At 45.9% G+C, this 122475-nt stretch overlaps 2 protein-coding genes across 2 annotated transcripts; one reads left to right on the forward strand and one right to left on the reverse strand.

The window, feature by feature from the left end:
* Nucleotides 1-23107: 23107 nt before the first annotated feature.
* On the reverse strand, nt 23108-84731 carry LOC126544267 (plasmolipin-like). The gene is made up of 6 exons (XM_055062044.2): nt 84576-84731; nt 51092-51273; nt 43111-43281; nt 41888-41986; nt 33378-33593; nt 23108-26840 (listed from the first exon to the last, which is right to left on the reverse strand). The coding sequence occupies exons 2-5, from the start codon at nt 51221-51223 to the stop codon at nt 33429-33431; spliced, it is 567 nt and encodes a 188-aa protein (XP_054918019.1). The 5' UTR covers nt 51224-51273; nt 84576-84731; the 3' UTR covers nt 23108-26840; nt 33378-33428.
* Nucleotides 84732-85679: 948 nt separating this feature from the next.
* On the forward strand, nt 85680-107998 carry LOC126544254 (kelch-like protein 36). The gene is made up of 2 exons (XM_050191508.2): nt 85680-85998; nt 91718-107998. Exon 2 carries the CDS (start codon nt 91825-91827, stop codon nt 93640-93642), a length of 1818 nt encoding a protein of 605 aa, XP_050047465.1. The 5' UTR covers nt 85680-85998; nt 91718-91824; the 3' UTR covers nt 93643-107998.
* The last annotated feature ends 14477 nt before the right edge of the window (nt 107999-122475 follow it).

The raw sequence follows: 122475 nt of genomic DNA on the forward strand, positions 1-122475 counted from the left end.
ACAGGCGCCGTTAAAACAAGTCCTATACAGAGTTTATACGTAGAATCCAATGAGTGGTCACTCCACCTGCAAAGAACATATATATAAGCTTCACATATATCCTCAAAGTGCAGCATAATCCTGAATACCCTTGTTATAAAACCGTTAATGATTTGACGTCTGCCAAACTAATTCAAAACCGGATTTCTATGAGAAAGCGTTTCTCATGACACGCCAGGAAGCTGAGCGAGGAAATGAGCGTCCCACTACTTGTGCATCGACTGATGGCTCCAACAAGGCTGTTGCCACCGTGGCTGTGGCAGCCGATAGAATGCGACGCGTCCTTTGACGAAGCTACAAAGCATGCTCCAGAGATGCACATTGTTAGGATCGGCCTGCAGCTATTTCAGCCCGCTGCAGGTGCGTCGATCCACCCGCGGTGGGGGCGCCCTTCAGAGAACCAGCGAGGACAACGCTAACCAACCGTGAAATTCCTTTGGAGAACTTCACTACGGCGGCGTTCATCCACCAAGCGCCTCGTTCGGAGAACAGGAGAAAGGCAGCTCTGGAATTTAGAGGCGCCGGCTGGGGTCGGCCGTGACCAGCTGACTACGGGGACGCCAGACAATGGATACCACGACGACTGCGCTGCAAAGGTCGTCCGCCCTCGAGAGAGCACTGAAACCTGTGCGGCACGTGTGTGTGTGCCCTCCTCCTCAAAAAGGCGGGTACTCTACTATGACGTCGAACGATGACGTCGAATGGAGTGCTTATAAGCAGTGGTTGTCGGCTGCTAGGGTGTGCTCGTCGTCGTGCTCTGTGCTCCTTGTCGTGCTCTGTGCTCGTTGTCGTGCTCGAAATGTACTCGTGAGATGTGTGCTCGTTTGCTGTAAGCTTTGTCTTGCGGGCTCCATTTGGGAGCCACGCTAGACTGTCGATGTATGTCTTGTTTAAACTGTAAATAATGTAAATAAACCCTGTTCACCTAGTTCCTCCCAAGTTCCTCTCTACGACCTTCAACTCCTTCAAATGGTGGCAGCGGCGAGATCGTCCGACGAATCTAATATCTGAATGGCAGCGGAGGGATCGGCCTACGGCTCGTAGATCGGCCTACGACTCGGAGACAGCAACGGCAGCTGACGGACTTTGGCACATGGTGACCGACCGGTATCCTGATCAAGTTGGAGGCGACTTGGGATCGACCACCTCTTGCAACTGACTGGATACGGCGGAGAAGGACTGGTGATATGGTGCTGCTTCAGTGGGTAAGCGTTTGGTTTTGGCTGTAAGATTTACCAGGCTTCAATTTCTCTGTGTTTTTGGATTTGATTCGCTGGGGATCTTTTACTTGTATTTTGATTTGCGTGGGTATCGCAGCAAGTATTGTGTGACAGCAGAGCCAAAGCTTAAAGTAGCGACCATGGTCCTGATGTGTTTGATGGGAGCTGACCTGTTGTGGTTGTGTGAAGAGATCGAGGTAAACGTAGAGGAGGACTTGACGGAATCAGAGATTTGTAAGACCATTTTGCAAAGTGGCAATGATTTGAAATTCATCGAACAAATGGGTAAACGAATTCTAAGTAAAAGACAGCAAAGGGAATCAATTAGGCAAGAACGCCAAGTGTGTGAGCATTTCGCAGGAAAAAGACCTAACCGAAGTAACGAGGCAGTACGTTGCTGAATTAAACAACGAAATTCAAGGTTTGGAGCAGGAAATTGAACGAAGTCAACAGCGGCTTGAAAAATCTGTAGGCTGGACGCAGCGAAAATGGCAGGAAGTAAATAGTAGATTCCAGTCGAAAGCCGAAAGAAGGAGTAGCACCTGCGAGATTAGCAGCACGTTCAGAAGTGAACTCAAAGTGTTAGCCGCTAACGATACCTTCGTGGCAACAGAGGCCGTTAAAGGCCAGAGTGAGAGCGACGAGGTGCTGTGCCAACAGAGGACTGTAGAGACAGCGAGGCCAGCTGCGAACAAATTGGCACAGTTACTGCGCGTGTGCGTCGCTTGTAATGTTGGCGAGGTTGCTAACGAGGTAGAGAGTGCTGTTGACCCGACAGACACGAGCCCCCATGTCGAGCCAGATCTGCAGGCCGAAGTGAAGTGCCAGCTGGACGATGCAGTTGAGGGTAGTTCTCAGGATTGCGAGCTGCGTAGCCCAAGGGACGACAACTGCATTGTTCAAGGATCGGTGCAGCTCTCCGCCAGTCTAGGTAGCCAAGAGAGGGATGATTTAGTTAAGGAACATTCGGACTGTGCGGGTAAGAGACCGATCCGGGCCGACGAGATGTGTACCGGCCAGCACGAGGCGCCAGAAGGCGACATGAAAGCGAGTTCAAGAAGAAAGCGCCGCAGAATCGGGAAGCCGTAGATAAGGTAGCGCAGCCAAAAGGGGCGAGAGGCGCGAACACCCAAGGCGCGAGGAGAAGAAAGGTGCGGTCGTCGTTGACGACGTTGGCGCATCAAAGACGTTCGAGCCACCGGTCAAAAAGAGACCGAGAAGCATGTTCTGCACGGACGCGGACAAAGGGCACGGGGCAGTTATGTTCTTTGTCGGTTCGTCGTTCTTTTCGAAGTTCAGCGTGTAGTACAAAGAAGCGCAAGGTGGCAAGACGAGACCAGGTGGTAGGGAGTCGCGACGCGGTCAGTCAAGTTCATGATGAAAAAGGGGCGCCAGGACGCAAATTGGCAGGAGACTGTAACGTCTTGGAGGAGCTGATAGTGAGTCAGCCCTTTTGTTGTCGCTTGGTAGCCAGAGTAGCTTTTTAACCGCGACCACCTCGAGTACGGCTCAAAAGTATGAGTCAGTCGTAAACATTTGGAACGAGAGGCCAAGAGAGCTTCCGTAGAAGTGACACCTGTTTTCTTTTTTTTTTTTTTTTTTGAGCATTTTGAAAACTCGCGATTTGAGGCTAGTATTCCTTTCAATATGTAAGGTTTGAGCTTTCTTTATGTTTTCGTTTGAGAAGCTCCGAGGTTTGAAAGAGGTGTTTTATTTAAACAATTTGTCTCGCGAGTGTTAGTTAATGAGTATATAGGAGGTATTCACGTGACGTCATCCGCCAGGGGCGCTAGCGCCCGGCGCGGCGGTCGCCATACTCGTGGTCGCGAGCGCGGGCGCCGCAGCAGCCGCAGTATGACTACCGCCTGTGTGCTAGCCTGTGCGTACTGTTTTGATCTTTTTTTTTTTTTTTGCCAGTGGACGGCGCATTGAGGTGTTCGGAAGATTTGCTTCCATCGTGGTTCGCTCAGTATGCGGTTAAGCGCGTACGCGCGTGGACTGAAAGAGCCTGAAAAGTCGCGCTACGAAGAAAAGGTGCGCCTGTGCGGCGGTCTTGACCCTCTTGACTTGAACCACGGAGGAAGGAAACTAAGGAGAGGCCCTGACGTCACTCTTTGTGAAGCAAAAGTGAAGCCGGAATTTGGCGTTGCTCATGGCGATGCTCCGCCTTTTGGGCCACCCTCCTCTCTTGTTTACATCATTTGCGAAACCACGCCGCGCTGCGCGTGGTGTCGCGCGCTCGCGCAACATCTGGCAGAGCACGGTGCAGGTAACACAGCGCAACAAGACACGGTGACTAACGCAAACCCGCCCACCAGAGCAACACGTGTGAGCGCTCAAAACCATAACAACGCCGCCATTGTGGCCCAAAAGGCGTGGCCATACAACAAAAAAAAATAAAAAAGCAGCAAAAAAATGAGAACCTACTACGTCATTTCCGCCACACTTTTCTCCTAGCGCGCGGAGGGGGTAGGGCCTCTCCTTAGTTTCCTTCCTCCGTGACTTGAACGAATGTAGTGCAGGGGTGCTATTCTCGACACGCATGGCGGCTGCACGGCCGCCATTATCCGCCATGTTTGCTCTCTGATTGGCTGTCGAGAGGTCACGTGTTTTGAAATTTGTGCCGGGAAGCGGAAGTATTGCAAAATGCAATTTTGCGTTTTCATCAAGATGACGAAACGTGACGTGGAGCTGCAAATTTTATGGACATTTTTTTGGTCCTTGGCAGCTATATTGCGATGTTAGCGCTTCAAAAAGAATGTGAGCGGTAGCGTGCAGAAGCCAGTGCAATGCATCTGCAATTGCGCGAATATGTGGTGGCGATCCCATAGAGTTTCCTACAAAATTACTAGAGGGAACTCTGGCGCTAGTGTCTACGTGAGCTACAACGGGAGCGGTTGTCCCAGCATGGGAATTATGGGAAGTACATGGATTTGCCTAAACTTCGTCCTTTTGGCTTCAAACGGCTTTGTGACTTTGTAAACTCGTCATTTTCAACAGTTTATTGCGTAATACATAATTAAATAAACATCATTAAAATTGCCCGACGGTAGGATTCGAACACAGGGACTCTGGTACAAAAGCCTGATATTGAAACCATTAAGCCACGGATGCATGTATCGACAAGCGAATGAAACGCACTTATGAATTTATCGCGGGCATGCCAGTGCTTTGAGACGCTTGGCGCGTTTCGATTTGGGCACATAGACAAGCTCAATCGTTGCAATTAATAGCAATTGTACGCTTTCCCGGCGTCTTCTGCACTTCGAAGAATATAGATTGCGCTGAAATATACGACAATAAGATTTATATAGCGTAATATACAAAGCCACAAGAACGTCTGAATCCATAAGCACGAAGATCAGACAAATCCATGTACTTCCCATCATTCCCATGGTAGGACAACGACTGCAGCGCCAGAGTTCCCTCTAGTAATTTTTGTAGGAAACTCTATGGGCGATCCAAGATATGCGCCATGCCAGCTTGCTGATTGGCTGAAGGAATATCTCGTGAGGAGCGTCACAGGAAGGGCTGTTTCGTAAACGTCATTTTGACGATGCGTGACGTTGCGCTGGGCCGCCATTGCTGAGATTTTCCGCCATAATTTTTGCTGCGACGAGGTGCGCGAATTATGCTAATGAGCAGCCATATGCAATGGCAGCCGAGAGGAATGCGTATCGCCACATTTTCCCCGTCGTTTGGCACCACAAAAATCTTTTGTTCATAACGCGTGCTCATAGTATTTGCATCGCTCACGGGTGGTGTTGACATTTGTGTTTGGGGCCATCATTTTTTAAAAGAACGCGTTTATACGAAATAATATTGGTTGAACATAGCAAACTTTCGGCAATGTTGTCCACTTTTCACTGCTGCATTTGTATTGTAATCAAGATTAATGCCTTTTCGCACAATCAAAAGTTATGACAACGGCCTCTTTCTGATTTATAAAAAGAAATGTACGCAAGGCGGCGCCTTGAAGTTTCCTCCCTCGGTGCGAGTAACCAGCGAAATGAACAAGAGATGGCAGCGCCGGCGCTTGCGTCGCTTTAGTGGATATCTCTGGCGCGCGCAACGCTATCGGTGATATCGGCCGTTTCTCAGCCAGCCGAGTCGGGCTGAGTCACTTGCGTTTCACGAGATAGCGATAACGTGGCCTAGAACGTGCGCGCATCACCACTGGTAGGTCGCGTATGTTGTCTCAAGCAAGAAAACAAGCGCGTTGGCGCCAACATGCGATGACTCATTCCATTTTTCGGGGACACGCATCCTAGCTATTCAAGCAGACGATGGCTTGTACGCAGCAGACGACGGAAGCGAGAAGCGTTTTCGACGGAATAATCATACGCTTTGACATAGCTGCTTTATTTTTACTGCGGAGGGAAACTGTTTTGCTTTACCGATAACGCTATATTCAGTGCCTTCATTTCAATTTCTTAGGCGAAACGTCAAGTTGGCGTCACGTTACGTAAGCAAAACTGGGCCACCAGCGCCATTTTGTTTGCGTCGCGCCTACGTCACGCACCGAAGAAAATGGCGGAATGTCCAAAATAGCGCCCCAGCTATGTGTGATTCGCAGAGCTGCACAATGGTCTGCCATTTCGTTGCAAGAGTTGTCGTGAAGGCACTCCTACTACTAACAATCGCAACACCTAGATGTTGCTAATCATGTTGGTTAAAGGAAAGGGAAGAAGGCACTACTAGCGCGCGCAGGAACTACGCCGGTTTCTGAAGGGTGGGAAAACAACTCGCCTCGCCCCGTGACGCAGCAGGCGCTTCAAGCAATGACAGTGCAGTGTGCAGCATGCGGCCGGCCGAAGTACAGGCGGCGGGCGGGCAACTCGAACGTGGCAAGGGATGCGTGCCGTATCGTTTTTATCGCCTGTGTTTTGCTTTATCCCACAAGCTTTGTTTATTTCATGTTAACGCTTAATATTGAATGCAGAGCTGGTAAAGTTAGCCTCTCACCCGCAGTTTCGTGGTGGTTGGTGGTGTGTCTCACACCTATGGCTTTATCTAATTTGGTTAAGACACGGTGGAAGTTATGAGCCGATGTGGCGCAGAATAGGAGTTTCAATTATGGTTTTCGTTACAAATTGATTTATTTGTGCAATTGTGTATCGGAAATTTAATCAAATGTCAAAGTGATCGCTGCCGCCTTGTGTATCCTATAAGTGTATAGCTACACTGTTACTTCTGCATGTGAAGCGCAGCGAAACTCAATTGGGGCTGCCGTTGCAATACGAGGGTTATTGGATACGACGGAGGTTGATGCCGAAGAATCAAAGGATGGTTGATTTTAAAGCGACAGCTGTGCAATATGACGTAGCCAAACTCGGCGGATTTTGACGTTGGATTATGAACGCTATTACAGCGAAGGTTTACTTCAAAGATTGGTACGGCAGGTAGAGGCGCGGTGGGTTTTAAGGCGACAGCCCTGTCACGGCCCAAACGCAATAACTGCAGTAGACGAAAACGATCCGTCCGCACGGCACGGAGTAAACAGCTTTCAGTGCGATTCGTCCAGCCCCGGTGCGCGGGGCGTGGCGTTTCTGCGCAGGCGCGAGTAAGAGCGGTTGCGAGAGAGAAAATCTGGGGGCCTTTGCTCCTTGAATATGGCGGCAAGAGAAAAGAAACCGTGAGTAACTACTTGAGAGGAAAGAACGAAATCAAGAAAGAAACAATTTATGATAACTCAAAGGGAAGCTCATTACTTTTCGAAGCGAGATCGGGATGCCTTAGAACACGCACCTATAAAGCGAGATATAAGAAGGAACAAGAAGCATGTGCTTGCTGCGGTAAAGTTAGGGCAACTATAGAGCATGTTTTATTAGAATGTGAAGACGTCTGCCCAGCGGCCGATTTAGGCCCCACTGGCCTCCTTGAAGCCCTTGGGTTCAGCGAGAGCAGTGGAAAAGTAAACATGTCCGCAGTAGAGATTAGTAAGAGGCGATTGGAGGATTGATGGAATAAAAATAGGGTAACGACAAAAAACGGAGACGTACAAAAGCACAGTTCGCAATAGGGGATCAGAAAATTTAGTTGTGTGAGTTCATAGTTTTTTTTTCTTTATTCCTTTTTTAACCTACGTAGGACATTAAGCCGTATAATAGCAAGAGGTTGGTGGCGCAACCCACCACCCCATTCCAAAGGGGACGCTAATAACATCCATCCATCCATCCATCCATCCATGTGACCATGGTGTGTGACTCTGCCTAGGCATTACGGTGGAGAAGTTTCTAGGTGTGGCGGAGGGGGGCCGAATTTGTTTACGCTCCGCCGCTGACTGCCCGCGCGGTGAGGCAGTGGGCACGCTCGCCCCATTTGGTGATCGCTGTGTGTGAAGGGGCAAGGTTCTGACTGGTGTTGTATATCGCGGGTCACTTTGTTAGTCGCCTCGATAGATTGCATTTTTTACAAGCACTGCTCCAGGAGCGCACATGTAACCGGCAAACCGAGGCCTCAGGAGAGCACCTGAGGTTATAATAAAGCAGGTGGCGCGGGATCTCCGGGGCACCCAAGCGGTAGCGGGGGGAAGCAGGGCGGCCCGTGGGTTGGGGCCGCGGAGGCCGAAGCGTGCCAGGGGGTGTTCGCATAAAAAATTGGCTGTCCGCGATATTGGACAGCCGATGTTATACTCCCCTGGCACGCGCAGGCATCTGCGAGCCCCAACCCACGGACCAGTCCGGGTTCTAGCTTTGATGTCCCCGTTGCCGCTTTGGTGTCCTGGAGGCGCCGCCAATAATAGGAAATAATGACACCTTGTTTTAATTAGTAAAAAAAAACAAGATTGAATAAATATAATTGCGTCGAGCCGCCAATTTGCGATGCTAAGTTCAGCACTACGGCGCCCCGCGACTTCTGCCGGCACGCCTAGGGACAAGCGCATACAACACGCGCTAAGAAACTCCTCCGTAGTGCCTAGGCAGAGTCGTAGATTCAAGGAGCAAAAGTCTCCACATTTCCTCTCTCGCACCCGCTCTTACTCAACGTTACTAGTAGTACTAGTATCTACTTACTAGTTACTAGTATCTAGTAGTGATGCTCTTATACTCGTGCATGTGCGCACCCCTGTCCAGCGTCTCCGCAAGTGCCACGCCCCGCTGTACCTACTAGCAATTGTATATACGCACCCGGGAGGAGGATGGTTGCCGTGGAAGCCCTCCTTTCCCACTTCGCATGCAAGCGGGATGGTGGTGGTGGCAGAAACATTTTATTTAACCAATTCATGGCCAATCCCCCACTGTGGGTATGTGCCACGGCCACGCAGGACATGGTGCGATTTTGGGTGCGATCGGTCGTACGACCATTCGCATCGGCAACCGCACTCAACAGGTTCTCAACCAAATCCGCCGCACGCGGCGCCGAATCGCACGCCGCGCATGCGACCAACTTGCTGAATATTGTCGTGCGACTGCCGCATCGGTCGGGCGACCGCAGCCAATGACAGCGCCGGTAGCGCGAACGTCACGGCCACGTCATAGACCCAACGGGGCGGAGCCAGTGAGCGAGCGCCTCGCCGCTCCGATCATGTCTGTTTTTTTTCTCCCTGTTCGAAACAAAGGCCTCTTTCGCCGCTGACGGCGGCGCATAAATAAGCTGCAATTTGTTTCTGACACGAAATAACTTATAGAATAAAGTGGCCTCGAAAGAGTGCATGTTATAAAACGTTGTGCGATATAGTAAATCGTTGGCGTGATTCCTAACCGGACGCGGTCAGCGCAGACGCGCCAGCAATCGTCTATACGAAGCGACTCGCCTGACTGGCGTGTTTACTCATCGCTACTAACGGCACCGAGAAAACTAACCGTATTTTCACTTAAGATAAACATAAATGTTCAGACATTGATTGTGCTGATGAATTTAGGCGCTTTATTACGAGCTGCGGACGCATCGGCACGGGCCCCCGGCCTCGGATAGACGGCCGGCGAGCTAGGCCTACACAGTCTCCCGGCGATCGCAAGCTCGCCTGGCATGCTCGTTCGCTTCCGTCGGCGCCAATGAAATCAAATGTGTTGCAATTTAAGCGTGAGATAACTGTGTACATGTTGTGCCGACTAACATAGGCGCTTCGCTATATACGAGCTGCAAGCGATCGTGTCACAAGCGCCACCGGTGTCGGATTCGACGGCCGAGCGAGCTATGCTTGCCGCTGTCAAAGGAGCCGTTACTGCTAACGCGGCCTTGCGGAAACACGTCTACAGTGCTTCCATAGGCGTGTTTATATTGTCATCGTTTGTTTCAAACAAGATAGCTGTGCAAATACGTTTGATTTCACTTTCTGTTCGAAGTTATGCAGCATTCCGAACTTCCACGCAGAGGCGCCGGTTCTGGGCGGAGCTACCCGCCGCTCGGTCATTCGTACCATGTGTCCCGAATCGCCGCATGCGGCAAGTCGCACACGACGCGCCGTACGACAGAGCGCACGGAAAATCGCACCATGTGTCTCCCCCGCAAGTGCCACGCCCCGCTGTAGCTACTACATAAATACGCGTCCGGGTTCCAGCTTTTATGTCCCTTTGCCGCTTTGGTGCAGCGGCAGTTATCAGATAAGCAATTGCCGATGCGCGCTCGGCGGGGAAAGCTTGGCGTGGTCCTTGTTTTCTCTTTCGGTGTATTCCGTTTTTGTCCAGCACACTGCACGTGTCATCGCGCGAATTTTGAATCTTGAAGGTTCGTACGCCGTGTAGTGTAAAAGCTTTGAAGGCGATGTCCGGAATTGCTGGGGTTGGTAGCAGTCGCACTTATCATAAGGCGCAACTTTAGAAATAAAAATGCATCAGAGAAATTCATCTTGTGTAATTATAACGTCGTTATGCGTGTTTGTTTTTAAGAAATTGTTAAACACTCGAACTTGCGTTGTTCAAAAATGATTAGCATCACTTAGTAGCGGACTGCTACGAGCAAACTCGCAAAGGCTTGCAAATGTTTAACTGCATGCTTTTTGATGAGCAGTGCGCAATCGCCAATTGTGTAACTAATACAGCTGTGGCTCTGCCACACGGCCGCCTCTCAGGCTTGCAGACCGCGAGTAGAATTTCCCGAAAACACCAATGAGAATGCAGGAGACATGTACACTTTTCATTTCTGTCAAAACATCCTATTTCAATTACTGCGTTTCCGCATTGTGCACTCTACGACGGCAATGTTTCTTATTGTCTGCTCCCGCAGCGCGCTTATTCTCGACAGGGGCCAGTATTGAATGAGCGCGCCCGTATGCACGAAGCTTACTAAACCTCATCGCTTTCTGTAAGGGCCACCCGATTTACTACACGACACCAAAAGGAGTTCTGTGAAGATACAGAAAGTGCGATTTGACTGTACAGCGACACGCTGTACAGACAATGTGACAAGCGGCGCTTGTCACATTTACGAATTTCCCCGAAATACGCAGCTTCCCGGGCTGGTTTCTGCGATGCTCACACACAAGCTCAGTGTTTGTGCGTGAACATCCTCGAAAACACGAAAGAAACTACCAAGCTTGCGGGATAACGAGGTAACCGCAATTGACACCGTGTAAGCAACCACTTGAAGCACGCGCCCCAATGGAAACGTGCGTGGGTTGCTCCGACAGGAAAGGAGGCGACCGGCAGCGTTCGAATCTGTCCGCTAGGGGAGGAATTGGCGCTGGTGCCGCCGGCAGAAACTTCGAATGAACTGCCTTCGGAATGGTGTAACATTTTGTCGTCTTCTACGCATACCTGCAAAGTGCATAGAGAGTTATAGCAAAAAGAAATTAAATTATGGGGTTTTACGTGCCAAAACTACTTTCTGATTATGAGGCACGCCGTAGTGGAGGACTCCGGAAATTTCGACCACCTGGGGTTCTTTAACGTGCACCTAAATCTAAGTACACGGGTGTTTTCGCATTTCGCCCCCATCGAAATGCGGCCGCCGTGGCCGGGATTCGCTCCCGCGACCTCATGCTCAGCAGCCTAACACCACAGCCACTGAGCAACCACGGCGGGTAGAGTTATAGCTCAGTGTGCCAGCGGGCCCAGAGAGACGCCAGTGCTCACGTGCGGTACCGCATGCGCAGTGGCGTCTACGCTGGCCCGCTGAGCTATATAAACCTCGAATACTGTATACTCTTAAAACAGTTGCACCCTTTGGAGTGTATACTTGTCCCACAACGATAATCGTCATCTGCCTTGCTTGCGTTTCCTTTGTTCAGAACGCTGCGCTCGCTACTTTTCTGTCGAGAATGGTACGTCATGCTGATAACGCGCATGCTGTTCGTGACTTGGAAGTACCGGGGTCTCAGCGTTGAAGGAAGGAAATGCGGGCAAGACAGATGACGATTATAGTTGAGGCACAAGATACCACCCAAGCAGTGTAAACATTTGTAAAAGAGTATTGACACAAAAATTTTCTATCTTTTGTCTGCAATAAGTAGCCAATGACCCAGCAATCACGGCACGAAACATCTTTCGCTTCAGAGCGCGACAGGTAATTATTTGAAGTTTTGTTTGTAACGACCAGTCCAATTAAGTTCCGGTTTCGGAGAGCACCGAGATGGGCGAAAGACGAATGCAAGTTGAGGAAGGAAAATTGAGGAGAGGCCCTAGCCCCCCCCCCCCACGCGCGCGCTAGGAGAAGTCTGTGGAAGAAATGACGTAGTAGGCTCTCTTTTTTTTTGCTGCTTTTTAATTCTTTTGCTGAAGTGGCCATGTTATCGGGCCACAATGGCGGCTTTGTTATCGTTGTGCACGAGGCGTTCATTTGCACGAGACGTTCAATTGCCCGAAGTTTCTGCGCAGGCGCGACTAAGAGCGGGCGCGAGAGAGAAAATCTGGGGGCTTTTGCTCTTTGAATGTACGCATGGAGGAAGGAAAGCTAAAGAGGGGCCCTGACGTCACACTTTGTGAAGCGATTATCATATCGCTCCGCCATCATATCGGGCCAGTTCTTCTCTCTTGTTTACATTTCTCCAGAAACCACGCCGCGCAGACGCAATATCATTAGCCATAGGCACCTGTTCCGGATTTTGGAAGAGACTGGTTTTAGTGAAGGTTTTTGGCAGATGGTCCAAGCTTTGTATTCTGAACCGACTTCTGCTGTTCTCATCCAGGATTGCGTCTCGAAGGCGTTCATCGTGGGACGTGGTGTACGGTAGTGGGACCTAGGGATGGATGGATGGATGATATGAGCCTCCACTTTGGAACGTGGCGGTGGGCTTGCGCCACCAAGATCTTCCTATTATACTGTATAATGTCCTACCCAAGATAAAAAAGAAAAAAAAAAGAAAAAAAGATGCTACGAAATACCACAACCACATTGTCTGACCACCTATTGCGAACTTTGCTTTTGTACGTCTCCGTTTTCTGCCGTTTCCCCACTTTTCTTCCACCAATCTTCCAATTGCCTCTTACTAATGCCTATTGCGGACATGTTTACTTTTCCACTGCTCCCGCTGAACCCAACGGCTTCGAGGAGGCCAGTGGTGCCTAAATCGACCGCTGGGTAGACGTCTTCCCATTCTAATAAAACATGCTCCATAGTTTCCCTAGCTTTACCGCAGCAAGCACATGCTTCTTGTTCCTTCTTATATCTCGCTTTATAGGTGCGTGTTCTAAGGCATCCCGATCTCACTTCGAAAAGTAATGAGCTTCCGTTTGAGTTATCATAAATTGTTTCTTTCCTGATTTCGTTTTTTTCCTCTTAAGTAGTTACTCATGGCAGGTTTCCTTTCCATTGCCGCCACCCACGAGATTATTTCAGCCTCTCCGACTTTCCGCTTGACCGTCTTTGTTGCTGTGTTGTCCACCCTACAGGTCACATACTTGCTGGTAAGCTTCCGAGTTCTTTTCCTCCGCTGTGAATCAATGTTTTTCCTGTACAGATACCTGAACACTCTCCCAGCCCATTCACTTTCTTCCATATTCCTCAGGCGTCCTTCATACTCAATTTTACTGCGAGCTTCCCCCACTTCAAAACTAGTCCAGCCCATATCACCCTGCACAGCTTCGTTTGTAGTCTTCCCGTGAGCGCCCAATGCGAGGCGACCCACTGACCTTTGGTTCCCGTCGAGTCCCGATTGTACCCCTGATTTAAAGCAAACAACCGCATTTCCAAAAGTAAGTCCTGGAACCATTACGCCTTTCCACATACCTCGGAGGACCTCGTACCTATTGTATCCCCATAGCGCTGTGCTTCATTATGGCTGCATTTCTCTTCCCCTTCACTGTTATAGTTTTTTTTTTTGCTGTTTCCATATATCTATTGCCCTCTTTTATCCATATACCAAGAAATTTATATTCTGTTACCCGACGTATTTCCTGGCCCTGTATCTCCACTGTCTGTTCATTGTTTTCATTAAATACCATAACACCTGATTTTCTAACACTAAATTTAAAACCTCAATTGTTGCCTTCCTGTCCACAGATATTAGCCAGACGTTGCAAATCACTTTGCTTGTTAGCTAGCAACACAATGTCATCCGCATAAAATAAACCTGGGAGCTGCTGCTCTACTACTGTACCCGTCTGTTTGTATGAGAGATTAAACCCTATATTACTTCCTTCTAGCGCCCTCTCCATCCTCACCAGTTACATCCCAAACAGCAGTGGGGATAAAAGGCACCCCTGCCTCAGTCCCTTGTTGATATCGACTTTCTCCTCGTTCCTCATCCCTTCTTATTCAACGCAAACGGCATTTTCTCGGTAAAACTATTTCAAAAGCTGTAGACAGTCGTCACCTAAGCCTTCCACTTCCAGAATATCCCACAGAATGTTGCGGTCTACGTTGTCATAGGCTCCTGTAATGTCTAAAAAGGCCACATATAACGAGAGAGAGAGAGAGAGGGCTCTTTATTAGAAAAACAGAGAATTTTGCCGGCGCGTATATAACCGCTGGCATGCTACTCTGTATAGGGATGGGGAATGGGATTAAAAGATTCCAGAAGAGAGTCTTTGTTGCTGGACACTGGACATACGACAACCGCTGAGCAAATCTGGCAAGTCGTCAGAGGCATTCGCAAAGAGCCGCAACAGCTTTATCCTTTTATCGCCCTCTCATTACATGAGCGCGCATCCCTGAAAGAGGTGGCAGAGCAGTACTGCAGGCTCCTTTCCACATATAACGGACTGCTTTCTACTTTTGATATTTCAATACACTGAGTAAGAACAAATAAGTTATCTAAATACCTACCTATTCTGAAGCCATTCTGAAGTTCTCCCAAAATTCCATTATTCTTTGCACATGCTTGAAGCTTTAATTTGATTGCCTGCATTGCTAGCCTGTATATTACCGATGTAATGGTCAACGGTCTATACGAGTGAATTCTATCTTTCTCCCCCTTGCCTTTATAAATTAAATTCATCCTACTTTGTCGCCAACTGTCTGGTATTCGTCTATCTTTTAAAGCTTGTTCCACTGCTTTCACCAGAGCTTCCTTACTCTTTGGTCCTAGTTAATTAAACAGCCTAACGGGAACCTCGTCTAGCCCTGTGGCTGTGCGCTTAGGAATTTTCTCTTCCGCTTTCTTCCAGTTGAAATTTGCCAGCGCCAGCTCCTTTTCCACTTGGGTCTCTTTCATGCTCTTTTTTTCTTCAAGTACAACCTCGTCATTGCCTTGGTAAGATTCGGCTGTTATTTTTCGGATGTAATTTATTGCCGCTCCTCCTTCCAGTCTGTTTTCATCTTCGTCTAGGATATGTTGTTGACTTCCTGCCTAATAATTTTATGTGGTTCCAAAATATTCTAGATGCGGCCTTCTTTTTCTCACGTATTTCTGACAACCAACGTTCATTTTCACCTTTTAATTTTGCTTGCACCAGTATTTGAACCAGACTTTTTCTCCCGGTATATTTCCCATTTACTGGTTACTTCATCCTTCGGCAACTGCGCCTTCTTTGCCTGCCTGTGCTCTCGAGATGCTTTCCGTCGTTCTGCGATCGCTTCTCGTATCTCCCTGTTCCACCAGCTTTTCGGTTTCTTTCTTCCTTTCCAACGAACATGTTTCTCTTTCCGTATTTCTGTCGTTATTACACTTAGAAGTTCTCCATATTCCCACTCTTTACTTGGCCATTTGCCAATTTCTTCCTCGACTCTAGTGACTATATTTGCTATTTGTTCAGCCTTCAAATTTGGACTGGCCATTTTTCGCTCCTTGCTCTCTTTCCCAACTACATATCCCATTTTTAAAATGATGCGTTTATGGTCACTCCCTATGCTGCTATACCCTTCATCAATGACCATTTCTCTCAACTTATCATGAATTCCTTCTATCAGACAGTAATCAATGGTCGATTGCCGGTTTCCCACTTCCCACGTGATCTGCCCTTCACACTTAGGCCCTGTATTCACGATAACAAGGGTATGTTGCTCACAAAGATCTAGCATTGACTTTCCGTTGTAGTCGGTATAGCCATCTAAATCCTGTATGTAGGCATTCATGTCAAGTAATAGGACAATTTCATCACCATTCCCGAAACCCTTAATATCAGCGCTTATGCATTCCACTAACTCTTCATTCTTCTCTGTGCAATTATTTACGGTCCACAAATACGTAACGCCCAGACAAGTTTTTCCCCCACTTATTGTACCTGATAACCAAAGATGCTCTTGACATTTTGAATTTACTCTTTTCCATTTGGCTCCCTGATGGATGAGTATTCGACTCCCCCTCCCTTTCTTTCCGACTTATGGCGTTTTTCACTGGTCGATTCGAAGCAGGGTTTCTTGCTCCGTGGCAACGAATCCGAATTTCACTGGTCGATCTGGAGCGGGTTCGCGCTTTCCGTTCGCCGTTTCGGATCGACTCGCTACGCGCCGGATCGCTTTCACTTGCTCCGCCATCGAGGCGCGGATTCGGGCGGAAATAGCTCGCGTCACTTCTGTCTTCGAACGAAATCGGCAACCCGTCGGTACGCGCCATAGAGTTTCCTTTTGTAGGGAACTCTAGGGTACGCGCAACCATAGAGTTTCTCATGCGCGCAACATCGTGTTGTTCGCAAAATGGCTGCTGCAGAGCTCGCGTTTAGCGATGACAGCTCGGACGACAGCGCTTACGAGGTGACGCAGGTGCTGCACGAAACTAAACCTTCTATGCACGTTGTCCATGCACAATTTTTGCGGGCGCGACATGGAAATGACGTACTCTGCGATTGCCGCGGTCAAATTACGCACGGGAGACGGCGACTTTAGTTGCCGTGGAAACGCACAGAGCGGAAGTCGGGCATGGTTTCCGGAACCGGTTTGTGTCACGTGTACGCAGACTTCCTGTGTGATCCCCCGCGGAGCGTTTTTGCGCTCCACTGGCCGATTCGGTTACTATGGTGAAACCCGAGCGCTCGCTTGAGGATTTCGGCGGCCGCTCCAGATCGACCAGTGAAAAACGCCATTAGTTCTGTTGCACCCCTTCCCAAAAATAATTCTAAATAACTGGCGGCTCTTCCGAGTCTGTAAGGTGCGTTTCTGTAACCGCACACACCCCCATTTGTTCTCTAACTGCTCCTGAATCTCTGCCCAATTTTCCTTTCTTCTGCCGCCCTGCATGTTTATGTAGCCTATTGCATGGCGAGCTCTCTTTCTTGCTTTTCCCCTTTTTCTGTTATCGATGGTGATGCTCTTCCGAGGTTCCCCTAGGGGACCTTCTTCATTACTACCTACTCTGGCCTCCTGAGCGCTCGCGGGCCCCCTAAAGAAAGCAACAGCGCGACCACCAATTCGCCAGCCCACTTCTTGTGCCAGCCTGTAATTGAAGTAAATCCAGTCTCGTTTTCCCGGCCTATTTACTTCGACCACCTCGAAGCCCTTCTCTCGGCTCATTTACCATATTGCCTCATTAGTAGCCATTACGGCTCTTTGTACGTGGCTGTCACATACAGGCACCTCCGGCACCGTGCACACCACGATCCGCACCTGAGGGAATAGCTCGCGCAAGTCGTCTGCCCCCTTCGCCAAGCGCTGGGCTAGTCCTGGCCCTTTCCTGTTCAGGACATCATTTAGCCCACCTGCTGCTATGACAAGGTTGCGCACGTGGGCATTTTCCGCGAGCTTTTCTTTTGCTCGTTCCATGACAGAACCCAGTGTCCGCCCTGGAAATGTCCCTACCGCCACTCTTTTATCGCCTTTCACACTTTCGACAATTGCTTTTGAGCAACTAGCAATGTTTGAGTCGCCGGCGATAATCACCCTTTCATTCTATCCTACCTCTCCCTGCTTCCCTTTGTCCTTTTCCGCGTGATTCGAACTCTACAAGGGGTATTGTCCCCTGGGCTCCTGCTTTTTCCGCGCGGCGGCCTCGAGGTAGCTGCCGCTCTTTCCAGATAACCCTTCATCACGCTGCACGAATTCCATCGCCTGTCGCGTCGGAGGTCTGCATTCCATTGTCACGCACATTCTCGTTCACAATGGCGGCCCTGTTCAGCTTTACCTCGGCTGCTTCAAGTCTCTTTTCAACTACCTTCCGCGCATCACGCTCCCTGTTTAGCTCATTTTTGAGCTCTTGCACCTGTTTGACAAGCTCTTCCTGGAAAGCCTCCATTTTCTGCAGCCTAGTATTGACATCACATTGTGTGTCGGTTGGTTCGATGCCCTCTCCATTCTCATCCGTATTCTCATCTGCCTTGAGGGACCCCCCGCTCACTGCCCAGGATAGATGGATGGATGGATGTCATGAGCGTCCCCTTTGGAACGGGGCGGTGGGTTGCGCCACCAAGCTCTTGCTACTATGCTGCCTAATATCCTACCTAGGTTAACAAATGAAAAAAAAAAAAAAAACACTATGAACTACCACGTCCACTTTCTGATCCCCTATTGCGAACTGTGCATTGTACGTCTCCGTCTTTTGTCGTTTCTCTACTTTTCTTCCACCAATCCTCCAATCGCCTCTTACTAATGTCTACTGCGGACCTGTTTGCTTTACCACTGCTCCCGCTGAACCCAAGAGCTTCAAGGAGGCCAGTGGTGCCTAAATCGACCGCTGGGTAAACGTCTTCACATTCTAATAAAATATGCTCCGTCGTTTCCCTAGCTTTACCGCAGCAAGCACATGCTTCTTCTTCCTTCTTATATCTCGCTTCGAAAAGTAATGAGCTTCCCTTTGAGTTATTATAAATGGTTTCTTTCCTGATTTTGTTTTTTCCTCTTAAGTAGTTACTCATGGCAGGTTTCTTTTCCATTGCCGCCACCCATGAGATTAATTCAGCCTCTCAGACTTTCCGCTTGACCTTCCTTGTTGCTGTGTTGCCCACCCCACAGGCCGCACACTTGCTGGTAAGCTTCCTAGTTCTTTTCCTCCACTGTGAATCAATGTTTTGCCTGTACAGATACCTGAACACTCTCCCAGCCCATTTACTCTCTTCCATATTCCTCAGCCGTTCTTCATACTCAATTTTACTGCGAGCTTCCCTCACTTCAAAACTAGTCCAGCCCATATCCCCCTGCACAGCTTCATTTGTAGTCTTCCCGTAAGCGCCCAATGCGAGGCAAACCACTGACCTTTGGTTCCCGTAGAGTCCTGATTGTACCCCTGATCTAAAGCAAACAACTGTATTTCCAAAAGTAAGTCCTGGAACCATTAGCCCTTTCCACATACCTCGGAGGACCTCGGAGGACCTCGTACCTATTGCATCCCCATAGCGCTCTGTGCTTCATTATGGCTGCATTTCTCTTCCCCTTGACTGTTATGGTTTTTTCCTGTGTTTCCATATATCCATTGCCTTCGTTTATCCATATACCAAGGTATTTATATTCTGTTACCCGAGGTATTTCTTGGCCCTGTATCCCCACTGTCTGTTCACTGTTTTCATTGAATACCATAACACCTGATTTTCTAACACTAAATTTCAAACCTAAATTGTTGCCTTCCTGTCCACAGATATTAGCCAGACGTTGGAAATCACTTTGCTTGTTAGCGAGCAACACAATGTCGTCCGCATAAAATAAACCTGGGAGTTGCTGCTCTATTACTGTACCTGCCTGTTTGTATGAGAGATTAAACCCGATATTACTTCCTTCTAGCGCCCTCTCCATCCTCACCATGTACATCATAAACAGCAGCGGGGATAAAGGGCACCCCTGCCTCAATCCCTTGTTGATATGAACTTTCTCCGCGCTCCTCATCCCTTCCCATTCAACGCAAACGGTATTTTCTAGGTAAATCCAGGAACAGGGTATAAAAGCGACACCAACGGCCAACGGTTAAACGAGAGTGGGCGCAAGCGGCTCCCTTAGAAGCCGGATATCTGTGCAGGTCTGGAGTTCCAGTAGGTCGTGGTTGGCACATTGTACACTGTCGTGTTGCTAATTCGTCTGATATGCCACGCCATCATTGTCGTCTTTGTTTTCGTCGTCCAGCGGCGACGATTCCTCCATGCGGGAGTCACTGGCGTATTAGACGTGGCCAACCACTTTTGATTGGATCCACTACAAAGCAGCGACTTGGAAAGTGCGGCTAGCGACAGCTATCAATATGCGTACGCACCACTACAAGTAGAACCACAGAACACCTGTAGTACAAACCATTCGTCAAGGGTGCTTTGGGAATGAAGCATATTTCGGAGCAGAACACAAGGCGGGATAAAAGTCGGCGTAGCATCAGGCTTGGGGCTAGTGGAAGATCATCGGACTGCTCTAAGCTTGGCAGGTTTTGTTTACACCAGGCACGCTTGAATTGATACGAGCAAATCTGGCTGCTCTTCAATGGGGTCCATTCTAAGCGCCCAGTGGCGTGCACACACTTGGACCACTTCTGCCGAACGAGCAAGACAGACGAGCTGCTCGCTGGCCGTCGGATCCGATGCCGACGGCCCTTGCAACCGTCCGCAGCTCGTGATAAAGCTCCTATATTCGTCAACACAATCAACGTCCGCACGTTTATGTCGCTCAAAAGTGCAATACAATTAGTTTTTCCGAAACCGTTGGTCGCGATGAGAAAACCCATTAGCCAGGGAATTGGATGAAACTATGCGCAGAGACGACAGATTGCTGCAGCGGCTGCGCTGACCGCTTGCGAGTCAAAACCACGCCAACGATTTACTATATCGCGCAACGTTTAACATGCACACTTTCAAAATCACTTTATTAGTTATTTAATGTCGGAAACAAATTTTAGCCGATTTTTATGCCGCCATGAGCGGCGAGAGGTCAGCGTCACGACCAGGGAGAAAAAGCAAAAAAGACACTGGGACGATCGCAGCAACGAGAAACTTGCTCGCCGGGCGCACCCTGACGGCAGCGCTAATGACAGCGTTTTCTCGGTTGTTTATAATATGTTTACAATCCTTCCTTGATGTCGATGTCGCGAGGAGCAGTTGGCTGCGTGCACGTACTTTAAAACTTATTCTAAATATGTTCTAAGCTGTATTCACCATTGATATTTTGCAGACAATGCGTGTGTGCCCACATAAATCGATCTCGCACGTTAACTCGACTTCGAAATTCTGTCAGTACTCCTGTGAGAGTGTAGCTGTGAAAAATATAAAAAAGAAAAAGCTCTTCAGGCTCTTCACAATCTTACACACAGTCATGCCGTTCCCACGCGCCTTCAGAGACCGACGTAACAAAAAGTCATAGGGCCTGGCCTGTTGCACATGCAACTTCAGTGAACTGGCCACAGCACATCTTATATGGACATGTCGTAGACTTTATCCGCACAGTAACATATTTGCATTACTGGCCTGCAGAGTTTAGTCGTTACTATTAATGATTGGATCTTGCCAAGTGGGACTCCTACCCACTAAAAGACCATCTGGGACAGCTTGCTACAACATACCTATTGAGGAGTAAGGCAATCTAACTCGGGCAGCCTACCAGAAATTGCAAAAGGCCTTGCCTTTTCTGTTTTCAGCATTCATTTTTGCGTGCCTCTCTATTCTCATAGGATGAAACTGCTAGCAATAGCAACAAGCAGATCTGTAAAGCCAACATCATGTGAGCTACTGTTCAACATGTGTGCGCTACCACTCTGCTATGATCTAAGCAATGGAATAGGATGGAGAGTATAATGGGATGCATTCCAGATGTTGGCTCCAGCAGGCAGTGGCAGTGCAAACAGCCTATGGGCACTTCAGGTATTCGTAGAAGCTTCCCTATATCACATGAAAATACCATACCACAGGGAGATAGCCACATCTGGCAGTCTCGCAGAACACTTTCTCTTTGGCAGAAAAGCAAGAGGTCCAAGCACTTGCGAAGTGGCCTGGTTTGAACAAAGGTACTTCAGCATTGAACAGTTCTAGTTAATTAAGAATGTTTCAGAGGTGTGTTTGGCGAAAACAAATTCTGGTGAATACCCAAGTTTAACAGCGCATCAGACAAAGACAACAAGAATGGACACTTGCAGCAATGGATTACCCAATCAGCGCTGTGAATGTCCACTTTTGTTGTCTTTGTCTGATAAACTGGGAAACGGAGTGCTGAGTTAGTTGGTGTTAAATTACCAACTTTCTCCGGAAACACTGCTGTTTACATCATATGCCCTTATGAGAAAGAAGGCAACAAGGCATAAGGCATAGTCAATGCATGAACATATCTTGCATGAAGGAAGCCAGAGAATGTGTACACTGGATAATGCAAATGTGGCCAGCACTGGCTTCCGATTTGTTAAGCGGACAATGACATGAATTTTCAATTGAAAGCTTGTGATGCCTCTATAGATGTTGCAGACTGTGCAAAGGCACAGAATACACAAACAATTTCATGTCTGTAGGAGTTTGACACAGAAAGAGATTCATCAGCATTTGTTTTCACGTAACTTGGCTCTGAAATCATATTCTTAATCCAAAATCATGCAACATGCTTCTATAGATCTAGTTTCTTCCAGCAACATAATTAAGGCAGTGAAGTGTCGGTTTACGTGGATGCAATCACTCGGAAAACAAGCAACACAGCTGTTCAATGTTCAACTTAAGTGAGGCCTGAACCATCCTTTGAGCTTGGTGAGCAAACACATTCTGCAGGTAGAGCACAGAGCTGCAAACATCTCAACCAATCATTATAGTCATACATGGTGCATAGCGATCTAAGTGGAGTTTTTGGACTTATTTGGATTAGGAGCTGCTGACTGGTGGCCAGCTGACATCAGGTGGCAGCAGCCTATAGGTGCCGGCCATTGGGTGGGTGCTCCCGACTAATATTGGAATTACTTACGTGCATGCATGTATATCATTCCAGATCTGCAAAGTATTACTAGGAAACTGGGAAGCGGCGCCTGTTAAGGCACCTTGCCAGCCTCGCTGCTGCTTCTTTCTCTTGGCAGCTTTGTCAGACCCATATGAAAATGTTATTTTAACCTTGCCAGAGAAAAAACTTGGAAAGCCATTCAACCAACCTCCAGTAGAATTCAGTCAAAGACAATGTCTTCCTGAGTGAGTTGGTGAGAATGAGGTGGAGTCACTGCACACAGTACTCTTATCGCATCACCCCTCGCATGAAGGGAGTAGCAGGAGCATCGAACTGCTTCAATTTTTTTTACTACACTATCTTCAGAATTGGCTCACATTTTGATTTATGATGAAGTGTCAATTAATTTTCGATAATCTCTGGGGATTTACGTGCCACAACTATGATCTGTTTATGAGGCATGCCATAGTGGCGTCCAATCGTGCATGGCGTGAGGGTTACAGTATTGGGGCTTCTGTGCTGGAGGTCACCTGTGCAAATACAGCCATCGGAAATTTTAATTTATTTAGCTATATATATAATCGGAACATCATGCCAACAAGTGGCCCCAGGGACACATACCCAGTAGCACATATTGGCCCAGATTTTTAGACTGCACTATCTTGGGAATTGGTCCACAATATAGGCTACAAGTCCAGACACCCGATATGGAAAAGTGCGGGTAACTCACAATGAAAGATATTTGTCTTTAGAAAATAAATAAAGAAGAAAGAGAGGTGCAATAGACGGGACATTTTTTACTGAAGCAGCCTCCTGTGAGTGAACAGTAAGACTTGAAGGGTAATGGTAAAATTGCGCATTGCGCTCCTAATATCTCCAATCGTATTAGTGCGTCCTTCACAAAAAATTCCTTCAGGAAGCTATTTCTTTAGCGGTACAGTGCATTCATTCCAATGCATTTTTCAGGCTTAAGGAAACTGTTTCAGTGCTCTTAACAAAACTGCCCTTTCGGCACAATACAGCACTTCAATAAATAGACACACAACAATGGCCATCTCCTGATGTACTGTGTTTTCTACAGTTACTTCAGAATCATTCAGAACAATTGCACTCTATACAAGTGCTCCTGAAGCATGTACAATGCAGAGCAGGTATTTAGATCTGCAACATTTATACACTGCAAATGTGACCACAGCTAAAACGACACGAACAAAGACAGCATGAACAAAAAACATTGACAACTGTTAAGCAATAATGAAGTTAATGTTATAACCACACGTACGATGTGCATGCGTGGTATGGATGGATAGGCTATGGATACAGGTCTTTGGACAATGGAAAAGCACAACAGCCAACAGGTGCTCCACTGAAGCCGATTAAACATGGCATTTTATTTGCCGCATCGGTGGCATTAAACCAATCAGCCAAAAGGTGCATGACCATTACATTTGCGATTCTTAAATACTATTTTAAACCAGGGCCAATTCACAACACAGCAAGATGTATTTTTCCGTTGAAAACTACGATACTCATAATCCAGTAACAGGGAGAACAAGTATATAAATTAATGACGCCTTTTTACCAGCTATACCAACATGAAGTTGCATTTGTTTCTACATGCAAAATCAGTACTTGAAAACTAAGTGAGCACAAAAAGCTTGAAGATATGAAAGCAGTGCAAAAAGGACATTACATTGAACAATGCCCGATATTTTCTTTGCATCAGCACTGATCTTTAATGTATGTTCAAAGCATGCACCTCATTTTGCAAAATAAATCAATTAAGACAATTTCAACAGTGCAAGACTACACTTCGGGCAAGGTCTCAAATGGGAAACAAACAAGAACCTAACCGTGCCAGTGATGAAACGATAATAGACAACACAAGTAACAGGTGACTGGCAAAGTCTTCGATGTTACAGCCCCAAGTAACGTGGCTTCTTTCTCCAACACTGTGTCCACACATGCACACATACACACAAACACATTCCCACCCATTTGGCAGTGGTTTTACACATGACAACGCCATTTCCTGAAGGAGCTACTTTTATGTGGGCATTCGTTCAACTGCCCTACCAGCCCAGATATCCTTGCATGTATACATAGTTGTCATCCATACACATTTTCATAACAACAAACGATAATGCTCTGACCTAGCACAGACAAAGCATTTGGTATGTGCATTGCTCATAGGCCTGGCACAACTACAACAGACTGACAGAAGGTGGATGACAGTGCAGTTTGGGAACAAGTGCAAATGAGAATGCAGGTTGTTCGGTGAGAGATTCAGCACTGCAGCATTCTAAATGAAACACTTTTTTGGGTGCCCTGTCATACGAAAATAACCCTCCCTGCTACTGCCAGTCATGTGGCACATTTATGTTCAGTGTCTCCAACGTTACAGTCAAGATTGAAAACTGCTATATATGTTATGGCACAATTCAATCAACAAACAAGATGCTCAGGGTGTCCTCATACAACAGGAAGAGCAAAAATTTTGTGGACACCTTGGCACGATACAAAAATGTTGCATCAAGGTTGCTTAGTGATCAGTCACAGCCTGGCAAGACCACAAGACAAGATGTGTTACCAAATGACATATCAGGGCAATAAAAGAATGACAGGAAGAAATACCATTGGCTAGTGAGCTTCAAGATTACAGTTAATAAAACAATCAGTCTAATAATAATCAGTCTTGAAATACTGCCATATCTATAATGCGAAATTCTTCGCCTTGAATAAATTAATAAAAGGTGTAGCAAGAAAATGATGAAAAAGTAACCTAGCACATGTGATCAAATCCCTTGATCTCGGCAAGTCTGTAGACAAAAAGTGGCATGTGAACAAAACAGAAATGAAACAAGTAGAACTGTCATAAATTTTGAATTATATTGTTACTGTGTGAAATAGCTCAGCTTGTATCCTCTAGAAATAAAGTTCAACAACAATAAACCAAGTTAATGGTATATTCTACAGTGGTGCCATCTGCAGTGGCCATTCATTCATGGCATGCAACATGTGCTAAGCTGCAAGATGCCCTGCAAGTGGCAGGCCTTAAAGTAGATGTAACATGAATACACAAACTGCATTTTCATTTCATCCAAGGTAATGGAAAGGCAGAACCACTTAAGGACACAAATATCACTACAATGATACTGCAGATAGAGAACAATGTACACAGTGTAAATAATTTCTATGAGAGGAACAGGGCATTGAACATAAGCAACACATCACTGACTCCATGCTTGTTCAGTTTTTGTTGAATGTGCAGTGTAGATATGCACAAATTTAATAATATCTAGGCCCCAGAAAAATAAGAAAAAGGAAGTGACTGTAACATACAGATAAAACTGTCACATACTGTCTACATGAACAGATTACAAGGACAATCAATGCGTTGGCAAAACTTGAGCTGATGCTTTTGTACTACATGAGAGCGCTACAGTGAAGGACTATACAAGTCAAGGCCATGCTCACTGCAGGGCTAAATATAGGACTAAACAAACATTAGTGCAAGTATAGTAAACCTCTGAACATGCAAATGTGCGGCCTCAGTGTGTGCAATACATGCAGCAAGTACTAACAAGATCCAACGCATCAATATTAGCTAAGCTGCAAGGCATCCTTGCAACAAACTAATAAAGGATAGTGATAATCATGCAGAGCTAAAGGTCTTGATGCAACTGCTGCTTTCGCTTTCACAGTGCAGCAGTTTAGCACACAACCTAATAGGTATTTCATGACAGTTTCAGACTAAGATATCTGATGTCATTCCTTTTGCCTGTACACAATGCAAGCTGGGCCATATAACATGTTCAAGACATTTTATAGACCATTTATGTACATAACAATTATATCAATATTCTCCAACAAAATTTTATGCTTGTACTGATGACAAAAATGTGCATAAAAGATAATTTGCACATAATCACAAAAAAATGTTACTGCCTCCACACATCAAAAACAGGGCCTCCAACATTTGTGCTGAATGGAACTGTTTTTTCCCGAATGCAAGGCTTTAAATAAAACACTACAATGCCCTGTGGCAGCAAATAAAAAATATACTTTGGTACTATACTTCTTGTTTGAAAATAGAGGTGTGCAGCAGCACTGCATATCAGCACTTAGCAGCCGATAAGTTGAAAGCTTCTCTGTTCATTTGAAACAGCTGAATGTCTCTCTCAATCATTAAGCAAACAAGCAAATGACAGATAACACTAGAACAGCAGAAGTGAGAGCTACAACAACTTCTTATCGCCTAATATGCCGACCGCAAAATGTTAACTTTGTTTTCCTCTTGGCACACTGCCATTTATAAAACCCTCAAATATGCATAAACACAAAGAAAAAGGTGATGCAGCCAAAGTAAGAAAAGTATGACAAGTGCTACTCCTCTTCTTCACTGTTTTGGTTTCCCATTGCAGGAGCTGCCTCCCATCACTGACAACCTGGTAGACATCCATTTTAGCGCCAAATGCATGACTCGCAAGGTTTGTCTCCACACCTCCCTTCACTCTGCACAAAAAAAGAGACAGTATGTTAAAATTAACATTGGAGTCCACAGTGCAATTCTTGACTACTATGCCTTGCTGTGACTGCCTAGGCATACATTGTACTAAAAATAAATAAAAGAAGAAGAAGACGAAGAAGAAAATAAAAATAGAGAACAAGCAAGCATTCAGTTGTCTTACAGGTAACAGAGGAACATGTGAAACCTGCAAAAACACAACACACAGTGACTGCCTTGCTAAATCCAGTTTATTTTAAGGAAACTACACATTTGTTGCTGTAATGCTCCTTTAGTCAGTAATCAGTAGATACGTAACCATAATTGCAGTACTAATAGTCACCTTTATTTGTGAAGGTGGAAGTGAAACATTTAGAAATCACCTAGGCAAAGTTAGGTGATGCTAATCTTTCATTGGCATCATTTCACCACTAAGCCTTGCCCTATCTGCTTCAACCAGAGTAGTAAGTCTTCAACATATAGAAGGGCTGTAACCAAGCCAAACAAAGATGCCACCTCCAACTATACATGCAGCGGTCTTTCCTTGCAGTGATGAATAAGCCTTACAGGCAGAACACAGGTGGTGCATGTTACAAGCCCTTGACAGGCCACAGCTGCACTTTGCCAGGATTACACCTTGCAGGTGTCAGTGCCATGGTTGAACAAATTATTGTAATGGCATGCGCTTGCTATGTAGTAAAGTGTGCCCATCACTTTCGTGTTTTGGTTGTCCGAGACAGTGAGGACTAGCTTTGATTGCAACCATAAAGCAGTCTGGGCAGTCCTACATAGCTCAGAAAGCTTAAGCAGGGCAGAAAAAAAGAAAAACGTTCTTACGCCACTGTGTGGAAGTGAAAACTAGCTTTTTTTTCACCTGGCGTTTTTCAAGAGATAAGTTTACATGGGAGTAGGATACACGACATGTAATGTATAGGGAATCAGGATTGAAGCTTTTGGAAGCAACAAAACAAAGTATAAACACATCCATCGCGTGGTGGCAAGATATGTCACAGGCTTTCATGAAACATGAATAAATGATTCCCTGTTTTACCAATTCACTGTGCACAAAAGTATAGGGCAAATTGATTTCTGAACTCTCAGCTCATCCTTCCAGGATGTTTGACCTGTTGTAAAAACTTGTCCAATATCAAAAAATCTTATAAGAGTTATCTTCCAGCATTTCGTGAGTGAGATCAAGCAGATCAAGGCAAGCCATCAACTTTGTAATGGCTGCAGTGCCTTTGAAATGAAGTTCCTGCCATCCTTTGAACCACTACAAAGTCGTCAACAAATCTAAATGTTTTCAAGACATGCACCGATGTACATCTGCAACTCTATTACTTTGGTAAGGAATAAGTCAATCAGATAAGGCGCAATGCAAGAATCAATAGACACACCATCCATTCGAAGGTATGCATAATTTCATATGGTGTAAGTCGACTTGAGGTACACTGAAAGAAAATTAAGGAAGGTGTGTGCTTTGATACATGCCCTGCCCTGGAATTCCATTTAACCAACGTCATCAGTGCAGTCTCCTATACAGGTTAACAGTTTGTCTCGAAGAAGAGAATAATATAAATCTTTTGACATCTATCGACAACGCCTTGTGGCTGCAACGTGAATTCTTTTTTAAAAAGTCTATTATCTGAGCTGAATTATGAATTTAAAAAAATAAAACCTTTTGCCAAGACGCTCTTTGGATACAATCACACAGAAAGGTAGGTCAGCTTTGTGTGTCTGCTGAAAATAGTATGTCTAAACTTAGTTTAACTTTTTTCAATATTCTGCACTAATAATTTTGAATCTATTCTAGAACACAGCTCCTTTTTCTCAAGTCTCGCAAAGGCAACAGCAGGAAAACACTGAACATGGAGCATATTGCATTATAAAGATGCTTGAAATGCACATGGTATGGGGTAATGGCAAAACTGCTGTCGCTATTTGATGGGATGGTGCAAAGTTGATTCTCTCTTCACTATGATGATACTTTCTTTATGAGCAATTCACTGTCTACAGGCTTAGCACAGAGCAGCATGTTTACATCTTCTGGCATACTGTTACATCTATAAGTTGGGGCAACGCTAGACACCAGCATAAATCGAACTTTTTTTTATCCCACAACACTGCTACATCTCGCCTCCTCTCAATATGGTTAAAAGGCAGCCCTACTTAAAAATGAAAACCAGAAAAAAAAAAAAAGGTAATTTCAGCTTCATACTACCCCACCACACGAAAATAACAGCTGGTTTTCTGTGCAAACTTTTTTTTTTTTTCAAGAAACAGGTAAAGGTACTGGAGGAGATTTCTCAATGACTAGTGAGTAGAGGGTTGAGAAGCACAAGAGGTCCAAAAAGAATAAGCACTGGAAAATCACTAGTCTGGTGTCAATACCAGGTTTATAAAAAGAAACACTAGGGGTGTTCTGATGATCTACTGAGAATGCGTACTTAAAATCAGTGATGAAAATGATGGCAACACGAGAGAAGGGACACAGGACACAGGGCTCATTTCAAGTATGTATCCATTCCAATTAACCCAGCTAGCCATCTTACAGATGAGAACAATTTCAAGGTTTGTTTATGCCCAGTTTTTTTACAAGCTTTTGCTTGATGCAAGCTCCTTCCCTGGCTCGTTGCCCCTGAAGAAAGGCGAATGTTGGGCTGGAGGACGCCTGTATCAAATTTTACCAGTGGATAACTGGTGACAGCAGGTTTTGAACCACCCACCTCCCACAGCTGAGGTGGACACAACACCACGAGGTCATGACTCCACTGTCATGCAGCAAAAGCTTTGTAAAAATTATTTTTCTCATGAATGAACAGGATTCAGCCTGTTTGTCCAGCACTCCCCAAGATTTTTAAGCTTGCTACAATGTAAGCATGTTTACAAGGGAGAAGGAGATAGATACAGTAGAGGTTCCCGCCATTTGCTACTAAGTGCCTGGATTTTGCTTACCCCTTAGTATTACCTTTCTCTATTTCTGAAAGTCCAATGTCTCCTAATTTACCACACTGATCTTACAGGCATAGGATGCATGCACGAAAATTAACTGCTGAACTGCATTATCATTAAGTGCACCGCTGTATGCTCGAGGCATATCAGCAATTCATTTTTTAAAGCATATGGAGCAGAGCACATTTAAGGCTTCCTGTGACATTGACACAAGCTAGTGGAACTGGCATGTAGGAATGCAACTTGGAATGGATATGCCACATGGTCCCAATCTATGCGACAACAGTAAGCATGGAATGACCAACGTGATACTTCGACCAGCAATACTGAGCTGGTCGAAGTAACACATGGAACCAGAATCAGCTCGACTCACTTTAGCAACAGTGCTTTTTTTGCTTGTTGCTTTAGCTAGCTGCAAGATGTCATTACCCGCTTAAAGCACAAAGCTTCTATCATGCTTGTAATAATTTGTGTGGCATAGGCAAGGCCTCTCTGGCCTTTCTCTTCCTTGATGACTGGCTAAAAGACGAAGGAAAATGGTATGTGCACTGCACATTCTTCTGATAAAAGTGGATTTGTTGAAGGCAGGCTCCGGCACATGGCTAGGGAGCATTCTAGACATAGATTAAGGGCATGCAGCCATAGCCAGATCAGCATCTATTTGTTGATGGTACCTCTGCAGGTCACCTAACACAAGGCTGACACCGTCAGACACTGATTCAACCTACCATAAGGCTGACTACAATCACATCCACCATGTTGGTAAGCCATAAGCCTAATAATGATGGTGTGTCACCCACCCCCTAAAGCTGGTTGTCTGACCATGGGCACAGTAAAGGCTATGTTTCTATCTACAGCAGTTATCACGTTAAGCAATGCAAAGGCACCTGTAGATCATGATATGACCTTTACAACCATCACATGCAAGCTACGCAATTTGGTTTTCTTAATTTATAACTTTTTTCTTCAAATAAGCTATAACTAGCTCATCATGGCCACATGCAATATTCCGCTACCATAAGTTCATCAACCTTTACAATTAATGGTAACCTTTACAATTCCTCCTAGCATATAAGTGAGCCAGGTGCAGAAAGATAAAGGCACGCTGACGTAATTGAAAGCATTCTAATACTTAAAATGTGTGTCACATGCATAATCAGTAATTTAAAGTACACAAATCATGCTGTTTACAACTTCAATAAATATTACTGGATTTCTTTCACAATTTATTTTGTACTGCAACCTTAGCAGAATTCTAATAGAAAGTACATGCTAGTCTAATACAGTTTTGTATTAGTTGTATAACTTTTATATTAGACTAATATACATTTCTATTAGTTGTACTGATTTACATATAAAGCCAATAGGTTCTGTTATTAGACTTGTTACTTTTATATAAACAGTGTTGCGTGTTTACTAGTTCCTCTATTAATAGAGTAGTAGGTCCTATTTGTCTTATACAGATTGTTGCTGACTGGTTAGACACAATTTAATGCTGGATGCCACTGCTCTTGCTTGCTGCTTGTTTTATGTGAGGGTGAAAATTGATGAATAATGAGACTTTGGGACTACTTGCTAGCATGGAGACCGTTTTTAATTAATCGCTGAATCATTAAGAATGCTGCTGTGAAAATGTGCAGCACACTGCGTTTGCACGTTCACACTGGTTTCAACTGACTAGGCTAGTGAAAATGGCCCCCATCTCTTAGCAACATACACAAAAGTGGCACATGCCTGTCTTGCCAATTTTACTTCACTAATGACGTTGGCCAACTAAGCCTCTGTTTAGCCTTGTTGCGATAAGTCATTGAGGAAGCAGTTAGTGTTTGCAACACAAAGAATAATTCCCCACAAAAAAAAAAGAAGAAGAAAGAAAAAGAAAGAAAAAGAAAGCAGCCATTCTCTGCAAGGCAGAGTGAAGGTGCCCGGTGAGCTTACGAATGATTGCACGATAGCAGCAACCATATTTGCTTGCCGCTGAAGTTTCGTTAATCCCGTATTTTCTTTTAAAGCGTGCACGCAGTAATGTTAAAACTTGTAACTTATATTGCTAGCTTGTTACTGCATATAAAAGGCCGTAATACTTAATGACATCAAAGAACAGCATCACAGAGAAAGGAACACGGTGGGCGGAAAGAACACAAAACTGCGACTGTAATCAATCGTAGTTGTGCACAGTATGTGTGCACTGGCAGCTATGTCAAGGCGAGGCGTGCATGTTTGTTAGTTAATGAACAATGTGTTTTTAAGGAACCTGTGGTGTTAGTGCCTGCACAATCTCATTTGTGCAGTAGTATATTTGGATAGTTTCATCTGTGCACGCCATTGCTACTTCAAAACAATGCAAGGCAGCTATTCTTACCTCCGTGCTTTGTGGACCTATGAGCGTGCACTGGTGTGAGGCGTTTTCCCCAGGACCGATTCTAACACGCAGAGGTAATCTACTCTACTTATTTACACTTCTAGTGCAGTGTAAAGTTGTTTTTTTATCCCTATGGTGAACATACTTTCAGTGCAGTGTCACTGACATGATTGCTGTGCGAGTTGCAGCAATGGCATTCCCGTTTCCAACACTGCCATGCAAGATTTCTGCCTAGAGTTGTTCCTTATCTGCGCACAGTTTCAATGTAATACACTGACCACTTGATCTTGACTCTGTGCGCTCTATTCTATTACATCGGAGGCTGCCATTTTTCATTATGGTAAACATTTTGAGCTAGCATATTGCACTTTGTCTTCAAATTATATAGCTGCAGAGCCACATTATTCTAATTTAGAAGAAAATATTGCCAATTTACTGTTTGTGCAGCTCAATTTCAGTGGTAAACTAGCACCCCTACTTTCAAGTGTGTGTGTATTTTTGTGCCAAGTTTCTTTTTAACCACTTCCTCAAAAGGATGTCCTCTGGTCAAAGTAGACCAAAGGCTCTCGCAATCAAGATAGCTGACCAGACGAAGACCTCGAAAAGGATTGTGTAGAAATACATTCTGTGATAATAAGCGATTCGAGCAGTTTTTGAAATTTTACCCGTTGTTGGTTTTTCTGCATCTGATGTATTCAGTAGACCATAATGTAATGTTCTTCAGGTGGTTTTTCTTTGCAATTCACATTTATGTAGCCTAAGGGGCTACAGACCTTCATATTTATATATAGGCCTATTAATGCATCGGTCTGAGGATCAACATTGCAAATGCAACATTGGCTTTGATGCAGATATACCAAAATAGCTATTAGACTAATACGGTAATAGACCCATTAGACTAATAGGCCAATACACCAATAGATCTATTATCCTAATACACTAAAGGCTGTATTAGTGTCAATAACCTAATAGCCTATGAGTTTCTGTACTAAAATTTTTGCTAGGGTATACTTGCACTGAGAACAGCTGCACTGACAAAGAATAAAAAGAAGTACTGTTAGTAGAGTTAAGGAACTATTTAACATAGCAAGTGTAAATGGACATTCGGAGTTTTAGCAACACATGACACACACACTGGTGCAAGTGCCATGCACATTCACACTGATAGTTGCTGCTTTGCTGACAGTAACGAGCGTTCATGAAGCAAGTGCAAAGTGAAAGTGCCACTCACCAGACTGGTCTTAGCCCGAGGTGTGGGTGCATGCCTTAGTAGCGTGCATTGTTAGTAGGCAGGGTAGTTGGGGCTGGTAGGAGACACCGTGTTTGAAGCTCCAAGCCCTGCATTGGGCACCGATCTCTCACCCTGGGCAGGCTCTCCAGACTTCCAGCCTTTGTACTTGAAGAAGGCATCCGCACCATACAGGAACATGGCCACGAAACCAAAGAACTAGCAGCGGTGGAAAAATAACAATAATCCACATCGGCCAATGTTAGGACACTGCACTATATTCGCAGCGAGACTAAATACTTTTCCCAAGTTACATCTGTTTATCCTCTTAGAGCGGGTTGTTGCAATGTGCCAATTCTGAGCTCCATTATCTGTAATTGTCCAACAACATGTGGTGTGTCACCAATGCTCATTTGGGAAATAAATGCAGCAGAGTTAACACGGCTGAACACACTGAAAAACCCATTCATCTGCATCTATGCAGGTGCACAAGTTGTAAGCTCAGCCTCTGAGATGTAAAGTTAACTGCCTCACAGTACATAGCAGTTTATAAAACAACTTCCAAATAAAAAATGTAATGAGAAAATATAATGGCACAGGGTCAGTCATATACCACACACATGGATTTCAGTTTTCTGAAAAAAGCCACCAACAAGTTTCATTTGGGGGTAGCAAATGTTCAAGATTATCTCTGGGGGTTCTCAACACATGTACAAACTAAGTGCGATTTATGTATTTTTGTTCATTGCAACATAAATTCATATCACAAGAGATTAAATACTTTTTCGTTGTTCTAAAAGCCTTCTTCACACATAGAAGGTCCAGCGCCTTACTTCTAGGTTTATATTTAATAAATACTGCCGTTTTCACTCTCCAACTGAATTATGTAAACTTGCAGAGCTCCCACCTCTACAAAAATGTACCGAGTATGAAAGGCTTAAATTCCTGTTCTTAGTAATTCATAACAATGTCAAAATAAGATATGACAAGTACTTACAAATCAAGACACAGGAAACATCACGGCACAGACACAATATATATAACTCCAACAGTGCACAATGACTGCTTCAGGTATGGTTTTTTTCCCAGGACAATTCAGCAGTGGAACTCTTTGCCCGATTCAATTGTTGAAATCAGTTAATGCATTCCTGGAAGCAATACAGTGCCTTATGCACCTTGATGCACGCTGATGTTCTGTATTAATATTGTGATATAATAAGTCAAACTGTGCTCTGCAATTATATCGTTAATGTGTTTCATATCAGCAGTGCTGCTTCATTTTCTTTTTTCTTCTTTTTAGTGCATTGTTCAAGTGCACTAATGCACTTCCCTGTTTATGCATGTTAAATCCACTCCTGTAATAACCCATCATGGACTGACAGTATGTATGTATGTATGTATGTATGTATGTATGTATGTATGTATGTATGTATGTATGTATGTATGTATGTACGTATGTATGTATTAATAAATAAATAAATAAATAAATAAATAACAACACATGTTTAAATAAGATTTCACTGTTTGCATTGCCATTGAATATAGCAATGCAAATGTTAGTGACACATTTAGAGTAAGCTAAATGAAATGGAGAACTCAATAAGAAAACTTCAGATAATTAAATTCTGGGGTTTTACGTGCCAAAACCACGATTTGATTATGAGGCACGCTGTAGTACCGGGCTCCGGAATAATTTCGATTACCTGGGATTCATTAGCATGCACCCAATGCACAGAACACTGGCATTGTTGAATTTCACCCCCCCATCGAAATACGGGGGCTGCGGTTAGGATTTGTTCGTGCAACCTTGTGCTTAGCAGCGCAATGCCAAGGCCACTAAGCAACTACAGTGAGTCAATAAAAAGGGTGCAAGAGGGTGCTGGTTAAAGGCCTTAAACAGCACCTAAGCTGATGTGTGCACTTGGAGGAGCAGCACTGATTGTCAATGGTCTGAATCATGAGTCACTTCTGGTGGCGAGCGGTAATGATGGTGTTTCTTTTCAGTTTCAGCATATGAAGCATCAATTTCTGCAAGCTTTTCATGATGCATACACCTGTATGTCAAAAGTAAAATTATGTGCAGAGGCTGCCACGTATCTATACTATCACAAACTAGACTTTTTACATGGATGAAAAAACTTTATTGAGGCCCATCGGAACGTGCACTAGCACGCAACGGGCCACTCCCACATCGGGACAGAAGGACCTAGCCTCTCCGCGATGTTACGGGCCCGTTGGACTGCCCATAGTTGTGCTTCAAAATCGGGACTACGTAGGGCAGCCTCCCACTTGGACGACGTAACGCCTTCTCCTTTAATTGAAAATAAACAGTTAGTAGGTAATAAAAATAACAGTAATTGGCCTTTCAGGTTCCAAAGCTGCATGGCCGGCTGAGAGGTACACTGTAGTGGAGAGTGCCACATTAATTTTGGCCACCTGGGGTTCTTTAACATGCACCTGAATCCATGTACCTTGATCGTCTTTGCATTTCACCCCAATTTGAATGCAGCTGCCACTATAGTGAAACTATGGATGACCTGAAGTAGTAATTTCTAGCCTCTTTAAGGTTACATGTTCCTAGGCAAAGACACCTAAGAAAGTAGAGGCGAGCACAGCGGCTACCACAGCTCAATTCCACGAGGTGCACAATATCTGGAGGTTGTGGACCTTGCCTCCACCAGCAGAATATTGTCTTTTTTTTGGACTTCACTTCAGTTCACCTTCAAACTAAATGACAGATGGTAAATGTCCCCCAATTACCCATGGTTTAACTGCATGCTGGTCCACTTTTGTATGTTTACGCCAAACAGCTGTATTTGCTACACTTAATTGGCACAAATCCAACATACTTTCTGTCCATGCTTTGAAATCCCTAACTACACCATCATGTATAACCCAATTGCAAACCAGAAATAAGTTCAAATAATTTATGTGGTGCTGGCAACTCTTCACTGTTTAATGATGCTGCTGAAAATTGTGCACGACTGAATTTTTGCCTTCTATTATGCCAGAAACCCTTAGACCAAAGCGCAGACAACACAAATGCTAGAAAGCAAAGTGTGTGAAATCTAATCAGTTGTGAGTAACAAGAATAATGCTGAACATCATGTCACATAGACAACTACCAGATGGCTCCATTTGCAAGCTACGATAGAAACTCTTTCTAGTCAGCCAACTTTACTCAGGCCACATTCTGGTTGCTGTCCTCCGGTTATGTCTTGCTGTTTGCTAAGACAGCCATAAGCAAAAGCACACGTCAGTGCAGCAATGTATTAGCAATGTATTAGCAGTGGTGCCAAGGTGACCTGTCAATGTTAGTAATCCAGGATGCTATAAAATAACAGCCATTAATAATATAGTGCTGGAATCTTTTCCAAGTCCATCTTGTATGCATAACTATTATGGTTGTACTTGGCTTGTGAAGAAGTGGCTACGAAAATTCAAGCATATGTAAATCTACCCGAATGGCTTAGCCTGGAGATTTGTTGGTATGGTTTGTAGCCAGTGCTTCCCAAGTCAGCAGTAAAAATTATGGCCAGACGCATCCGATTAGAAAGCACAAGCTAGTGGTCTCGGAAAAGTAGTGTATGCTAGTGAACTGCACCAATTCCACGACAAAAGAGGGAGGAAAAGACATTGTCCTATACATGTAAAATCCAAATTCAAACACAGTGTCAGATCAACAAGCATTAAGAGAACCAGATTTATATGCACGCAAGAATTTCCTTTCAGGTTTTATCTCGCGAAGACAACCACTAAATTAAAAGCTGGAAGAATGTGAAAGAACTATGGCACTGCAATCTCGTGTTTCATTTGTTTGTTCTAATCGGCCAGTATGCACAAGCACCCTGCACAGCAATTGTAGCATCTCTAGATTGTAAAATAATACATAGCCCTTTATATACACAGAAGGTGTTCAGCAAGAAATGGCCTCGCTTAACAGCAAATTATTTAGCAAGCATTTTTGCTAAATGCCTCTGTAGTACAACTAAATGTGTCTCGACAACAGATGCTCTTAACATATTTACGGCAGTATGAAATCTACTCTAGTGAAGCTCAACCAAGGCGATTTTTGTGCCCTTTTATTGCTGTGCACTTAAAAGCTTCCCAGCATGGGGTACTTAACATTCTAGGTCAGCTTCTAGAGGGTAAATTTTTCTCATGCAGCAATAAATGCTTGTGCTATACAGAGCAAAGCAATAAGGAAAATACTGTATACTTCATGCTCCATAGGCAATATTTTCATAGAAGTCGAACTGAGGTGTCGTCTTGTGTTGGCAAACTATACCTTTTATTGTGGACTGTGTATACAAAAATACACAACAAAGAAAATGTCAGTTTCGCCAAAAGGACAAAGCACCGATTGCTAGGTTTAGCGTTGCACTCGAGCACCTTGGACAGTGTTCTAACAACACGTGGGGCGACATGGTGGCACGACACAGCACACAAGATGACTGCTGCTGCGCAGTAGAAACAGCACCCTGGCAGTTACCAGATGCCTCGTAACGGTAGTGGCTGCTGTGATGAGCACTGCTACCAGTGGCGTTCCAGGTTTCACACCTTGATGGTGCATGAGATGAGACCAACGGGGAAAACCACTGATGTTTGTCAGAGTCTAATGAAAAGATTAGATAGCTTTATATTGACATTTGCTGCCTGTTTTGCCCAGCCCACGGAGTAAGATTAGACATGGGCGCTGACTCCGCTCTTCTGGAAGGGACACAGTATGAAACGCCGGCTACTGCTTCACAGCCAGACAGCGCTATGGATGAAAAAAACGGTGGATCAGAGAAGCGGGTCTTCCAACAAAACAAAGAAGTAGAGGCACATAAGGACTACGCTCGGGTCTCTCTGTCGTTGCTATAGCAACGGCACACGGTCGGGTTTAGAGGTGTTCCTGCGCCTGCTGCTTGCCTATCCGTTTTCTTGTCTGTTCCACACATGCCCCGACATCTGTAGCGCACATAGTGCTTGCAGTTCATGCAGTGATGTTATCAGAAGGAGCAAGTGTTCATATCAGGTTACTTTATTAATTGTATACAGGTGAACTGTAGCAAATTTGTAAGGAGGGCTACATTGAATTATACAAGGCAAATGAACAGCAATTAAGCCAATTATGGAAACCCAGACTGAAAGAAAAACTAGGAAAAGGGGAGGGGAATATAACAGCAGTTTGTGTGGTCTCAAGCACCGAGAGATGACAGTGAAAAAAGTTTACTACGCAAAGGTGACATTTATCACTCTTCTTACGAGAGCATCTACCAACTACAAAGATGCTTTGCTTGCTTCTTTTCTCGCGAAGCTTCCCGTGACGCACGGTTATCTTGCGAGCCACATTGCCGCATTCTCATTAGAACATAATAATGCAGAAATCCTGCTAGTGCTTCCTGCTTATGAACTTCACAAGAGAAGCTGAGATTATGTGTCTCCAGCATGTGTTGAATTGTTGCTTCGTAGATATTCATAGACTTTGTATGGCAAGGAAAATAGTCCTCGGCATCGCATGGCAGCGCAATGTGCTCGCAAGTTTTTCGCAGTGCGAACACTGGTCAGCGACTTAAATAGTGCCCCTTCTGTGCGTCCACACACTAAGGAGTCCACGTAGGCACCCCGAGCGTTCACAGTGGGGTACTCTTGCTTTGCGGGACCACCCTTGCACATATTTATCTTGTCAGTAGTCTCTACCATGTGCTTGATGGTAGTCTGTTGTCCTTCAAGGTCGATTGTGTTATTCAAATTACCGTATTTACTCGCATAATGATCGCACTCACGTAATGATCGCACCCTTAAATTTTGTCGTCAAAATTCTATTTTTTTATTTCCCGTGTAATGATCGCACCCCCGAACTTGCCGCAGCGATATGTCATGTGCCAAGTCTAGCTGATAATGATCGCGCTTACCATATGTCGACTGCTATGCGAACGACTCTTCAAGACAAACCAAGCGGTCTGCATGCACCAAACATTCTTAAGCAGATGCCCCATTTCATTCCTTTCATCACTTTCAGCACTTCTAAGACAAAAAGAAAGCTACAACCAAACTTGCCTTTATTATGTGTAGGCTTTATAATGGTTGTGGTCAACCATTATAACCTTTATAACCAGTCAACCTGCACTCGTGGGCATGCAACAAATCGCGAGCGGCAATGATAGCAGCCACGTTTACACTGATATGTTAGAAGTGTACCCTATTCATTCGTTGACGTTTGTAACGCAGCTAAGATATTCGCCCACCCTTAGCAGAAATGTGCCATATTAGGATAGTGGTGAAGACAAATGCCGCAGTTTCCGCAGCATGCCCGCCATGTGTTCCTATGTCACTGGCAGCTAAGCGCGCCCATCTGTTTCTGTCCCCTCAAAGTGGACATGGCTATGTTATTGCCGCAAACTTGCCGATATTATTCATTACTGATACAGAAGAAACTGTTTTAATGCACGTAATGTACTCACGAGAAGAAAAAAAATCGTGTTCGATGCGTTCGGCTTGCTCTGCCGGCCACTATTTTTTTTTTGTCCCGCACTACATACAGCGACAGCCGCCTATTTGTTGACCTGTTGTCATTCCGTAGCAAATGCCAGATGAAATCTTTTTTTTCTTTTTGCATGAAATCTAACCCGCGTAATGATCGCACCCCTGAATTTGAGTCAATTTTTTTGACAAAAAAGTGCGATCATTATGCGAGTAAATAGGGTATAGTTTAGTATAAATGCCTCGAATATTTTTCCATGAAGGCCTTCCGTGACATAGATGCACTTCGTTACAGAAGGAACTGTGTCTTTACTTACAAAAACCGGCGTTTTGCTTGGAGAGCAGCACCCAACTATCCAATTTTGGAATTTTTCATACCTTGTAGTGGTCCCATGAAGGGAGAAGCATGACTCTTTCTGGATGCAGGAAGAGTTCCTGCAAAAGTGAACTTCGATCTCTGTTCAGGGAGTGTGTCTTGCCATTTCGAGCAGTGGAGCTGCTTGTGCAGCTTTTTTTGGATTTCTTGCTTTGAAGGCACATTCAAACTATTCTCTTTGCTCAATAGATTCCTGCCAGGCTGCCAACGGAAGGACTCTTCTCAAAGGCAAGGCTGAGAATTTTCATTTCGGCACGTGTCTGGAGAAGGGAAGGTGCCTATAGTGTGTAGTTGTAGACAAAATGATGTCCTCCTGTCCTTCCGCATCAGCGTCTTCTGGTTCCTCCTGGCATTATGGATCATCGAGTTGCGCCAGGCTTCCTTTAAAAATTGAAGGAACAGCTGCCTTTCGAAGTTGAGGCAATTTCTTTACATCGCTGAAGTACCTGTCAAAGATAAGGTGCATCTCGAAGTGTAGCTCGCATATTTTGTCTTTTGCTCCAAATGGTCACCGACTTTTAGAATTTTTTTGTATCCACTGGTGCAGCAGCTGCTGATTAGATGGCACCGTGCAGAGCGAATACTTCTCCTATCCTTTGTCTTACCCAGATTTACAGCCGGTAACATCGTTCATCGTTTCATGTCCTGTTGCTCCGTCTCTTCACGCATAAAAATCAAGATACCTGTTCCGTCAGGCGTGTATAAACATGCTGCAGACATGGCAAACAAAACGAGGAACATAAAAATTTCGAATCTGTTGCGCAGACGTTCAGGCATGGAAAACAAGTATGTCTGTTGTGCCTTTTTGTGCAGCATTCTTTTGGTCTGTTTCCTCTAAAAATATGCAAAAATTTTTCGCATACGTGCAGAAAAAGCGGTACCATGTGTTTATTTGCGCTTTTGTTTTATGTGCGCACATTTTTTGTGTTTCATTGCTGTGAAATTAACACAGGCGAGGGTCCGACTTTCTAGCAGACGACATGCTCTACGTGACGCCCATTCTACGCCGTTGTCGTCGCCGGCCTCCGCCACTCAACGCATGCGCACCTGGAAGCAAGCTCTTAAATGATTTCCACGCGCCTCGGCAGACGGCGCTACACGATGAGTAGTCGGCGGAAAGTGGAAGGTAAGGAGAAAACATATGCGAAAGCGTGACGAGGAGCGAAGGGAGACAGCAAAGGAATGAGCTAGACCCCCGGCGTCGGTATTGCACGGTTTGTCCCGAGCGAATGCGTTGCGCAGCGTCTGCATCTGTGCTCCTGTTTATCTTACTCCGTGGCCCAGACCAATGAATGCACTACCAGTGGAGCACTTGGGGGGGTTGACTGAGTAAATTTGCAGGCTTACGTTATATTAAATTTAATCGTGCAGTCGCATCTTGTTTTCTTATTTCTGCTATAGCCTCTGAAAAAGTGTCAGCAAAGCCAAAGCTGTGGCATCAAATTTTATTTTACACATAAGATTTCTTGAAATTGCTCTTCAACTGCATAATGTCATTAAGTGCAACATAAGCGAGTTTATTTGCTATGTTTAGAACACACAGACACACAACTCTTGTGTGCAATGAATGTTCTGAGAAGCACCCAGGAAAAATATTAGCACTGTTTATTCCTGGTTCCTGTGGTGCCGTACACAGATGCATGCTCAATGAAACTGAAAAACTACTTACAGCAGCAGCTGCAAGACATTCTTGATATCTGCCTTTGACAGCTGCAGCTATGGCAGCTGTAAAATACAGAGCAGCCCAGACACCGCAGTACACGAACTCCTACAAGTAAAAAAAGCAATAATGTGAGGAAAACAGAGGCATAAATAGTAACATAATAAAAAAAATATATAGGACACTGTGTACAGCAGTTTTATTGCCTTTTTTCGAGCATTGTTCACCATGTATACAACAAGAGAAAGCACATGAATAATAAGTATGTATGAAAAACTACATAAAAGAAGGGCTTGCAAAGCAAATGTTGAAACAATGCCATTTCTTGATGCCATAAAGCTGAAAGCTGACCCCACAGCATATGTAGCCATATAGCCAAAGGAACAGAGAAAAGCCAGAAAAAGTAATTTGTTTTAAGCCAAAATGCCCCAAGAAGAAAAGAAATTTGTTCACATAGAACTAATATTATTGCCAATCTGGAAGATTTATTTCATACATGAGATATGCAACAATGTACTTTTGCGTTATCTTATATTTAAAAATGTAGTTGTGGGGTTTTACATCTGAAAGCAACAATCTAGCCACGAGAGATGCTGTAGTGACGGGCTGAGGATTAATTTTGACCACACGGTGTTCTTTATTGTGCCCCCAAAGCTTAGTACACAAGTGTTTTGCTTTCCAGTCCCATTGTGACACAGCCATTACTGCTAGTGATCGAATCTGCAACATCGTGCTCAGCTGCACAACTGTGGCAGAGGTGGTGGAGCCACTATTGTGAATGGCTACAACCACTATGTTCGATGGCCAACCAGGGCAGGTTAGTTGGTAAAGTATTGCACGCATAATGCGGGAGACGTGTTTGACTCCCACCTGCAGCAAGTTATCTTATCACCTACTTTCATGTCCCTTTACCTTATTTTTACATTTGAATTAAATATAACAATTAACTTCCCCTATTATTCCTCTGTCTTCATTGTCTATTACCTACTTGATATGGTTAGGACTAAAAGAAAATCGAGCCCCTCTGACCTCTTTAATCTCCTCGCTTATGGCGAATTTACTAGTGATTACATCTGTAAAGAAGTCCCTTGAAACTAAAGGTCGTGCAAGTGAGCTCAGCTATGTGTAAACTTGTACTAAATGAACATTCTCAGCTGACAATAACTGTAACAAAGTAGTTGAAATCTGCACAAGGAAGGTCCCCAATCCTGGACAAAAAAAAGTGTGCTAACCGCAAGCATCCAAGGAATAATCTTGATCTTCTCAATCAGGCGAAAAACGTAGAAGAAGAGGAGCACCAGGGAGACCCAGAATGCAGTCATTGACACAAAGCCATACCAGTTGGATGTGCTTGGAAAGTAGTAGTCCAATTGAGAGCAGATAAATCCAATCAGGTTGATAATCTGCAAAGACAGCATCACTAAGCACCCCTCTCACAAGACCAAGAATGAACAGGGAACAAAACTCCAAGATATAGATGCCCTGGTACACCTTCCCTTGCACAACCCTATGTGCTAACATTATTCACATCAAAAGGAGATACCAACTCCGCCGCTGCTTTCAGGCTAGTGAACTTCTATGAATGTCCGCTATACAAGTGCAAGGTTGTTCAAAGTTGACTAGGATATTTAAAAAAAAAAAGAAAGAAAAATCGATGGGGCTGCAGTTTTTCACCAGATTTCTATAGATAATCAGTGCCTCCAGCAAGAGCGAAAAGGTTCTCAGCAATGTTATTATTGCTCAATGCGACTTCGCTAATAAATCTATTATATATATGCCCATAGCTCAAAAAGTGCAACAAAGAACTGATTTTTCATTTGTCTTGAGCAGTGGACAACTTGAGTTGTGCTGCCTTTTCCACAGTGGGCAATGCTGCTGTCATGGTTGAAATTTTGAAGACTTTAGTTGGATACAACTTAAGTCTGCAGCGAAGCCCCGCCCCGCCCACACCCTCATAACTGCCGGCCACTGTTCTTTCGTGAGGCTGCAAATAGTTCATACTTCAAACCTTCCCTGTTACCTAAATAAGGCGGGAACCACAAAAATAAAATTATAAGTGCGTAATTTTATAAGTTTTCACTTGTCTATCACAGTGGAACAGTGAACGCCTAATTCTTTATTGAACTTAAATAAAACATTTCCTTCGCTGCCACTATTTACTGTCAAGTTTCACTTCAGTTGGCATTGAAGTTTCTTGAGTAAAATGGGCTCGGCAGTGAAATGAATTGTACCATAGACTATTGAGTGAAATGCTCAGACTCCATACACTTTGTCTATGTCTGTTGCACACCTCATTGCTTCCGTCGATGAAAAGACTCTTCAAGAACAGCAGACGCACCGGAGGTATCCAGTACAATGCCATTTTGAAAACATTATGTGACGATGACTTTGTTTGCTTCTGTGTTAGGCTAGTGGAGTAACACAACACCTAGTGGTCTGTGTGCTTTGGTTGTCAACTACTGTTTTTTTTTTTTAATGTTGCATTCTACTACAGTCCTTCTTAGCGAGTTGCCACCACTTGTCCATAACAGGTATGTTTCTAGAGTCTTTCGTGGGCTTATCCTGGAGATACTAAAGCCTACAAATGTGGGACAATATGTGCCTCCGGGACCACTGGCCACCATGATGTTCGGGAGATTATATATATATATATCATGACCATATAAAACCAACAGACAATGAAGCCAAGGAAAGCAAATTAGCTGTGGTTGAAATTTAGATGTAGAAAATAATGAAGAAAATGGATATGAAAGTGGATGAGAAGAGAACTTGCCACCAGTGGGAGCCAAACCCACAACCTACTCATTACATTTAAATTTCAGCCACAGCTAATTTCCCCGATGCTTTCCCTCGCTTCAGGGTCTGTTGGCGTTATATGGTCACGATTAACAAAAATCGAGCCCTTCATTTTCTCTTCTCTTGCGTGTGTGTGTGTGTGCGTGTGCGTATGTGTGCGTTTGCGTGTGCGTATGTGTGTGTGCGTTTGCGTGTGCGTATGTGTGTGTGCGCGCATGTGCGTGTGCGCGTGCGTGCGTGCGCGCGTGCGTGTGCGCGCGCGTGCGTGTGCGCGTGTGTGCGCGTGCGTGCGTGCGCGCGCGTGCGTGTGCGCGTGTGTGCGCGTGCGTGCGTGCGCGCGCGTGCGTGTGCGCGTGCGTGTGCGCGTGCGTGCGTGTGCGCGTGCGTGCGTGTGCGCGTGCGTGCGTGTGCGCGTGCGTGCGTGTGCGCGTGCGTGCGTGTGCGCGCGTGTGCGCGCACATGCGCGTGTGCGCGCATGTGCGTGTGCGCGCATGTGCGTGTGCGCGCGTGTGCGCGCATGTGTGTGTGCGTGTGTGCGCGCGCGCGTGTGTGCGTGTGTGCGCGCGCGCGTGTGTGTGTGTGTGTGCGCGCGTGTGTGTGTGTGTGTGCGCGTAAGTGTGTGTGTGTGTGTGTGTGTGCGTAAGTGTGTGCGTAAGTGTGCGCGCGCGCGTGTGTGTGCGTGCGTAAGTGTGCGCGCGCGCGTGTGTGTGCGTGCGTAAGTGTGCGCGCGCGCGTGTGTGTGCGTGCGTAAGTGTGCGCGCGCGCGTGTGCGTGCGTGCGTAAGTGTGCGCGCGCGCGTGTGCGTGCGTGCGTAAGTGTGCGCGCGCGCGTGTGCGTGCGTGCGTAAGTGTGCGCGCGCGCGTGTGCGTGCGTGCGTAAGTGTGCGCGCGCGCGTGTGTGAGTGTGCGTGCGTAAGTGTGCGCGCGCGCGTGTGTGAGTGTGCGTGCGTAAGTGTGCGCGCGCGCGTGTGTGTGTGTGCGTGCGTAAGTGTGCGCGCGCGCGTGTGTGTGTGCGTGCATAAGTGTGCGCGCGCGCGTGTGTGTGTGTGCGTGCGTAAGTGTGCGCGCGCGCGTGTGTGTGTGCGTGCGTAAGTGTGCGCGCGCGCGTGTGTGTGTGTGTGCGTGCGTAAGTGTGCGCGCGCGCGTGTGTGTGTGCGTGCGTAAGTGTGCGCGCGCGCGCGTGTGTGTGTGTGTGCGTGCGTAAGTGTGCGCGTGCGTGCGCGCGCGCTTGTGTGTGTGTGTGTGTGCAGTAAGCATGCAAGGGTGAATTAGAAAGTCTTTACCCCTATCTTTCATTAGCCAAAATAAGGTACATACAGGTAATTACAACTATACATACTATTCTGCATACCTTACGCTATTTTTCCACATAGTCCCCACACCAGTTCAGACATTTATCCTATCCCTGCACTAAATTTGAGATGTTCCGGTGGCAGAATTCATCCGGATGACTGTGGAACCACCTTCGGGCTGCTGTCTTGGCTTCATCGTTGCATGCGAATCGCTCTTCTGCCAGGAACTTCTTCAGTGAACCAAAAACGTGGAAATAAATAGGGGGGCAATGTCTGGACTGTATGGTGGGTGGTCCAGACTCTCCCAGTGAGAGGACCGGAGCTTGTCGGCGGTTCAGACTGCCACACTCGTTGCTTGTATGCCGTGGATGTGTGAAGCACAACCGACACTTTCAATAACTGACAGCAGCGCGGTGCCTCGGAGCGACCGGCAGATAAGGCCAAGCCGGTTCAAGAAAGGTCTACCGCTGGGAATGGATATGACTTCGCATTTACAGCCTTAATTTGGCTTTAAAAAGAATAGGGACAAAGACATTCTGTCTCTCCCTCGTTTGTGTGTATTTATTTACATGCACTCTCTCTCTTTCTCTCTCAAATCGGGCTGCTGTTCTAGGGGTCCTGTGTTTAAATCCTGTTATTGTAAAATTTGTGTTTATTTACTACATTCTACATTGTACGAGAGACGTTCCAAAAGTAAGTTTCACCATTTGTTTTCACATGGAAACTTTATTGAAAAAAAATATATACACCATGGCACCACGAACTATACAGCTCACACTACTTTTTCCACATAGTCAACACCAACATTGAGACATTTGTCGTAGCGTTCAATCAGTGTGAAGAAACCACTCTGGTAAAACGCTGTGCCTTGCGATGCAAGGCCCGAGACATGACCTCTTCACCACACACAATCTGTAGGCATTCATGGATGATGGACACACTAGTCTCACGTGCCCATTCATACCGGATAACAGCACGTACTTTCAAAGGTGAACATGTTGTCAGCACACATTTGTCTGCCATCGTGATTTGTACTCAACCTCGGGCACGCCGGTCTGCTGCTACTCTCTTCTTCGGCGCTCTGCGCACGAGTCATTCCTCCTCCGTTGATGCTCCTTCCATTGTTGAACCAGCAACAGGTGCAGATTCTTATGGGAATTCTTTGTTTCACCTGATGTACCATCTTCCCTTTAAAAAACATGATGAAACTTACGTTTGGAACGTCCTTCACATATATTAACACATGTACTTGTTTATCTTTATCGGGTGACCCGGTTTCACCGCCTAACAAAAGTTATCGCACAGCGCAGGACGCATCTGCATGTACAGGAAGTTTCTCGAATGTTATCAACGTTCTATCCACTGCCTTGTCACCAAACCTTGTGTGATCCGATTTCATGTCTGCACGACGTGAATGGCGTAGAACTTTCTGGAAGACACGCGGGCACCAGCGATTACTGTGGAACCTTCGATGACTGATGTGTAAAAGCCGACGGGCTAGATCTGCTGATGAGATTTTCGACGATCACCTGCTGTGTTTGCCGCTACTGTTCTTCTTTGAGTGTAGCCCGCTTTTGAGGGCACATGTTCGCCAAATAAAACGCTAGTTTCATCAATCGCAGTTTTGCTGCCTTTTTCACCGTCACTGCTATATGACAATATACCGGGCGTTTCCGCGAACACTAAGAATATTTTAAAGGTTGCCTGTTGCAGATAGCCAAATTCTAGTTCTTTAGCTGGTCTACTTGAAGAGGCAGACATTACTTGCAAAAGAAGTTGAAATGCATATTCAACTAATTAACTAATTAATGACCCTCATCCAATTAACTAAGTACGTATTTAGCTAATTACCTTATGGCCTATATTGCAATTTACAAATTCTAGCCATGGAGTTTGCAAGGCGGATTCACTTGGGATGAATTCTTAGAATGACACCAGTTTCTAGATATTAATTCCCGAACTTTGCGGTGAAATGCATTGGAGTTCGTTACTTTTTTGCTTGAATGCATAATATGACGTTTTGTTAAGAAAGTAACTGGAAGCTATCTGCCACAGGCAACCTTTGCGAATTTTTTAAATTGTTAGCTGAAACACCCTGTGTGTGCGTGCATGTGTGTGCGCATTGTGGTGAAAAGCGGGTCCTTGGCTTGGAGGCTGGATAGAGAGAGGCGGAGGACACAACGAAGTGGGAAATAGAACAGTTTGCTCAAAGAACGGGGGTGTTGTGTCTATCTCGTCATTTGCAATGGCACAGTCACTAAACCCTCACCCCGTCGAAGACCCCAACAGCCTTGCGTCCATGACACTCCAAAGCGGACGTGTACTTTCGGATTCGCCGTCCACGGACGGTGTCCAAGCCTCCACGACGGCTCCGCGGCAGGACTGCAGCATTGACATTTTATAAGCCATGTCCCTACTGACTCAACAGCTCAAAACATCCGGACCTGGGTGTGCCACACTCTCATCGCTCTCCGAGAACGATTACACACACACACACACACACACACACACACACACACACACACACACACACACACACACACACACACACACACACACACACACACACACACACACACACACACACACACACACACACACACACACACACACACACACACACACACACACACACACACACACACACACACACACACACACACACACACACACACACACACACACACACACACACACACACACACACACACCAGCAGCAGCCCGACGCTTTAACCATTAAGCCACAGGCACATGACTCAGCAGGTGGAATAGAACATCCTTGAAACTTTCTGCACGCAAGTCAGTGCATTGAGATGCTTGGCGTGTATTACGCAATATGAATTATATGACCACTCCATGAGATTTCTCACTATTGTCAAAAATTACACATAAACATAGTGATTTAGTTAGTTTTAATATTTCTATGGACCAGTATTTACGATGATGAAGAGGCCAGTAGTGTGAAGACGACGATTAGAGGCTAGCACGGGCTGTTGCTTCTTGGCCAAGTGCGACGTATTTGTAAATATATCTGTACATAGCTTCTTGTCGGAGTCTTCCTATGCAACAATATGTTTGCTCAAGAACATTACTCACATTAACAGTATGATTTCCCTTTGCGTCGAAATTTGAACGCCATGTGGCGAAAGATGTCTGGGCGTGTTCATGTTATAATCGCACAGTTAGGTGCACAGAAGAACCTGCCTTCTAGGACGTCAGGTTAGATAGCTTTGCATATAGGCACAAATTGCAACACAGCCCATGCAGATCCTGCCCACTTGTGCCATTGTTTCCCTCATACATGGTAGGAATGGTAGCACCTGCCACTGCAAGGTTTCTGCAGTGAAGCACTGCGTCCCTCACATTGAGCAAACATGCCCCTGCATGTAACATGCCCCTCCAGCAAAAAGCAAACATGCCCCTCCAGCAAAAAGGAATTAAAGATTCCCACGCTTTGCTTACTTCCCTCACGTGAGAAGTGAAAGGATAGAGCATTGTGCGCAGTGACTCCACCCCTATCTCAACCAAAGGCTGTCTGTCATCAACTTCAACTGGAGGTTGAATTACCTTCCAACTTATTTATTTCTTCTAGTCTATCATCTCATGCATCTGGGTGCTATGAGGCCTCTTGTGCCTGTGAAATCTGTGGAAGCACTGTGAAGCTAGCTCCACATAGACCAAGGTGCTGTTGCTGCATGTTTCCTTAACAGACAGCTTTACTTGCATTTCACTACATTATATTGGTTCTATAGGCTGGCTGAGACATGGGCAAAAATTCGGAATGTGGAGTGTCAACTAAACATTTAGTAACAGTAATAATGTACTTTACTGCTGTCAGTTTGTTTTAACCAATTTTAAATAGAGAGAGCTGACAAAACAATACACAAAGTTCACATCTTTAGTGTGGTGGTGCACAATCTGAGGGTGGGGAATAACAGCAGTGTGCATATTGATACCAAAGCTAACAATGACATGTAGTTGGAATGAAGTTATCAGAGTCACTCCACATGTAGTGCTACAATTTCCAGACTACTGAAGTGACAATGGGGAAGGAGGGAGGCTGTAAAGGCATGGAAGGGACAACATAGTATGTAGAGTTATTAGCAATCAATACAAACATTTGTGAATAAAAAAAAAAATTCGAGGAAACACTTTCCAGTATCACTTTCCACACCTTTCTAAAGACATATCGCATGACTCCTTAAAGATTCAGATCTGAATAGTGCCACTATTCTGCTGCCATGAACATTTGGTGGACAGCATAATAAAATTAATCTGACTGAAGGATCTAAGGCAACTTCATTGATACACTGTGCGACGTCATCTTTCTTTTGTGCTCCAGGTGTGGTGCAGCACGCATGGAGCACAACAAACCTGCCCTCAACAGCCCTTCTTATTCAATCTAGCACTTCCTTTATATTTGGGCTCTTTTCTATGTTTGCATATCAATCCTGGCCTTCCTATGTCCCTCATCACCCTTGTCACCAGCCATGCTCACATAAACACATGCAATATTTTCAAAAACTTGTGCCCAATCAAGTTATTTGCTGTTACAAGGACTGTTATCTCCAGGTCATGCAACAAGCGTGTGCAAAAGTCTTTGAGGCGAGCTTCAATGACAAGCCCGATTTTACAGGGAGCGCCTCTTAGGGATTACATCCCAGAGCAGCTCTAGCCACTACTACGACACATTGGCGAGAGCTGGCAGATAGCACAACAGAATTCTCGTGAGAGCAGAATCAGGTAAATTCTTCAGCTTACTGTGTGTCATCTTTCCCTCATGATTCACCTGTGGTGCTCGTTTTATCAAGGGTATCAAATGCAGGTGACAGACCAAAAGTCCAGAGACAGCTTACAATTTGTGCCCCTTTCAGGATGCCTGGCAAGGTGCGCAGATATGATGGGTCAAACACCAGCCATGAGGTAGACTTGGGAGCAGCTCTAGCCACTACTACGACACATTGGCAAGAGCTGGCAGATAGCACAACAGAATTCTCGTGAGAGCAGAATCAGGTAAATTCTTCAGCATACTGTGTGTAATCTTTCCCTCATGATTCACCTGTGGTGCTCGTTTTATCAAGGGTATCAAATGCAGGTGACAGACCAAAAGTCCAGAGGCAGCTTACAATTTGTGCCCCTTTCAGGATGCCTGGCAAGGTGCGCAGATATGATGGGTCGAACACCAGCCACGAGGTAGACTTGGTTGTTGTGGTGGTCGTGGTGGTCGTGTGAGTGTCGGGGAAGCCCTGGCCTTGCATTCTGCCAGTGGGTGCAGAGACGATAACTACAGTTTGCTTGGCACGGCCTGCTACAGAAAAAAAGCAACCAGAAGGACAATAACAATGGAGCACAAACTTATGTTTTATCGCCAAAAAAATGAAACAAAAAAAATTTGTGAAGGAAAAAACTGACAGGCCCCTTATGCTTCACATGAGTGACTAATGCGATAGCACAGGGAGGCACTACCATTCAATGATTATCTATCAACCTTTGTATCAATTCTACTTCATGGTCATATGAATTATGACATTACGATCTAATGTAGCTTAGAGTTGCACTGTCTCCACAATGTCACCTGTGGTAAACCAAAACAACAAGGCAATCACTGTTTCTAGTTTTCTGCTCTTAAGCATGATACATATACACCACTGCTATCGCTGTATAACATACTATGTAGCTATCACCGAAGAACTCACTACAGATTGACCATACCTATATAACCTTTCACACATACATACATATATACCTATGAAAACCACAGCTACTGCTTTATTACAACCACCTCCATACAGCGCAGTGCTGTGGAGAGCATTGTGCAAATCAGCATGCTCGCCACACACATGCACGCCTGTCGAGGTCGTATCTCCATACGGGCTAAATCACCAAAGTTTCCATTTTGCATTAAAGCCCTTGCGAGGACATGTTCTGCACTGCTATCAGCATAGGCACACCCACACTTTTGAGAACACCAGCTCTGGCTCATGTTACAAACCCAAGCAAACTGCCGACGGCCCAGTTCCGATATATAAGGGTATCATATTAAAAACATGACTAAAGAATCCTGTACGAATCTAAGTATGAGCATTGGGACTGTGCTGTACAACAACCTATTTCATTTTCTATTCTTTCTTCCCTATATCATTGGCTCGAATGCTGCTGTGTTGCCGTTATTGCTAGGATCAGTCACTCTGTGTGGCACATGTCAAGAAAATAATAATGGAAAATTAAATGTAATATTACAAAATATGTGCCCTGTCAATTAGTTGTGCCTTTTAAAATCTCTATGCTTGCCTCCACTTTTGCAGGCAATTTCAAGTAACCACTGTGACAAAGCATTAAGAAAGAAGAAGCCAACACTGACACCAAGGACAACATAGGGGAAATTACTTGTGCTTAATAAATGAAATAAAGGATAAATTAATGGAAATGAAAGTGGATGAAAAAACAACTTGCCGTAGATAGGGAACGACCCCACAACCTTCGCATTTCACATGCGATGCTCTATCAATTGAGCTACCGTGGTGCTGTTTCCCCATCCACTTCCTTAGGTTTTTATGTTTCCTTGTAGAACCCTGGGAGTGTTACCCAGCGCCACCACTCACAGACCTTGGCGGTGGATGTGGAACATCCTTTCTGCTGCAGGCGTTACGAGAATGTGATCTTTTTGGGTGAAGGCAACCGGTCAATAAACTCGCATGCTACCTACCTGAAGGCATCAATGTTACAGGATTCAAGACCCTCGTTATGTAATAAACTAAAATGGTTGGCGTAGGTGGGAGCGTTCCCCACCTACCGCAAGTTGTTTTTTCATCCACTTTCATTTCCATTAATTTATCGTCTCATTTAATAATATATATTTTTTATTAAGCACAAGTAATTTCCCCTATGTTGTCCTTGGTGTCAGTGTTTGTTGGCTTCTTATGATACGACTAATAAAAATTGGTCCCTTGGTTAACCGCCTTTCCTTTAGTTTATTACATAACGAGGGTCTTGAATCCAGCAACACTGATGCCTTCAGGTAGCATGTGTGGGTTTACCGACTGGTTGCCTTCACCCAAAAAGATCATGTTCTCGTGACGCCTGCAGCAGAAAGGATGTTGTGGGAGGTTGTGGGATGGTTCCCCACCTACGGGAAGTTGTTTTATCATCCACTTTTATTTCTATTAATTTACCCTTTCTTTATTTCATTTATTAAGCACAAGTAATTTCGCCTATGTTGTCCATGGTGTCAGTGTTTATTGGCTTCTTACAATATGATTAATAAATATCGGCCCCTCGGTTAACCCCCTTTCTTCTCGTTTAAAGCATTAAGATAAGCGAGATGAATGCTTTTCATGTACTTAGAATCATGTATTTCAGTGTCAGTTCTGAGCAGTGAAGACATGAAATGGCTTTTCTTTTTGCCTATTCTTAACAACCTTGTGTTAATTCATTTTAGAGGGGAGGAAAGGAGATTTTACAGCACGAAAACTAAGTTACCATCACAAAAGTTATTAATTTGGAAGCTGTTGCTCATCTGCCCATACTGCATACCTATGCAATGCCCATATTACAGGCGTTGCATATACATTAATCACAAACGCCGATTTTCTGCCTAGCATTTACTGTAGTGAAATATAGGCATGACATATTGATAATCTGCAGGTTTTGTTTTTTATATACAACAAGCAGGTGCACAGAAACTACACAAGAGTGAAGTATTAGTTACTATACGCTCCATTTACAGGCCACTGCTGTATTACAGTTGAAACTCGATCTAACGAAACCCGATTTTATTAAGTTTCTGATCTAATGAAGAAATTTACATTCCCTGGCAGGTACCCATAGGGTTCAATGTTATCATTAACCCGAATTAACGAAACAAACTTGGCCGAACTCGATTTAACGAAGCTTTTCCCGAAATAAGTTAGCAAAAAAAAGCTGAGATTTCTAATTTTGACACAAACGGGTTCTTCGAGCATGTGCTCTGAAATCTAGCCGCTATGGTCACATCCCTAGCTTTATTTTGACGAGGCTGCACGCCACGCCCGTGCACTGAACAGCCGACTCAATACCACCTCGGTAGGGACGGCGGCAGTTGCTTTCATTATTCAGGGTATCTACCAAGTTTACATTTCCAAATTCCCAGAGTTTCCCAGCTTTTCCCCGAGTGCCTTTGCAAAATTTCCTGAGTGACATAACTTTGTTTTATGTCAACCATGTCGCCCGATGCTGTCACTCTTTAGTAAGCATGCTAAAAAAATTAAAGAAATGACTTAATCCAGTTTGAATAATAAGGAGTAGTGTTTATTTTATTTAAAAAGAAAATAAAAGGGAGGGCTTAGTAAAATGCACAGCGAATAAAATATCTCCGAAAAGAAGATAGTAAAGCCCATTGCAAAGCGAGTCAAACATATTCAAGTACAAAGAAAAAGAGATGCACATAGAAGCAAATATTTTCCAATATGAGCTATTTCTATCAACTGATAGCAAACTCATTGGTATGAGGTCCGAACTTTGTCACAAGTGAGATTCTGTCTCAGCAGCTGGATAGTCAACCTCAACTCTCCTGACATCCTCTCAGCCCGCGCACAGCAACTCATTGTTGCGTTTCACTGCTTTAAAGGGCCCCTAACCAGGTCTGGCCATCTTGAGCTGACAAGCGCAGAGCATACATTGCACGATAACGATTGTCTCTGCAAAGTATTACATCGCTATGCGGCATGCCTCCTTGTACTTTTGTATGACCACTAAAAGTTTTTCACCACCACCACCGGTTTGAAATTTTGGATTTTTCCGCGAACGCCGTTTCCCCTTCTCCTCGCGGCCGCCGCGCTCCAAGCCGGGGGATGACGTACACGTGCTAGTGCGCCTACGTTTATGTGTTTGCACTGTGATGTCGCTCGTGGTGACACGTGAATTCGAGAATTATTCAAGGTAACATCTGTTATTTATGTAATACGTTGCTTAAATAGACGAATTAAAGCATAGAGAAATAATAAAACACACAAACCAAATGTCTGCATGTTTTTGTTTTACTTCGCACCACAGCAAGAGAGATGTACTTCTGTTTCATCTGCTTGTTCCCACATCACGCAGTCGTGCGCGCAGACACTGAAACTGTCATTTTCTACCATGTTCCAGCGCGGGATCATGCTCTGTGATCTGCTTGTGTCTGCCTCAGTATTCGTGTAGCACCGACTTATACCGCTAGTCAGGTGTCCTCGTGCACAGCGCGCAAAATTGTGCGATGCACGAAACTAGACAATAACAACAGCTCGCGCGCAACGCCATCATCGGAAGTGCGCCGCGTCGCATTAAAGCGAGAAGAAAAAAAAATGAAGGCGGGCCCCTGATATATGCATCACGCGATCCTCGAGGTCCGGTATGGGAGAATGCAGGGAAGGAATTTCGCTTGCGGAGGCTAGATGGCACGAGTGGAGAGACTGTCTTGCTTGGCAGTGGAGCTCGCCTCCTGAAATTATGGGTTTGCGGTACTGAAATATTTCTATCTCTGCTATTAATGAGCCAATTTGAAAAATTTTTGCGGCAGAATGCTCCCTAGAGAACACGTAACAAATCCCAGCATATAACCAAAATTTGCTATGGGGCCTGGTGAGGGGCCCTTTAAAGAACTTATTTTGGATGAGGGGCACCTGCATCTCAGCGTCAGCCAACACTTTTTGAGCTCAAGCTCCTTCAAAGAAGCGGCAGCACACTTCCTTTCTCGTTCATTCCTTAATGCGTCGGTCCCTTCTATTTTCGTCCTCCTTCCACAGCGCATTGACCTCACGGACCATATGAAGCATCCTCTTGGACAGTTGTACAGTCAACGCCTGATTTTTTCGGACTCCCTAGGGGCTGCAAAAACGTCCGAAAAATCTGGCAATCAGAAAAAAAAAAAAAAAGAGTTGTAGAATAGGGGCCCCAATACTTTGGGGCCCCAAAGAGCTTTGCGGGCGTTAGCGTTGGGGCACGCAGGAGTGAAGAGCTTTAGAATAGGGCTTTGCGTTTGCGGATAGCGTCTTGCGCTGACAGCGCCACTACGGCATCAAGCAAAAGCTATTAGAAATAATTAAATGAAATATGCCATTTTATGATAGGAATAGTAATTTTTACTTGCAAGTATTCGGGTTTAATTACAATTTAAAGGTTATTCTGGAAGCAGCAACAATTATATGCGCCTATTTTTGAGCAAACCAACTTTACGTGTCTTCGCTAGCCAAGCTTAGCCATGTTAGGCCTACGCGTCATAATATCCACCATCGCATTCGGAATCAGCGGTGTCTAATGAATCAATATTCATAACACACGCTAGTTGAGAGAACGTGATAATCGCAGTCACTTCTCCTAGCTTGCGAACTTCGCGCATTACCACGAATCGAACCCAGTTTGGTGCTAGGTTAGAGCCGTCACTTCGATGGGTGCCGCCATGTTTGCCGACGCAAAGCTTTTGGGGCCGCTATTTGGGCTTCCGCTAAATCGGTGAAATAGCGTTCCCAACGCAAAACCCAAACGTTGCGTCTCGCACATGCGCAGTGGCTTCGACGCTATATTTTTGGGGCCCCAAAACGTTTGGGGTCCCTATTCTAAAACTCTACCGAATGCGTGCCTTTTACTGCCCCCAAGGGGCTCAAATCGCCATATGCACGTCAGAAAAAATGCTCTGGAGTCCGGCATGTACACTTATTGGGCATATCGGTGCTCGTAATGCGACAGGAGATGGCGCGTGCACGAGTGTATAATTAAGAGATACACACTGTGTCGAGTGATAATTGCCCCTCCACACACTTGTTAAGCTTCACCACAATACTTTGCGTATGCTTCACCGCGTCACATTCCTGTAGTGAGGCGAAGCTAACTTTCAAGAACCGGCAAAGGCAGACAGATTTTAATGAAGTTTGTTGCATTTGAGAGAGAAAGTTAAATCCTAGTGACTGTTGTTGGAAACGGGATTTCGATTTAAGGCCTGAATTTCTTAAAAAATATTCAAAAATTCGGAAGTTTGAAAAGAAAGAAACACGAAGTTTACAAATTAATAGCTATGCATCAACAACTTATATCGCGGTTCTGCAAACGGCAACCATTAGATCATTCAAAGCGGACAAATTCTATGTCAATTTATAGCTTACGTGAATTCGTTACGTTGTGTACAAGGAGTCTGCAAAAGCTGTGTTTTCATATTGCTAAATTTTTTGGGATTCATGTGTAACATATCAATTTTGTCCGCTTTAGATGTACTATTAGACGCAATTCACAGAATTGTGATATCATTTTTCATTGCTGACTTGAAGTCGTTAGCTTGATAGTTTCGTTTTCTAAAAAATTTCCGGTTATCGCCAATTTTTAATAAAAATATTGGCGACCTAAATCACAAATTCGAAACCAACAGTCACTAGATTTTAAGTTTTTCTTTTAAATGCAACAAACCTCGCCAAATTTGGTGCAGTGGTTGCCGAGAAAAACGAATTCTCCTTTTACCAGTATTTATAGGTAGGAGCACCCGAGCTAAAGCTTCCTCTTAATAGCTAACGTCGAAGCTGCTATAGTCGCGGATAACTTTTCTTGGCTATGAATCGAAGGCTACAGAAACTAAGCGCGCCTCTTTCACCGCTGCCGGAAGTAGGCCTGCAGTTTTGCTCTCGTTTTCTTACGTGGGAAATAGAAAACAGTACTTTTTTTTGCTTTCTACAGCCCCTAATTCGAAATCATACGTAAATTCCACCAGTCAGCCATTGGTGTTTTATTGTATTTCTAGGTTGCTCTTTCGAGTTTTCGCACACCCGAGAGTGCCGCACGTTTTGCACATTCATCAAACGCAATATGCCGCCCGTGTCTTCTGGTGAGTGTTCGTCGCTTGCTGTCCCACTAATCAACTCCCCTGAGAGGCTGGTGGCCAACTTGAGCAACAAAAGACTGTTGAAGCACACAAAAAAAGTTTGTTCAGCGTCTGCGCGGAAACCAAGCGAACCCATATGGGAATCGCAACCATCGGCATGTACAAACGAGTGAGCGAGCCGACTGCTGCACCGGCTCTACCGAGCCAGCGTCGGTTGCGCGTCCACGTCCTAATCGACGCCACACTGCTGCTTCGGAGCTCCGATTCAGGCTGCGATGCTCGCTGTTCAAAACTTGGTATGCGAATAAACAATGATTCACGCAGAGTCAGTTGTATCTGCCTTGACTAAAGTAAAGAGGTTGGCGAAACCGAAACCGGTGCCGAGCGCGCCTTGACTACATTGCGTACGAATACAATCATGTGCAGAAGCTCCGCCCCCGTAGCTTTAGCTTCATAGCGAAGCATTAGCGAAGAAAAGTCCGCGATAGCCATGGCGATAGCGTTGCCGCGGTGGTGGCTACGGTTGCCAGCGGTATAGTGAACTAGAAGGGCTAGAACACCATACCAGCGGATCTGCGTGCGAGAGCGCCGGTTCGAGGCGGCGACATAATCAAAATGGCGGCGGCGGTGGCTTTGATTAATGCCGTTTCGGACCTGCGGTCACGGCAAAAAGTCCGGCTAATCAGACGGCGAAGGGTTCTTGAGTCCGAAATTTCAGACGTTTTTATACATTGACTATGGCGTGCGTTGTGATGCCGTGAAGCCGTCAGAATTATGGGGCATGTCCCAAAAATCGGGCGTCCGGAAAATCTGTCGTTGACTGCACACTGCCAACTCCTCCAGCCGACAACACGGCGTCAAAGACGATTCGTTAGGATCCCTCTCTGTTATTCGAAGTCAGCATTAGCGCGAGTTTCATTCCCTTTCAATAAAATTGCAGCTAATTTTCCCAGATAGAAGCATAAATTCCCCGAGGTTTCCCGGAGTATTTCCAGACTATTCAAAATTCCTGAGAATTCCCGGTTGGTTAAAAAAATTAAATTATGGAGTTTTACGTGCCAAAACCACTTTTTGATTATGAGGTACGCCGTAGTGGAGGATTCCAGAAATTTCGACCATCTGGGGTTCTTTAACGTGCACCTATATAAGTACACGGGTGTTTTTCGCATTCGGCCCCCATCGAAATGCGGCCGCCGTGGGCGGGATTAGATCCCGCGACCTCGTGCTCAGCAACCCAACACCATAGCCACTAAGCAAACACCGCGGGTTTTCCCGGTTGGTAGACAAGCTGGTTATTTCATGGTTTATGCGATAGATGGCTGGATTAGCGGCAAATACAATGCCGCGGTAGTATTTGCGTGTCGCTATGTTACAATTTCAGATTTCGAAGGACCGAACAAATATTTTATCGATTTTACGAACTTGCCGATTTAACGAAATAATTCGAGCCTGGTCGTCACTTTGTTAAATCGAGTTTCAACAGTACATGACATGGTTCTGCAATGCTGATTAAAACCCCTGTACAGTGCACAACTGCTCTCAGTGGTCATATGGCTTCAGTAAGGTACTCATGATTAGAACAAATTTAGAAATCATGACATGAAAATTTCACTGCAGTTTTTCATCAGTGGTAAGAAAAAAAAAAGACAATGGCCATGTACAGAATAATCCACTCTCAAAGGTAATGCCTGAATCATATTAAAGCCAACAGCAACAGCTCCCTTTTATCAGGAAAACAGCTAGGGTCTGACAAATGGCAGACAGGCAGCCATACATACAAAAACACAGCATATTTTCATTTAATTTGGCTGTAATCGATGCTGGAGTGTTAACCTGGTGCTCCCACTAGGAGTCGTGTCATACTATACTGTAACAAGCAGGTGACGCCCCCTCGGGCATAATCTTCATTGGCTCGCCAGGCTCGGTGGCCAGCCAGGCTCAGTAGGCAACATTGGTCACCGCACCGCAATAAACACCGACGAGCACAGCTGCTCGGCGGTCAGTCATCGTTCGTCACCACCACGATGCGGAGCGTCTGTCTAACGGAGGGTGCCTCGAGCCCTCCCTCGTTCACGAACCCGGGCGGATCGTGACGCTGGCGACGAGTACCCACGGTTCGTTCCACGCCGCCGCGAGCGGCGAAACACCGCCCCCCGTTGCTGCCGCCATGCCGCTGTACGGAAGGCTCGAGCCGTTCGAGGGAGATGGGTCCGTCTGGCCAATTTACGAGGAACAAGTCCACCTGTTCTTCCGGGCAAACGATACACCAGAGGCCAAAAGCGGGACATCTTCCTGGCCAGCTGCGTGACCCACGTCTTCAGTCTCCTGCTCGACCTTCTCAAGCCAGCCACGCCGCATGTTAAGACGCTGGGTGAGCTGCTCGCCATGCTGCGCTCGCATTTCCACCTAGCGCCGTCCACACTAATGAAGCGTTTCCGCTTCAACAACCGGAGCCGCCGGGTAGTAGAGACCCTCGGGCAGTTCGTTGCTGCGCTACGAGGGTTAGGAGTGCCTGCATTTTAGGGGACCAGCTGGACTCGCTGCTCCGGGACCGTTTCGCCTGCGGCATCAACAACCCCGCTATGCAGACGCGACTCCTGGAGCTTCCAGACCCCTCGCTGGACAACGCCGTGAAGGCAGCGCTGGTAATGGAAGCTGCCGCCAAGGACGCCGGCGAGATTGCCCGTGCGACTGGCTCACCGTCGGCGGATGCGGCGGTCAACAAGTTGGCAACAAAGGGCAGTACCTGCGGTCGCTCTGGTGGTGCTCATTCCACCTCACAGTGCCAGTTCTCTCAAGCACAATGCTTCACGTGCGGGAAAACTGGGCACCTGTCACGGGTATGCCGAAGGGGGAGGACGAACAGCAGCAGCAGCCTAGTTCAAACCCAGGTACCACACAATCCCGCGGCCAGGGTAGCCGCCGCAAGAGTATGCGGCGGGGGCGCGCTCAAGTTCTTCCGCAGCCAGGCTCCACGTCGTGGCCGAGGACCCGCGGATTTTCGACATGTGGCACACAGGCCTTGTACCGTCGTCTGTGCCGCCGTACATGCTGACCGTCGAAATCTGCGGGCACCCCATTTCCATGGAGCTGGACACAGGGGCCAGCGTGTCTGCCATGGCCGGGAAACGGTTCAAGCGTACCTTCCCCGGCGTGTCCGTCGAGGTTTCGGGCGTGATGCTGCGCAGCTACTCCAGGCAGCTCTCCCAGGTCCGGGGTCAGGCACAGGTCAGCGTTCGCTTTGGCGATAGGGAGGCAACCCTTCCCCTTTACTTAACCAAGGGGTCGTCGCCGACGCTGCTGGACCGAAAGTGGATTCATGCACTGGGCGTTCGTCTGCCAGAGTACCAGGAAGCCAGCCTGCATGCGGTGAAAGACGTCCCCAGCCTCCTAACAGAGTACCAAGTCCCGGTTCCAGCCAGGGGTGGGCACGTTCGCCGGCACGACAGCTGGCATCTATGTACCTGAATGAGCCCGGCCACGTTTTTAAAGCCTCGCGCACTGCCGTTCGCGCTGAAGGACGGGGTCACCCAGGAGCTGCAACGGTTACAGCGAGAGGGCATCCTGGTGCCCGTCAAGACGTCTGTTTGGGCCGCTCCCACCGTACCAGTCCTCAAGCGAGACGGCCGTGTCAGGATCTGCGGGGATTTCAAGGTTACCATCAACCCCGTCGCTACGTTGCCCGGGATTGAAGATCTCTGGTCAGCGTTGTCCGGTGAACAGAAGTTCACCAAGCTCGACCTCAGGCTTACCAGCAGCTGGTGCTCCAGGATGCCTCCCGGAAGAATGTCAAAATATCGACAACTTTGGGGCTCATCCGGTACACGCGCTTACCGTTTGGCGTGGCCTCAGCCATATTTCAGAGGGAGATGGTTAAACCTCTTCAGGGGCATGAGGCACGTGGCGGTGTACTTGGATGCCATCCTGGTTACTGGCAGCGATGACGGGGACCACTTGCAGAACCTGCACAACCTCTTGGCACGACTGCAGGACGCCGGCCTGAAGCTCAAGCTGGAAAGGTGCATTTTCCTGGCCCCCAGTGTTGAGTACTTGGGACATGTCATTTCCCAGGCTGGCCTAGCCCCGGCTCCCCGCAAAGTTGATGCTGTGCTCAAAGCGCCTAAGCCCCAGAACAAGGAGCTTCAGAGCTACCTCGGCCTCATCAACTTCTACAGGAGTTTCCTGCCGAACCTGTCGGAGCAACTGCAGCCACTCCATCTTCTGCTTCGAGATGGTCAGCAATGGGTCTAGAAGGAGCAGAACCCGGCCTTCCAGCGCAGCAAGGAGCTAATCTCTAAGGCTTCAATGCTGGTACTCTTCAATCCTTCCAAGCCTGTCGTCCTGATCATAGATGCGTCGCCGTACGGTGTGGGAGCCGTCCTGGCGCACCGGGACAAGGATGGCCAGGAACACCTGTATAGTTTGCTTCTCGTCGGCTTCATGCTGCAGAGCAACGCTACAGCCAGCTGGACAAGGCCTGGCCCTCATGTTCGGTGTCGAACGCTTCCACCAGTAAAGTGGGGCCGGAAGTTCGAGGCGGTCACGGACCAATAGCCGCTGTTGGGGCTGCTGGGGCCTGACAAGGCAGCTCCCGTGCAGGCATCAGCTCGAGTGGTACGCTGGGCCTTGAGGTTGGCGGCTTACAGTTACCAGCTGGTTTACCGTCCGGGAAAGGACCTGGGACCTGCTGATGCCCTGAGCCACCTGCTTCTGCGAGAGGTGCCTGATATGGTTCCAGAACGTGCTGAAATGTTCATGCTGGAGCACGCGTGCCCGGAGGTACTCTCCAGATCTGCGGTATCGCAAGCGACCAGGCGGGACGCAGTCCTGTATCAGGTGGTCAAAGCGGTGTCCCGTGGGGATGAATTGGTTCAGCAGGCCTATAGCCACAAGGCCGCCGGGCTGAGCTTGCAGCAGGGCTGCCTACTGTGGGGTTGCAGGGTAGTGATCCCACAGTCTCCGCTCCAGGGTCCTGCAGTTGCTGCACGCGGGTCATCCTGGCGTGGAAAAGACCACGATGGTGGCATGGTCCTATGTTTGGTGGCCTGGCCTGGACCAGGACATCGCTCACATGGTGCAGAGCTGCGAAATCTGCCAGGAGCATCAGCGGGCCTCACGTCATGTGGAAATCACCCCCTGGTCGTTCCCACCAAGACCCTGGTCCCGCCTGCATGTGGATTTTGGGGTGGGGGGGAGGGCCCTTCAAGGGCCATTACTTTCTGGTGGTGGTGGTGGATGGCTTTCCGAAGTGGGTGGAGGTTCTACCTGTCACCACTCCATCAACAGGCGCGACCATTGCAGCGCTTCGACAGGTCTTCGCCGCCCAGGGGTTGCAGGACGTCGTCGTGTCCGACAATGGTCCTGCTTTCGCCAGCATAGAGTACCTGGCCTGGCTGACAAAGAACGGAATCCGCCGGATGATGGTTCCGCCGTACCACCCTGCTTCAAATGGTGCAGCCGAGCGGGTGCTGCAAACCAAGGACAAGCTCAAGAAGAGCCCGACTGGGGATTTCCGGACGCAGATTGCCCGGGTACTGTTCCAGTACCGGACCACGCTCCACGATGTGCCGTCTCGGGCCTTTGCATGAGTCGGGAGCTCCAGTTGTCGCCAGGAACTTCCGTCCTGGCCCACGTTGGTCCGACGGACAGGCGGTGGCTCCTGCCAGCGCCTCATCGTTGCTCGTCCGCATGCCAGACGGGGCCACGTGGGACAGACACGCAGACCATGTTAGGCCTCGCTTCGGGACCTGGCCAGCACCCTCGACTGTCACATCAGAGTTCCAGCACGCAGGAGGACTAGCGGCACCAGTCGCTTCCAGCGGAGCACCGCCCACCTCGGAGGCGGCAAGCGTTGCCAGTGGCGCGGCGCCCGTTGGGCCGGTGTCAAGTCCGGCACCACTCAAAAGGCCGACCACTGCGGACCCTCCGGACGGAGCGAGGCTGGCTCAGGCAGCACCCAGCGTTGCCACGCCTGGCCCGTCAACCCCGGTGCCCAGGCGGAGTACTCGACGGCGGAGGCCACCGGACCGTTACTCGCCTGGGTAGCACCGTCGACCCGGCTAGGGCGGAGGCAGAGCCTCGTACTTTGTACTTGGAAGGGGCGTCACATGCTTGTTACACCCCCTTACCCCCAGTTTGTAGTCAACAAACTGGGGGTAAGGGGGTGTAACAAGCAGGTGACGCCCCCTCGGGCATAATCGTTGGCCCGCCAGGCTCGGTGGCCTGCCAGGCTCAGTAGGCAACATTGGTCACCGCACCGCAATAAACACCGACGAGCACAGCTGCTCGGCGGTCAGTCCAAGGTAAATATACCTGGTAGCGAAGCTTTCATAGGAGCCCATACGTTCAAAACATGGCGGTCCATCGGCGGTTCATGGGGCTTAGCGCCATCTGTATATGGTGGGAACACTTCCGGCGAAAGAAAAAATAATGTGACGCCATGTCCGTTAAAAGCAGAAGTGACGTCATGTTTTCGAAGGCGCGAAATTTGTTTTGTTGTCCTGCCTTTGGAGCTATATATTCAAATGCCCCGCCATTCGAAATGATGGGCGTTTCGAGCTTTCAGCGTGGAAAGCGATGGAGGAAAAGGTCAGCCGTACGGTTGTCGAAATTGCATCCCTGCCCAGAACATACTTTCTTTGGAGGCCGACGAAAGCTTTAGGTGTAGAGTACTGATCCTATTGTCGGATGCCAAGCCCGTCGGCCAGCGCAGTCGCGCGAAAACAACTACACAATTATCTGGCGGTCGTAACTCACTACTTTTGACTGAACAGATTAAGAAGCGATGAAGCTACCCGCGTCACCAAATTCAGACAAACTTCAACAAGCAAGAAAGCAGAAACTGAGGGGGGCGTATTTCAACAGGTGAACTTTACGAGTGCGCCTTTCTGCCCATTTCAAGACGTGCATTGCATTGCGAGTGATAGTGGCGTCAACGCCCCCTGTAGCGATGGGCGCTGAAAAGAAATGCATTTACTAATAATAAATTAAATAAACTTGTATTTTCTTAACTCTTCACGAATATATAAAATTGACCAGGAATTTTATTTTCGTTGAATGAATCTAACTGTGTCTCGGTTGAATTAAAAAACGCGTTTTTCTTTCCCAATGTTTGTTCCCTCCAAACATAGTCGCGCTTCAATCGCGGCTCCCACAAGCCCCCATGCTGATGTCGGTGACAATCTGTACTGAACCGCTTTTCGCTTGAAGCTTCGCGACCTATTTGAATCGACCTTGGTCAGTCATCGTTCGTCACCACCACGCTGCGGAGCGTCTCTCTAACGGAGGGTGCCTCGAGCCCTCGCTCGTTCACGAACCCGGGCGGATCCTGACATGCATGCTACCTCTGTGCACTATGGCTCAGCATGAAATGCTCAGTGTAGTCTTACAGTTTGCTTACTGTTTACTGTTCTGAGTGTTGTAAAGGTCAGCTAAGTCACCTTTATTATGGCATTTAACAATCAACAATGTAGGAGTCGCATACTCATTAAATTTTTCATCAGTGAAGTTCACAGCATAATGATCAGAGGACGGTCCAGTGAACCACGAATATCCTGTCAACATCCAAGTATGATCCATTATCCATTAGTTCACGTCTTGTAACATCTAAAAGACGTCCCACTAACATGCATTTTGAAAATATCAAATAGCCTATCTTATTGGCGTTCATTCTACTTCTACATTCTACAGGTGCACACGGTACATCATGCCAGTTGGCTACTTTAAATTTCCTTCAAGATTTATTTAAGATGCCGTATTGGCTAGGGGGATGTAATTAAAGATCTGTAGTTAAATTTTTATACGGCTAGATCTTTGAGAACACTAACTTCCTCGAGCTTTATTGGACATTAAATGTAGTACTTAAATTTTGCAGAAAACGAAGGAAGCATAGGCTCAGGTTAGTGATGCTCAGTGATGGCATGTCGCGAATTAATTGTCTTTTTTTTTTACGAAACGTGGTAGCTCATGGCTATGGCGTTGCACTACTGACCACATGACGTCTAATGCATTTTGTAACAAGACAAAAACATCTTCGAACCGCACATGAACAGTGCCTCTCCCCCTCCCTCCCCCACGGGCCTTTTTTTTTTAGTTTCCATACGACATAATTATGTTCTTGCATTTGTTCAAATTATAGTTGAAAACTCCATGTCTGCATCTCGTATGTATACATATACTACGCCTGTTTTCTGATACAACTTACTTTTTAAGCCTTTCGTTAATATAATATGCTCAGTGTGCCAGGTGGGAGGTCCAGGAGAATGAGCACGCTGCACTTCCTCGTCACAGGCGTGTGCACTAATGTGAGAACATGATGTATCTGATCTTGTTGTGCAGGCGTTCTGCCACACAGCGTCTGCATGAACATTATATTGAATTTGTCCTCGATAGTACATCTGCTCTGGCACCTACAAGTATAGCTCGCTAGCGAGAACGGGAAAATATCTACTAGATGTTCTATAGACCTCTGCATGCCTAAACTACGCATCTATTAGAGGTCACATACAGCTGCGACATCCTTACAATGTTATAGCGCTGTGACCTGGACGGGACTTTGATTATCCATGGTATGTATAAGTAATGATGTTTGGATAAATCTAGATATCCATAGGACGAGTGCAATGTTTAAAAGATCACGTTCCATGGACATCTGCGGAACACGAGTACGTGGTTATCTGGGGTATTATCAAGGTCCCTTGGGAGCCATCATCAAAACAATTAGAGAACAGCGGGGTTGGAGGGGCTTACCCTCATTGTGGGCAAACGAGTTGGCACATATGGGGGAAAGGGAAGGGGGTGAGTAGTGCTAATGAATCGGAAGGAAAGGGGGACGGTATGCCCTCCTCCTATGTAGATCCACTGGTGATAACCACGCTATCGCGCCACACAGCGTGCACGTTTATCCTAGAGGAACAATGGAAGCCCTGAACACGTGGACATTATATGACTGGCACGACACGTTAAGAAATATTCGAAACCGACATTATCATCGTTTCATGGAACACAACAATCTCCAATTTCTGTCACTTAAACCGAGAACAACCTTCAACACTGACGGCACGTGCGCCAGCGGCAAGCATGTGCTCAGCCGGGTTCAGTTATCCGGGGCTCGTATCGACGCGGCCGCGAGCAGAGTGGAGACAAGGTGGACGGAAGGGGGTGTCTGGCCCGGCTCCAAGGCAAGCCACGCATGCCGGCTCGCCCAGACGCAGCGCGCACCTGCCACCACGGCCGCTTGCTCAGGCCACTTGTTGGGAGCCCCGATGCGGCCCGATTATCGTTCTCCCTGCCGTCCTAAGTCTCCTTCAATGCACTACCGACAGCAAACCAACTATAAAAATCCGATCACTTCGTACCTTCAGGTGTTGCGTGATGCAAAAAAAATGTGGAAGCTCTATACGGGTTTTTGCATTGCCCGCGCGGTGCACGGCGCGTCATCGGCAATGTTACGTCACCATGTATTTAGACGTGCGAGCAACCACGGCGCCAGCAGGGTCAAGAGCGGTCGATGCGCGCATCTTGCACTGTGCCAGCCGGCCGTGTTCAGCAACAGTGCTCGCTCTCTCCAGTTTGGTGTCCTACACCCAGTTCACATATGCTTTTCCCCAGCAGTTACTCAACGAGCGATAGTGACACCAGATAAAACCATAAAAAAGAAAGAATGGAAAAGAGTTGCTAGTAGGGATGGATATGTCCCCTCCAGACTATCCGTTGTTCAGTGCCCAACCATGAAAAGTCCTTTAGACTTTTAAACACGGGAAAAAAAGTGCACTAGTGCGTACTGGATCAGCCAACCAACGAATTTCAACATGCTTACATCTACTGTCACTCGCTTTGTTGCACCTTGCGCTGAAGCCTTTCATTGATATCATACCACTGTGTTGCACAGCTGACAGCGGCGCCAGAGCACCTAGGCTTAGTAAGCGGAAGCAGCAGCAGCTGGGACATTATTGTGGGGACGATGATGTCTCGGAACGTTTACCGCGAGGCAAAGTACCACTCTAAACACGGCGGACTACAAAGCATTGTTAGTGTCCGCACAAAATGAGGCATGAGCCGGGGACCACACCCTTCCTCGTTTCCCCTCTCTGGAGCTGCCTGTGATCCAAGCCGGGCACCATTTTTGGCAGCTTTTTCGCCAAAAGAGACCGCTTCTCTAATTTCTGCGTCTAAGCGTCTATTGGCGTTTAGAATGTCGTTTCGTTTCTTTCGCAGCCATAGCACCTGGCGTCGACGGCACTGGTAGGATGAATGAGTTGAAGCGTCCTCTGGCCGGCGCAACGTGCCTCTCAAGGCTATTCTTGTCCCGTAAAGTTTGCGTTATTTTGGTGCTATATGACATGCTCCACTAGCCCAAGAACAACTTATACTCTTCTTACGAGAATGATGACCTCATGGACGTGCTTATACTTGGCAAAGCCTTACACAACTTTAATGGAATGCCCCCTCTAGCCCGTGGTTCAACGTGATGCATTCCGCTAGCGTTGGTGATAGAATCGTTTTTCCTTTCTCGCAATACTTGCAGCCAACGACTAACTCGTTAGTGTGCTTCGAACCAGTAAAAAAAAAAAAAAAAAAGAAACGCGACATGAATATTTAATTACTACGTAACTATGACTGACCGAAAAATGTACTAAGTATCATTCAACTGCCTTGACTTCCCTTCAATAGAGTCCGGAGCATTTTAGAACAAAATTATGTAACTGACACATCTATCGGCAGTCCATAATTCGTCAGTATATAACGCACTCGAGCACTCCCGTAATCTTCTCCAAATGCTGTAATCGATGTGCACTATTTAAATTTCGTCCTCACATTCCCTCCATTCCTTCCATATGTAAACTCGGTGCCACGTTCAGTTTCTCATGGACAGCGGTAAAACATTTTATACATGCCCTTAGCAAAACGCCAGGAGAAAAATAGTACTTAGTAAATATATCCTCAATCCCCTAATTAACCTACTAACTTAACGTGCGCCCACGCATACCCGTAACATACAACGAATTTTCTCCAAATTTAATGTCGCTGACACATTCATCTTTCTCGGGGCATCGCGCATATCTTCTAGTTTCGTAAGAATGCTTTTCAGCGTTTGTATTAGAAAATTTCTACAAAGCCCATAATTAACTCACACACTTTACCAGTCCATCAATAACATGGTTTGCATTTCTAGTCCATCTCAACTCAGCGTTACAGTTAGTTCTATCAAATAAAGTTTTTTTATCAATAAAATTAGGACAACGGGAAACCGTGTGTATAACGCTTGTATAACGCTTGGAGCGCTTGTGCTTGTAATTTTATCTAAAGCCCCCAATTCACCCACACACTTTAAACATTTTCTCCACTAGGAAGATTCTTTAGCAACCTGATATGCTTTGCGAATAGAGCTTGAATTAGTTTGTGGGATTCACCCAAGTTCACTGCAAAAATATTTTCTTTATTTACGCGAAAGCATCAAATGGCCAATTGAGCGAAATAGCCGGCCTCTGTGGCAGGGAGACGGCACCTAAATTCCCATTGGCTAAGAAGCACTAGCGCGCCAGGTGTTGCGTGATAGGAGAGTGCAACGCCGCGACGCCACGTGACCCTCGTTCTCGGAAGCCTGTGTTATACGCGCGTTCCTTGTCCGCGCAAGCTCTCGCCTGCGTTCTATATTCGCCTCGGTAATGGCTATAAAGAAATTAATGTATAAAAAAACAATAAATTCAAAAGGAAGAACCTTGCGGTAGAGAGTTTCGAACCTCCAACCCCACGCTCAGAAGCCGAGTGTATTATCCACTGGGCTAAACCAGCGCCTCCTAATTGCAGGCCTATGCACTCTGCTTTATGACATGCTACTTGGATCAAAATTTCCATTGCCAAGTCCGGTGTGACGAATGCGGTGACATCACAAACAACACTGCTTACTCGGGAGCATCCCCAGTAGATTCTATGGCTGTCAGGCAAGGTAGAATGACGTCACGGATCGAAGTGCACCGGCCTTGTGCTAACTATAGGAGGCGTTGTCCAAGCGTCTCAACGCGTTCGATTGCCCGCGAGGAGTTCCTAACTCGAAGAGCCGCTCAGCGGCGTTCCATTGGACAGTAATGCTTTCGCATTTATAAGTGATAAGAAGTGCTTAGGTGTGCTCGGATGTTTTTTCCTTCTATAAGTAGAAGGAACTAGGTTTCATCACATGCATATACCGTTACGCTGTTGAATGGCCGGTCTTCATAGCACAGGATAACTTTATCCATGCTCGTTACGCATAAGTTTTGGATTTGCCAGATCACGGGTTGAAATGAAAAGTATAACGCGAACGATTACTAGAGGGCGTCCAGCGATGCTTTAGTTGTAGGGTATAGCATGGGCGCCGACTACGGGGCCTGAGCCCCTCCGAAGTTGTCCCTCTTCCACCCCAACACACACACACACACACACACACACACACACACACACACACACACACACACACACACAAAGTGTCACTATCAGAGTGCTGTTACCCATATTATTTGAGGTTTTTTTCGATTGCCTCAACCTTTTCATTTAAAATGTTATTGGGGCTAAAAACTTACTACTATCATCGTTGGTGCGGTCGGGCACCTTTTTTAATTTATACTTTCGCTTTATTTCTGCAAATCCTGACAAAAGGAGTACAAGCGCATTAGAAGCACCAGTGGCGGCTACCTCATCCGTATTTTTACCCTCCATTTTTTTTTTAAATTACCACTGTTAATCCATTGACAATATATTTAAACATATACAGCGGCCTAAGTTTCCTATATTTCTAATGGTAGGGATAGCCTACGCCTAGAGATTATGTTTCTGTATATTCACCTTGCGTCAAATTGCCTTGCGTGCTTTTTTGGCCCTAAAAAAAGCTGCAGACTTAGTGACCCTTACGGCAGGGTCCTTTCTCAATGGCATGTGAAATGCACGTGAACGATATGTGGTTCAGTATTGCTTCTTTTTCCAGTAGGCAATGGTAACGACTCATGAAAAAAATAATTGTTCTCATAATTTAGAACATTTATTAGGGATGGAAACAGTGCACTTGCATGCATAGGTCACAAATATACACAAGTCATTCAGGAATCGAAACAAGGCCATGCTGGATTCACTTGAAATCGGAATCAATAGCAGTCATGAGCAAAAGAAAAAAAAGATCAACGACTACGACTCGTTAATGCGAAACTTGGCCGCAGCTCTATACGTGTTTTCATTTGGAGACATATTGGCTGGCACGGACAATGTCTCGTGCAATTCGTTGCAAACGGAGCGAAGTGTGGAGCGACTGCCCTGCTAATCGGGAGATCGCAAGACGCAGCGCGTGGGTGACGCGCGGACGCGATTCACAACACCCGCTGCAGATAGACGTCCGCTCATGCAGCGCTTTGGTTCCATATATGGTATCGGTAGCGAAATCGGTGAACAGACGACGCGCATTACTCTGGCGCCATCTCGTAGCTATCGTCGCCACAAAGCCCGTATTGCGCGCCACTACGCTTTTTTCCCACGCTTTCGCCATATCACCCTCCTCCACTCTCATGGTTCCGCTGCGCCATCCTCCTCCGCTTTGCTCCTCGCGCTCTCTTCGCTATCGCCGACTTTTATCCCCCGCTGCGCTCCGCGTTCGCCCTTTCACCCTTCGATGTGCTCGTTCGCTCGGTAGCGAGGAACGCCTACGCTCGCCGCAGGAACGGGCGCATAAGGGCTGCGCTCTAAAAGAAAGGCTGCAGTTTCGCCGGAAAGGCGAAACAGTATTATGATAGTGCCACGTGTACTTGTTTATCTTTATCGGAAGTTATACAAAAGGCATAAAACGACGACACAGCGCTGCGTCGTCGTTTTATGCTTTCTTTTGTCCTTGTCTTGTGTTGCGCTGTAACGAACCTTACTATGAATTCCAACCAACTGGCCTAACTTGCCGTTTTGATAGTTTCCGGAACCGACTTGTGTGACGTGCACGCACTTCCTGTGCGATCCCCCGCGGAGGGTGCCGACAAGTATAGCGCGCGCGCGCGCACTCTACCCAAACCGACCTTTTTTATCAGTGAATGGTCCAATCGACCTCAACCGCTTAACCGCGATTAAATCAATTGAAAAATTTGAGTTATAATTTCCCGCACACGGCACTGCACTCTAAAAGAAGTTTACACCATTTTGGGGTGTACATCCACCACACAATAATCGTCACCTGCCTTGCTTGCGTTTCCTTTCTTGAAAACGCCGCGCCCGCTACTTTCCTGTCGGCAATGCTATGCCATGCTGATAACGCGCATGCCGTTCGTTACTGGGAAGTACCGGGCTCGCAGCATTAAAGAAAGGAAATGCGGACAAGGCAGGTGACGATTATTAGAGACTTTTAGCGTGTCCGGTATTCGGGCAAGCGCGGGCGGTTTTCCGGTTTAGCGGGGGCGTCAACGTGAGCGGCCAGATTGGTGGCGCAAAGCTCAACCACACAAACACAGAGCTAATTACTATATTCTGCTTAGCTGCTGGCGTAAATTTTCGACAGTGGCGTAATCGTGTTCACAATTACGCCGCTGCCAAAAATTTGCACGGGTGGCGAAGCAGGATATGGTGAGTTACTGCAGTTTTAGCTATGCGTTTGTCTGGTTGAGCTCTACAACACCAGGCGGCTTCACCGCTCACGTTTACGCCCCGACCATCCGGTAATCCGCCCAAACCGCTCCCGTTTACCGGAATAGCGTACAAGCTAAAAGTCTCTATTGTGTGGCAAGATACGACTCAAAGCGTGTAAACTTTTGTTAGAGTGTACTGGCAATAAAATCGCCTCCAGCGCTTGCCGAATGGATGCCGCAGTACTACAGTTGACCTGCCGAGTGGGGGCCCAGCACCTCCTTCAAAAATGTAGGGGAGGCTCACCCCCCTCCTGACGAAGTACTGGTCGGCCCGCGCCGAACATCGGCGGCGCCAAACGCCAAGGGGGATTTATGGGTTAGCATTCTAGAAAGAGGGCGCTAATTAATTTCTTACAGTCATCGAACCAGGTGTCGTTCTTGACGATCAGAATAACGAATAAATTTTGTAGCATAAATATAAAATTTACATGTTGTATTAAATGCTGAACATGCCTATGTATCGCAACCTATTACCGCAATAGCGTTAAGGGCCCAGTGTCGCAGAAAATCCAGCGTCGGTGTACATCGTCAGACGTCGTCTCGGCAAAAAGATTTTCGAACCACTCATATCCAGGCTCTCCATGTGGCGCAAGTAAGTTACTGACTGGAATTTCTCAAGCTAAAGTAAGTAGAAAAATAGTAAAGTACGACTTACACACAACCTACACACATGATAGCGTCGGACTGTAATTTGAATATAAAAAAGAAACGCAAGTCTGCTCCGCGAAAACTTATAACATCTTTTCCAGCGTTTCTACCATTCATAGACCGGCCACAGCGCCATTATCGCGCGCCGGCGCGTGAGTATCTTGAAGGTCACGTAGCGGCGCGCCTGGTTTCTTGCACAACCTCCAGATGACGCTCGCCTCTGCCGCATCGCGGCCCATGCAAGAGGCCGCGTTTCTACCAGTAAGCCCGCCTCCGTGCATAGCGTTCGTCGTCAGCGTTTCGCGGCAAACATTACGGTTACATACGCTCTAGTAGCCGGGAAGCGTGAGAAGCAGTCAGGGATCTTTGAATTCTATCGCGTTCCATTCTTAAAGGCGAAGCTTAAGCGCCCTCCAAATTAAAAAAAAAGTGGTGTAAATATGCAACTTATAAAAAGCTTTCGTAACATTTTTTCTACCAGTCTTTAGAAAACATTGAATACAATCGCGCGCCCTCCAATACACTGCTGTTACTTTATTACTAGTATTTAATTTATATTCGTTGCATCACGCATTCATTGCAATGCATAAGCCTGGTGCGTGAGTCTGCAACAAATAAAGTATTCGAAACTATATGTAAGCTCGTACAGCAAAGAACCATGCCAACGAACACCAGTGAAAGGTGCTCAGGGTTGGACTAAATCCAAACATAGAAATGACTGACAAGAACTGGTCACGATTATTAAAGCACCACAAATAATTGAGAACGATACATGCTCTCGTCGACTATCGCAGAAAACTCTTGCTTCTCTTCTGTTAGAGAAAGTGTTTGGTACGGCGGATGTTAGCGAAGGGCCGGTTTCTCATTCTACTTTCCCGTCCCGTCCCCACACACTGCGCCTGCGCGTGAATGTTCTCGAGGCATACCATGGAAGCGTGTCAGAAACAGTACCGTGAATGGCGCTGGCAGATGCACCGAACGGAAACTAAGCCCAGTTCGCGTGGCCAACGTCAAGCGCAGGAGAGCGCAAAGAGCGACCGCAAAGGAGCAAGCACAACGAGAGCGCAACTAGCTGCCGCCCACTAAAATCAGGCAGAGAAAGCCGCCCCACAAAGATGTCATTGAAGTATATATGAAAAACAGATGCACCCCCCCCCCCCCCCCCATTAGGCAACCAGTCCAAACGAGACAGAGGTTCACAGGAACCAGAGAGACTTGTTCGGCTACTGTTGATCACATTAGGCCAACTGGGCATTTAAAACAGTAATATTATGTATATAGTAGCCGCACCAAATTTCTTTCGCAGCTGGATACCGAACCTGCGACCTCGTGCTTAGCAGCGCAACGCCAAAGCCACTAAGCAACCACGGCGGACAGTTATAGATTGCTACGAACTCCTTGAAGTAATGAGAGAATCACAGAGAAAGACCGGTGACAACGATGGTTGCGACCATGAGAGTACTGAAACCTACCAAAAGACCAACAGGATGTAGAAGTTGACAGCCGGCATATTTCAACCACCCGGAATTTTTTAACGTGAATCTAAGTACATGAGCGTCTTTGTAGATCGCCCCCATCAGAATATAGCACGCGCAGCTGGGAACCGAACCCGCGACCTGTTGCTTAGCAGCGGTAAATGCTAGCCACTGAGCTACCGCGGCGGGTTTCTAAATATACATATACACGTATACATACAGAATGTCCGCACCAAGATTGAAAAATATGCAAATGCCACGTAGCTGGACAGAACCAAGGTAATGCTGTTCGCCATCGCTTGGAAATACTCCGATTTTATATATATATATATATATATATATATATATATATATATATATATATATATATATATATATATATATATATATGTGTGTGTGTGTGTGTGTGTGTGTGTGTGTGTGTGTGTGTGTGTGTGTGTGTGTGTGTGTGTGTGTGTGTGTGTGTGTGTGTGTGTGTGTGTGTGTGTGTGTGTGTTAGATATATCACTACATATAAGAATGCATATGGCAGAACACGTATCAGCTTCATGATTACAGCGCTCTATTAAACAAGAAAATAGCAGTAACGTCGATTATTGTCGCGCTGAAGCCAGTGACGTCGCGGTAAAACCCCAGCCGCTCTGTTTCGGGCGCCCTGTCGTCTGCTTTCCAGCTCCGTTCATACGCCCGAGGGATGCAGCGCTTTCTACGCTCCGCTTACTAAGCGAGAATAACCGCAGGTGCACCGCCGTTGTTTCGGGTTTTCTTTTACTGCCAGAAGAAGCGCTGCGCTGGTTTTCGTGTGGTTGAACGCTGCCTTGCTAGGCTTTCTCTTATACGAAATTGACTGGCAAAGAACGAGTTCCGCAGAGGAATACTTACTACGTTTGTTGTCGGGATTTCGACAGTGTGGCGCGAGTTCTTGAGCAAATTTTACCGTTTATTCGAAATCCCCTCAGTCACTAGAGAAACAGCATTCCCGCGCTAGACAAACGCGGGAAGCGTGGAGAAAGACATGAACTTCTTTCGTAGGGAAGACGTATTGAAGTTGTGCTTATGGTCTCTTTTAAAACAGTCTTGCGCTGAAATCTGGCGCAAGCAGAATAAGGCAAGCGATTTCGAAGAAAAATGCCAATGATTATATTTACTTGCACATTTTCGCATAGCGCGTTAACGATCGTGTACAAAGGAGCCGAGAATCCTCTTGCGGTTTCTCGGTCCCTAGGGAATGGTACTGAAATGCGCCAGCTGACCGGCACACAAATACAGCCCGAAGGGAGGGATGGAATGTGCGACTCCATTCACCTTCGTGCCACCCGGAACGTTGTCGCTTCCCTTTGAAAAACATCTCCAGGTCACGTGGAGTTTTTTTTTTTTTCTTAAATGGAGGCGGCAAGGAGGTCCTGCTCCTGGACGAGTTTGCTGCGATAAATAACGCATTAGCAAACACACCGCCTCTCTCTCTCGTTCGCACGCACTTTCCTGGACGCAGGTTACAAAGACGAAACGTCGGCACAAGCCTCGTGTTCTCGGGCAGCGACGTTTCCGAAAATGAACCGGGCTTTAAAGACGGCATATTTCCCTAATGTGATGGCGGAGTAAAAAGACTGGATGCAAACACGCTCTTGGCCGACTACAGTGCATGCAGTCTGCGAGGCCCTCAGATTTAGGACAAGTATGTTTACAGAGCATTCAGCCTGGCACTCTCATCGATTAAGAATCCACCGCACGATCGCGACGGTCCGCGCGGTCGCAGTGGTGCCTCGCTACGCCAGCATGCGCTACGACAGCGCGCGCTGCAAGTCGATGCGAACCATTAGGAGTCATCTCTCGAGCCGGGGCAGCGCATTCGCGAGGTGGGGTGGAGCTCGTTTCCCGTGCCGCCGGCACTCTTCCAACCCACGCGTGGAGTTATGACAAAAGGCACCGCTAAAAGGCGCGCGGTGACGCTATCGATCGAGCGCGCACGCTTCCCCACAAAGCGCGGCTGCAGGGACTCCTCGTGGGAGTCCGTGCTCCGATGAGTCTCCGACGCCCGAGTACTTTGAAATCTTTTCCATGCATACACCTCTGCATCGTCAGCAGTTCTCAAAGGTCAGGGACGCCCAGCCAATTAGAGACACAGTGGAGGGTGCTGCGACGCCTGTTTCTCGAACCTCGACCGGCGTTACTATTGGGTAGCGTGGCGTTGTCGGCAGGCTGGAGGCGTCCGGTAGACCATGGCGACCAGGCAGGGACGAGACGATTTCTATTATAGTGCGAAACTTGCACTGTTTATTCAATGGTTGGTGAATGATATAGAAGAGAATGAATGAAATTGCGGAGCCGCTTAAATAGGCCCGCTAAAATCATAGGCGGGATCTTGCCCACGTCAACGTCACGTGACATGCACCGAGTCTGGTCGGAGATGGGCGGCTGATCTTTTCTCCTAGGCGACGTTGCACGTGCTTGCCTCCTCTGGCGGCAACCCGCGGGTCCCGTTTCGTTCGCGGAAAGGGTCTCCCCTAGAGTCGGACAGTTCGCAGAAAGGGTTCTCCCCTAGAGTCGCACACACACAAAGGGGCCTGTAATCACTGCGGGGCGCCTGCCAGACCGGCAAGAACTCGAGACAACCATAGCAAATTAGGGATCCATCCTCCGTTTCGATTAGGCATGGTCTTTGAGCATCCATTTTGCCCGGGGTGTTACACGCCAATCGTAACAAGGGTTATCCGAACCCTTTTAAGCAAAGCTCTCGCAAACGACGTTATTTCTCTATAGGTATTAGCGAGGTTCATATGAACGGTCAAACGTGCTTCCTCCATCCTCGTCCTCAATGACCCAGTACTTGGCCCTTGCGCCACAAAACGCCAAATTCATCATTATCAATGATCGAATCCGAAAATTTTCGAAGAGGCGATATATCAAAACACTGGGCCATGCACTGTGAAATGGTTGCGGAATGAAACAAAACAAAAAAAAAAAGGAAGAAAGTCGCTCGAGTACATAACGTTTAATGCACGCTATGAAACCACGATCAATGTGGCATCTCAATATCCGTCAATAAGGCGGGTGGTTACGGAGCGGTACCGGCGATTAGAGAATTTCGCAGTGCCCCTTTTAATATACGCCTACTAACGAGTACAGTCCCAAGTATATATTGGGAACCCTCGATAACACTGCTATCGTTAACAAAGTGGTGGAGGTGCACAAAATGTGCCGTGACATAAGCGACGAGACGCATCCACCTACCCCGCTCTTTACATCCATAATTCATATATTCAGTGACAGCGCGCTATTCGGTGGCGACCAGTCGTCTTTTGTACTATTTATCTTCGTCATTTATGTCAACTCCACCACGTGACCACTGTTCATTTGACAAAGCGCGTTCACGGAGGCCTGGAATGCTTGGCAATGCACTGCAGTGTCCCACAAAACGCTACGGCAGCTCTCTTATAGACTTATTGATGGGGGTTTAACGTTGCGAAGCAACTCAGGGACCTCAGACAATTAGGCCCCGGACCACGGGCGATACTGTGACGCGCACCTCAGTTCGGTACGCGCACGAGCGTTTTTGAAACCACCCCAACCATGATCGTACGCGGAGGTCTCTATATATAGTAGGACACCAACTCTTAAAAAAAAATGGCAGTTGGCAACCAAATCACACGGACCGCGCAGTGTTGCTCCGCTAGCCAATCACAGAAGCAAACAAAGTCGTCGTCATGCGACGTTTTCAAAATGGCGTCGTACTTTATACCTCCGGTATCGACCGGAGCGTCGCTATTCTTGAAGAGTCTTTTCATCGGCGGAAGCGATTAGGTGTGCAACAGACATGGACACAGTGTATAGAGTGAGCATTTCACTCTTCGAAAGTCCTCGACACAGTTCATTTCATTACTGAGTCCGTTCTACTCGTGAAACTTCTCTGCCAACTGAAGTGAAACTTGACAGTAAATGGTTGCAGCGAAGCAAGCGTTTTATTTCAGTTCAATAAAGAATTAGGCTTTCACCGTTCTAATGTAATAGACGAGTGAAAACTTATAAAATTACGCGCTTATAACTTTATTTTTGTGGTTACCGCCTTATTTAGGTAACAGGAAAAGTTTGAAGTACGAACTATTTGCAGACTCGCGGAGGAACAGTGGCTGGCCGTTATGAGGGCGTGGGCGGGGCTTTACTGCAGACTTAAGTTGCATCCGACTATAGCAGCTCTCTGCCAGAGACCTCCGCGTACAATCATGACCAAGGGAAAGTGAGCAAGCATTCTCTAAGCTTTCTTTTTAGAGAGTTTTAGAATAGGGGCCCCAAACGTTTTGGGGCCCCAAAGAAATAGCGTCGAAGCCACTGCGCATGCGCGAGACGCAAACTGAGTTTCGGTTTTGCGTTGGGAACGCTATTTCACCGATTTAGCGGGAGCCCAAATAGCGGCCCCAAAAGCTTTGCGTCAGCAAACATGGCGGCACCCATCGAAGCGACGGCTCTAACCTAGCACCAAACTGGGTTCGATTCGTGGTAACGCGTGAAGTTCGCAAGCTAGGAGAAGTGACTGCGGTCATCGCTTTCTCTCAACTAGCGTGTGTTATGAAGATTGATTCATTAGACGCCGCTGGTTTTGAATTCGATTGTGGATTTTATGGCTCGTAGGCCTAACACGGCTAAGCTTGGCTGGTGAAGGCACGTAAAGTTGGTTTGCTCATAAATAAGCGCAACTAATTGTTTGCTGCTTACAGAATAACCTCTAACTTGTAATTAAACGCGAATACACGCAAGTGAAAATTACTATTCCTATCATAAAATGGTATATTTTATTTAATTATTTCTGATAGCTTTTCTTTGACGCCGTAGTGGCGCGGTCAGCGCAAGACGCTATCCGCAAACTCTTGCGTGACCCAACGCTAACAACCGCAAAGCTCTTTGGTGTCCTATTCTAAACCTCTCTATTAAGCATGAAATGCTTTTAGCTCCCGTTGTCGGCGACCTTGAAGTGATATTTAGCAAAAAGCCAGAGCCGTTATCCGGGAACTCAAACGAGTACATCTGGGCAAGTTGCGAGAACAGAACGAGATTATCCGGGCAACCAGGCCCTCAACCCTATATACAGGACCGCATTACATACGCCAGTTACTGCCCAAACAGGTTACAAAATATATTGGTTCGGAGTTCTTCCTAATGTTTGCTTACAATATCACTCAAACTGTAAATTCTAGTACGCTGAACTTTTATGTGACATTTCCAATACACGGCGCGGGTTTTTAGTCACCTCAAGAGATGGCGCCACGCTGCGTGGCGCCTTCTTCAGGCGCTTTTCTTCTAACTGGGCATTGCTCTCTTTCTCTCTGGCGTCTTTCGCTGCGTGTCGTGCCGCCTTCAGCCAGTTTTCTTCTAGCTGGGCAGCGTCCATATGGACCAATGCACAGTATGGTGCGGTGTGCCGTTGCGAACATGCAATACACCCATTTTAAGATTGTGGCTAGTAGATCATATCCAACCAATCTGATTTGCCGGTCGCCATTTCCTGCTTACATCGCTCGATTACGAGATAGCCAGCAAATTTTTGGAAGGAGAGACAGGCGGCATGCCTCGTGCGTCACCTGTAATTATGCCCGACGCTGAATAGGGACAATGATTTCGCGCGACGCTGACGCGTTCCACATGCCTCGCAGCAAACTGTTTTCCGCCCAGGTCACGCGAGCCTCCGTGCTCGCTGTCCTGTCTATTCATGCACACGCGTAAAAAGCAGGCGAAAGCTTTCAAGGCTGGCGAGTTCGCAAATGCCATTGAAGTCGCTCAAATCAGTTTGACAGTGAAAGAAGTCTTCTGCCTCACGGCTAGTTGGTCGAGATTAATCTCAAAAGTCTACAGAACACGACAGAGAACAAAATGAACGAAAGACGACAGGCTATATAGGTCATTGCCTGTCGTTTTCCATCGTGTTTCGACTCCATTGCGCCTCATAAGCCCCCTGAAGACAACACTGTCTCAAGGTCGTCACGGTTAAGCTAGGGTGGCTGGGTAGCCACCCTACAGTAAGCCATGCAGAGCGGCGGCCGGCCCGATGTCCGCGCAACAACGCGGCGGAGGCCAGCGTCGCGGTCGCCGCGGACACGGGCGGGCCGACGAGCAGCAGTGCAACTGCGGTGCGGCGTAGCTCACACTTGCGCGAAGCTGCTGCTGCTATACTCAAGTGCGCACCTAAAGATGCGCGTAGTGCACTGCTGCTGCGTGAAGTGTCACCGCATAAAGACCGGCAACGCAGAAATTACAGACGGGTCAAAGTCAAACAAACGAGAGAGCAGCGAAGGAGAATAATCATTCCAGCAAAGTTCTGGCGCGCCGAACCTTTGCAGCTAGCGCTCTTTAGCTGCAACTGAAGGCCAACGTTATGAGCGCATAGGCGCTGCCCCACCCAGCCAGTTTTCCATCTGAAATCACTGACAAATTAATCTCGCCTCGTGTGTACTGCAGGTTCAAATAAAAACGAAAAGCAGAACCTGTACCACACTCACCGGGGCAAACTTCAAGCCCTACGCAAGCTTGAACGCATGGAGGGAGAAGTGAAACACGGCAACCGACAACCGTTACCTGCAACGATGGCTGTTGCTTGGGGTTTGGCGAAGGTCAGACCAAGTTTTCGAGATGTCTTTAGCCGAATATTTCAGCTGCAACTACAAGTTTCGCAGGAATGCAGACATTCACGAAAATCACATTAACCTTTTAACCACGTTCACGGAGGTTTGAGCCTTTGCTTAATGGGGTATGAGCCATTCACTGTCTTACGCAAAGGACATTTAATAACGGAGGTGATACGCGCATGCATGTGCGTGCCTATACCGCCACGATGACCACAGTCCAGGGCAATAAATATGTTCGTACCTTTGTTCAGAATCCTGTGACACCTCTGTGTCGTGTGCTAAACAGCTGCGCTGGTGATCCACCTTCACACAGTGGAATCGATCATGAATTTTTGCTTTTCACGAGCAGCCGGACTCCTTGCTAGCACTTGCACCGGCGCTCCGCCACTACAACGATGCCGGCCAGACTAAGCCGCTGTCTTCTCAACAGGCGCTTCCAACAGGTGTGACGCCGCACGATGATCCGGCGTTGGCAAAGACGCAAACACCGGTGACGCGGCCGACATCGATCCCATGCTTTCTGCTAGCAGCAAGGCTCTGCCCATTCCTTTCGCCGATCGGCGTAAACATGTCGTCGGCTCTCGAAAAAAAAAAAAAAAAGCAAACACGCGCGCGCAAGCTACAAATAATGGCCAAACACGCCAAGGAACAAGACAGAGAATGATGAGCGAATGAATGGCTCCCGAAGCTCCAAAATCATGGGGCATTTACCGTTGTTTTCATTTTCATCGCACTTCGCGTGACTGCTAGGAAGCATCATGTCGACATTCAACGCACGCTTGCGAACTCAAAAGTGACCGAGGAAATGGTTCGGCCGCCATAAAAGCGTGGAACAAAACGGTCATTGAATTCCAGCTTCAATAAAGAAAGAGGTAAATAGCGATAGGCCTAACAGTAACAGCTAAGAACCTTGAAGTCAGTGCCCAAAGTTCCCGACATCCCAGCGTTGCCTCTCCATTCCGCCTGCACATTAAAAAGCGCTACCTCTTTCATATTCAGCCAATTTAGCTATACTTGACAAGAGCAAATTCTAAAGGTTCTAGTGCACCGGAGTTACCACGAAAATTTACAGCAGTCTTACAGCTGCCAACCACCATGCCCACTTGAAAGACAGGCTGCTAGCTGCTGTCTAGCTTTTATAAAGCTAAGAATATTTTCCAAATATTCTTAATCGGGCTTTCAAAACATTTAGTCAGACAGTACGTAACTGAACCGCTTCAGATCGCTGACATCACCTCAAGCATTCGATTCCCACATTCCACCATACCAGCCTTGTTGCAAAAGCATGTCTCACAGCCGCTAACTTGCCCGATGACTACACAGAATTAAACAAATTCTTTCGTGTTCATTATGAGCCTTTAGCTCAAGAGCCTCGCAGAGAGATTGCATTTCATAGTACGATTTTTTAAATTATTAGCGTAACTTACATCAGTACTTCTCTGGTTTGTATGGCGGACTAAAAAGCACAAAGCCCATGAGAGCGATTTTGGGCGCGACAGCGACTAGCGGCGAAGCGAGCCGTCGCGCGACCAGCAGATCACTCGTTGTCGGCGCTCGGTCTTGAAAATCTAGAATTCATCGCCCGGAAGGGCGATGAGCGACTCGTGAATAGCGCGAAGGCCAGAAAAGGTACCTGTTGTCGCACGAAACGAGCAAACGACCGAATTGTTGATGCGTGTAAGGTTAAAAAGCCTACTGCAAAACCTTCAGAAATACTTTATGCTTCTCTGTACAGCAAAAATCATTCGAGCATTACGTCAGGCCAGTTTCAGCACGTATTTGCTGCCCTCATACCGGCAACACCGGGGAGACGTCGCTCATCAAAGTCGTCGCTCGCCCGGCGACCAGCAAACGCGACAGCCATCTCCATCGCGTCGCTTGTCGACGTCGCGCGTAAGATCGCTTTTTTCTTTTATTTTAGTACTAAAATCCGTGTCATCTCCCAGCACTCAGCATTCCTTGTGGTCTGGCGTTGTCACTACTGTATACATGCATGCTAGCTTTCACAGGGCCAGTATAATATGCAAGGATTACTTTCGTTCGATTCTTATCCACCGTTCACAGTCGGCCGATCGCGGTGATAACGTGGCCGGGGCGCCACTTTGACCACTGACGAAGCACGAAAAGGAACGGCATTATCATGGAGTCGTCTCGGCCTTGTGGGTCCCTAGAAAGAACTGAGCGTTTCTTATTTCCTCTTTAAATTGTCATGGGTTATTTCGACTCGCGAAGGTGCTCGTTCACACGCCGCGTCAAAAACCTATCGTACGTCGTCGTGACAACGATAACAAAATAAACGAAATATTGAAAGCACTGCGCTGATCCAGGGAAAACCCCACTGAGGTCTTTGTCAGCCCAAATAACCTTGTTTTGGGTGGTTTTTAAATTGCTCCATGTGGTGCTCAACGATGTTTACTATTTATTTTTATTCATTTGCGGTAAGGTAATTATTGAGGCCAGTCCAACCAGCTGAATTAACTCGCTTTCTTGAGCGCCGGGTCCCAGGATCACTTTTTATACCGGCCGAACCAGGGAAGTAACGATCCGAAATATGCCATCACTCAATAGAACGCAAGATACTTTCTTATTGTGATGTTTTCTTCGTGTGATACGTTCGGCCACCAGCCGAACGTATCACACATTAGTCGGAATGCTACGGTACGATAACACCAGCGAAATTTGAGCACTGAAATTACAAAAAAAAAGAAGAAAAAAAAACAGTTTGTTTTCATTCGCTTCCGTTCTCTCTCCCCACCCTTTTTATTTTCTTCAGTACAGCTAAACTGCAACATGCGCGGCCCACATTAATTTTCGTAGCTAGGAAAACACAGAACGAAGCTAGCACTACGTAGAAATGCGCGAAACAGCAGCGCTGAGCTAGTGTAGATGGCGACAGATGTCTTACTAAAGAGAGGCGGTCGACAAAACGATCAGCTTTTAGAGACCGCTCAGTAGCGTGTGGAAATTTTGATTTCATAAGATTTTGTGCCAGAACAAGCACTCTCTACGTCGCAAACAATGACAGATAACAGTACAATATCTGGGAGGTGAGCAAATCAGCCATTAAGACGTTCTGCGCGCGCGAGAACATTTCCTGTTTGTAGGCGTGTCTTCACCGAGCGCCGCTGAGCCTTCCCCAGCCTGGGATCAGCGCCGCTCCCACCCGTAAAAAAACTCCGTTAGTGGCGCGGATAACACTGGCACTTCTATTATGTTTACCCACAAGGGCAGGTCGGCTAAGTGCTGAAACACCTGGCAAAATATGCATATTTGCCCCTAGTAAACGTTATGTTACGGATCGAGACCGCACAATTAACTAGCCATGTAGCCTTTTACGGATTGTTCTGCGGACCGCTATGCTGAACGACCTGCATAGCACATATGCACTCCGCACGGAATATGAAGCAGTAGGAGAGGCGCGCACTCACGAATTCACGGAGACTCCTTGGCTGCTTTATCAACTGAATATAGCGGCGACGGTTGAACACCTTCCTTCAACCGCAACGATTACTGGAGACAATTTCACTTCAGCCTACCCGTAACCTAGGCTTGCTTCCACGCTTGCTTGTCCCGGAGAAAAGTCGCTCAGCAAAAATAAACACATATATACGTAATCCAACGAGTTGGTAGCGCCATCTTTATTAAGTTTTGGTTTTGGTTCTGTCACGGTGCGTCATGACCAGTCATGACTAAGACAATTTTTCAATGTTTGTACATTTACAGCTCGTGATCGACCACTTTCGTTATCGTATCGGGCAATAGCTCTTAGATATAAATATACTACATTAACACTGTACTGCCTACTATGCTGCCTGTAGCTACGTGTCACCATACCATGCCGTGCGCGAGCCTAAAAGCCGGAACTTAGGTCTTTGCGCACACGCAAATTGTGTTTACTTATGTGATTACGTCACCAAGGGCATCATCATTAAAGCTGCCAATCACGCACAGAAGGAAGAAATTACGGATAATTGTTTGGTAAATGCGCCCGCTGAGTGATGAGACAGCTCCTTGGATGAGAACGCCCACCTATATAAAGGAAGCATCGTACTCTTGACTTAACACTTTGACTTCACTGTACCTCTGACTACTAAACGTTCATTTTCCATTATATGTTACCTAGTGTTACATCATCATGGAAGAGATGGTGTCCAAATCAACTGCCTATAGGGTGGCGTCCTCTAGATTTAAGATGCAGATCTTTAAGGCTATGCTTTTCCAGGCTCAATGCGCCGGATGAGATTGCGGTAGCCAGGAACACGTCATAGACGTCGGATTTAGGTGCTGTCCGAATTCACGCCTTGTAGAGTGACGCGCTCTGGAGTTTAAGCGCATATTTTAAAAGGTATGTTTTTGCTAGTTGAATGCGGCGAAGGCGATTTTACGAGCCAAAAACACGTCATATACGTCGGGTTTTGGGCACCACTTACTCCACATGCTCTACCAGTGCTCCACATCTTCCTGGCCTGGATTTTAGCCAGCCTTGCTTATAAGCCAACAAAAGCACCAGTCAAAGCCAAGGGTTTATTTTTTTAATCCTTTCGCTTCTGAGGTCGCTAGCTAATGCGTTAGCTAAGGCGCTCGTCCGCTCGCTAACATTTTAATCGGAATCAGTAATCAACCACTTAGGGTCCTTGACTTGAATGCCTCTGGCATGGGCATTTGCCAGCACATGTGATCTGTCCGCTTGCCGATTAGAGGCGTTTTTCCCACGTTAGTCCTAACGTGCAAGCGACAATACAGCTGACCGAGATTTCGACTCTCCGTGCTCTGGCATTGGCTCTGGTTAGTTCGCCATCCCATTGCCATGCAGTTCTGGGCATGGAATCGCCCGCACAGGGCGTGCTGTAGGTAAGTTATCAATGCGCTTACAGTCTTCTATAAACGTATTGTATCCACGTCTAGTCAGTTTCAAAGCGTAAACGTTTCGCGTAATAAAACTTGTTCGACGGCAGTTAAATTACATGAAGACGCAAGAAGAAGAAGAAAAGCAGGTACGTCCGACGTACCTTTAGGCACAGCGTTAATATAATCTCATGTGCTCTCCTGAGGCCTCCGTTTACCGGTTACATGTGCCCACCAATCCAATCTATCATCGCGTCGAAAAAAGCACCCCGTGACTTCTACAACACCATTCAGAACCTTATCCGCAAGATAACGTCCAACGAACATGTTAAAGCATATTTCTTATTCCATCGTTAAAACACAATTAGGACGTGTTTAAGACGGACAGCCAGCCTCTCGTTTAAAAATAGGTGTTCTTAGCGCAAGTGTTAGATCACCAGTCGTTGTTGCGGTGCCCTTCATCTTTAAGCTTTTGCCGCTCACTTGCACATTCAGTTATTCATTACTCTTCAGGTTTTTGGAGCTTGTACTTGGCGGGGCGTTCTTAAATTTAGATGTTTCCCACGAAGGAGTCTGGCAGAATTACGCTATTGACTGGCTTGTAATTAAGCCGACAATTGTTTGTGCATTCGCATTGTATATACTGCGGTATGAAACATCATCATCCTCTTGGGTCCTGAAGTGTACTTTCTAGGGTCCACTTCACATTAGCAGTGTTTTGTGCATCGCCACTTTTCTGTTGACTTGTTGATAACTAAACTTTGCTGCAGGCACTAATCTTACGCATTCTACGGTATGTGCAAGCTTTTGCACTCAATTCATGTGAAATTGAGTAGTTCTACAAGGACAAAGTCAGATGCATGGTGCGAGGACACACTGTCCGTCTGTCTGCATGTGCGTGTGTGTGTCGCCCTGCAGCTACAGTTTCCCAGTATGACTGGCCAACTAGTCAAAAGTAGTGCCCTGTTCAACTGCACTGACTCTGACCATGTGACCTGAATCGCTTGTTCTGGCCACGGCGGCCGCATTTCGATGGGGGCGAAATGCGAAAACATCCGTGTACTTAGATTTAGGTGCACGTTAAAGAACCCCAGGTGGTCGAAATTTTCTGAGTCCTCCACTACGGCGTGCCTCATAATCAGAAAGTGATTTTGGCACGTAAAACCCCATAATTTAATTTTTTAATCGCTTGTTTTGATACAGCAACGGTCAATTTTGTGTCAGCTGTCTCTATGGCAAGTCTTTCATTTCTTTCTTTCCCGAAAAAGTACGCTTGCATCTTGCATTGAAGACCACGCTGGACTTGATTTCAATGACGCCTGCAAGTGAATGCACCGAAGGAAATGCAATGTGCATCTTGGGCACATTCATGGCCAGGCGTCATTTAGATTAAGTCAAGCATGGGCTTCAAGTTAAAAGGCATTTCGAAATACGGGGAATCAGCGCAGCTTTTGACCCGCCGTGGTTGCTCAGTGGCTATGGTGTTGGGCTGCTGAGCACGAGGTCGCGGGATCGAATCTCGGCCACGGCGGCCGCATTTCGATGGGGGCGGAATGCGAAAACACCCGTGTACTTAGATTTAGGTGCACGTTAAAGAACCCCAAGTGGTCGAAATTTCCGGAGTCCCCCACTACGGCGTGCCTCATAATCAGAAAGTGGTTTTGGCACGTAAAACCCCACAATTTAATTTTTTTTTAAGCGCAGCTTTTGCTTCACTAAATATATCTACAGGTACAGGCTTTGTCAAAGTATATGGGCTATGTTTCATGCAACAGCAAGAGTGACTACAGGCCGTCTCTTGTTACAACACCCTGTAGAATGAAAAGAACTCGTACTCGCTATCCAGAGTTCTGAAGTGTCAGGAGCGCCATGAGAACCGCACCACGCACCTGAAAGGTGTGCGCAGTTTAGGCACGGAGTAGCCTGTACACTTTTGACAAAGGCTGTACATGCAGTTCTACATGCATATTTCCACACACTTATCGTTTACACTGTGAACTTGCCACCAGCACATCACAGGATTATCTGGTTGTGAGCGAACATTGAACAATTTCAAGTGTGTCACTTGCCCAGACCATGGCTGCCTGGATCGGCACGTGCAGCAACTAAGCCGCGCACGCCAATTCAGGCAGCTGTGCCCATACATTCAATAAAGAGCTCATTTATTTTTCTTCTACAGGATTTAGAAATGTTAGGTATTGCAGAACGTGAGCTTGGGTACAACAGGTGTCTTAGATTAAAAAGTACGACTAATTTTCTTGCTATGTGCTACATTAGATGAACACTAGACAGGATAAGCCCGAAACAACATCATCATCATTTATTGACCCTTAAGGACCCTTTTCAGGGTATTACATAAGGGGGGGGGGGACAAAAGCATCAAGAAACACTATGGTCATTATTATACAATGGTTAACTCATTAGTATAACGGTAAGCAAAACTTAGTATACATGCTAGTAGACGACGGGCAAGAAAAAAAAAAAACAAGAAACAAGAAAAAACAAGATGACAACATAGACAAGAAGCCAAGAACACAGAGATGCAGTACTGGATCAGGTGCTAAATGTACCTCTGTATTCCATATAGTGTCATACAGTGCTTGCTAGGTTCAATAAAGTTCAACAAATAAATGCTGTTATTCGTGTTAAGAAACCAGAATTAATATCTCAATAAGCAAATGTAATTGTAGCTGTATAGGGTGTATGCACTGAAACTCGGCCACGGCGCTGCGCTGCCTCGACCGAAATCTGTGCTGGTCATCATATTTGTGGTTCCTCCACAGCAGACGACAACACATTCTGTTCGGTGTTTCTATACAAAAGTCTTCGTTTTATCACAAGTGGTTCTGGGGCCGCTAGAAAGGTGGTGTCAATGTTTTGGCTAGATGTTCTGTGCAAGCGTGCAATACCTAGTAAGCTTGGCGGTGTAGTTGTGAGCAAACCTGAATATGTCAATCGATTGCCGAGTATGCGCTTGGGTGTTGGGATGCGTTTGCAGCTTTAGGTTCACGGTTGTCCTAACAGCTCAAGAAACAACAAGCACAACAATTTCCACATTCAAGCACAGGTTTCCATAACGTGCATATGTAGCCGAATGTGTGAGTAAGCGTCTGCAATTCTGCTTCTGCAGGTTCAGTGAGCTTACATTTAACTCTATTGGGCTTGAGCAACAGCCTGCAATGACCTCGTCAGTGTGCTTATCATTGAAATTGTACATGCCCACATTGGTTTCTTCTAGAAATGTGAAACATTTTTAACAGAATATTTATATCTACGAGCTAGCTTGATTATAAGTGTCCAGATCTCAACACACTAATGATTGAAAGTGATAGCAATAACTTGTGGCATAAATTGAACTCGGAATCATTGCAGCTTTGGCAGCAGAAAAGTGAATTTTAAAAACAACTGTCGTACCTGGATATATGGAACCCACATATAACGAATTATTGTGTACATCGAACAGCTGTAAAATCCCCTTGAAAATTTTTAATTAGAATCTTTTTTCTTGAATTACCTATATATTGAACTTTTTTGTGATCTCCTTCAGATTCGATATATCCGGGTTTGCCTGTATGCAGTTGATAGGATTAAAGAATGCCTCCAAATTGTGATGTGCTTCTGCAAACTTATAATTCAGTGTGAAGACAATTTTTTCTTTTACATTCAGTTGTGTCCCAGCTGTAAAGAAAATTGATGGCACAAGAGAATATAAATGGTACATGACACTCCTCAAGGGCACTGGAAGGGCAAAAGGTGAAGCAAATATGAAACATGAGAATTGAAATTCCAAGTACACAATAATGGGCTTGTGGCTGTGTGCAGTAGGCAATTTGATGGCACATGGTAAACGCAACACAACTTTTCAGCCAGAACTACGTGTAGTTGCACACATGAAAATAAAATATTGCTAAATCTCCCAGTGGTAGCATAGAAGTAACGTTTCATAAATAAGAGTGCAGTTGGCAGTGGTTAAGGCATTTGCTTTTATCTGACATCACATGGGATAACAGCTTCTTTGGTTACAATGTTTCACCGCTGTGAGCCAATTTGTGTTATCCTCTTGCAACTTTCTGCATCCAATTAAAGTTATATTTCTTATTTAAGGGATTAAAGCATACTTGTTTCCATTATTTTGAAATACAATCTCTCCATCGGCAGTACACTTGGGTAGCTGCATACACACAAGGATGTGTACACCTGCCTTGACAAAAAATAGTGGCATAGTAGTATCAAGGGCACAGCCACCATCACTCAGGTTTTTGCTCTCATCTCCATTAAAGTGCAGCAATCATTCGCTGACCTAAAATCTAGGCTGGCATTTTCAATGTAGTTCAAATGCTAGAGCAGCTTGTAAGACTGGTTGTTGGGTAGTGATGAGAGTGGACAAAATATTTTCGAAGACGGTCACCTGGGGACACATTTCTTGCAAGTAAATAGCAATGTTACTTCATTCATTCCCTCATTACAGAGAAAAGGCAAGGTGCAAGATAAGTCTTCAAATTGTACTATTTTGCATGGATAAAATGTAAATGTAAAGAGAATAAAATGTAAATTTAAAAAATAAAATATGGATGACATATTGAACTCATTACGAGCACTTTGACCACATTCACAGATGTGCATGTTGTCCGAAGTTGTCCCAAATTTGATTAATAAGGTTGTAGTTACTTGAAATGTCGTAATATTGATGTTGAAATGTGCCAACTAAATTAGAAAATACCTTGTAGGTGGCATCTCACGCTGATTAAACTGCTCTACCTTAATGCCGCTGTGTTGACTATACCATTAATCTCTAGCTGAAGCAAATGCATCAAGAAGCCAGGTGGGGAAATGTTAAAAGTGCATTATCTGCTTGAGGCTGTCAAGTTACTCATTGTTTCTATGAACATTATGCAAGTCTAGAAGTGCTTGTAGAAGGGTGGATCACTTGGCATGTTGTTACACTTGCATAATAAAAAAAGGCAGTGTGATAGATGGAACATGAAGGGGAGAACGACAACAGTACAGGAGATTTCTACTCCTCTCTGTTTTCTTTTGTGCTGCCCTTTTTTAACAGTAAAATATGTGAAAAATAAGCGGCTGCATTATTTTTTATTAAAGTTCCAGCATTATCCTAAATGACAAACAAGGAGAGGAGAGCGCAGCACTGTTGAAACTTGAGAAAGACTGGTGAAATCATAGGTGCAGGCACCACCATGCAGTGCATGTGCCTCAACCTAGAAGGGGTGTTTCAGCATCCATTATTGGTCTGACAAATGAGTGGATGACAGTGTCAGGAACGAGCAAAAGCATGCATGGTGGTGGTCATCTGTAACCGACTATGGTGGTGCAGGAGTGTGATGAAACTGGACTGGTTGGTGCATTTGAAGGGAATTGAATCGCGTTTCAGACAGGACAAAATAAAGACCAGACACACAGTGCTGAACAATAGAAATTTCAATGGAACAATGGATTTTTTTTCTTTTCATGTGTGAGCATAAGTTAATGAGACAGTGCTAAGGTGTATGTATCATGTTTGTGTTTTGACCGTATTTTATTCGAGTTACTCAAGTAGGAAATGACTGTTTGAAAGTTTGCTTTTGGCTTGGTGTCATCAGTAATGCTGGCTGTGTCGTTGTAATAAGGGCTGCTTTCTGCACGCACATGCTATAGTGTGTGTACGCTATAGCTTTTGTAGTCTAACGATTTTCTTAGCACTAAAGCGATGTCTTTCTTTCATGCCCAGGTAGCAGTGCCAGTGATCTCCTTGCAGTGATGATTCTACCAAAGAAGCAACCTTTTCGGCTGAACACAGTTGTAAGCTGAACGACATATTCAGCCTAAGAGCAGAGGATGAAGGAAGTCTCAAGGCACAGTGATGGAACTGTACCAGGGTTCCGAATGGTTCACTTTGAATCTCCACCACATGCCAATGCACTTCTTAATGGCCTCAACCTTCTGCGAGCCCGTGGACAGCTTCTTGATGTAACTCTAATCGCTGGTGGACGAGAGTTCAAGGCACACCGTGCTGTTCTTGCTGCCTGCAGTGACTATTTTCGTGCGATGTTCACAGATGCTATGCTCGAGAGCCGTCAGCCTGAGATCTGTCTTAATGGAGTCAGTGCCCAGGGTCTGCGATGCCTACTGGAGTATGCATATACATCAAGGCTGGTGCTAAGCTTAGCGAACATTCAAGATGTGTTGGCTACAGCAAATCATATTGGACTGACTCCTGTCGTTGAAGCCTGCTCTTCATATCTGCAAGATCAGCTTGACCTTGAAAACTGCATTGACGTTGCTACACTTGCAGAAACATACTCATTGCGAAGACTTCGGAAGCGAGTGTATCGTTTTATTTGTGCAAACTTGCACCAATTTGCAAAAACACCAGAATTTCAGCGGCTCTCAACAACACAAATGGAGCATCTGCTTGCCTGCGATTTCCCTGTGAATTGTCCGGAGGGCGATGTACTTTCATTTGTCCTCAACTGGGTTGCCTGTGATGTAGGGGATCGGCTCTCACAGGCGCGCAAGTTGGTCTCTTACGTTTGTTTTTCGGAAATTCCGGCATCCAGACTTGCTGAGTTATGGGATTCTCCAGTCCTGCAGTGCCTTTTCTCTCGTAGGATTCCTCCCCACCTGTCTGGCATTGGCGGCCAACCACCCCCTAGCCTCGTGAATACTCGAGGCATGGAGCTTGTATTGCTCAAGGTAGGAGGGTTTGGCTTGTCGGGAGTGACTAATGAAATCACATACTACTTGCCTAGTGCAGGCCGTTGGAAATATCTCACTTCTATTCCTCATGTAGAGCAGTGCAATTTTGGCACAGCTGTTCTTGGGAACGAGCTTTATGTGGTAGGCGGCTGCTTCAACCAGAGTCTGCACCAGGAAAATGTGCACCCGTTTGGCTTCCGTTACAATGCACTCACCGGGGAGTGGTCGACCATGGCACCCATGCGCTGGGAGCGTTGTCGATTTGCACTTTGCGTGGCACGAGATGATCTCTATGCGGTGGGGGGTGCTGGTGAGGTGCTTGGTGATGTCGACACTGCTGAAGATGGAGAGGCTCATTGTGAGCGTTACGACCCGCACACTGATGTGTGGATGCCTGTGGCCCCACTTCCAGGTGCCCGAACTCAGCATGCTGGAGCAGCCTGGGGCCCATACTTGTTCGTTTCTGGTGGCCTCAATGCAGATTCAGTGCTCAACTCCCTTCTTCGCTATGATACACGCACCGATAGCTGGGAGACGATGGTTCCTATGTCTATACCCCGAGCTGATCACTCCATGGTGGTTTACGGGGACCGCCTTGTGGTCTGTGGTGGATGGTATGAAGATGCTGCAACGGGCACGCGCGTCCTCGCCGAGTCAGTTGAAGCATACGACATAGCTGCTAATGCATGGACTCCTGTGACAACAGTGCCAACTCCACGATACCATGCTGGTGTTGCAGTGCTTGGCTCATGGCTCTACACAGTTGGCGGTTTCCACAGTGACACTACATTTGATCGAGCAAGTGGAGTTGTTGAGAGGTTTGACTTGGATGGCAGTCTCGGTTGGGAGGAAGCGCAACCTTACCCGCAGGACATATGGGAGCATGTGTGCTGCACCCTGTTTGTCCCCCGCTGTAGAGATGACCTTGATGTCATCTCGGACAAGACCTTAATGTGAGTTTTGGCAGTGCTGGGCGTATTGCTCAGTTTGTGCCACCGAGATGGAAGCCAGTGTGTGATGATTACTGCCCATATTGTGTAATTTTGCATGCATTTAGTTTTCTTGTTCTGCCCTCAAGTAGCATGCATAATGTCGGCCTGCTACAGAATTTTCATATAATTTTCAAAGACAGTTGCGAGAGACAAGGTTGTAACTTGAAGTGTAGCAGATGCTTATGCATGCCATGTAGCAAGTTTTCACATTTTTATATCAGTGAAATGCTGCATTTACTTTTTGTGTGAGCTGCCGTGCCTTTTGTGCTGAGTCACTATCGTAGCATGTATGCTACTGCTGTTGCAGTTTGCTGAGTAACACCATATTGAAAGTTCAGCCATTAGAGAAGCATTCTTACTGGTGCATCTGTTGACTTTAGCTGAGTGCACAGGCTTAGATTAAAACGTGCACTTGTTCACACTAGATTTGGAAACATGAAAAGGTACCTGTTAAAGGGAATACTTAGCTGCATTTGAATGCGTTTATGGTAGCTGCACTTATGATGAGCAACAGATATGTCATTTTGTCCTTGCAGAATATGTAAATTCATGTTACCAATTTGCTGCCATACCCATTGAAGCTAAATATATAATGCTGCTGAGCAGAGGAACCTGATAGCTTACTGCTGCAAAAACATTGGCATGTAATTTTTTTTTCTTGGCAGCTTATGTGGACACGGGTTTCGTTTGGAGTTGTTACATATTAGCCAATTTACCTGAACACATATTGAAAAACTCAATTTTTACTTACCATGTAAATTAACAACATGGTGCAAATGTATGTGATGGGAAAGTTTAAAACGACAACTGAGTTTGTTCTGATTTTAGAATTTATGGTGTTTGGCAGTAAGCAGTGAAATCATTTACCTTTTAATTTCCAAAGCTTTTCCAGCAGTGTGCTCAAATTATTTTAATAAGCTATGCATATAACAGATACGTAATGGCTAAGGTGTGTGTGTGTGTGTGCGTGTGTGTGCGCGCGCGTGTGTGTGTGTGTGTGTGTGTGTGTGTGTGTGTGTGTGTGTGTGTCTGTGCGTGCGTGCGTGCGTGTGTGTGTGTGTGTGTGTGTGTGTGTGTGTGTGTGTGTGTGTGTGTGTGTGTGTGTGTGTGTGTGTGTGCAGGTTTGGGGAAATGGGGGGAGGGAGGCAGGTTTTTGATGCTTGATTTGTAAAGTGAATTGGCTTCCATTCATTATTCAGTAGGTGCACTTTTGTATTGCAGGTTAGTTCTTTTTGCAGTATAAGAAAAGGACTTAAATTATGAATGAAGTCGCCCCCCAGTGCTATGCAACATTGTGCAAATAAGTTTGATTGTCCAAGGATATTTTGCAATCTTGCAATGCATGCAGTTATGTGCAATTTCATTCAGTCTTTCACAAATATTGTTCAATCTACACCTTCTCTCCATTGGCTTTTTACTGCATACTATCAGCAGAACTTCCGTGCATGATCGAGCCATCTGCCTGCTCTTCGTCTGCCTGTTCCTGCTAAAGCTTTAACAGCTATCTATAACACTAACCAATTTGAAAGGAGATGGCTCCTTGCTGATGTCGTTGGGCTGGTGAAATAGTTGGGCTGGTGCATTTAAGTCGTCGTGGGGCTTCGGAATGGACGCACAGTTGGCAAGGCTTGGGATTGCATGGGATGGACAGCATGAACACACTTCCTAGCTTAGAACTGCTGTCATAGTACAAACAAATATTAGTTGTTGTGCTGATAAATGAAATTAATGGAAAAGCTTAGAGGCTGTTCAGTGCATTTTGGCTGACAATCGAACTGGAAATAAATGACTTGCATAACCTGCAATCATTGGGCTAAATTCAAGGTCCAAGGCTTTCATTGCATGAATCAATAATTGTTCAATGTTGAGCACAAAAATTTCCAGAACTGTAATGTAGCTTATGCTAAAAAGGGACACTAAAGGCAAATATTAAGTCAAGCTAAAGTGATAGATTAGTGCTTGGGAATCTCTAAGGCGTCAATATTATTGCGAACAGAGCCCTAATAATTGAGAAATTAAAGTAAATGCTGGACATGGTTAGAGACTCCTCCCGAGGCATTCACGTACTTGACTGATGACGAAAGCACTCCTCAGTTAAATTCTGTCACTAGTACTCAACCCCTTGTTGCAAAAAACATCCTTGTATTGTATTATAACGTGAAGTAAAATGCTACTTGTCCAGTTCTATTTCGTATTTAGAAAAAGCTCATTGAAATTACCCTTGACAACAACGCAGGCGGTTGAAAGGTTTCTTTTTTGGCTCGACTCTGCGTTGCCCACTCTTTCGCGTTTCAGTAGTTTTGTTATCACATAGTCCTGCGCTGGTTTTGCTTGCTCGCGAAACTCGCACAAACTGTAAGTAGCAGAGAATTCAACTTCCATGTAATGTCGCGAGATGCCCGAGCGGTCTACGCCACTTGACCAAAAAGCAGCTGCAGCAGCAAATCCACCGCTCTGTCATGGCTCGGTACTGCTGTCGAGGGCCATTTTAATCACCTATGGCAGCAAAGGGTGGTGGTGACTTATGCAACGTGACCACTCCCCCGGTTGGGTGGTGGGAGATTTGAATTTCGAAAAATGTCTTTGGACCGTTCAAATCTAATTTTCTCGTAAAGTAAGTCTTGGCACGAAACAAGTGTTGCGAGGTTTCTGAAATGGTTTTTAAACAGTCCACGACGACTTAGTATTTCAGCGCTCATCCTGTGTCCTCCCTTGTCCGTGTTTTTTTTTTGGCGCTGTTTTAAATATGAATGATTCCGTACCAACTAGCTCGCACCCAAACCCTTCTGAGTCATCACTTAGTATTTGCCTTTAGTGTCCCTTTAAGAATAGTATACTACAAGTGGATCATATATAAAAAAAATTCATAGTGAATTGTCTTATGGAAGGAATGAAGACCCATGCATGCTCATATTGTGCTTCCCCAATGAAACTATAGCAGCTGCCATCTTTTTTTTTTTTTTTTTTTCATTCTGAGTGATATGCATTTCTGTGGTGGGGCTCCTCTTGGCAATATTGTTGGTTAACACTGTCAAGATTGTCGAAGCCATTTATTCCAGTAAAAGAGGTTACTGAGCTCCTATGGTCTTCAGAGCATTGCACATACGAGGGGTGTTCATAAAGTTCATATCAGTACCTTAAATTTGTTACAGGCTTACATGATAGGCATCAAAATGAGTGCCCGTCTCTCTAGTTTCAACAAAATATAAATATTTTTTTACATAGTGTTATGGTACACCCTTAGAACATCAAAACAAAAACAGCAGCACCCATCGCTGAAGTTGGTTGAAGCGCAAGAAGTGATCTGCTTTCTGTATTTGAAGGGACCCAGTGCCAAGGAGATTTATGCCAAGCTGGTGGTGGTGCACGGCGACAATGTCCGAGGTTGTGACACTGTTGTGAAATTGTGCAAGTGATTTTAATGCAGTTAAACAAGCCAGGACAACAAAGGACATCGAGTGGCTGACCATCACGAACCACAAATTGATACTCAGGTTGAGGCACTAATGCTTGCTCACTATAGAATAACTGTTGAACAAATAATGCAGCAGGTTAAAATTAGTGTGAGCTCAGATTATGCTTCCAGATTAGTCTCATGGCCTAGTCTACGTTCCTTCATGACAATAATACGAACTTTATGAACATCCCTCATTGTAGCTTGGCAGTGTTATAGATCTGGTTTCCACCTTAAATTCTTTTTTTTTAGCTGCTTTCTTTCTGTAATGACCTAAAATTTTATAGTACATTACTCACTTGTTGCTGCAGCATTTCCTTTCATAATTTGTTGGCACTCTGTGTATTAGCCTTAAGGGCTATTCTATGGTATCTCTGCAGTATTCATTATCTATGATCTGCAAATAATCGAAGTGGCTATACTTTTAAAGGCTTCTAAACAGCTGCACTGATTTTTGCTCAAGCAAAGAAGTGGGGCTTGCAGTCCCTCGAGTGTATCTTATTGTGATAGCTTAAACAAAATGAAAAGAGTCGCTTCTGCGCTTAGTGATTATTTGGAGTACGTAGTATTTATTTTGTCTTTGTACTGTATCAGAGCTTTTGGTGTTGTAGGGGTCACTTTAGCCAAGTTCAAAGCTGTACATGAAACAATGAGGTATTTCTAACATTTTGACTTGAAATAAGCTTTGTTGACTTTGTTGACATGTTTTCACATTTGACCAAGACTGCTTAAAGGGAAGCTGTATAGATTTTAGAATTGGAAGATTTACAGTGGTTTAGTAGGCTGGCAAAGTATAATTTAGCTTCTGAAGTTATTTTCTTGATAGTGCACATAGCAGTGCCAAATCGCCATATAAATTTTCGTCGAAACTCTGCCGCCCTTGTGTGCTCAGCGCAGTGGTGAAAGGCTGGGCGCGAGGATGACATCAACACAGGGGTCACATGAGCGCTCTATTTGAATCGCGTGCCTTGCAGATACCGAAGATGTCGTAATCGTCTTCGCCATCAGAGCCCCTTAATCGACCCACGGCTTCTCTCGCTGACACTGCTACTAGTTTTTGCTAAATTAATGCAACTTGCATTGACTTGTGGCCTGTCAAACTATGATTTTTGTATTCAGGGGGTAAAAAACTAATAACCTGCTGACAAGTTTCTTTTTTGAAGTGTTTCAGTTTACCTTTAAGTGTGCTGCAAATGAATTTTTTATTTTTCATTGTGGGCGTGAATGTAACTTTCATGAAGTAGGTCTGTTGGTTTAAAAAAAAATGTTTTTAAATACTAATACAAGTTGCTTTTGCTTTTGAATTTCTCTGGTCTTGAATGTAGTTGGCATATGGCTGAGAAGTTGTTGAATTTAGCACCGCATGCTGCTCATATGAGCCTTTCATGCCACATTCTTGCAAACAACAAATTAGTAGTGCTTAGCTTGGCTGCACTACAGAGTACATCTGAAATGCTGTGTTTCAAACTCGTGTGATGCATTAGCAGGTGCATTTCTTACCTACTAAAATTTGTGCATTTCTGATGTCTCGCTTATTGATTACTTATTGAAAATATTACTATTAGTATTACTATTGAAAACAAAAGGATTCTGTTGTGAAGCTGTGAACCAAATCCAATTGGGATAGAGAAAACGCATTAGCTCTGTGTGCATACTGATGCAGCTTGCTTGCAGAGTGACATAGCAGAAACTGTCTTTAAGAGGGGTCATTGCCACTGTGGACCATGTCTTGCTGCCGTGATTACTAAAATAATAGCTCTAAATGTTTGCAATGCTCTTGTCGGCTGCAGTGCATCTGTCTAGATTTAATTTGTAAATTTTGAAATGTTGTTCAGTTTCCTTCCAGGGATAAATTTTTTATGTGGTAAAAAAGAGGTGCTTTGAGTAGGAAGTGCACGGCTCTAGTTATCTTACTGTGGCTTCAGCTGGTTTGGGAAATCAGTTATTGCTCTCCTGCTGTTCGCGTCATACCTTATATTGTACTTTTTTGCAATACTTAGTAACTGCATGATAACTTACCTTTTTTAGGTTGTTGCAGGAGGTCGTGGGTTCGATTCCTGGTTGTGACAGCCGTATTTGAATGGGGGCAAAATGCCAAAGCATGCATGTACTTAGGTTTAGGCGCACATCAAAGAACCTGCAGATGGTTAAATTTAATCTGGAGTCCTCCATCGAGGTGTTCTTCATAACCCACAATTCCATAATTTTTTTCTTTAGGTTGCTTAGTGGGTATTTCAATTTGTGCTTTTTAGATTGTGCAGTTTGAAATGCATTGATCCAAGATAAATAGATCTTTCCAAAAGCAGTTTGATGCACCCCACCATGGTGAATACAGGACTATTCCTTATGCATACATAAAAGAGGTTGCAGGTGAGCTGGACTGCAAGTTTCTCTCCGGATGTTCACAGCAGTCTTAGAAGCATGTGTGTCTACTATTTTGACAGTGGAGAGTTATAGGCTAATATCCCATTGTGAGGTGCTGTAACTGATTTCTGACAAGGCTATATTTACTTTTCTCATGGGGGAAAATTGATATGTTGTAGTGACTTAAGGTTTTACTGCTTTCTTTGTGTTACTGGTTTATAGGCACATGTGTGGTACAAAACCATAGGCATTTTTAGCAGATCAAGCACTGGCATACTTTCTGTTGACATGTGCTTCTTGTATGCATGCATTTCTGTTTTTGTTCTTTGTCTAGTGCAACATTGCAGCATATATGGCTGTTTTGTGAGTGCTATCACAGTCTTTAATACTTCTTTTCTTGTCATGAAACTTAACCATAAGGCTATAGGCGAGTTTGGTATGCTGTCCAAAGCAGTTGTCCATGCTGTAACATCAATCATAGGGCAGTTGCCATCATTTGGAGGCTACATAGTGCGCACATTCTCACACAGCTGATCAAGGACCTGTGCTACAGAAACACTGTGAAAAGCAGTGCATATGTAACTGCCAGCCAAAAACAATGCAATTTGAATTAAAAGCCATCAAATGCATAGGAGATAGCTCTTTAAGCGACCCCTTGCCAGTCCACATAGCAAATTTTGCTTATATGCTGGAAGTTGTTACGTGCCCCCTAAGGAGTATTCTACCGCAACAATTTTTCATATTAGTTCATTTATATCGGAGATAGAAATGTTTGAATTTGTGCAAACCTATGATTTAAGGAGGTGAGCGTCATCACCAACATAGACACTCTGTCACTTGCCCAGTCTAGCCTCCGCACGCGAAAATCCTTCACTGTGTTTTCCCATACTGGAGCTGGAGGATCGCATAGTAAACGCTTCATGGGTCCCACCTTCTCTTTTCTTATTCTTTTTTCTTGTGCGTTTTTGCTGAATGGTGCACTACCGGTAACGGTCTCATTCGCAAGCTGTTGTGTTTGTCTCGTTTCGCGCAGCAGACTATTTTGCACGCTCTGCGCGGGAACACCTGATCAGTGCCACAATCACGAGCAATGAGGCAGGTGTGAGAGAATGAAAGGGCATGATCGCAGCACTGGAACATGGTATAAAATGAGTTTCGTTCTCTGCGAGCACGGCTGCACAATGGGGGAACAAGCAGACGAAACGGAAGTACATCTCTTGATACAATACGAAGTAAAACAAAAACATGAAGACATTCAGTTTGTATGTTTCATTATTTCTCTAAATTTTAATTTATCTATCGAAGCAACTGATTAAACAAATAACTGATGTTGCCTTGAATAACTCTTGAAGTCGCGTGTCACTATGAGTGACGTCACAGCACTGCCATGTGTGTAGGCACACTTGCGCGATATATGTTGACTCTCCGGCTGGGAGCGCACGGCGCCTGCAAGAAGAAGGGCAAATGGCATTTAATTTGAAATTTAAGCTCTTTCTGCGGCGCTTAGGGGTGTAATACTTAGCAGACACGATCATTAGTGCATTGTATGCACCGCACTTGTCAGCTCAAAATGGCCAAACCTGATGAGGCACCCTTGAAGGAAAAGCACAGGTTGAAGCTGGCTTCCTTACAACCAGCAACATGCTCCCTTCTGTGTAAGGAGGGAGATTGGAGACAACAGGGGCACTATAAGGAGGACAGTGGCAAAATTTAAGTGTGAAAAAAATACGATCAAGGTATATTAGGTATACAAAGGGTGATGATGTAAAGGTAAGGCAAAGAACAGTGCAGATGAAGATATTCTAGAGCTTGATTTCTTTTTTCTTTTTTTTTGACGGACAAGTCGTGGTAACTAATATCTTTCTTATCTCTAGTGGATTCACAGGAGTTTAGTCCATTCTTCTAAAATAACTGTTCCTGTCATCTGGGCATTCCAATAAAATGTTGCACTTTTTAAACTCGCCGCGCTTATCACAGTAAGGATTAGTGGCTTGTCCAAGGTGGCAGAGGTCAATGTGACATTCCGATGAAGTGAATGATACGAAGTTTTACTCTGACAAAGCCTCAAATTTATGACCAAATCGGTCAAGCGAAGGAAGCAATGCTAATGAAGTGGCAGGATCCATCCCTTTCTGAGCAGGCAAACTTGTTTGTCATCGTCCAAATTTGTTGAAATGAAGGTAGCTACAGTGGCCCGCATAGTTCTCTCTATAAAAAATATATTTTGAAGACTCTGAGACTGGACATATCATTTGCAGTTTTACTGTGACAATTACATTGACACTGTGTCGCGTGCATCTTTAATATTGCTTGGAAACTTGCGTCGGTGTTTACAGGTCACATTGTGCACATGTTTTCATGCAGCTGGTGAAATCTTACATGATGTCTTTTGTTCTAAATACATCAGAGTGTAAAGTGTCGTTAACAGCATTATGGAGTTGTGTGCATAGCTGAACACCATTCTTTAAATCCAGAACAGAAGAAAACTTCTGGAAAAATGGCAGCACCCTTTCAGTTCAGTTCTTTTAACTGGCACTTTAAATGGTTTGAGGCAAAAGCAGCTGCTAGTGGCACTGTTTCTAAACAAAGTCCGGTGAGTGTGCCGAGTTATGTCTGAAGTTTCATGCTCAATAAAAAAAAAAGAAAGTTAGACTTTCATACAATCATTTAGCAGCTTAAAAATATTAGGATGCTGTGTATACATAATGACCTGGGTATTATCGGTATGGTCTAGTTTAAGAGGCTGTGAGATAAAATGCTGAACATCTTTAATTGTAACTTAAGTGCTAAAACAGGTTTTACATTTTAATTGTGCGTGGTTTCTTTTATGTTATGTGAGCATGAGACTACTCCCTTAATCGGTGAATTCCTTTGGCATCATACCTTGCTAAGATTGCAGGAAAAATTCGGTCTTATATAAGTTTATAGTTTATATAAGTTTATTCATAGGTGCAGTAAATAAATAAATTCCTTCATTCCAGTAAATATTATGTTCCTGGAGGACAGTGACAAGAGCCATGTTCAGTGAAAGAGGTTGATAAAGAATGGAGAGCTTGATCACTTCATATGTTACGTAGTGCCTGACCTCTTTGAAGTGGGGATGAAAAGGAGTTGGCACAAATCAAATGTAGCATGAAGCTTCTGTAAATGTTTCCTTGGAAAGAAAGCTTTTTGTTGTAGTCTGGGGATTGGATATGAAACTTGTGCTTGACTGGGTTAGACTCATCAACTGAGCTAACCAGGAGGATTACAGTTTGCCAGTATGAAAGCTAATTAATTGGCATCTCAATGTGGTGGGAATCTATCCGAATGAGTTCTGTAGAAATCGACAAGGTGTATGTTTTTATGAATATACCTCTCTCTACCAGGCATGCTTCTGCACCATGGTTAGCTATTGTCTGATGGTGCTTGCTGTAATATACAGCAAATACTCGTCTTATAGTAGTTGTTTTAGTGGAATTGTCAGTCTAGCTTCTGGTTGTTGCCTAACCAGAGCGCATTCGCTTTTACCATATTATTTCAAGTGAACTGGTGGCAGACTCCACTTTTACAAAGTAAATGGGTGAGAAGGTACAAGCCAACATTTTTTTTATTCCCCTACTTACACTTCTACGTTTCTTGCAGCTAGTGCCTGACATTAGTCAGCCTTAGGTAAAAGAATGCCTCAACGACACAGGAAAAAGATGCAGACCTTTTGAAATGCAGCGCATCTTTAGGCCACATTTTGAAGCAAGCTCTAAGTCTAGCAGGTATTAGATGTTGCCACATTCCTTTTTTGATGCACTCTTCTAGGTTGTCGGAACAACATCAGAGGATGCAATGAAAGGCGGCTGAGCCGAATCAGAGATTGCCAAGATAATCATTATTATGGTACGAGCTGTATGTAGGAAAGTAACTTGGGCAATTATTCTGAGTCGCCAAACCATTCAGCAAGAAATAAAGAAATGCATGTGCACTCGTGTGCCACATGTTCAGCATGCAAACGCAAGGCAGGCTAGTTGGTCTGTCGTACTGGGGATCTGAGGAGTGCTAAAGGTAGGACATGACACAAGTCATGTCGGGTGCTGTACCTTGTGTCTGTCCTTTTAGCCCTACTCAGTTTCCCAGTTCAGTGTACAACTCATCTTTAGAGGTGCTGGTTTGGTGAATCTACGCATCAAATAATGCTAAGATACTTCACAACTTATGATGAACTGAATAATAAGCATTAAAATAGAAATGGCAGTGCACTGAAACTGGCTTTTAACCACCATAATTAACCTAAAAAGGCCAGGCTGCCAGCATGAAGACTGGTGCGAGCAGAACCAGGATATGGTTGTAGGCCAGAGACAGCAAGCAAATGTGGCAGAGTTCCAACAAAGCATGTACCATGGAGTTCATTACTCTTTCCCGACAATAGGGAAAATGCCTGTAGCTTTCGGTTAAATTTTTTTCTGGGCTAACTGTTCTGATTAGAATGTAATGGCATACAAGAAGTGAAGCTAAATAGGCTTTTATGTTTGTTTGTTATGTATATTTGAAGGCAGAATTTCGATTGTGAATGCAACATTTATTTTGTTAAACAATAATTTTCAAATAATTCTTCCAAGCCAGACAAGGATAGTATGCTTTTATCTCAGGCAAAATAAAGAAAATCGGCAGAGTTCAGTGATTGCTTTGGCAATGTTTAAGACAGCAGCAGGCTGTCACAGTAGACACTGCCATCTTCTCAAGAATAGCTTCTTTGCAATGCATACAACATTGTCGTCATTTGTTGCATTACTGCTTGTTGTGGCTTCTGAAGTACATGCACAGACGGTACATCTCTGTCTGTGTGAGGCAAAAACTGATTTGCAATGTACAAAATGCTGTCCTTCTCTGCCACAGTATTCACTGTTGAAAATTCTGAAATAAATGTGCAGACATTGCCATCTCAGATTTTATGGGGGGTGCTAAACCCCAAACAAAACATGAAGCGCCAAAGCCATGCAATAGTGATGTTTAGCTCCCAAAAGCACATAGCTGCAGAGGCACATGTTCAAATCTTGATGGTAGCGGTAGGCAAAGTTTTGTTTTTCTTCACCGTATGGCGAGAGGAGATAGCCAGACGACGACACCGTGACAACAGCTGTTGTCATCGGCGTAATGGAAAAGCCATACAGACACAGAAAGCCCTATTTTGAGCTTTGAACTTTTGTTGCAGTAAAATAGCCAAGAATAATTCAGAATATACAAAGTGTTCCCTATTTTGTGAACACAGTTATAAAAAAAAAGTAATGCTCTAGATCACGTTTCTTGAGCTACCAAAAGTTATGTCAGCTCTCATGTTTGACATGCCGTTGCAAAAAGCAGTTCCACAGACTGAAAGATAGGCATGGCAGTTGTTACAAACAAAAATATGTTCTACTTGGTTGTCCTGATAGCACTTCTTTAATTTCTGCATTTGTCCTTCCTGGCTGACCATGGCTGTCAGCAGTAACATGGCTTCAAATTTGGACACTGCTTAAAAACTATTGGAATAATTACATAGATATCAAATGTGTGGTCTTAAAACTTGCTATGAGATAGTGCAGTAAGGCTGGCTGTTCTGCAGAGGCTTTAATATTGTTACGGGGTGTGTAGAGCACATTTATTTCGGGGAGCCGTAGCGCAAGTTGGTGGCAGTACTGCACGTCGTCCTTCTCTTCCTCGCTGCCCTCTTAATCTTTTTGTTGCTGCTGATGCTGCTGCTCCACTACCATTGACGTGCTGTAACATGTGATGCACTGTAACATGTGACACACTGTAACATGTTACAGCACTTCAAAGGTAGTGGTGCAGCAGCATCAGCAGCAACAACAAGATTAAGAGGGCAGCGAGCAAGAGCAGGATGACGTGCAGTACCGGCACCTGCTTGCCCTATGGCTCCATGAAATAAACGCCTTCTACACACCCCGTAACAATATCAATGTAACAATGCCCATCAATCATTGGTGATGGACGCTCTATAATTTCGGTGTGGAAAGAGTTGATAGCATTCTAGTGGTTGCTGCTGTATACCTCTTGCTGCTGCTGTCACATGGCAAAGTGAATGCATTCAAGATCCCATTTATATTTTCAAAAGCTGTGCTATCATAAGGTGCACTGGTTGGGCACAGCACAAAGAAAGACTGAGTGAAGAGGGGAGTTGTGCGTATTCAGCAATATGGAAAAAAATCTCAGTAGAATGTGAATGACCCCAGCTTAGACTGCACTTTTGTTCCGTTCTGTGCAAAATAATGTGCAAAATAGGAGCGTCGTAGCATGCTTTCTTTAAGGTGCCACTAAGGCACTTCACTAGAAACCAGCTTTAAGACTCTGGATTTTTCAAAATGATTGAACATAGCATATCTATATGTTTGTACTAACAGGGACTTGTTGAGGGTTAGCAGTGCTTGAGTGTACCTTCAGTGTTGTTTGAGCTTTACTTAATTCCTCTGCTTTTATGGCCATTGCGTTGAACAAAGCTCTTTGGTTATGTCAATGGTTCATTATCAGGAGAGTTCAGTGTATGGTGATGATTAGTTTTGATAAAACATTTTGCAATTTGAAGATCATTCTTAGTAGTTTACACTTTCAATTATTAATGTAACAAAAGAAAAATGAGGTAGTGTTGCCTGTTGGAAACTTGTGTGTCGAGTACTACATAAAGGCATTACTTATAACAAAATGTTTCTGAAAACGGACAGATGCTGCTTTATATATACAGGGTTGGATGATCTTATCATATAATTGATGAAAAACTCATTTTTGTCAACACTATTGTTTTTAAACGATGCTGGCCAAGTTAAGCTTTGGATAGAATCTAAGTAACTGACTTAGTGGACAAAAGTAATGGTTCTTTTATATTGGATCAATGCAGTGACAGCTGTGCAGTGAATGATACACACCTATAATCATCCTGAGCATTGATTCATTCAGAGCATGTGTGTTGTTCGTGTTAGTGCAGCTAAGGTCCTTCATTGATTTTATGTTTTGCATGGACTAAAGCGTCTTGATAAGAGCAATTATTTTAAGTCATTTTTGAGTACCTCACCAGGTTTGCAATGTTTAAAAGGTTTAACTCTTAGAAACTGACTGCAGTTTGAACATGAGAAATCACGCCCCTTCAACATAGTGTTCTCCATCTGTGCTAGGACAGCTACTGTGTACATTGTAACCACTGTGTGTATTGCGGTGCTTTCAAAATTCGTTAAGGCAGCCAGATGAGGTGGTCTCATTGAAGTGTGATGTATCTGGTGGCTGTGTACATGAGTGCAGCTCACCTAAGTGGCTGTGTCACGCATGACTAAAAAAAAACAACTTAAAAGTGGCATTGCCCAGGCCCATAGTTTTGTTAAGCACTTAGTCCACTGTGTATGACTGTAGTACTCGTTTAGAGTGATTTCTTTCTTGCCCTACACATCAATGCAATCTGCACTATCAGAGAAAGGTTTGTGCACTGTAGTTGACATAAATTGAATGCTTTTGGAACATAGAGAATTGAATGGAAAGATGGTATGCAGTGTGCATTTATGTGTGTTCAATGCAGCACACCACATTTTTGCTGTTCTTCCAGGTCAATGGTAAATTTTTTTTCATTGCTGGCATTTGTAAACTTTTTTTTCTCTGATAGTATGCTAAATTTTTAGGTGCATGATATACCATTGTTTTGTAATTTAAACATTTGGTATTGTGCTTAACAAAGTACAGAAAAAAAAATACCTCAGTGCACTGCTGCAGTGTGAAAGGGTGGAAAGTTACAAGTTACCTGCTTACTTCTGCAGCTCATAGGCTCCTGTTAAAAACCTGAGCCAGTCAGTGTTGTACGGTCTTGCAAAAGTCTAAATTCCATGCCTTTTGTTATCAGGGTGTGCCGGTTCCTGTGCATCATTTGCCTGCACAGACATGTGTCTTTAGTCTTGCTGCCGTAAGGGGCTATAACTGTACCTTCAACATGCATGAACTGGCTTGCTCTGCCAAAAAGATCGATGTCATTTACACTTTTGCGACAGACTGTACATTCATTGACAGCTGGGAACAGTAATGAAAGTGAATGGCCATTGCTTTAAGCTAACCACTTGTGATTGGAGAGCTTAAGCATACTTTAGACATGATCAACTGCTTAAATTGCATTCCAGGCCTTGTAAATTTATCTATGATAGAACTTTACTCTAGCTCCCAAATGAAAAACATCCTTCAACTTGTTACTTTTACATTCATGTTTTTCAAATCATGTGTATGTAGCACACGAACCCATTTGTGCCATTAAGCTAGGGACTGCTGCAACTGCACTAACTGCTGTTGGCAGCTCACATAGAGGATTTTGTTGTGTGCTTATCCAGCTTTTTGAAGGAATGTGTGTTTCTTTTCTATTTCCTGTGCTTAGCTGATGCTGAACCTGTTGCACATCACATGCCCAAGTGATTGATTGCCACATGAGCTGTGCATCCATCTGCATGTCTTGCTGTATGCTGTAAAAGGACACTGTGATACTATTTATTAAATATTGAAAGTTTACTTCTCATCATGTTTACTGTGCACTGTGTTCCAATTACCTATAGTTGCACTAAGCTGGCTTGACCTGGGAAGGGTTACTACACACTACAATGTCTGCAAACTTGTAAAGGGTGGTTTAGAGGGGCCTAATGGGTAGGCTCTGCTAATGCAGCCTGCTTAGGGATAAAAAGTTTCAGAAATATTGAATTTGATGCAGCAGCAGGGAAGAAGAAAGGTATTGAAACTTGTTCTGCCTTGTTTTGTTTTATACTGTGCTGTGTAACAGTTCTTTTCCAATGCTTTCCTTCTTGCACTTCGTCAGTGGTCTGAGCACTGCACCGTTACATTATCACCAGGATCAGCAGGTTACGAGTGGTGGGTGATGAGAAGAGGCTAGAATCGAGCAAAAGGAGTCCTTCCATTATACTGGCCTTAACGTAGATCAGGTCACAATAGCAAGAAGTTCTTACATTATTTGAATGTGTGTCCATATTAGTGTATTATAATGGAACAGCATTAAATCAATTATGCTAATAAGAATAATCCAAGTTAATAAATATATGCACGTGAGAATATGGCAGAAAGTTTTGCTTCTCAGCCAGGGAATCGAAGTTGCAGAGGCACAAAAGTACAAACAATAAGGACAAAATAGGTGCAGCCTTGCAAATCCTGGGCCTCAAGACACTAAATAGAAAAATGTGTTGATCTATGTTAGTAAATTAGGCTTTTACAATACTAAAAAAAGACACTCTTCTGCAATAGGTAAGGGTGCTTGAATAGTGCATATTGAGACCGAATCGGAATCGAATGGTGCCAAAAGTTAATCGAATATTGAATACTTTTCGAACGAAGAACAGCCATTATCACAGGTAATATAAAATAACATTCACATCCCAGTGCTCTTAAAAATAGCAAGTTATGGTATGAAGCATTAATTAAAACCCAAATGGAGCATAAGAGTAAACGAGTAAATCACAAGCACAGGGTTCTTGAAAGAGTGCAAATGATTTCTGTACAGCCTGTAAAGTATGGCTGCCTAAGTGACGTAGCCAGCTCCACTACGCAAGTTCCCATTTTCTATACTACTATGCCCGCGGGGTGATTATTTACTATACTTTGGCTCCAATTTTATGTTTATTTGGATGCACTTGACATTCTGAAATATTTGAAAATTAAAAAAAAATATTCTCATTTACGAATAGTGCCTATTCGATTCGAAGACCCAATCAAATAGGATCTTATTCGATTTGTTATTCGAATATTCGCACACCCCTAGTGACGGGAAGCTACGTAAGCCAAAAAAAGATGCAGCAACGAAAGACTGGTGGCGTAGACGTCTATGACGTCACCCGCACCAGCTCGCAGTGACGTCATCAATGTTTTGGCGGTGTCTGCTCGGGCTTAAATTTCGTGGACTACAAGAACTAGATTGTATTCTAGGATATCCAAAGACTGAACTTCGCGAGTTTCAAGAATTTGTACCGCCACCATGAGGGCCCAAATGCCAGAAGATACTTTGGGTTCCGTGACGTCGCACTGAAGTACCGATGCGAATGCTAAAAAATACGAAGTTTATCTTGCATTTTATTTTCTTGTAACCCCCTTACCACGAAATCAACAGAAACAGTGTTTCGAACGAATGCTTTGTCCGTCTAACGCAATTTAGTGTTTCTCTTTAGTGCCCCTAAAGGGGACCTTGAACCACGCCTCCAGGTTGGCGAGCAAACGTATTTTGTGGGTAGAGGGCAGAGTCATTCTATAGTGATATTTAGGAGTATGTAGAGCTAAAAGAACATAAGAACGGTTGACGTTAATTTCAAACGGAGCTTTTTCTTGTCACTTTTGGAACTGCCAGCTTACGTCAGGTGGCAGCAGGCCATAGACACAGGTCATTGGGCGATCATTTTTGACAAGTGCGCATCCTGCCAGATGTGCGTGTCACCCCCCCCCCCCCCCCCCCCTATCGCCGCTGCTTTGTAGGAGGCCCATCCGGAAAGACTGCCGTGAGTGGATCGCGAAGAGAAAAAAAAAAATATTTTTCAAAACATTTCTTCGGATTGTACAGTATACTTTCGTTAATTCCACTTTGGCTAAATAAATTATTAAGCTAACTGGATACCTATCAAGGTTCCTGCGCAGCGGCGCCCATGCATTTATACTGGCCAACACTTTCGTTATTTGAATACTGAAATTGGCTCTCCGGATAATTCGAACTTCACTGGTTGCCACGAACGCGCCTCACCCAAGTGGTGGCCCAAACCCTGACACAAATGGCTGTAGCGTCTGTCTTGGCGAAAACGCGTTATCTCCCGCTGTAAACGCTTATTTTCGGCCTACCAAGATTTTCAAGCGAAAACGGCAGCTTGTACTGCAATGAATAATTACCGTTTTTAGCCCTTTCTGACGACTGCGCCTCTTCGCGTTCGGCGCTGCAGCACCGCGTTGAAGCGCGTCCCACGCTTACAGTTGCGGTTTGCTTCGGCGGCGATCCCCGTTTCTTTCGATATTTTCTTTGCATGGGGGACCTGCCATTTACTTCGTGTATATTCATCGATCACTCATGATTAACGTGACCAGATTTCTCGGACGCCAAAGATGGACGGGGGAGTCGAAGATAGAAACGATATTCAACATTTATTCCAAGTTTTACCCGCCGTGGTTGCTCAGTGGCTATGGTGTTGGGCTGCTGAGCACGAGGTCGCGGCATCGAATCCCGGCCACGGCGGCCGCATTTCGATGGGGGCGAAATGCGAAAACACCCGTGTACTTAGATTTAGGTGCACGTTAAAGAACCCCAGGTGGTCGAAATTTCCGGAGTCCTCCACTACGGCGTGCCTCATAATCAGAAAGTGGTTTTGGCACGTAATACCCCATAATTTAATTTATTCCAAGTTTTGGTTATATGAAGAGCTCCTTTCCAAGCTATTCAGCAAAAAAAGTATAGTGGTTGTGGTAGGTTGTAGCAGCAGGCGTGTTTTAGCCTGGCGATCGAGACCGGCAACTGCTCCGCCTGAGAGTGCCAAAACTGCCTCTCCCCCATTTTGAAAGAGGGCAGTGTCGTGTGCACACTGGTGAATTTAACAGAACAACGGCGGAGGCCAAATTTGCTTTCTGAATATAATGGCCACGTAAGTAATAGGGTCATTACGTGTCATGTGTCCCAGACGTGGCGCTAGATTATCGCAGATTTGGCTGATAAAATTTGTGGCTGTTCGCTGTACCACATGGAGCATTGTGGGCAAAAATTTATGAAGAAAAAAAATTACTGTGTCATATGGTGCCCTCTCAAATTTCACTCGCTTTTACTGAACTGTGCATAATACATAAATTTATTTAAAATTTATCTTTGTAAGATAAACCTCGAAACTTTGCCTGGGCCATTATAAAAGTTCTTTTTAAACGTCCTATTACAAGAATTCCGAAATTTTTGTGTTCCACTGCCTGTTACATATTTTCAAAAACGAAGAAAATCTTCAATGTTCATGATTTGTTATTAAACAAGCTCACTCTCTCCCTGACCAATCCAAGTATTAGTGCGATTTTCAAGAAAGTATATGTTGATATAAAAATGGTTATGGGCGAAATATGCTTCAAATCTTGAAAAATATTGTGAAACTAGAGAAAATGTATAATTTATTGCATTTTTGCCAATATTTTTTGTACTGATGTGGTCCAAGTAAATATTTTTGTGCGGAATTTGATAGAACACTGCATTAGTAAGCACTGAGGAAATTCTCATCAAATCAGTTTTACCTTTAGGGAAGAAAAATATTTTTGAATTTGGCGTTTTGAATGTACACGGCAATACTCATTGTTGCCACTTTGCCGAACAAATATCGGAACTCCCCTTGGTGCTTGACGTTCGTCAGCGCAGATCGCTTTCCATAAGCTACGCAATTTACCCTTGACGCGATGTTGCGGTCATTTTTCCTGGAATAGACGCTGCAGCCAATATTTGTCACTGGTGGGGAGCCCTGCTGGTGCTCATGCGCGCTCGTTGATTGGGCCGTCGGATCTGTGGTAGGCAGTGCTGGCCAAACTGCCGTCTGCTATGTTGTCTGTTTTCTCAGCCGTTCTGCAGCTCCTGAGGCCAGTTCACCGCCTTGGCATTTTTGGCGCAAGCTTGAATGAGCGCACCGGTAACTGTCAGTTGTGCATATTGACACCCGCTTATATATTCGTCTCACGGGATCTTTTATTTTCGCTTGTCTCCATGAGGACTGCAAACGCGTGTAGTCAAGATCTGTGTCTTTAGACCTGTAACTTCTAATGGAAGACATGGAGTGTTGTGGTGCAGCGCTACTTTCTGCGCACCGAAGAGAACATGAAGAGGCAACCTATTTTGCAGCGGAAAGTCTGGATGCGCTGCCTTTCTCTGAGCACGGCAGATTTTGCGGTCAATACTCACTTGATGCAGCCGCGCGACCATACGACTCTGTATCACCATTGAGTGCACATGCCCTAGCATGGTGCGAAAATTATTAAAAATGAGATAGCGATAATAAATATTTCACCTTATAATTTTCTGTTCAGTAGATACCGCTGATGTATGTTTCTTGGTAGTTGATTGTATTTAGAGAAACAATATGAGGACGCAGCTCTCCGATATGTAATCAAAGGTTATCATTCTTTTTTTACTGCCAATACTTCCGTCGTGCGCTCTGGTTCCAAGAGGTCGCCATAAATCAACACAGACGAAGAAGCAATATGTCCTAGAGGCGCAAGATCTGAGTGACGTAAAGAGGCGACTCATCATGCTTCGGTCAGGGCCCGCCAGAGATGTTAGTACAATGTGCACTCACCACTACCAGCTGTACATCAACATGTATACATCAAAGCTAGCTTACCGATGGTTCTGTATACCTTTCCTTGAACACACGAGTGACCGCCGTGGATCATCAATTATCAGTTTGGAACTTCGGGATATGCACCGCTCTTGTGCCAGGGAAACGACTTTCTCAGAGCTGCAGTCGTCGGTGCCATAAAATAAATAGTACAAGCACTATGCAGAAATCATGCAAAGAAAGTGGTCTTGAGGAGAACTCGGAGGTTGCAGAGCACTCGGAAGCAACAGCTGTGGAATGTATCGATGAAGCGCTCACTGCAGTAGGGGAGAGCCCTCTTACTCAAGAGAGAGTGGATACGAGGGACACCCTGCGGTCAAAAAAAAGAAGTCAGCAGCCTTCTGAAGAACGTGGAGCAAAGCATGTGTTTGTATCTTGGCCTCCCTCAGCTATCGACCTCTGTGTGCGAGAATGACGAACATTTCAAATTAAGTTGATTCGTGTCACTGAAGGAAGAGTAAAAAAGAAATTTGCCGATGTAGCTAGTTAGTAAACAGAAGAAATTATAAATCCTGACCTTGGCATCAGATTCTTGGTCCAGAAAAGAGATCATGAATTCCTTTGGGGCCTCGCAATGGCAAGTGCGTAAAGCGCAGAAGCTGAGATTGGACTCTGAGCTACTCAGTACACCGCCGAGAAAAACGGAGCTTCCAATAAGTGAAGAAGTCCTCTGTGAGGCAGTTCTATGAAGATTGTTTGGTTTCTTACTGTCTTCCGGGAAAAAAAGGACGTGCTACGCGACCAACAAAAGCGTCTGGTCCTGTTGAACCTAAAGGTAATCCATCGTGAGTGGAAAAAAATGTATTGATTAAATTGTGGCTTTTCTACATTCACAAATTTGAGGCCTCCACACTGCGTTTTAGCTAGTGGAAGCGTAACGCACACTGTGTCTGCATGGAGCACCAGATATTCAAGCTCTTGCTCCATGCAGGTGGCTTGGGAAACGCATGGAAGAACTACTCGCCACTACAGTGGGTGCACTGGAGAATGAAAACTGCATATTCGACAAGTGTGAGAGCTGCCCAGGAACGCACAACGCTGAGGCTCTGCTGCGGAACTCATTCCCTCGTAACAAAGAAGGTATGGAGCATTTAGAAGTTTAGCAGTGGGTGAAAGGCAAGTGGTGGTTGCTTGAAACAATTCTGTTGACCCTGGACGAGTTTTCGAAAAGTTTTTCGAGATGCTGAAGCAGATAAAGACGCATCACTATGTCAGCAAACAGCATGCACGATACTTACGGGAGCTCAAGTGAAGCCTATATACCAGGACACGAAGTAATCATTCCGATGGATTTCGCTTAAAATTACAACTTTATAGTACAAGACGCCCCGCAGTCTTATCACCGGGTGAACACGCAAGCCACAACCCACCCATTTGTGGTCAATTTTCACCCACAAGGAATCACTCCCAAAGAAATTTCTGTAAAATCTCACTGTCATTTTGGACTGTCTGGAGCATGATTGTTTTGCCGTGAACGCATTTTTAGCACAACTGCTCCGCACATTGACGAATGACATGCCTAAAATTACGAAGATTCACTACTTCTTAGACGGTGCGCCCTCGCAATATAAAGGTTATGCGTGGCTCTGCTATCGCAAACACCAGAGACCAGCGGAGCTGCGGGAAGTAGTGCGTCCCTACGGCGTCTGCCGCGTCCCTACGGCGTCTGCCGAAGACGTCTACTACGGCATCCGCGATTCGCGTGGCCAATGCCGTAGTAGACGCCGCGGTTGTCTCCACCCTGTACGGAGCGGCGGGCAAGGAGGACATCGAGGCACCCTAGCAGCCGCCGGAGAAGAACATCCCTCCCTCGCCTGATCCCCCTGCCTCGCGCGCCACAGGCGAGGGCACGGACCCGGACGCGTTTTTACAATTGCTAGTAGGTACAATGGGGCGTGGCGCTTTTGACGGCGCTCGACGTTTCTGCACAGGCGCGAGTAAGAGCGGGTGCGAGAGGGAAAATCTGGGGGCCTTTGCTCCTTGAATATGCGACTCTGCCGAGGCACTACGGTGGAGAAGTTTCTTTGTGCGTGTAGCGTGCGTTTGTCCCTAGGCGTGCCGGCATGGCGGAGGGGGTCGAGCTTGTTTACGCTCCGCCGCTCACTGCCCGCACGGGTAGGCTGTGGGCACGGGCGCCCCATTTGGTGATCACTGTCTCTGAAGGGACAAGGTTCTGACGTGTTGTATAAGACGCGGGTCACTGTTAGTCGCGACGATAGATTGCATTTTTTACAAGCACTGCTCCAGGAGGGCACATGTAACCGGCAAACCGAGGCCTCAGGAGAGCACCTGAGGTTATAAAGCAGGCGGCGCAGGATCTCCGGCGCGCCCAAGCGGTAGCGGGGGGATCAAAGCTGGAAGCAGGGCGGCCCATGGGTTGCGGCTGCGGAGGCCGAAGCGTACCAGGGGGTGTCCGCTATTGCGGACAGCCCATCTTACATTCCCCTGGCACGCTCAGGCCTCTGCGAGCCCCAACCCACGGACCAGTCCGGCTTCTAGCTTTGATGTGCCCGTTGCCGCTTTGGTGTCCGGGAGGCGCCGCCAATAATGCGAAATAGTGACACGTTGTTTTAATTAGCAAACAACACGATTGAATAAATATAATTGCGTCGAGCAGCCAACTTGCGATGCTAGGTTCAGCACTACCGCGACTTCTGCCGGCGCGCCTAGGGACAAGCGCATACAACGCGCAAGAAATTCCTCCGTAGTGCCTAAGCAAAGTCGTATATTCAAGGAGCAAAAGTCCCCACATTTCCTCACTCGCGCCCGTTCTTACTCGCGCATGCGCGCAAACGTCCGCCGTCTCCGCAAGTGCCACGCCCCGCTGTACCTACTAGCAATTGGAAATACGCGACCTGGACCGCGTTCCTCCTTTCGTGCGCGCCGCTCCTTCTCCCCCGCCGGGCTCCACCCACTCTCGCCGCGTCGCTATACTCTGCTTTCACTCTCTCAGCTCTCTCTCCCCTAGCTCGGCGAAGCTGCGCACGTCAAAAGAAACCCAGCGAGGTTCTAACAGCTTCACTGTAAAATAGAAAGAACATTACCAACCTTTGCCACCATGTGAAACATTCTGATATTTCTGCTGTATGGAATTTTTTCGCTACTTCCCACGGAAGAGTGCGTGCGACGGTGTCGGAGGGACCACAAAGCGTCTGGAAACAAGGATAAGCCTTCAAAGGCCCTATAAGGATCAAATTCTGACGCCAGCCCAGCTATTCACATGGGCATTGAGCGACGTCAGAAACATTACACCCCTTAGGGTGTCGGGCAGCACGGTTGAGAACAGAGAGCTAAACTGGCAGAAAGGCTCAGTAGAGCGGCTCTGATTAAACGCACTCCATTAAACGCAGTTTCACTTCTTCGAGTACACTTCAACCTACACTGATCTCGCAGGAATAACGTCGTATTCAACGAAAGGAATCATAGTAGTGTTGAGGCAGTTTGCGATCATATAGGTTTTCTTTTTTGATGGCAAATATCACGTGGGCGCAAGATGCGCGCTCCTGAAATATTTATATCCTATACATTTCATGTTCTCTCAAGCATGATACGTAACAGCACTCTAGCTGTACTCGTTCCCACAAGCTTATATTTGGAGCAGCCGCGGCGAACGCAAGATGGACGCCGAGCTGAGCGGACGTGTGTCGCCTCGACTCGCAACCGTGACCCATTTGAACCGGATAACATCCTCGGCGGCCCCAGATTTTAACGGTGCAACGAGATTTCAAGCACTGGACACTGCTGAGAGCAGCTTTCAACTGGTAGGACGATTTTTCTCTCCGCTACCACCCACGAAAGTAGCGAGGCGGGTACCGGCTCGCTAAGCCTACCTACAATGGCCGCCTATGGGCCGCTAAGCCGAACGCTCGGGCGTTCTCGCATGATAACCATGGAAAACCCCTCGAAAGCTGCTGCCGTATCCCTGTATGGGCCCCGGAACAGCGACAGATTGTTGCTACTGAAGATCCACAGCATATGGAGGAAAGATTGCCAACCACGACCTCGTCGAATGACCCCAGCTCCGAGAGCGGTGACGACATGGAGAAACGAACTGGCCGGCCTGAAGAGGAAACGGACAAAGCCAATTAGGAACTGTCTTTGACAAGAAGCCAGAAGGATTGGCAAATGAGGGCAATACTCGCAGGGGCCGCTAACGGCCGGGAGACCGGCTCAAACGGTCCGGCGGGCCCCCGCAGCAACGCGGTAGAGGCGAGACGGCCCGAAGACAAGTCGACGGAAGCAGCTAGCGAGATTACAAACACACCCGCCACCACAAGACCACTAGCGCAGAGGGTGCTCAGGCGCAAGTTACCCCCGCCACCCAAGGACGACATAATGATTGTAAAGAGACCCAAGAAAGGACTGGCGATCAAGACGCTCTTACGCATCAGATCGCACGAGCCATTGTGGAGGCCTGCGGAAGATCACAGCAGTGCCGAGACGATGATTTCATCGTACGACTTCGTAACGGCTCGAATATCATCATCGTGGACACGCCGCACAAGCACACAGCGGCGTTGCTTATGGCGTTTTTCGCTGGTCGATCTGGAGCGGCCGCCGAAATCCTCGAGCGAGCGCTCGGGTTGCACAAATCCGAATCGGCCAGCGGAGCGCTAAAACGCTCCGCGGGGGATCACACAGGCAGTCTGCGTACACGTGACACAAACCGGTTCCGGAAACCATGCCCGAGTTCCGCTCTGTACGTTTACACGGCAACTAAAGTCGCCTTCTCCCGTGCGTAATTTGACCGCGGCAATCGCAGAGTCCGTCATTTCTATGGCGCGCCCGCAAGGATTGTGCGTGGACAGCGTACATAGAAGGCTTCGTATAGCACCTGCGTGACCTCGTAATCGCTGTCGTCCGAGCTCTTATCGCTAAACGCGAGCTTACGGCATCACCGAACGCAGCCATTTTGCAAAGGAACACAATGTTGTGCGTACCGAGCGGGTACCGATTTCGCTTGAAGACGGAAGGGACGCGAGCTATTTCCGCCCGAATCCGCGCGTCGGTGGCGGAGCAAGTAAGAGCCATCCGGCGCGGAGCGAGTTGATCCGAAACGACCAGCGGAAAGCGCGAACCCGCTCCAGATTGACCAGTGAAATTCGGATTCGTTGCCACGGAGCAAGAAATCCTGCTCCGAATCGACCAGTGAAAAACGCCATTAGACATGTCAAACAACTCAAGATCTCGGGATGCGGATACGACATGAGCACCTATGTGGCGGTACCGGGGGACCTGCTGCGGGGTGTAATCCAGGGCATCAACCCAGGTACGACCTCAGACGAACTCCTTGGACATCTCAGGATGCGCACGCACGTATGCGGGGAGAGTCGAAAACAAGTGATAACCTTTGACGGACCACTCGTGCCACGGTACGCGCCATAATAGGGTGGCGAAGTAGCTTGCCATCCATACAGACCTTACCGGCAAGTGTGCAGAGTCTGCATGCAGCAGAGTCACCGGTCCCACGTCTGCTCCACACCGGATGTCCGAGTCTGCGCACAATGCGCCATCGACCTCCAGGACAACCACACCTGCGCGCCGAAATGCGGCTTCTGTGGAGAGGACCACGTCACAGGCGCACGAGAATGCCATAATCGGTTGAAAACGCTTCGCCAGCGCACTGTCTGCCGAGACCAGGGTAAAAACAACCCCACAAGAGGCCGCAACCGCAGCACGTGGCGAGACCAACAACCACAAAAGAGAAGATGGTTCAGCTCCGACCGGGACGCGTCTAGAAGCCGCTAGAGGTTTAGGTTCCAGTCGTTCCCGGAACTACCCCCAGCGGGAGGACTACGCCAAGGCAAACCTCAACAGCAAGCAACTAAGAGCCGAGGGAACAAGAGCAAGCAGAAGTCCTCCCAAGGCTGCGACATCAGTGGAAAGGTAAGCTGGCCAGCAGAGGTAGCCCCCACGATTGCTCCGCACATAAACGACAACCACGAACTTCAGGAGAAAAATCAAACGCTTAAAAGAGAATTAGAACTCCTCAGAATTAAGCAGGGACAGCAAGAGCGCGAGATGGCAGAACTCCGCGCCCTAGTCCGTGACCTTAAAAAGACAAAGGACGAAGGGACTCAAGCAACCCCACCAGGAATACGTTACCATGACCAGTCTATAGCAAACGCTGCAACAAGGGATGCAGCAGTTTACCCAACAAATCAATGAAGTCAAAAGCCCAATCAGGAAACAAATGACAACCAGCAATCTAAGGGACAAGTTAGAGCGTGTCTACCACAGACCAGGACTAGCGGCCCTGTCAAATGATTCGAACACCTCCGACACCTCACGCAAGTTCTCTCCGTACTAACATGGGAAGTACACGCCAGATAGAACAGGAACAATTCGACATATGGCAGTGGAACTGCCGCGGGTATCACAGGAAGCAAGACCTGCTCAAACAATACATAAACACACACATAACGCCGCCTACCATAATCACACCGTCCTGCAAGGATACGAGGCTGACGACGGCCCAACAGAGGGAAAAGTGGCTATTCTAGTCACTGCAACAGCCATTGGGCACGATGTTATTCCGAATACTAATGTAGATCACGGTATAGTAGAAATTGTAACAAAGAAAGCAAAACGTAAGGTTAAGAGCAGCTTCTTGTGGCCAATGTCTACTGCCCCCCCCCCCCCCCCCCGGCAGAAAGGGCCACACTTTGCAGAGCTCTTCCATGGATCATGCAAGCTAACCAGAAACAACTCTTTAATCATAGGAGATTTCAACGCGTGCGAAACAAGCTGGGGCTATTCGCACACAGATGCAAGAGGGGAAACGATCATACAGGCAGCAGAGGACCTGGACCTCGAGCTGCTCACAGACGCAGCCACCTCTATGCGAATCGGCAACAGTGTAAATAAGGACACGAGCCCTGACCTAATATATATCAAAGGATGAGAGGAGGCGAAAAGGGCAACAATTTGTAGAGCTCTTCCAAGGAGCATGCAAGCTAACCAGAAATAACCCTTTAATCATCATAGGAGATTTCAACGCCCGCGACACAAGCAGGGGCTATCCGCAAGAGGGAAAACGATCATACAGGCAGCAGAGGACCTAGACCTCGAGCTGCTCACAGACCCAGCCACCTCTACGCGAATCGGCAACAGTGTAAATAAGGACACGAGCCCTGACCTAACATATATCAAAGGAGGAGAGGACAGTACCTGGCTAAATCTACAAGAGACACTATGAAGCGACCACTGCATACGAGAGCAGCTGCAGAAGTCGCGAGAAGACAAATTGGACAAGCCAAGATAACCGAATAGACTGCTTTTCGAGCAGAAAGTGAGGAACAGCTTGGCCACATAACCACCCTCAAAGAATGGTGTAAAATCTTGAGAGGTTCGAAACCAATGCACAAAACACATAGAACGGACAGCAGACATACTGGAGGTAGACGGGCATCATCTACGGCTCGGGGAAGCCAGACGTGGCCTCATGAAACGCTGGAAGCGCCAAAATCATAACAGAAAGTTCAAGCTCAATATCGCTGAAATAACAGCCAAGGCCTACACCGCCCAACTAGCTCGCCTCAATTGGCAGCAACTGAGCGACTCCTTGGCTGGCACATTAAGTACGGTGCACACTTGGAATATTCTGAGAGCACTCATTGATCCCTTGAAGTCCAAAAGAGAAACCAATAAGGCACTTATGAGACTTCTTCACACCTTCGAAGGTACGGAAGCTGAGCTGCTTGGAAAAGCTCGAGAGAAATGCTCCGGAAACCACCTGCCGCCCAGCTATAACGGCCAGTATAAAGGCGCTGAGAAATCCACACTCAACAGGCCCATAACGAAGGAAGAGGTCTACTCAGCCATACGAAACAGCACCAAAAATACTGCTCCGGGAGATGATCGCATAGGAAACGCTATCATTCGCAACCTTGGCGACGAGGCCATTCAAGAACTCACAAAATTCATAAATAACCACTGGGAGGTGGGTAAGTACCGGCAGAATGGAAGCACGCGAAAGTGATACTCATTCATCAAACCAGGCAAGAAGCTCCAGGTTTAGAATCTCGGACCGAGAGCGCTTACATCTTGCCTTGTTAAGATATATGAGCGGATCGTAACCCAGAGACTAGAAAACTACATGGAAGAGAGAGAGAGAGAGCAAATGATAAATGAAAGGTAGGGAGGTTAACCAGGACTGAGCCTGGTTGGCTACCCTACACTGGGGAAAGAGAAAAGGGGACGGAAAGATTAAAAGAAGAAGACAAAGTCCACTGGGGGTATCGTTCGGCCACTCAGTCCGGATCACAGACGCGGACTCAATCCGGTAACTTTCAAATATCGCAGCAGCGCTTTTGTGGCCTTTTGTAGCTGCGATATGCGAGGCCATGGTCCCAAGATCTTGTTTAAGGTGGACGGTTTTCTATTTACCTGCTTAAAAGCTGTGCAGAGGTCATGTCTTTCATTTTCAAAAGATGGGAAGTAGCACAGTAGATGTTCTATAGCTTCCTCGACACCACAGGCCTTGCACTCGGCGCTATCAGCCAAGCCAATCAAAAACGTTTATGCATTGGTGAATGCGAAGCCCAAGCGTAAGCGGCACAGCATTGTTTCCTCATTACGCGGAAGCCCTGGTAACAGCCGCAGTTGCATAGATGGATCGAGGGAATGCAATCGATGTTGGATGAATTCAGGTGTGTGCCACTTCTCCAATGTCATACGGTGCGCTAGCTTGCTTAAGTGTTGGGCTGCGTCAGTCCGCGGTAAAGGTACAGAAACAAGGGTTGCTCCTTCGTGTGCTTTCCTAGCAGCTTCGTCAGCGAGGTCGCTGCCAGAGATACCGCAATGGCCAGGCAGCCACTGAAACACGACGTCGTGTCCTTTCGCTATCATACGATGCTGCATTTCTCGTATCTCCGACACGAGTCGTTCACAGGACCCGCGACGAAGAGATGACAGAAGACATTGTAAGGTCGCCTTCGAATCGCAGAATATTGCCTACCGATTAGCTGGTTGGTTAATATAATCAATGGCACCTAGGAGGGCAAGAAGCTCCGAACTGGTCGCTGTTGTCAAGTGAGAAATCTTGTATCGTATGCTTAGGGATCGTGATGATATAACCACTGCGCCGGTGGAGCTGGTCTGAGTGGTAGAGCCATCCGTATATATGTGGACTCGGTCAAAGTAGAAAGTGTGCAAACAATCCAGAGCTGCTTGCTTTAAGGCCAAGGTAGGCAGGTCGGTCTTCTTTCTTATCCCTGGAACCGTAAGACGCACTTGAGGTTGTTTTAAACACCACAAAGCTGAGGTTGAACGTGTTAAGGGTGTGAAACCCGATGGTAGGGAGGCACGATGGATGCTGACATCGTTGGAGAAGGACGCCTGTGGTCGTCATTCTGGCAGGCAGGCAAGAGAGCTGATTGCATCCGTGAAACATGACGAACATGGGCCCTAAGCGTGTCGGTGCTAATGTAAGTCGTGATCGGATGGTCTAGCTTGAGCGATTATAATGCTTCCTGCTGTTGAGGCGCTCCGCGGAAGGCCTAGGCAAACACATAGAGCCTGTGCTTGCGCGCTCTGAAGTTCTCGAAGATTTGTCTTACATGTTTTAGCAAGCACGGGAGAGCTATAGCGTAGGAATCAGATAAAAAGTGCTCGATATAACTAGCATGAAGCGCACTGACGATCCCCATGTTTTGCCGGC

This window comes from Dermacentor andersoni, chromosome 1 (genome assembly GCF_023375885.2).
Source record: "Dermacentor andersoni chromosome 1, qqDerAnde1_hic_scaffold, whole genome shotgun sequence".
Lineage (NCBI taxonomy): Eukaryota > Metazoa > Arthropoda > Arachnida > Ixodida > Ixodidae > Dermacentor > Dermacentor andersoni.

What these genes read in the sequence shown, in the direction of transcription:
- LOC126544267 (XM_055062044.2), bottom strand. Translation starts at nt 51,223, where the DNA reads ATGCAAGGCCAGGGCTTCCCCGACACTCACACGACCACCACGACCACC. An exon ending in TCCTGAAAGGGGCACAAATT is followed by an intron (nt 43,282 to 51,091) that starts GTAAGCTGCCTC and finishes CTGTCTTTGCAG; the next exon opens with ATTATCAACCTGATTGGATT. An exon ending in TTATTCCTTGGATGCTTGCG is followed by an intron (nt 41,987 to 43,110) that starts GTTAGCACACTT and finishes TTTTACTTGTAG; the next exon opens with GAGTTCGTGTACTGCGGTGT.
- LOC126544254 (XM_050191508.2), top strand. Translation starts at nt 91,825, where the DNA reads ATGAAGGAAGTCTCAAGGCACAGTGATGGAACTGTACCAGGGTTCCGA.